General features: G+C 39.2%; 2 protein-coding genes across 5 annotated transcripts; both read right to left on the reverse strand.

The window, feature by feature from the left end:
- Positions 1 to 16,578: 16,578 nt before the first annotated feature.
- Positions 16,579 to 94,224, reverse strand: LOC149246559 (uncharacterized). Of its 4 annotated transcripts, none has more exons than XM_089457970.1 (7): positions 93,836 to 94,224; positions 59,549 to 59,730; positions 23,724 to 23,780; positions 23,546 to 23,581; positions 22,124 to 23,428; positions 21,947 to 22,027; positions 16,579 to 17,559 (listed from the first exon to the last, which is right to left on the reverse strand). In XM_089457970.1, the coding sequence occupies exons 2-7, from the start codon at positions 59,726 to 59,728 to the stop codon at positions 17,503 to 17,505; spliced, it is 1,716 nt and encodes a 571-aa protein (XP_089314096.1). In that variant the 5' UTR covers positions 59,729 to 59,730; positions 93,836 to 94,224; the 3' UTR covers positions 16,579 to 17,502. The 4 variants fall into 4 exon arrangements, with proteins under 4 accessions (XP_089314096.1, XP_089314095.1, XP_089314093.1 ...); XM_089457969.1 differs by having other exon boundaries at positions 16,579 to 17,571; XM_089457967.1 differs by lacking the exon at positions 16,579 to 17,559 and having other exon boundaries at positions 17,593 to 22,027.
- LOC149246560 (uncharacterized) lies at positions 64,471 to 66,155 on the reverse strand. Its single transcript, XM_089455713.1, has 2 exons — positions 64,964 to 66,155; positions 64,471 to 64,839 (listed from the first exon to the last, which is right to left on the reverse strand). Exons 1-2 carry the CDS (start codon positions 66,059 to 66,061, stop codon positions 64,636 to 64,638), a joined length of 1,302 nt encoding a protein of 433 aa, XP_089311839.1. The 5' UTR covers positions 66,062 to 66,155; the 3' UTR covers positions 64,471 to 64,635.
- Positions 94,225 to 127,270: the final 33,046 nt, after the last annotated feature.

Here is a 127,270-nt window from a genome sequence, read left to right on the forward strand (position 1 = left end):
GTAGGGCCTTGCTCAAATACAAATCCTGAACTCATCCGAAGAGCCATGAAAGCATTGGAAACTTTAGACCACACTAGAGAGGCCAAACAAGAAATGAAGAGGCAACTAAGAAAGTCAGCTGAACAAGGAAGTGGCAGTTGTTCTACTGCAGCATCAACCAACCCGGTAGCTGCCTCATCATTTTTTGTTCCTCGAACCACACCTGGTTCATAGCAATCTATCAGTTTAATGTTAAAAAAAAACTGAAAAAGAACAAGCTGACAAATTGCTAGCAAAATTTCTCCATTGGAGTGATATTCCTTTCAGCATTGTAAGGAATAATCCATTTTTCCAACCTGCTCTTGATGTTATTGTAACTGTTGGCCCAGGGTACAAAATCCTTTCTTATCATGACATGAGAGGCCAGATTCTTCAAAATGGAAAGCTTGATTGCACCAAAAGATTGGAGGATTTTAGGGAATCATGGGCACAAACAGGTTGCACTGTGATGTCAGATACACTGGTTGAACTCCACCAACCAGTGTATCTGACATCACAGTGCAACCTGTTTGTGCCCACTACAACACTTGGTGACACACTGGTTGAACTCCACCTTCTCTATTTTGGTCCATTGACAACATAGGGCCTTGGTCTTTCGGAGAGTATTGAATTGTTGTGCGGGTTAATTCTGCTTCCCCACTTACCCTATGGACAGACATGGTTCACCTTTCACTAACTCAGTCAAACACAACAACAAGTTTCCGCTTGATCACAATGTTTCGAAATCGGAATGGGTAGTTTAACTCGCGAGTTAAAATTTTTAAGAGTATAAGTTTTCATCTTTGGTGTTGGTCCACTTCTAGTAGGCCTAGACAATACCCTAACAGTGTCACGTAGGAACACATGCATTACTCCACTGCCAGCGAGCCTGGTCACTACCCAAGTGGAATTGCATGCTTCACCTCTCTACGCAGGAAGCCTTTCTCTTCTTTCGCCTTTGTATTTTAAAAGAGGACTGTGCATAGGCACTTCTTTATTTTTGGGGAGGAAGAGGGATCCTGACTTATTGAGAGCAGAAGAGGTTGTTCCTTCAGAGAAGCATGTAAGAGCTCTACCATAGGTTTGCTCGTTTAGATTTTCCCCTTCTTTGTTTCTACTAGTTGGATGAGCTCGAACACACAGAGCAGAAGGTTGAGTATAGGCGTGGGGTTTCCCAGTGTGGACACAGGTTCATGGTTCGACCTAAGCTTCCCTTACAGACGGCTCATATTTTCCGTCAAGACTTCATCGTCCGAAGGTTATAACCAAGTACAGAGAAGACGAACGCAGGACTGTCCGAGTGTTGTAGTGTCACAAGACTCTTTAGAACTCAACCACATACTCATTCAAAATCCAGAACTCAGTAGAGGGCAACACTTGTTTACAAAACCCAAAATAGCATGATACTAAGCAAACAAAACAAAACAAAACAAAAACACTGAGCAAAGCGAAAAAAACAATAAGCAGTAAACAAACTATGTACATGGCGCGGGGTCCGGCCCTGACTTACTGAAAGTAATGTTTGAGATCTTGGTTGTTGACAGGAAGGTTATCAATCTTCTCGTCAAGTGATTACAGATGGTATGTGCGTGGGCCAAGTTTCTCATGGAAAGTGTACGGACCAATCCACAGGGACTAGAAATTGTAGAAATTCTCACTGTAGATTAACCTGATAATACAATATACTAAAGCAAAATACTTAATCTACTTCTACAATCAAACTTGCGGAAGCTTAATCGATTTGAGCAAGATCAAACAGAAAACATATAACAGAGAAGAAGAATCAATACATATAGAAACACAGAATAATACTCTGGGGAAAGCCTCAGGTAAAAACCCCGCTATCTGTATTATCATACAAGTGGAAATATCTCAGGATTACACAAATCTTTAGCTCTCACAACTATCCAGCTCTTAGTACAATCCCTTACTACTGCTCATAGACAGAATAGGCAGCTCATATGCCTTTCCTCTGCCCTCCAAGCCTCCTATTTCCTTGCGCAGTTTTCCCTGGGTGTTCCTGCTGTAACCTTGCGTGACACTGTTCTCACACACTGATCCAACACACTATAAAACTACGCAAATCTCAAGGAATGAATTACTTCTGCATGCAAGAGATTTTCTTATAGGAAAATTCTTGCAACTAATAGTACATTGTCCCTGCCTTTAATCTCAATTGGGTCTTTGTCTGAACTGACATGCATGAGTTATTTATGAGAGAATATTCAGTTATCTGGAGTACACTAGTTTCATGCATGCATGCATTAACTGACTAAACTCACAATTAGTTCCTCCAACAATTTGGAACTAATTTAACTGGACTTAACTCAGTTAACTGAGCTAACTAATTACAACTCAAATACAACTCATCCTTGTCTCCTTAATTAAGAGATAATCTCCTTAACTTAAGGAATAACTGTTGCATGACTTCACAAAGACTTCTAGCTTGAATTTCTCCAACTAATTAACTCAAGATGAATTAATTAATTATTTTCCAAGCAGCTGGTGAGACTAAATTCAAATTTTAATTCAAGGACAAATTAAAATTGGAATATTCTTGTTGCCACATTTCAACAGAAATTCGTATGCTTGCCTTTGTATTCATGGGGTTTGTCCCATTTCAAGACTAAGTCACCAACATCAAAGATAGCATTCCCTGCAGACTTCTTGTCGAACCATCTCTTGATACGGTTCTGGTGGAGTATAAATTTTTCTTTTTCTTTCATCCTTTCTTGTTGCAGCCTGTGAAGTGCATCCATCCTATGCTGAACTAGTAGACAAGGCTTGCCTTGGGATTCTTTAGACAACTGAAGCGTAGGAAAGTAGATGTTTGGGGATAGGATGGCTTCTTTACCATAAAACAGGAAGTATGGTGAAGTATTCAGAGAGGGTTTGGGTGTTACGCGGTTAGCCCATAGAGCATTCGTCAAGGTAGAGTGCGGGTTACGTTGCTCAAAGTAAATGGTCTTCTTGATTATGCAGATAAGGTTTTTGTTCTTGGATTTTGCAAGACCATTTCCCTGCAAGTAGTAGTTAGATGAGTGTTTGAGCACAATACCATATTGTAATGCAAAATCATAAAGCTTCAAAGATGAAAAGTAAGTTGAATTGTCAAACACAAGTGATACCAGAATTCCAAAGCATGAGATGATGTTCTATTGGAGGAATCTGATGACTTCCTAGTCATTCACTTGCTTGAGTGGAACTGCTTATGTCCATTGCATGAAGTAATCAATTGTTGTCAAAATGTAGCAGTGTCGTTTTGACGAATGTGGGAAAATTTCCCCAATGATGTCCAGGTCCCATTGTTGGAACGGTTCAGTCACTGCAACAGGGTACAGTGGGGCTGCTGACCTTCGTGTTCTGTCGACACATCGCTGACAGACTGGGCACTTATGGGCATAGGCGTGTGCATCCTTCAACAGCATGGGCTAGTAGAAACCGGCTCGCATAACTTGGTGCACAGTATTATTTCTCGCGAAGTGGCCCCCGACTAGTCTGTCATGCAGATCATGCAAAACCTTCTCTGAATCATGTGCCTCCATGCACCTGAGAAAAATTATGTTATTATGCTTTCTATAAAGCACTCTATGCACCAACTAATAGGATAAAGCTTTGAGGTGCAATGCCCTCTTATGTATCATGGAGAAGTGAGAGGGTATGGTGTCAAGCTGAAGGTACTAGCACACATCTTCGTACCAAGAGCTTTTGCATGAAATGGGTGGTGCTCGCTCTACATCATACATTTCGGTTTCTTTCTCCCAACCAACGAGCTCTTCTTCTTCCTCCTATGCGTGTACTGCCTCAGCTGTGAGTCTGCAAAGACCATGACCCTTGACATTGTGAACTGGCTTGATGTCAAGATCATACTCTTGCAAGCTTGTCATCCAATTTTCACATCGTTCACCTAGCTCTTGTTGTACGATCAATGAGCGGACTATTGGCTAAGGCACATAGACTATGGAATAGTTCTTTAGCAAGTAGGTTTTGAAGTGTTTCACCGCCTTGTATACTACATATGCTTGTTTTTCAATGGCGGGGTAGGTGAGTTCGAGTCTTATATGCTTGCGCTCATGAAGGAGATGGGACATTCGTCATTTAGCTCATCCTTCTAAGTGAGTACTGCAGCAAGCGAGTTGTCGGAGGCGAAGGTGTATAGCAAGAAATCTTTGTTGAAATCTGGGTTATAAAGTGCATGCGCTTCTGCTATAGCCTACTTGATATGGGTGAATGCATTCTTTTCCCTCTTGCCCCAGTTGTAGACTGCATCCTTCTTGATCATATCTTGCATTGGTTTCACTATCTACGTGTAGTCTAAGATGAACTTCCAGAGGAAGTTTATCTTTCCCAAGAAGGATTACATTGCTTTCTTGTTGGCTGGGTGAGGGATCTGTGTAATGGTTAAGACCCGGTTCGGATCCACCTTGATCCCGCTTCTAGCAATGATGTGTCCAAGGAGGTTCCCCTTAGACACTGCAAATACGCTCTTTTTGGGATTCAAGGATATCCCGTATTTCCGACATCGCTCAAATATTTTCTTCAGATGGCATATGTTGGCTGATTGTTTTCTGGAAAACACAATTATGTCATCAAGGTACACCACTACGCTCTGTTCGACGAGTACGTGTAGGGTGATGTACATGGCACGCTGAAAGGTTGCGCCTACATTCACAAGGCCAGATGGCATTCGGTTATATGCGAACGTACCCCACTTGATACGAAAGGTAGTTTTGAGTCAATTAGGTTCCGCTACTACAACCTGATTATATCCTAAAAACCCTTCAAGTAAGGAAAACATCTCTGCCCCAGATACTGTCTACAAAATATGTTGCATAGACGGCACAAGGTAATTGTATTTGTCCGAGGCACGGTTCAAGTTTCAGAAATTAACGCATAAGCAGATTTCCCCGAACTTCTTACGTACAAGAATAAGGTTGGAAACCCAAGTAGAATGATGACTCTGTATATGATATGTGCATCCAACAGCTTGGTTAGCTCTTTCTGTATGAGGGGTTCAAGTGACGGATGTACTTTCTTCAGCTTTTACTGAAATGGCTTGACCCCTTCTTCAATTGGGATGACATGTTGGATTATTCACGTGTTTTATGTTTTCTGGATCATCATATGTCCACGCGAACACATCCCTGCACTGTTTGAACAATCGGACAAAGGCTTGCCGCTCTTGCTGCGTGCAACACGTACCGAGATTGACGAACTTCAGATCTTGTTATGTCCCCAAGTTTATATGTTCATGTGTCATGGTGGAGCTATGGGTTTTGTTGTTCCTTGGCCCCTGAAAGCGGTTCTGCAAGTCATAGAGATTTTCCAAAGATACCACACCCTTGGGGATGAGGTTTCCTTTCTTGTCATCAGCCCCAGCTTGCAGAGACTGCTCATGCTTGTCTTCATCAATCGTTGCATCTTTGAAGACATCAATGTTGGCCATGAAATGCAGTATCTTTTTATCATCGTCAAAAACACGTAAATTAGTTATGTTATCAGGGATAGAAGGCTTATATAAAATTTCAACATTAAATCTATCCCTAAGCAGTGACATCCTAGAAGTTGTGTTTGCTAAAGCATTGGCAGTTGCATTACGTTTTCTTAGGACAACAGTGTTATTAAATGCTTGGAAGTTAGAGATCAGTCGCCATAGCTCTTGTTGGTAACTTTTGAGATGAGGTGATAAACAATGTATGGTGTTACGTACCTTTCGTACCACTATTTCCGAATCACCTACCACTTTGAGCGCAACAACGTTGAGGCTAATGGATTTTTGCAAGCCCAACACGAGTGCTTCGTATTCAACAATATTGTTTGTGCACTTGAACTCCAAGCGGCTCGAGATCAAATGTTTCCTATGTTTTGGGTCGATCAAGAGACACCCAGCTCAAGAGCCATCCTGTGTCTTTGATTTGTCAAAGTACATGGTCCACAACTCATCTCTACACTAACCGTTTGATGCGCTTCTACTACTGCTATTGTTGTTACTGCTACTGCTACTAGTGTTACAATGTGTTGTACAAGTTTCATTTCCATCAGTTGGGCAAGGAAAGAGACCCAACTGCATGTCTGGTGGGGTTGGAGTTGGTTGCACGAGATAACACCCCAATGTTGTTTCCAAGAGGCATTTGTCGAACATGAGCTCTACGAAGGCCAACACTTCGTTCTCACCATTGATGGGAGTGATGTTATGCCTCATGTATCTCTCGGATAACACTCAGATTTGATTGCTTTTTCCCTGATACGGAAGCCACAAGTGGGACCAGTCTATAGCAAAGTATCCATTCAACTTGCTAGACCAGTCTTTGCTGAGTAGTAAGCCATATGCTTCCAGTATGTCCACAATAACAATGTTTATGCACTAGTGAACTTTGCCATCATGAGATAGTCGGATGATCACATCCCGAAGTTCACCAATGGCTGGTACGCATGTCTTATCGAGTTGGATGATCTGCGTAGATGTCTTGCTCCATTGCGCATTCATCTTCCTGCCAATGGAGAGCGGCATGATGTTGGCTGATGTGCCAAAATCAACCAAATAGTTGTGAACTTTGCAATTAAAGATTTTGAATGAAAGCAAGAATGGAGAGCAAACAGAGTTTTCTTCTTCCATCTGGAGTGTGTTGAGTACAATTGTGAGTGAACCAGGAGATGTGCTTACTCCCTTGCTGGTAGAGGCTGCGTTGTCTGCAGATGTTTGCCCCAGTGCGCACTGTAGAATGTCCCGCTGACTCTGAATCTTAGCCAACTCGAACAAATTGACGTTTGCACGAGTTTTCTTCATGTCTTCCACAATGTTGTAGTCAAGAGCGGGTAGACTCACCGAGATGTCTGGAGTCAAACAGGTGCTTGTACTGTCTGGCGGAGTGTTTTGCAGTTTGCTTCTCATGGACGTACTCTTGTCTGTCACTGTCTTCCTGGGCTTGCTTTGTGTTTTTTACTTTTGGGCGGCTAGTGGATCAACCTTTCTCAACAGTTCAAGCTTTTCTCACATTTCCCCAAATGTATGGGGAGCCCCTTGACTTATGAGATTGTATCGACCACTTTTCTTTTGGGGATGCTTCTCGGTGTTTGATTTCTATGCTTCTTGTGAGAATTGATACATATTGATTACCTGCCCAGTGTTGGGTGCCTCATCAGGTGCGATATCTTCGTCATTGTCTATGTCTCTCGGGTGGCACTTTGTACTGCTCTCTAATTTAGTGTGTGGTTGCATACTGAGCTTGCAACTCGTTTCCATTATGAACAAGACCCTTTCGGGTGATCGTCTTCATGGAAAGAGAAAAATTCGTTATTCGCACACGGTTCTAAGTGGAACACTGAACTGGAGCTCAATGCAGTTTTAGCCAGGAGGAGATTGTTGCCTGATGACATGCTTCCTTTCTGTTGTCTGGGCAGCCGATTTCTTGCAGATGTGTCGAGTGTTCGTTGTTTGAGCTCAGACAATTCTGTCGTCATGTTCTTGACAAGACGAGTAAGTGTTTCAATATCACTTGCTTCCTTGTCTTTAACCTTGCTCGCCGCAGCTTGGGGCTTCCTTCTCGCGTCTATGGAGTCCTTCGTTGGTTCATCATCCTTGATGACTCCAATCACGCATAGGTCCTTCTTACAACGATTGCCTCTTTGCAGTTTTCTAGTAATGTTGGTTTCGCAGCTCGCTTGACGAACTGTGCAACGTTGGTTGGCAGTGCGGACATGTAGTAATCGACAGTGATGGAGTCATGAGATTTCATGTCCGTTGCAAATTTGTTCAATATGCGCAAAACCTATGATTAAAATCTTTTACCTTTTCTTTCGCCTCCATCTATAGGCTGCCCAATTCTTTGAGCAACATGGTTGGGGTCTTGTCATCAACAAATTTTTCTAGAAACATGTGTTTGAACATACCCCTATTATGGATGGAGTTGACAGAAAGGCTGTGGTACCATACTGTTGCATGGCCATCCAAGGAACACAGGAACATTTTGCATGCAACATCGTCGTACCGTACCTTGACTGTCTGCAGTTGTAGGTAGAAGTTGCCCAAGTGATCTTTTGCCTTCACTGCTTTGTCAGGGTCATACTTTGTGAGCATTCTCTCCGAATGCTTTGGCATCTTATGCAAAGCACCCAAGAGAGCCAATGGTCCCTGAATCGTCCATTCCAAGTTTTGGTCAGCCATGTCTTCTTCTTCTTCATCCTCTTCCTCTTCTTCAGAATCGGACGGTTTTGGCTCTAAGTTTGTTGGTTCGTCTTTTCCTCTGTTGCCTTCCCCTCCACCTCCTATACCGGAATCTGAGCCCAAAATAATGAGGGTGTCTCATTCTCCTTATCAGAAGACTGGAGGTTCCTCTATGTTCTCAATAACTTCTACCATACCTTCGATTGTGGCAAGAACTACTTCTTCCACTGATGTTATAACAAGTCTTGTGGGAGTGGTCTTTGGCTTTCTTGACGCGTATGGAAGATCTTGTATTCCTGGGATCAGTTCGACTGCTTTTGCGAACTGACGGTTGATGGGACAGACAGAGCGGAGGTGCTGATACGAAATTTCGTGTTCACGTCTAGGAGGTGAGGAGTAACCAACTTCAGAGTTGTGCGTAGGTAAGAGGAAGTGGGAGTTACTGCCTTGACCAGATGATTGATGAGTGGGAGTGAGAGGACATTCATCCATAAACAACTGACAACCCTCCTAGCGCCAGAAATGTTGACGGTTCTGGACCCGCCAACATTCATGGGATCTCCCCGGTATGAAATACCAACTAGACCTCACAACATTTGGTGTAGGAGTCCCATCCAGTATGATGGCCCAGTTTCCATTATCTTAAAGGTTTGCCTTAGCTTTTGCTTGTCAACACATGAGAGTGGTCTTCTTTTTCTTTGAACAATGAGGTTCGTGTGCTTGGTGAGTGCTTAATGTTACTTGTGTCAAGGTTCTTTCACCGCAGAGAGAGGGAAGAAGTGAGTCTCAAGTCGAAAGGGAATAGTCCCAACTCTATCAGAGACACAAAACACAATAAGACATGTGCAACTTTCGGCAGAGTAGTCCACATGGATGCGACAATCACAAACACACAGTGAACGGATAACATGTACAACACCCAACAATGTAGTCCACATGAGTGCAACGGTCGTTATAACAAGTTTATGGGAATGGGTTTTTCGAATGTCCGACGGGATAGCCCACATAGGCGAGACAACTTTAACAACTTATACAACACATTTTCGTAAGAATATTTATTTGAACAACGAAATAGTTCAACTGTTTGAACACAGGTTAAAGCAACATGCATTACAAATGTCCAAATAATAGTCTTACAAACAAATACAATACATGTGTAAAAACGTGCTGGCATGTTATCAGGCTTCTGAATTAAGTGAAAGTTCCAAGACACATCGGTACACCATACATCACTAACCCCGATAGCGGGGCGTTGGAGCCACTGATCTATCCTCAATGAAAAGACTACAGACTCTTAAGGGTATGTGGGAGGAGCCAAAGTGAAAAATTCTTTTGCATGTACAAATGAGGGGTATTTATAACCAAGGGTAAAACTGGCCATTGTGACTGTTCGACTTTCCACGTGATTGTTTAACTTACATGACTCTTCAACTTTACATGACTCTTCAGATTTACATGTGGGTCTCTTGGACTTCCACGTTACATTACATTAATTACAATAGTATGGCCCATAATAGTGATGTGGTTGAGATTACTCATGACATGACTCGACACGACAAAGCTAGTATGTTCATGTTGTTGGTGGTGTGCATGTTGAGCTGCAGTGTTGTTGAGTTATGGATGTGCTCTTGGTGTATCATAGCTTCACCTCCGCATGAAAAGGTGTGTAGAGTCCTTGATGGTCTTGGTGTTCGCTTGATGTTGCATGTGCATGTCTCTCCTTCGCTTGTACTTTGGCATGCTCCATGTGTTCGTTTGTTCACGAACAAGTCTCCTTGCATGCGCTCCTTGTTCATCCCGTTCGTCATCGCACCATGTCTCATCCATGTACATGTATCTGCAATCACTCATGACGAGACGACATCAAATCCAAAAATCACCTAGTCTACAATGATGCATTGTCTTTCACTTTTGGATGCAGGTGACCGGGAGAGAGGACAAGGCTCTGAAACTGTGCAAGGCAGATTTCAAGGTGATATGCAGGCTCCGGGCACTATCCATGAAAACTGCGCAAAGGTCACTCGGAAGCTGAGATGGGAAATACGGGTCAGCAATGACTGTTTGCGGGATCTAGCTCGGCTGGAGGGAAAATCTGCACAATTTTTTCAGGGAGACAAAGCGAGAAGCAAAGGTAGGTTGGCAGTGAAAACTACGCAATTTCTCCTTTGAGCTGGCAGCAGGAGGCTACTGGCAAAAACTGCGCAATTTCTCCTGGGAGCTGGCAGTGGGAGGCTACTGGCAAAAACTGCGCAGAGATGGAACGCTGGCCTGCTGGACATGCTTGCACAGTTTCTAAGCTAAGCGGGATGTTGGGCAGTTGGGAGACTGCTCATCCTTAAAACTGCTCAGTTTTCAAGATGAGCAGCAGACCGACTGATAGGGTGACTTGCTAGAAAAATTGCACAATTTTTTAGGGCAGTGCAGTGATAAGAAGCGGGTGTCTGTCTGGCATGTCTGCACAATTTTCTTCAGTCAATAGAAGCAGGCATGCTTGGTAGATTCTGCACAATATTTGGAGGAGTGAGGCCCGGGATCACTGCCCCGTCAACTCTCCGATTGACCAGCGGGAGGATAGGTTGATTTGTTTGCGGGCAACACAGATTGAGATGGCTTACTGACAAACTTCTACGTTGTTCTAAGTGACAGGCGGTCGATTCGATTCCAGGATTGCACAATGCAAACTGCCTTGGAGGTGGCCTCAAGCTCTGTGCAATTTTGGGCACAGGTACATGTCAGGGAAAATTTTAAGAACCCCCCTAAATGTATGTGTATAATAAATGGGCAAATCCCCATGATACATAGGATAAATGGAAGGCGATTTTATTAATAATATAATATGTAAATATAATTTTTTTGGCGAATCACTAGTACAAAATGGTGAATCGCTAAGAAATCCAAGGGTTGCTACAATCGCTTGGCACCAAGAGGGTATTCAAGAAGAATCTGTAGAAGAAATTGACAAAATTGTTGGTGAATTAGACGAGCTTGACTAGTTACCATCAAGCGCACCACTCTAGTGACTAAATCATACAGATCTGGAACTAGCAGTTGTCGCCTAACAACTAATAAGATGAAGTAAAGTAAGTTTTTGTTTTTAGTTAACAAAGGTAGTTACAATAATCAAGCTATAATCACTTATAACTTCAAAATGTAGTTTTTCATATTGAAAAGTTGAGAACCATGAGTATTTCTTTATTATGAGGTCGTAGGAGGTCAGCAAAATACATTATAATTTATTATATGATTATTACTGAGAGATCAATCTACACTATGAAAGTGTCAATGGTGCATCCTAACGCATAAGATTTCATGGAATGATTCTCCTGCACAAACTGCATTAATACATATGAAAAAGTAGGAACTCAATCAAGAAACTTCATAATTTTTCCTTTTCTAAAAAACAAGTCGAATCCATTAAAATATCAAAAATAGAGCGAACAAGTATGCTAATTTGTGAAGATACATCTCTATGGTTTACCTAAATAATGCTTTGGGACAAGTCCAACTTTTTTTTTCTGGTTTCATTCAACATGAATACAACTACAATTTGCACCAAAAGGGTGCAAAGACACGTCAATAGAAGTGTAGATGAATTTAGAGTGATGTAGAGGTAGCGCTGCAGGAAACAAGAATGTGGATGTGGAAGGCATGAGGAATCAAGAGGCGATGGGTGGGGGGGAAGCGGAAGGAATTGGAAAGTAGAGGGTTCTGTGTGGGAGATGTTTGTGTTATCGAAATATAGCTAGTTGTTACAGCGATCAAATTCCATCATAGAAGCACCAAGGAGATAGAGATAAGCACAAACTAAGAGGGAAGATAGTGAATTAAGCAGGTAAGTAAAGACTTAGAAATTATTTTTTTTGAAATAGTGAGACGAAAGTGGAAGAGAACATATGGAAATATTGAAATTCACCCTATCACATTGATTTTCTATGATTACCTATTTGTCGAGGTTGGAGGAATGGGGTAAATCTATTTAAAAAAACTTCATATCCCAAAAAACTAAGGTAGGAAGAGGATACTCTATTTTGTTGAATTTAGGCTTCTGTGATCCATATCAATTATGAGACAAGTATTTCGGCGTAAATCACATGATAGAGCATTTGTCGAAGCATTTCGAACCAACCAGTGTGGTTCATCTTGAGGACAAGTTGAAAAATCAAATCTAGCTTGCAAATTAAATAGTCAGAGCCGTTGGATGTTCTGCTTTGACTATTTAATTTGCAAGCTAGATCTGATTCTTCAACTTGTCCTGACGATGAACCACACTGGTTGGTTCGAAACGCATCGACAAATGCTCTATCATGTGATTTACGTCGAAATACTTGTCTCATACTCTATTTTGTTTTATATATATATATATATAATCAACTCGACCATATAACAATGCTTTTGGATGGAATGGAGGTCGTCGAGAAATAGTGGTGGAAAATATTATGAAGAATCAAATCCCCTTTAAATATGAAATAGATTGTGGTAGGCATTCTCAAATAAATTACTTACTTAGGAGATCCCATTGAAATGTGTTTGGAAGTGGTTGAGCTATTCTTTGTTATGCAAAAATAATGGTGAAGCAATACATCTATCCTAATTGATTTCCATTTCTTAGAGAGAAGTGTGGTCAACAATGGAAATGATGACATGTGGTAATGGTGTATGGGAAGGAGAATCAATAGAGATGGAATTGAATATTTGGTTGGATGACTTGATATTGATGGAACATAAAGAAATTCCATTGGCTACTTATCGATTGTTGTGGTTAACTAGGAGCACTAATATTTTTATAGTAGTTCACTTCATTACAAGTTTTCAAAAAATTCAGATACATTAAGAAGGACTATAGAACCCCATGATGAACACGGATTGAAGGAAATTGGGGTTATTGAGATCAATAATTCCATTTCAAGAGGATTTTTCAATGACACGTCAAAAGGTAGCCCTATCATGGGGATTTTTCAATGAGCTAGATGCAATGGTGGTATTGGATTTTAGTTTCAACAAAGTTGAGGATTGGGGAATTTTGTGATCCCATTTTCATGTCAATACTAAGGAGGTAGGGTTAAAAGTAAGTAACACCTTTGACAAGCTAGTTTAGCCTAAGTGGTGGAAGGCAACGTTAGACAAAGGTATGTTGTATTGGGGTATTTTTGACTTATTTCGAGGAGAGGAAGATCTAAACGACCTGGGGAAGCCATGTGTAGTTCACTTCAAGAATAATAAAACAAGTGAACCATGACACTTTGGAGCATCCTTGACAATTTAGAGATGAGAAAATCACATGGACTTGCTGAGGAGTTGGGAAAAAATAGTTGCAGTGATGATGAGGCCTTGGTGTGGAGAGACTTGGGCAGTTGTTTGGTTGAGTCCTATAGACTTATCCATTGCAACAAGGATTGAGGACTGTGGTGGTTGAGGAGGTTGATCATTCTTTTATGAGATATAAATAGAGTTAGGAGAGAATCGGTCATGAGATCTATTTAAAGATGATTGAGTTGGGGAAAACCATAATTTGGGTGACTTGAGGATATCCGCCCACCTTTGTTGTGAGACATTGGATAAGGTTACGAATTCTTGAGCCAACTTGGGAGTGATACATGACCTAATGGTTGTGGAGACCATGGTTGGAGTTGATTGGGACCTTGGCACAAAGGTGCCTTCTTGAGGAGGAGTACACAAAGATATTTGGCGTCCTATTTGGCTTGGACGCATCAGGGAATTACATTGAGTGGATGGTGGGACAAGTTTGAGATTTCCTTCATTGCAAAGATTCACCCACAGCTTGGACGTGTGAGATGAGAAGTGTGTTCCATGTCTGAGTGGGTAGATGAGAAGTGAAGAAGATTCAACCAAATAAGTTGCAAGTAGTTGAATCAAATATAATTGACAGTGCGCTAAGAACCATGGATGGCATGATTTCACAACGAACATGGTGAGACTTGTGGGGACAAAAATTCTATGAGCTTTGGATCTATTCATGTGGAGTTGATAAATGGACTTCATTTTAGAGAGGTTTCGTAGGAAAACAAGGTATGGATTCCTTGGTTCAAGATATTGTGTAGATGGCCTGAGTTGTTGATCGAAGTAATGAGTACATATGCAATGGTTCAGAGACACATAACTTGAAACCTATGAAGGGACTTCTTGATAGAGTTTTGACAATGGTAACAATAGTGTTTGAGGTTGGGCCATGTGATGGGAGTGTGGGAAGAAAGGATTGAGGATAGCATGAGGATGAACATTCTCATGAGTTGAGTATAATGATTGGATTGATCACTCAATTAGTCCAAAGCAAGGGAGTTTACAATGTGTGGAGACATGGCATAGTTAGTTGGAATATGGGAGTAGTAGGAGCCATGGGAGTTCAACACTCGAAATTTTGTGGAGTTCTAGTTGTAGTAGCATTGGTTGCAACAGGGCAGTATGGTTAGCATGGAAATAGCAATAACATGGGGCATTGTACACAGAGTTAGTGGAGGAGATGTCTTTCTGGGACAATGACCAATTAGATTCCATGGCCACTTTGAGCAAATGACAATGTGGATGTTTACGACATGTTATGGTTGATCCAAAGGTTCTGTGGGAATTCAAGGTTTCCTATGGAGGATGGACATAGTAGTTTGGGTAGAGCTTGGATATTTGGTGATGGGTTTCCACGTAGACATTTTATTTGATGAACATGGGGATTTGGATTAACTAATTGCAAGGTTACCATGGATGGATACAACTTGAAGTGGGGGAGGTTGTAAGGCATTTAGGTTGTGACACAAATGAGACATGTTATAATGGAAATTAGATTGCATGATTACATGAACATATCACAAAGTAGATATTTATAGTTGGGAAAGTAGGTCTCCTTAGACGTGTGAACATGCCAAGGGACTTTCTCAAGCATGAAGAAAGATAGGTGCAAATATTGGTGAGATGTCAATTGAGTAAGCTTAATTTGGATCTACCAACCCTAGTCCCTAGTGCATGGTGTGGAACGATGGCATGGAGAGAGGTTCATTCGGCATGATGAGCAAGTGGAGTGTGTAGAAAAGTTTATTGGGTGCACATCACTGAGAGGATGCATGCATTTGATGAGTAGGTGGAGCGTTCAGGTGAGTAGGAACACATAACACGCTAGGGTGAGGACACATTTCATCAACTTGAAACAACCAACCAAAATTTTGCATTTCTACCAAGCATGAACAAGGAACCGAAAGGCTAGATTGGGCTATGTAAGGAGTCATGGCCCTTCATTTTGATGAGGAACACATAACACACTAGGGTGAGGACACATTTCATCAACTTGAAACAACCAACCAAAATTTTGCATTTCTACCAAGCATGAACAAGGAACCGAAAGGCTAGATTGGGCTATGTAAGGAGTCATGGCCCTTCATTTTGATGAGGGGAGTGCTCATATATATAAGAGGCTAGAGGACAAATCAAACAAGAGTTGTGCATAAGTGGGAGAGTGCACTAGGAAAATTGGGCGCAAACCAAGTTCATGGAAGAGAAGACACACAAATGTGGCATGTGCATCACAGGTCACAAGTTTGAGCCATGGAGTTTGGAATGGGTGTGGTATGGGTAGATGAAAACTCTTGTATTATATAAGAATTGAGGTTTGCATGCTATGCGAATTACGGAACTGGGTGAGCACTGCACCAAGCTTGCAGAGAACACTAGGGTGTAATAGGGTGGGTTCTATGATATGATTATAAAAACCACATGCCATATTTGATGCCATGCCTAGTTGGAGCTGAATTGTATGTAACATTTTGCGTATGGTATGTTTACATTTTCGGTGTTAGGTCGAATTAGGTTGCCCAACCATATTCTTGTGATGCATGGCAATATGGTTATTTCAACCCAATGACTAGATCAAACCAGTCGTGCTAAACTTGGACTATGCCTCTCTACTTATTATTTAGTCAAGTCTATTGTTTAGTTATTACACTTAACCAAAATTCCAAATTCCATACTATACATCATACACATATATACAAGAATATGGTTGGGCAACCCAATTAGTATTATATACCAATTTGGTATCGGGCTTGGTCCTGACCTTATAAATTTCAAGTACATGTATATATTTTTTAACTATAAGTTTGAAAAAAAAATTAAGGTCACGACCAAGCCCAATACCAAATTGGTATATAAGACCCCTTTGTTTGTGAGACTAGAAATTTAATAGCAAATTTTTTTACAAAAAACATACAAAGTCTAATCCCTTTACATCCTTATAACCAAACAAATAATCTTAATCATTATATTTACTCAAATTATATAAACTAAATATATTTTTATCAATACATATATTAAAAAAACCACACCTTACAGCAGTACCACATGCATTCATTTGGAGTGCTCTACATGACATCTAAAAACCTGACATTGTATTCTCCCTCGCAAAAATCTACAAATGTCGATTCAACGTATTTATAGAAACAATTATAGTGTGTAACCCATGTTTTAACACAATATTTTTTATCATAAATGCATGCACTCGAAACAGTGGAAGCAGGGACCATCTCATACAGTCATCCATACACTCGGATAACAAAATATCAGATCATTTGCTTCATCGGGTAGATCCAGAGAATCCATATTCAATTCGGTTGCTAAGATCCCACAATCATCCATTTCAAAAATGTGTCAAAATTCTTCCAAGAAATATGAATCATCATTAAATATTGGATCTTGTGTACCCACGAACTATACATAAGTTGAAGAAGAGGCTGCAAAACAATGCCCACCTGAACTTTCTTCTGAGATGCAATATGCAGAATCAGAGTCCGATGATAATGACGATGGAGTCCTTGTTTCTTCGGTAGAGAAGTTGGTAAATGTTAATGGTCCTCTAAGTTGAAGCATTATCATAAGTGTGTGCAGCGTCTTCTACTGTATCATAAGTCCCAAGCCATAGCCTGACTCCTCTGGAGGAATCCCGGATCTCTGCAACCCATTTCCCCCATCTTCTTTGTCTCATTTCACGGTATTTACAGCTCACTGAACCCTGTACATTGGGGACTGATTCACATAATACTCTGTTTTTCCTTATTGTGCACTTTGGATTTCCTCTTGGATTTGGATTTGGACTTTGGTTTGCACTGAGGTTTTGTGCCAACTAAGGAATTTAATAGTATGTGAATCTCGCAAACCAATCTCCAATCTCTTGGGAGATACATGCTTTAATTCATTGTCACTTGAGAGCTCTGTGGCATCTGGGTCATTGCATATTAGATGATCTTCCTTATAACAATGCTATTATTCCCCTTCTTTGAAGCTCTGATAACATTATTGTTCTTGCTCTTGGAAGCATGCATAATTTAAGTTGTCAATTTATGTTGAATCAAACTGCAATCCGAATGCTCGTTCCTGTGTAGCTGATGCATGAACTAAAACAGATGGTGTAAAGAAATAAGCTGAGTATATACATCTATGAAGCTAAACACTAATCCCCAAGAGATAAAACAAAAAAAAAAAAAAAACAAGCCAGATCGAATAGAGTAACACAGAATAAATCTAATCCATATTGAGTATCCCAATGGCTCTTAATAAAAACATTGCTAGAGCTATCGCTGATTCAAACCTTTCACTGGGTAAAATACTTTTTATGGACCATGTCATCCTTCAAACCGTTTGACATAATCAAATGATGTGAAAGGAGGGCTATAATATAAGTATAAACCAAATCAATATCCAAAGCCAATAGAAGCATATACTGTTATTCTCAAGGAAAATCCAGTTGTAGGATAATTGGCACATCAGTGCCGCAATTCTCAAGGAAAACCCAGCTGTAGGAGAATTGGCAGATCAAGGATGCAATTCTCAGGGAATAGTAGAATTGCTGACGAGTGAACACTTAAACCAGGTCAAGACATTCATATAGCGTTTTGATAAACTAGCAAGTCAGAAAATAAATGGATTAGATGCCATATACTATAACTCTTTCATTCTTGAGCCAGAAAAAAGGTTCAAATTCAAAACATTTTGAACAAAAAAAAGCGAATATAACGACTGCCAGCATTACTAACTTTGTGATTCCAATAATTTTTTTGCGCTGAATTTTAGACACATTCAACAACAACAAAAAAATGGCCAAAACCCAAAACTTCCAAAACATAACATACCAGTTAAACTATAACATTAACATGTCTACCATGACCCATAAACAACATTCACTTTTCTCCATCAAATTCCCAAGTAAGATATGAGAAGGTACTATACTCATAAAGAAGATCAAGAAAATCAGAGGTATTTTAACCATAAAAATATGACAGAAAAACCTCCAAAACTCAAAACAATTAAACTACAACCCCAACCTATATACCCATGATCCACAGAAAGCATTCACTTTGCTCCATCAAATGCCCATAAAGAAAGATACTATCCTATAAAGAAGATAAAAAAGATTAGAGATATTTTAACCAAAAAAATATCACTGAAAAACAACCAAAACTTAGAACAATTAAAATACAGCCCCAACATGTCTACCCATGACGCATACAAATCATTCACTTTGCTCCATTAAATGCCCATAAAGAAAGATGCTAGAAGATACTATACCCATAAAGAAGATCAAGAACATCAAAGGTATTAGTGCAAAACAGGGTAGGAGACCCATAAAAGTGTGAGGGAATTGATTAAATAAAGCATTGCGATGGTTCTTTTACTGAATCTCCAAGCTCCACAACTGAGTCCAGCACGGGCTTATGAAATTTTCATAGGTAAATCGTTGTTTTTTCCTTATGACAGACATGAATTTAATTCAGTAGGAAGCAAATCAATTCAGTCGATAGGGATGAGGAACCCCATACAAGCTGCAAGTCAAAAAATCATAAGCATTGGCAGCTTATATAATTACAGCACTGTTGTTTCCCCTGTCACTGCCACTGCTACTCTGCTTGCTACTTTCAGGTTTTACACCATGGTGATTCACATAATGGCGATGAGAATGCGAGTCCTCGCACAATTAATAATTCATTTGATTTATTGGGCCCTGAGTTTACTCCTTTTGACAGTTACATTTTTCTATTCACCTTGTTATATTTTTTAAAATATAAATAAACAAAATGTCGAGAATGTGGATGGTATCCATGAACTGAGTCACCAGATTCGGCGAATTTCAACAAACAAGTTCGAAATTCAGCGAATTTCAATCGAAAACGAATTTATTCGTTCGAGTTCGCCGAATTTTATGGCGAACTCGAATTTCATCGCGAATTCGAATTTTTTGCCGAACAAATTCGTTTAGGGTTCGATGAAATTCGTTTCGGATTCGAAAAAGTTCGTTTCAGTTCGTTTTTTTCGCGCGTTTTAGCAAATTGCCTGCAGCCCGCAGGTTTCATTGTTCGCCGGGTTTCATTGTTCATCGTTAACTTGTTTCATTGTTCGAACTTCAAAGGGTTTCATTGTGGTCCAAACTCTGTTGCAAACTTGCAAGTTGCAGTCCAGTCTACAGCTGCCGAAGGGTTTCATTTCAGAAGGCGTCTTCAGTGACCAGTCTACAGCTGCCGACACGTCTCTTGACCGAGGTCCAACTCTCCGAGGACTCTTGCTGCGCAACCGTGGCCCGTCAGGCTCTCACTCTCACTGCTTAGGGACCAGGGTTCAGCGTTTAGGTAGGACTCACAACAAATAAAGCATTGCTCAGTTCTTTATAAATTTATCAGAATCACAGACTATAGAAGCTCAAAGAAACAGAAGATTACTATGCGTGAGACCTCACCGCAATAACAAACTACTTCCCTTTGTCCATCACTGATCTTCTGTTGAAAAAAGATATAGCCATCAGACTCCAGACCAACTTCATATCCTCTCTTTTGCTTGAAATCTTCTTTGAGAATGAATATTAGCAATCAGACTCCAAACTAGCTTCAATCCTCTTTGACTGTCTGTCTTTATCCTTGATTTGAAGTGCAAATTCGATCACTTACTTTCAACGCTGTAACTGGTTGTTACTGATGTCAACTTGCTCATTTCATATCAGTTTATACAAAAGGTTGCATGAGTTAAGGCATCTGTCAAGACATACTGTTGTATATCTGTAGCCTTTGTTTGGCTTTGAAACCCGAACCTGTGATTGGGAATATTGGATCTTTCTTATCATCGAAGGACTTCCTTTCCACCCTCTGAAGCACCTCGTCTGACATAGATTATTGCTGATAAACTAGTTAAATAAGTTGTTGTAAAGATTAGGGACGTTTGTAATTTCTTGGATTAAACACATGTAAATTCAATGATAAAGAATTGGAAAAATATACAAAGGAAAAATACACTCTATACCAACATCCTATGTGGTCCTGTACGGGTACCTTGGGCCCACCAGAACTTCAGTGGACCAACCATTCTAAATATTTGAACCAAGCCTACTCAGTGGTGCCTCTATTGTTTGGTGGGAGAAGTATCCTTAGTCCAGTTTGTCATTATCTGACAGATTTTCTTACTGTGGTCTATGACCAGCAAGGCTATAAACTCCTCGGGAATTTGCAGCTCTCTGGGATATCTTCTGGCAACTTCTCACTGTGGAATCTTTGAACCAAGTCCACTCCCTTCTTCAGAGCAACAAGACCTCTTCTACTCTAGCAGCTATGAAGACACCTACAGTTCATTTTCTAGCTTTCTGTATAGGCCTGGTAATTTGCTAGGAGACCATTCATTCCCTAGTCTAGATCTGGTTATTGTATGTTTAATTAGTTCTGCAGCATCAACTCAAAATGCTGGACCAATTATTCTGCTGCCTTTTGATTCCTTCATGAAAAATCAATTCCTTCTATGAGACAATTTGAATCAACCCTGCTTCTTGTACCTACTTACCCTTGTATTTCATATGCAGCTAAAATCTAATATGGTATGTGAGAATGATTTTGTCTTAACAATGGTGTTACAGTGTAATATTCTGGAGTTGGCTTCTTAGCCTTCTGAAGTTGCAAACATTTATATCGAGGGCATCTTTTAAGTTTTAGGTATATTACCTTCTAGTGCAAGAAAGTTAAATGTTTAGTTACTAACTGAAGTTGTACAAGGCACAACAATTTATTGACAAACTCATTGAAAGTGGGTTGATGATCATGTGGCAAACTGCAAACACCTAATGTCAATGCCAAACACAATTGTGATAGAACTGAATCAACCCTGCAGGCTGCAGGTGACATGTCTGAGTGGAAAATGCTCATATCGTATAATTTGGCCACAACTGCAAATTTAGGAGCATAAGCCCATGCAGCAGATCCAGAAATTTTGAAATGTGAAATAGGATGTTTGCTGCCATACCATTTCTCATATGGAGTCATATTTGTGAGACCACTGAGAGGACGAGTAGATGTTCACTGGTTCAAAGACGTGATCCTTGAACATATCACAAAAATGCTTTGTCCAATCCCTAACAGAAGCAAATGGAATAAGTCCAGCCATCACTGGAAGAACTAAAACTAGTGTAGCATGGAAAACAAACTTACGAATCCATGAGGGTGTCAAACTGCTCCTACCAGAGTTTGAAGTCGGGCCATTCAGAAAACAAAATAAATGTGATGTAAAACAATTGGCAAAGGCATGCAGAATACAAAGCAGTTCCCAATGTAGGAGCCAATGAAATCCACTTCCTCCCAGGCTATCCACAGAGAATTTGCCTGCCCAACCACATAAGCCTCCTAATAAAACCAAGATAATCGTTGCTGGCTTAGCCTGACTAGAGCTTGTGACTGTGTGGCGGAATAAAAAATAGACGATCACTGAAACAAAACCAGCACCTGCTAGCATACGGGATATTACCATAATTTCGCATGCAATAGTTCGGAATCTTCCTGTTACAGTGTCCATTGGGTTGGAAAACCACGAAGATTTTTGTGATTCCTACAAACAATTGGAATAAAACAACAATCACAGAAATGTAAAGAATAATATACAGCTTATCTTGAGACTTGATATTATACACATCAGCTAAATCACCTTGGTGGCTTGGCATGATGTGATTGCTTCTGAAAGGAGTGAGCGTGAATATCTTGAAACACCGTAGGCTAAAGCAAGGAGCATGAGTATCATCCCTGCTGCCAATTCATCTGCACATTGTCTGCTAAGCTCAACATATGCCCTGTTTTGTTTTTCATCTACGAATGCACTCTCTTTAAACAATGCTTTGGAATGGTTAAACTGTAAATTGTTCCTAGCTAACATATTTGACTCTGAATTAATATGAAGTTGTTCCTCTTCAAGTTTTAATTGCTTCATTTTTTGCATGAGCTCGAGTGATTTTAATTGGTTGCTTCTTTCTTGTTCCCTCACAGACTTATCAAATACATTAAGAACATTTTGCCGAAATTGTTGATCAGATATGTCTGTCCTATCTGAGAATAGAGATAACATAGCTGCTTCAGGTAAAGAGCCAGAAAAATTCCTCATTTGTCTATCAGAGATTTCCTTGCATTGTGGATGTCCATGTAACACAATCTTCTGACAATCCTCTAGAATCCCTGATGTTTCTTTATTCCCATGTATTTCTGCTCTGACATTAGACACACTATTCTCTCCAGAACCCTCTGCTGTATCTGTAGTCTTTTCAGTCAATACAGAAAAGGAATTATCCATTAAAAACTGTGGACATTGTGCAGCCTGCACTTCCACATCTTTAATAGCCGAGTTACTTCTTTCAATTTCCCCAGAACCAGCACCACAACTATGGACATTTACTTCGGACTTCACAAGATCAAAATTACTCTGCTGCACATTACCAGCAAGAGTTACTTGCGAGGTTGCACCCTCACTACCTACAACTTTATAGTTATCTTCAGAGGCTTGGCCCTTGCAATTTTCGTTTCCCTCTGAAAACTTGCTACCAACTTGAGATTCAGCTTTCATGAAGCTCTGCTGCTTCGAAAAGTCTTGCTGTAAACTGGGTAATCCATTTTCATCTCCAGTCTTCCAAGCATGCTCACATGCAGTATCGAGACTGCATACTTTTTCTTGCATTTTCCCCTTTTCATCTGACTGCAGTTGACATTGTTTCTTACTTTGTTTTTTCCTCCGTGTTGTTTTACACTCTACGTCCATGTTGTGACTATTGACATCTGTTACAAAACCACGTGATGAACTATCAGCCATCTGCCCAAATGGGTTTGCATTCCACTTTCCTTCAGAATCACATGATATCTTATCATTATCGCAGATTGCTTGCTTCACTAGCCGCATTGTGTTGAAGGTGCTTCTGAATGATGCTTCAAAGTCATTTGCAAACTGTCTGCTTTCAGTGTCTAAGATCTGAACCAGCAAAACATCACCTAAGTTCCAGCCACAGCATTTTTTCTTCCATCTATAATAGTTTAAGGAGTAAAACATGAAACCTATATGGTTCCTTTTCTGGAAAATAAAACTGACCTGGGACAACGATTCCTTTATTGCCAGTCCCATGAGCTGCAAGTATAATTGAAACATTCATTGGGCATATAATACATTAAACCATTTTAAACATATAAATTAAAAATTGATGCTAAAAAATGTAAGTCAACCAACATTACATCAAAACATGTGCACAATGCTCTGAAACAAGACTCACCCTTGGTAGCTCATCTGCTGAAATGAACTGCCCCTTTTCATTACTGTTTTCCAAAACCTGAAAATAGAACGAGTAGAAGTTATGATAAGTGGCCCTGGTCGAAGGAGAGATACAGCATTACGAACCATTCGTAGAAGTGGCATACTATTAAGTTTTGTACGTGACGCCCCTATGCCACATAATGGATGTAGACCTCCCAAAAAGAGACGTGTGTAAGAATTGAATGAATTTCAAGAGAAAGAAATGATTTAATGATCTGATCAAATATTCTTGGTATGATTCGAGATGAAATCTCAGTCTCTATTCAGACACTACGATGGAAATGCATCGAATCCAGAGCATACAGTAAGCGTCTTCATTATGGCCGTTTTGCTCTATCCCCGCTCCGCAAAGGTCGAGCCGATACAATAGGCATCGCAATGCGAAGAGCTTTACTTGGAGAAGTAGAAGGAACATGTATCACACGTGTAAAATTAGAGAACATAAAACATGAATATTCCGCGATAATAGGTATTGAAGAATCAGTACATGACATTTTGATGAATCTAAAAGAAATTGTATTTAGAAGTGACTCGTACGGAATCCGAGAAGCTTCTATTTATATTGTTGGACCCAGAAATGTAACTGCTCAAGATATCATATTACCACCTTCTGTGAAAATAATTGATACTACACAACATATAGCTAGACTTACTAAATCAATTACTTCTGATATCAGATTACAAATTGAAAAAAATCGCGGATAGATTATACATAGTCCAAATAATTATCAGGACGGAATTTTTCCTATAGATGTTGTTTTTATGCCTGTTTGCGATGCGAATTATAGTATTCATTCCTATGGGAGCGGAAATGAAATACGAGAAGTCCTTTTCCTGGAAATATGGACGAATGGGGGGTTAACTCCTAGGGAGGCACTTTACGAAGCTTCTCGAAATTTGATCAACTTATTTATTCCCTTCCTGCATGAAGAGGAACAGAACATCGATGGAATGAACAATAAAAAAGGGTCTAATATGCTTCCCTTCCCCCTTTCGCACGTATTGACTGATACAGGAGAAACGAAAGAAAAAATAGCATTTCAACTTATTTTCATTGACCAATTAGAGTTACCCCCCAAAACCTATAACTCCCTCAGAAGAGCCAATATACATACATTATTGGACCTCTTAAATTACAGTCGAGAAGATCTAAATGAGAATTGAACACTTCGGGAAGGAATCTGCCGAACAGGTATTGGAAGTTCTACAAAAACTTTTTGCAATTGATCCACCCAGGAATTAGTTTCGGGTTCATAAAATGGTTGGTTTCATTTCATCTCTTCATTTCCTTTCCCAAGTTCTTTTGGAGAGTCATGAGAATCTTTGACATATCTCTCTTTCGTGGAATATTCGAAAGAAATATCAAACAAGATGGGTATATCTAGGGAGATATAATTTGTCTTAAAGCAACTACTCCCTAGATATATGAATAAAAAAAATTGAAATATTTTTATATTCCACAGTTGGATCAAATTGGATTGGAAAAGACCTAAAGTTAAAGATTCATCAATAGGCAACGCTGCCCCAATACCTAACCAAAGGGCTACTGCAGTACCGATCAAGGATACTGTTGTAGCTACTGGACGACGAAATGGATTCTAAAATTGATTCACATTCTCTAGAAAAGGCACCGTCAATGATCCCGCGGGTACTGAGCCCATTAAAAGGACACCTAATAATTTGTTAGGTACTGTACGAAGTATTTGGAATACAGTGAAAAAATACCATTCGGGCAATATCTTCAAAGGAGTTGCAAATGGATTTGCTGGTTCACCAATCATTGATGGTTCTAGAACCGCTAAACCTATTGTACATGCAATAGTACCTAAAATTACTACTGGAAAAATATATGAAAGATCATTGGGCCAAGCGGGCTCTCCATAATAATTATGTCCCATACCTTTAGCTAATTTAGCCCTTAATACAGGATCATTTAGGTCAGGTTTCTTTGTTATTGGGATAAGTAGATCTTTATGGATCTATCCCCCGAAAGAACCGGACATGCCAATTTTTATCATCTGGCTCGAACAATAACTGGAGGAAGTATATATCACTTATTTTTCCCGTGATGGAAGACGAATTGGAAAAATAGGAACTAATAATGTCTATGATCATCCATCATTGGTCATTTTATTATTCCAGTTAAATGCTCATGACCCAAGTAAGCTCACAAATTCGATCATGATCGATATGCCTTTTGGACCATCTTAGTCCTTGTAATTTGTGTTTATCACCACGAATAGACCTCAAAAGTTTTTTAGCATACAAGGTATTGACTTGTTATTGATCCGGCCTCTCTCCTTCCTTAGATCCCTTCTTTCACTCCAATAGTTTTCCCATCGAAATGGATGCAAGGGAAATGGATGCATTTTCACACTATGAAAAGGAGAAGTAAAGTCATATAGTCCAATTATTGAATATATGAAAATATTGTCCCATTGTCCGGATCTCACGGAGCCCTTCCTGATTCGGATTCGATCATAGAAAGAATTCTCTTGGAACGGAACAAACTGACCAATGCCTTTCCACCCAGGTGCTAAACTTCCTATTTCTGATAAGGAAATTGGGACAGAGACACATTTTATCAGAAATATTTATGTGGTAGATCGGAGAAAGTATCTGCATGGCCTAATCAATAGTTCAAGTCACACACTCCCATAATCCATCTTCTCCGTCTGAGAATCTACTCCAATTATTTGTTTGTATTGGATGAATAATACTCCAAAATCAAAAGGAGAAATCCGAGGACCATATTTTCTATGGATATTTCCATTTTTGAATAAGAAATATTCCTGGCGATGATATATTATTGTCGTTATTCGGAACAATAAGTTATGAATAGTTATTTTCAATCTATCTTTCCTCTCTATAAAGGACCTGGAATACCCTGCTTACGGATCATTAGAAAGTGCATTGGCATAAATACAGCAGTAAGAAGGGGTAATATGAAAGTGTGTAAACTATAAAAACGAGTCAAGGTAGATTGACCCACACTAACACTTCCGCGTAATAATTCTACCAGAGGAGATCCTATTACAGGAATAGCCTCAGGCACACCAATCACAATTTTCACTGCCCAATAACCAATTTGATCCCAGGGCAAAGAATAACCAGTTACACCGAAAGATATGGTCAACACAGCCAAATTACACCTGTGACCCAAGTTAATTCACGGGGTTTTTTGAATCCACCTGTGAGATAAACACGGAATACGTGCAAGATCATCATTAGAACCATCATACTTGCCGACCATCGATGAATTGATCGGATTAACCAACCAAAGTTAACTTCGGTCATTAGGTATTGAATAGAGGCAAAAGCTTCTGTAACGGTCGGACGATAGTAAAAATTCATAGCAAAACCAGTAGCTACTTGTACTAAAAAACAAGTGTGATCCCCCCTAGACAATAAAATATATTGACATGAGGAGGAACATATTTACTGGTGATATCATCCGCAATCGCCTGAATCTCGAGACGCTCTTCGAACCGATCGTATACTTTATTGAGATAGGTAAACTGAAATTCCCCCTCTGAAAACCGTACATGAGAATTTCCCTTCATACGGCTTGAACAAGAACACGCAAATGCTTTTGGACACGAATAAATAAATTTGGGAAAAGAGATACTTGAGGGTTCGTTGCCTGACCGGCTGGAGAAATGAAGATCATTCGAAACAATCCAGCATTTCTATTAGAAGACTCTATAGTGCCAAAATTTCAAAAAGTGCCAAAATTTCAAGTCAGCTCATCCCTATGATAAATCACTATAGGCCCTTTGAACGATCTTTTACCCTATTCGTGTGATATCAGTTCCCTAGAAAAGAACTAATATAGACGATTTATAGGAATTATCTTGTCGAGATCTCAATAAATGAATCAATCCAAACCTCAGATTTCAATTATACCCCGATGATTTTATCAAATCCCCAAAAGGTTCTCTGGGTAATAACCTTTTCATTTTCGCTCATTCGACGAAATATGCTAACTAAGAGAAATCAGATACTATATCATTCTTTGGTCATAATCAGCATAATTATGAGAGGGGATAGATCCTTCGATTTATTATACGAAATACCTCTTTCAATTTCTTTATTGGAAGTCTGGTGACGAGGAAATGATAGGTACAAACCATAGTTCAGATCTTCCGGAACATATCTATGATAGACCTCGTGCTCTAGAGATTCAATATTCTAGAAATGAAATATCCAACGAGGTAGGACCATCTTGATGAAGATAACAGATCAGTCTTTTGTACTATAAATATGGATCGATTTCAACAAGTCGCACACCCATATTCCAAAAATCCTTAGAGAAAAGTAATTACACGATCAAACTATTGGAACAAGATAAGCTAAAAACTCAAAGCCACTATTTGGTCTGGGTTTGAATCCCTCAGTTCTTTTTTCACCAGGTGAATTTTGGAGTTCCTCAACCCCAACTAACCGGAATCCCATCCAATAAAACCGAAGAATTATAAATCTCCAAGATAATAGATAGGAATACTGCAAATAGAGCCATTACAAAACCCATAAGAGTAGTTCCCGATCCAGGAGCTACTTTACCATATTCTGAATTAAGCGGTTTTAAGGTCGTTCCTACAAGGGTTTCTTTTGGCGTGGTTTTGGAAGTATCATCAATGGTCTATGTAGCCATAGAAACTATTGTATTGGTTGAGATCTGTTAACTTTGTTATTATATGGTAAACATACCATGATATTGGGATCACCTAATAATGGAAACTGCAACCTTAGTCACCATCTCCATATCTTGTTTACTTGTAAGCTTTACTGGTTATGCCCTATACACCGCCTTTGGGCAACCCTCTAATAGCACCAAAACCTGTCTGGTTTAGTTGCTCAGTAACTTATGGGTCAAAAGCAACAAAGAAAATTCCCCATTTCACTTCAGAAGTAAAACATCAGATATATTTCATATTGCAGAAAAGATTATAAAAAATGATGGGTCCAGCCCAACTCTTTATACACTTGTTGTAAAGGGATATCTGTTGATATTAAAATTTCAGATGAAGATAAGTGCATCAGTTTGTTGTGTTCTCTACCAAATTCGTAGGATAGTCTGGTTATTGCAATAGGTAGCAATGCAACTGCCTTGCAGTTTGATGAAATAGTCTCAGCCTTGTCGACGGAGAAGATGAGACGGAAAAATATGAAGACCCAAAATGGTGATGCCTTGTTTGTACGAGGATGGTCCCAGAACAGAAACAAAAATAAGTCATCGAGTGGGAGATCTAAATCTCCAGGAAAACCTGTAAAGGTGGTGTGCTGGAAATGCAGAAAGGAAGGCCACTTCAAAAGGGACTGTAAATCTAAATCTCCTGACAAAGGAAAGGGATCTGATGAGACTCCTTCTGCAGAGGCGAAAACCACCTTAGATGAAGGTGGGGATGTGTACTTGGCTTCTTCAAGTACACATGTAGATCATGAGGCATGGTTGATTGACTCAGGTGCATCCTTTCACTTCATTCCCCATAGAGAGTGGTTCTGTGAGTATGAGAAATATGATGGTGGTGATATCTTTTTGGGGGATGACAGGAAAGCTAGAATCATTGGTCATGGAAAAGTAAAGTTGAAGCTGCAAGGTGGAAGGGTTAGAACACTTCGGGAGCGATCACTCCCCGACCGCTCCTGGGTTAGAAAAATCACTCCCGAAGCGGCACTCCCTAGTTTGAATTGGAAAATGGTAGGGAGCGTAAAAAAATTTTAGGGAACGCACTCCTGAAATCACCGCGCTCCCGACCCACTCCCGAGTTGCTCCCGACCGAAGCGTGGATAGGGAGACGGATTGAGGAGGGGGGGGCGCTCCCCCGCAACACTGGTTGGGACTAATTGAGCCATTTCAATTGGAGTTTGCTTAGATCTTCACCTAGGTATTGCATGCTTGCATCAGCAAGCCTAGGTTCTATCATTCCTTGCCATTTATGTACTCAAATTTCTGTATTAATAAAATGGCTCAGTTGTTTGGCTCAATTTCTTGTGTATTTTGATGTGCATGTTTGGAATTTGTTTATTGTTGTTGCGTCCTTATACATGACTGTTATTTGCTATAAATTTCAATTTGGAACATGACAGGGACATTTGTATGTCTTCTCAGGGCTTTGAAAATTTCACAATCTGAAAAGAGTCCCAAAAACGAAGTTATAGCAAAAACGTCAAAGTGACTTGTTTGACATTGATTTTAGGACCATACAAAAACACTAAATTCCACGAAGCATATCTCTAGAAGTATAGCGAACCAAATTCTGAAATTTTGACTGCATGCACCCATAGATCTCACCTCCATCTCCTCAAAATTTCGTAGTCCGAAACAACCTAAAAATAAGCCATAGCGAAATTACAAAACTGATCTATTTGAAACTGATTTTAGGAGCATTCAGGAACCCGAACTTCCACATGCAATATCTCAGAAAATATAACGTATCAATGTCTGAAATTTTGACCACATGTACCCAGAGATCTCACCTCCGTCTCCTCAAAATTTCACGGTCTCAAAGATCCAAAACAATAAGTTATAGTGAAAAATCCTAACTATTGAAAAATAATGTAGCTATACTCGACATTTTTCATAGCAAAAAATAAAGCAGAAATTAATTTGTGTCATCTACAAGTTGGCCCAAGCAGACCTACAAATCGGCTCCAAAGGGATCTTCATGTTGGCCCCATTAGGGCTAATTAGCCCACACATGACGCCTATATATATGACCTCTTTGGCAATCATTTCGGCCAACCAACTCATCAAGCATTCGATCTGCAATTAGACAAGTAATACCACACATGCAAAGGGCGGAAAGAGGACTATTACAATTGTGTTGACTTCCTTTTGGTATCTACATTGAAGTTTGGCTTGGGTTTATTCACATTCATTCCACCACAAACCTAATCTCTTTGAAAACTAAATACCTCTGAAAAGTTTGCTGATTCTTGGGACTGTGATTTCATTCTTCTACAAGACGTTGACTTGGGTTGACCGAGGTTTTTTGACAGTAAATTTGGGCCGAGCTTCAGTGGACATTTCAGGACTATTTTCGGCCTCTTGTGACAAGGATCTCAAACCATTGGAACAATTTTAATATAACTTTGATGGACAAAACCTCTCCCTCATAAGGAAATAATTTCGGGTTTTCCCCTTGTGGGTTTTGTCCTAGCAATGAGCCTAATCTTGGTGTCTCTTGTCTCTTGTTTATTGTACACTGTTCATTGTCTACTATGATCTTTATTTACTGCTCTTGTTGAAGAATTAATGGTTGAAATTTTTCATGTAAAGCTACTTGTTGATTAAAGTATAAAGAAGGTACTGTTTGCATCAATATAAGTAGTTATCAATTGTGAAAAACTATTCTAGTCATTGCAACAATAGAATTTCAACATGGTATCAGAGCGAAGTTGTATTCAAGAGTAGTATAGCCTAGTTATAAGCCAAGATCAATTTGAGTTTGAGAAGGGTACTTCTATGGAGGGACAGTCGAAATTCTTTGTACAGGCATACTATTACCCTTCAATTTTAGACCTCCGAATTTCTATTCTATAGCATTACGAAGGTATGAGGTTCTAGTCCAAGCCACAGTAGAGATCCGAGGCTCTTACATGGAAAATAATTTGAAGCATTTATATGACTACATGAGAAGGGCTAAAATCCTTTTGTGGTGGCTGTCGAGAGAAGGACGACTTTTCCTAAATGGCATCGATACGCTTGCAAACCTGCGGCATTGTCTCTCTGAATAAAGTGAATGCCCTGTGACATGATACTGGCCTATTCTCTATGCCAGCCTCCCATAGCAATTGATGAACTACCTGTGAGCTCTGTGGCAAGGTCTCCAAGGCAATTAAAGGGTAAACAAATGAAGATGACCTTCATTCTCCATCTCTTCTAAAACCTAATCTAAGTTCAAATCCTATACCACTGATTAGATCCAAAGAACAAAGTTCAGAGGCTCTAAGGTCTGTGCCCCTTATTCGAATTATTTGGAGAACCTTGCTTGCTTGTGGTCCGAGAAGATCCGAGACTGATATCTGTAATCCGTGCCTGATCCTTCAAAATGATCTGAGTCAGATACTAGGGTTGTTAAAAAGTATACTTCAAAGTTGCCAGATGTTACAGCGAGTATGTTGTTGTAAGATCCGAGTTGTTCTAAGGTGAAAAATGCTACAATTGCTTGATCCATGCATTACATAGTTTACATGATCTAGTGACAAAGGTATGTTATATGGAGTGCTCAAATTGCAAAGAGTATATATCAATGTTGCGAACATCGGCATCGAGATAAAATCGGCTAGGGTCAGGAAAACCAAAAAATCGTAAAAATCGGGTAAATATCGGTAAAAATCGGCAAACATAAGCAAAATTAAGATCAATAAAAATATCTGTAAAAATCGGCAAACATCAGCGAGGCCAAAAAATCGTGATTTCAAGATAAAATCGGGATGTTATCGAGATGTTCTCAACACTGGTATATATTGCGTATAGCATGTACAACATAGTATGTATGTGATAATCGAAGCCATCTCCTAAAGTATGACAGTATATGATGTGAAGTACACTGGAGTATGTATGTGAGTATGTTGTAGTAAGGTACATGATCCAAAGTTGCTATAACAATTGCTAAATAATGATGCGAGTCTCAGTACACCCTTATAATATGTATGTCATTAACAGCGATTCGTAGAGAAGACTTGGCAGACAGTGTATATGACATGGAAGACACCCTTGGTATGTATGACATCATAGACAGTATGGCAAACAGTGTATATATGACATGGCAGACACCCTTGGTATGTATGACATGGTAAACATTGTGTATGATATGGCAGATTGTATGTATGACAGCAGACTGTATGTATGACATGGCAGATTGTAATATGATTGTGACCTGAGTTTTACCCTGTCAAGATCTGAGCTGTTACAATCCATCCAAATTGTTACAGTACATCTAGGACATGCTACGAGAGACACATTTAATCTAAATTGAGAGGTATGTAATGTATAGTAGGTACGAAAGTTTATCAAAGTGGGAGCTCTCGCAGGCGACTACCATGGCGGAACCCTAACTAGGGTTTGATACAGGGACCCATTCTCATGGCGGTTTGCACTTGGGGCTTCTGGGTATTGACAGCACTGACGGCCTGAACACCGACAGCGGTTTCGGGTTTCACGGAGCTTTTTGTTTTGTTCTGCGGTCCCCTCTCGGTTCTTCTGGCGCACTGACTACTCCCTCCTTTCCGCTGGACTGTTCCCGGATTGATACCTGTTCTGGCCTTCTGCACCGACAGTCAGCATGGGCGATGAGGACTTGGTTGACTATGAGGCGGACCCCACACCTCACCAGGAAATCTGGGCTCACTCAAATAGGCCTCACATGCTTCCGCGGAGTGTTGCTCTGGGCCTTGAGACAGGTGCTTCATCGCAGCAGCGGCACTTGCAGCATACAGGGAAGAATAAAACTCCAGACTTCTTTCTTGCAGACGCCTCACCTCTTGAATGCCCTCCTCTATCCCCTGCGACGGCACAGCTATTGGGCTCTTGCTTTCAGAACTCGGCTACACTGGATGCGCCGATACAGCAACATAATCACCCTGCATTACCACCGCCCCCTCCGCCTCCGCCCCCATCAAGCTCACATTCACCCTCAGTTTCCTTTATGCCGCAGACCCAACGGATCCCCCTTCACTCCTCCCTACCCCTCCTTCAGGGCACTAGCACTTCGGCTCCGCGCTCCCCGATCCGCTCGGGCTGCTTCTCTACCCCGCCGATACCTGTCCGTTCCGCTGGCTCCGCACAGCATAGCTCATCTGATCCCTGCCGCAAATTTCTGAAGGAGACCCCCATTGGCAAGCATTCAGAGAAGGTGACGAAAGGCAGATGCCTTCGTGCTATTGATTCGGAATTTAGCGTCATTTTTGGGCCAGAAGCTCCACTGCCGGATGTGATGGATGCTTCTCACAAGGTACTGGTCGGCCGGGTACGTGGACGTACCTACACTGCGGATCGTCTTAAGCTCTGGGTGGAGGAGATATGGGGTTCACTGCTAAAAGAATTACCAGAGGTAATGGTTCTCACAAGGGGCTGGTTCGCTTTACATTTCCATCGTCCTGAATATACCCAGTGGATTCTTTCACAGTATTGGCACATTGAGCTTGCTCCAGTCTTACTCAAGCGATGGGATCCTCTTTTTGACCCTGAACGAGAACAATTGGGGGCTGGACCCATCTGGGTTCGTCTACCTGGATTGCCATGGCAATTTTGGAGCCTGTATGCTTTCAAGAGAATTGGGGACACACTTGGTACATACTTGGAGCACGACCGATCATACGAGAAATCGGGTATCAGGACTATGGCTCGTATCCTGGTCCACTTGGATACCAGACCTGGTCTAGAGGAGAAAATCATTCTGCACCATAGCCATGTCTCCCGCAAACAGCTACTGGACTATGAAGGCATTCCCTTCCGCTGTCGAAGATGCCATAAAATTGGACATCTGTATAAGGATTGTCCATTGATTTCGGGGGTGACTTCTGCGGATACTAAAGGACCTCGACAGCAGACTACTGTGGAACAAAATACTGGAGCTAACATTACAACAGAAGGTGAACAGGCTCAACAGGAGACTCCTATCAAGAAAACGGGTGATAGTGCAAAAGAGAATTCTCGGAGGAAGGCATTGTCTACATCAGAGCCGCCGCGTACTCGATCAAAGACTGCAGAGGCTGCACCCAAGTCGGCGGAGGCTGCAACTACTCACCCGGGTAATGCATCCACTCCTATCTCTTCTCCTTTATATTCTGATGAATTGCAATCTATTTTGCACTCTTCATTTCGGACCTCCCTCACAGAATATGTCTCCCTCCCCTCCATCCTGTGCACCATTGCCCATCCCCCACCCACTTTCTCTACCACACCCCCCTCCCATCATCCGGCTTTGGGATGTCCTGACTCCCCACCCTCTCCGGTCGGATCCGGCTCTCATCATTACCATCTGAGGCCCCGGGCTCGTACTAAATTTCTGGGCCTGGGTTCATCCCCTGGTCGGCACCGCAAGCAAAAGCGCGGTAGACCATCCAACATCTCTTCTGCAAAACTGAATGCGGTTGCGGATGTCGCCATGGGGCGACAGTTTACTATTGAACGGGCACTTAGAGCAAATGAGCCCCTGACCTGCGTTTCCCCATGATCTGGCTCTCCTACAACTGCAGGGGACTAGCCAACCCCAAAAAACGACTGGCTCTGAAACGACTCTTGCAAGAGTCTAGATGTGACATCATTTTCCTTCAGGAAACACTCTGCACTGCTGAGGTGGCGGTGAAAAGTCTACAAGTTATGCTACCTGGATGGGTTTTACATGGACTGGATGCCTGTGGCAGATCTGGTGGACTACTCATTGGTATAAACCCCAGAAAAAGCAGGCCTCTCTCTGCTTGGGGGGGCAGTGGCTTCCTTGGGATGGACATTATCATGGGCGAGCTGGGCATCCCTATCAGAATTATAAATATTTATGGGCCTAATCAGAATAGACTTGCATTCTGGCAGAATTTCTTAACTGGCAACCATATTACTCAGAACACTGTTATTGGGGGCGATTTCAATTTCTCCCTGGGGGTTGGGGAATCCTGGGGTCATCATGCGCAGTGTGACCCTATAGAGGAGCAAATGAACATGCTTCTAGATGCTCACCATCTTGTGGATATCCCCATGAACAAGAAGCTCCCCACTTGGCACAACCAGCGTACAGGAGAGGCTGCTCTGGGAAGGCGATTAGACAGATATATGATGCATGAGGAATTGATACAATTGTTCCCCTTATACAGACAGTGGGTCAGCACTGGGGGTCTATCAGATCACCACCCGATTCTTCTACAGATCAGTGACAATAAATCCAAGCCGCGCTCGCCCTTCAAATTTTTCGCCGGCTTTCTCCAAGAACCAGACTACATCAAGCTGGTCACGGATTTTTGGACATCACAACCCCCGCTGAGAGATCAGAGGAAAGCTTTGGACTTCTGCGAAAGACTAAAGATGCTCAAAGATATGACCGAGATCTGGGCAAGAACAAAGCGGAAAAGAGATGACCAGATTCTGAAGGATACTGAAGAACAGATAGCTCTATTGACTGATGAGAGAGGGGCTGGATATCAATCCGATGCTACAAAATCACTTCTATGTCAGCTGATTGGGCAAAAATCGAAGTTGTTACAAGACAAGGAGGAACAATGGAGACTCAAAAGCAGAGCCATTTGGCTCAAAGCCGGGGACAGCAATACAATGTATTTCCATAACCTCGCCAATGGCAGAAAGGCATCAAATACCATTTGGAAGCTACCACAGGAACCAGATGGCTGGGCTACCACACATCAGCAACTTGCTAGATTGGGGGTTTCTCATTTCAAGAGACTCTTCACGGCACCAAACACAGTAAATCTTCCAGACATTATCAGTCTAGCAGGAAAGTTTCCAAGGTTTGTTGGGCAGGAAGACATTGAAGACCTTAATCAACCGGTCACTACTCAAGAGCTGGAAAGTACTCTCAAATGGTTCAAGAAGGATAAGAGTCCGGGGCCAGATGGATGGCCAGTGGAGTTCTACCTGGCTTTTTATGAATTGCTGGGAGAGGACTTATTGGCTGTAGTTGAGGAAAGCAGGATCACTGGGCACATTCATCCCCCTATGAACCAGACCTTCATTGCCTTGATCCCTAAAACTGATGACCCCACTTCCTTCAATGATTTCCGCCCTATTTCCCTCTGTAACTGCCTCTATAAGATAATTGCCAAAATCATTGCTAATCGCATCAAACCTATCCTATCCTCACATATCTCTGCTGAACAATTTGCTTTTCTCCAAAACCGCCACATCCAAGAGGCCATAGGTACTGCCCAGGAAGCCTTACACTCCATAAAGCTGAAGAATCTTAAAGGTATCTCATTAAAGATCGACCTTACAAAGGCTTTTGATAAAGTTAATTGGCTCTACCTTAAGATGATCCTTACTCATTTGGGATTTCCCCATTTGCTCACCAACTGGATTATGGGATGTGTATCCTCAGTTTCCTTTGCTATACTTATCAATGGAGCAGCCTCGGACCGCTTTAATATAAATAGGGGGATCAGGCAAGGATGCCCCCTTTCTCCACTACTCTTTCTCATTGTTATGTAGGGATTGAGTAGGCTTATTGCGGATGCAAAAAGGAATGGTGATATCAGCGGTCTCAAAATCACTGAACAGTACTCTCTTACTCATTTACTGTTTGTTGACGATATCTTAATCTTTCTTAATGGAAGTGTCCGAGACATCATTGCTTTAAATGATATTCTGCTACTCTTTTGTAAAGCCACGGGCATGGATATCAACAGGAATAAATCCTCCAGATCTATGATGCGATGCACTCAACAGGAAACTCAGATGGCGACCCAGTACTTTCCCTACTTGGAAAGTCATTTGATGGATGGCATTAAATACCTTGGCTTCATATTAAGGCCGGATGGATATAAAGCGGCACACTGGACATGGCTCATAAATAAAATTGAAAAAAGGATAATCTGCTGGCAACATCGTCTACTGTCAAAAGCCGATAGACTCTTATTGATCAAATCTGTTCTCGAGGCTACCCCTGTCTATTGGATGTCACTTACTTGGATTCCAAAAGGCATCCTTCAAAAAATTCAACAAATATGTAACAGGTTCCTGTGGAACGGCAATAAAAAGGGGAAGATTTTTGCTTGGACCAGATGGTCCCTCGTCTCCATGCCAAAGCGATGGGGAGGTTGGGGTATTAAATCCCTCTCAGATTTTGCACAAGCTTTAACTGCGAAACAGGGTTGGTCACTCCTCAAGATGGACAGCTTATGGGCGGAAGTTATACACCAAAAATATATTTGGCCTTCCAACATCATTGAATGGCTTCGCAGACCTACTTGGAATCACCTGGGCATTTCCGCGATCTGGAGGGCCACACTAAAAGCTATGCCTCTGATCCGTGATAATCTGCTATGGAAAGTAGGCAATGGTGCTCAGGTCCGCATCGGCTTAGACCCTTGGCCTGGTTCAGGGAACGCACACCTTCTGCCGGAAGGTTTGATCCGTCATCTCAACAACGGGGGCATTAAATATCTGGCACAGATCGGTGATCCCCATCGATCATCTATCTTTACTCAAGCTTGGGTCACGGATCGGCAGTGGCAGCTACCAGACGAATGGACCACACATTGGCAAGGATACATTCAGGCACTTACCGAATCACACATTAAGCTACATGAGGAGGAAGATGAACTTATTTGGGCGCCCGCAAAATCGGGTTCTTATGCACCTAAGCTTGGCTACTTAAAGCTTATTGAATCTAAGAAACCGGACATCCTAAAAAATTGGTGGAGAGATATCTGGCAGCTACAAGCACAGCCTCGAACCAGACTTCTCATGTGGAACATTATAGCTGACAAGCTGCCCACGGGTGCCACTCTCAAGAAGCGGGCTTTTCATGGACCAACTTGGTGCGTTCTCTGCAAAAAAGAGGAGGAAACAACGCCTCACTTATTCCTTACCTGTGAAACTACAAAGGACATATGGCAACAAGTCACACGGGCCCTCAACATTAGCACAGTTTGGCACGGTGCTGATATACCCTCTGCCTGGGAACAATGGTGGACAGCGGTGTCTTCCGAAAAGGCCAGGAACCTACCACCTGTGGTGTCCTGGTTTATTTGGAACAAACGCAATGCTATAATTTTCGAGGACTACAGAGTCAACTGGCAACTTCTTCCGCCATCTATCTGCGTGGCCTACACAGAAATCCCCTTTGAGAATAAAAACAACACTCCCAGGAACATCCTGCCTGAAAACATCAACAAGGATATGCCTTGGGCATATTTCGACGGCGCAGCACCATTGCAAGGATGTGGGGGGGGCATTGTATTTCACCTAACAGAAACTCATTATTATCACCTGAGATTGGGCCTTGGGACAGGCTCCAACAATCATGCTGAGCTTATCACACTGAGACATCTCCTCTTCTTTGCTCTATCCAAACATTGCCGACAAATACAAATTTTTGGGGATTCAAAGATTGTGATTGATTGGGCAAACAATAAATCTATCTGTCATGCTTATTCTTTGAAACACATCTTGGAAGAAATTGTTTTTTTAAAAACACATTTTGACCAGATCACTGTTTCTCACATTTACAGGGAAAGAAATGCACTTGCTGACCGGCTCTCGAAAGAAGCGGCGGATCGCCCTATAGGAGACTGGCTGATTGAAGAATACACTCCAGAGGGGATGCACAGATACTACCATCGTCCATATATTGACGGCCTGCAACAGGGGGAAATCCCCCCCACCTTGAAATTTTTGATCTACATGTCCACTTTTTTGTATATAGCAGCATTGTACTGATCAGCACTATACTTTATTACTCTGCATGAGGGCTCATATACCTCAACCTCTGTCTATTTATGGTTATATGTGAGACACTGTTTTGTTTCTTTTTGGATGGATACAGAACCACCGTATCCACAGCTGGACTTACAGGATGATTTATTGTAAACTTCTTTTGTACAGTGGTAAAACCACACTACTGCATATGCCTCGGCATCAACAACATGTAATCTCTATTATTATCTTTTTAATAGAAATTACGAACTCTATTTTCCTCGGAAAAAATGTATAGTAGGTACGCAATGCTTGCATGAGTAACAGTGATTGGAATATGTACAATTTGGTGTGATTTTGATGATATATACTCTTGTATAAGTTCTCGAACATATGTTTGATATGTCAGTGGTATGATGCAACATTGATTTTCTTGACAGTAATTTGATATGATAGTGAAACTTGGACAGTATATGGGACTAGGTATATCCCACAGTGATAGTATATGTCAATATGGTAGTAATTTCAATAATATGTGATCAGTGTATTCCAAAAGGAATTATAGTCATCTTTAAGGATGTGCTCCTATGGCCAAAATTTTGCCTGTTGCATTAACAAAAAGAACCAAGTCTATCATGGGCAACGATTGTAGCATGCAGGATTTGTGACAAGTCTAGGCTCCATGTTACCTTACATCTCTGAGGAATTCGATTACATGAATTGTGTGGAAGAAAAAAAGTCGAGTATAGGAATACTACTTGATGTCAAGAACCTCAAATACAGTGCCTCATATAAATATTCGAGCAGAAGAAGGACGATACTCATTGCTAAATAGCCGACCTATAGTGTTGAGATTGCAACAAGATGATGGAGCTTAGTGAAAATAGTCGCCTTCACTAAGTGGGCCCACAGGCTATTTTTGGCGCAAGTCTATTTTTAGACTATGTCTATTTTTAGACATATGGATCATGTCTATGTTTATGGATGATTGATCAAGTTGGGAAAATAGATGGACTTCTATTTTTTATGAAAGTGTGAGTGATCACAGTGTGAGTGATCAAGTCTATTTTTAGACTGGCTGTCAAAAATAGAAAAGTCAAATATTATTATCTCACAATAATATTTGGACTATAAACTTAATCTTATTCTCTTGGAGCACTTCAGTTTGAGCTACGGAAGTGGCACATGCAGCTGTCAGAAGGAAATTCGTTTTTCTTATGAGTCAGTTGAGTTGTTGCATGCATGACTTCAGTTAGAACTCAAGTGAGTTGAGTTTAGTGGACTGGAGGTACAGTTGATGGAGTTGTGTTCAGTTTAACTTAGTTAAACTGGTTGTAGTTAGTCTAACTGCAGATAGACTAATGATGAGTTGTTAAACTAATTATTAACTCATAATACAACTAAAGAATACATCAGTTAACTCAGTTGCATGTCAGTGCATGTTCAGTTCAACAGGGACAGGTGGTAGAGAATCAGATTGCTATCAGTTGTGACTATAGTTGTGCACCAGATCTTGCACAATCAAAGGATTGAGTATGCCAATGAGTTTGCTCACGTATTTGGCCCGCATTTTAGCCTTTGCTCACGTCCACAAAGAGTGAGTGACTATTTTGCAGGTGAAAATCGAGTTTGGGAAGCAATTCTCATCAGTTCTTGAGCAGGTATTGAGCAGTGGAGGCAGGCAAGCAGTGGAAGAGATTTGGAGATCAGATCTGAGCTGTATTGTGTGTAACAGAGGTGGAGATACTTGTGAGAAGTATTATGCTGTGTAATGTTACATGACTCAATCATTAATATACAGATAGTGTGGGGTTTTTAGCGAGATGCTTTCCCCGTGATACATACTGTGTTAATGTGTGAATGCTCTTGATGTTTTATTGTTATTGATGCTGCTATATTCTTGATCAACGTAGAGGAGCTTATGTATTGTGTATGTTTTCCGCATTAGTACATGATCAGGATAATCTCCATTGAATATGTGTTAAATTATTCAAAATTTCTACATGGTATCAGAGCTAGATAATTGTAGAAAAAGTTTCTACATGGTATCGGAGCTAGATGATTTGTAGAAAAAATTTCTACATGGTATCGGAGCAGCTTGATTTGTAGAAGAGATTTTTACAGGATATCAAGCGAGGGTTGATCGGAAGCAGTTGAGTTTGGAGCTGGTGGAAAATCGAATTTGCAGCAGTGTTGTTGAAATGTCTTTCAACGGATTGCAAATGTTATTCCAAAGCAAGAGCGACCTGGCGCTCAAGGATAAACTCAGTAACAATAAAGGTGAGAATGGATCTTCATCAAAGGTATCTGATGAAGAGAATTGTGCTTTGGCTGCCAAAGCAAAGAAGGGGAAGAACGAGAAAGCTTCTCATTCCGGTGCGAAAGGCAAGAAGCAGGATATGTCCAAGGTGAAGTGTTTTCACTGTCACCAGCATGGACACTATGCCACAAATTGTCCGCAGAAGAAGAAGAACAAGCAAGCTGCTGGATCTGCAGGGGGAGAGGCTTTAGCTTCTCAGTTTGAGCTTGATTTTTCATTGATCGCATGCTTGGTTTCAAGTGTGATGGGATCAGTGTGGTTTCTGGACAGTGGTGCGTCTTTTCACATGACGGGAGATAGAGATTTGTTCTCTGATCTGGAGGACAAAGATCTTGGAGTGCACATCGAGATGGGCGATGATGGTAGATACAGTGCGACCGGTATCGGTACCATTTCCTTTGAGAGGGAGTCTGGTAAACCCTTTGTATTGAAGGAAGTCATGCATGTTCCAGGATTGAAGAAGAATCTCATCTCAGTGGCGATGTTAGAAGACAAGGGGTATGATGTTGTTTTCAACGAGGGAAAGGCCTTCCTGCGCAGCAAGAAAACTGGTGAGACCCGGAAGATAGGGGTTCGAGTGAGGAACCTTTATCAGTCGCATGTAGATGGATGCGCAGCAATGGCAGGCAAGGCAGAAGGATTGGTGAGCCGGGATGATGGCGAGTTGTGGCACAGGAGATTGGGTCACCTTCACCATGGAGCCTTGAAGATACTGCAGCAGATCACTACAGGGCTTCCTAAAGGCACACTTGCGCAGTCAGATCAATGCAAGGGGTGTACTTTGGGGAAGTTTGTGAAAGCCACCTTTCACGAGAAGGATAGTCGCGCCACGACGATCCTTGAGAGAATTCACACAGACGTGTGTGGACCTTTCTCAGTTGCTTCGACAGCAAAACACAGGTATTATGTGATTTTTGTTGATGATTTCTCTCGTAAGTGCTGGATCTTCTTCATGCAGAAGAAGAGCGAGACATATTCAAAGTTCTGTGAATTCAAAGCACTGGTCGAGAAGGAGTCGGGGAAGAAGGTGAAGGCTCTTAGGAGCGATAATGGTGGTGAATACATCTCGGACGAGTTCAAGGATTTCTGCAAGGCAGAAGGGATTTGTAGAGAGCTCATAGCTCCCCATAACCCACAGCGGAACGGGGTAGCTGAGCGGAAGAACAGAACGATTGTGGGTGTTGCACGGGCAATGTTGCATGATCAGGGCCTACCCCTTCACTTGTGGGCGGAAGCATGCAATACAGCAGTTTATGTGCAGAACCGTTGTCCTCATAGGATACTTGGCATGAATACACCCGAGGAGGCTTATTCTGGTAAGAAGCCTGATCTTTCTCATTTGAGGATTTTTGGTGCTAACGTTTACATGCATGTGACGAAAGATGCCAGAAAGAAGTTGGAGCCGACTGCAGAGGTTGGGATATTTGTGGGGTACACTGATACGCCCCACAACTATCGTGTGTATTTGCCAGACAGTGGTAAAACTGTTGTGCGACGGGATATAAAATTTCAGGAGGAGAAAGCCATGAAGTGTTCGCTTGAGAGGGAGCTACACTTGCATGCAGATGAGGAGCTATTAGTTCCTAAGGATGAGCTTCAGGACGTGGATCAGCCACAGGACGAGGTTCATGGAGTGGAAGAGACCACTCATGCAGCGCCAACCATCAGAGGGCGAAAGCGCTTGACAGAAGCTGAGCGACTGGCTCAAGATGCAGAGAAAGTTGTAGGACCACCTACAGCCCAACGCAGACAGAGACAGTCACCTGATCGGTACACTGGATACATGGCTCTTATGAGCAAGTGTGTTGTGACTGAGCCATCCTCTTTCGAGGAAGCTGTGGAGGATCCCGCATGGGTAGACGCCATGGTGGAAGAGTATGATTCTATTGTCAGAAACAGTGCATGGGAGATTGTTCCTAGACCGGAAGGGAAATCAGTGGTAGGTTTGAGATGGATCTACAAAGTTAAGCAGGCAGCTGACGGGAGTGTGGAGAAGTACAAGGCAAGATTTGTTGCCCGAGGCTTTTCACAGATTGAGGGGATCGATTATGAGGAGACCTTTGCACCTGTCGCAAGGTATTCTTCCATACGGACAATTCTTGCTCTCTCAGCGCAGATGGGATGGCACATTCATCAGATGGATGTGAAGACTGCGTTCCTCAACGGAGTCATTGAGGAGGAGGTGTACATTGAGCAACCCGAAGGCTTTGAAGTCTTCAGCAGCGAGTCGCATGTGTGCAGGCTCAAGAGAGCGCTGTATGGGTTGAAGCAAGCACCACGTGCTTGGTACACACGGATAGACAGCTATTTCACAGGACTTGGATTCTCCAAGAGCGAGGCGGATCCGAACCTATACCAGATTGTGGTGGAGGGTAAGTTGCTTATCATTGTACTGTATGTTGATGATTTGATTCTAACGGGTGATGAGCTGTTGATACTGTCATGCAAGAAGGATCTTGCTACAGAGTTTGAGATGAAGGACTTGGGCCTCCTTCACTATTTCCTAGGATTGGAAATATGGCAGCGCAGTGGTGGACTGTTTGTTTCTCAGGGCAAGTATGCTCGGGAGATACTGGAGAAGTTCAACATGCATGGCTGCAAGCCTGTTGATACTCCTCTTCCTGGAGGTTGGAGGAAGGAGGATGCCACTTCGGGAGAAGAAGTGGATGCCACTGTTTATCGACAGTTGGTGGGGTCGCTGATGTATTTGGTCAATACACGACCTGATATATAATATGCAGTTAACCAGCTTTCACAAGCTATGGTTAAGCCTACCAAGCTCTTCTGGAAGGCGGGCAAGCATGTATTGCGCTACTTGAGAGGCACATCGGGATATGGTTTGTGGTACAGACAGGAGGATGAGGTGAAGCTATGTGGCTTCACGGATGCAGATTGGGCAGGGAGCCCAACAGACAGAAAGAGCACATCAGGAGGGGTCTTCAGTATCGGATCGACAGCAGTTTCTTGGTACAGCAGGAAGCAGAGATCTGTGGCACTCAGTTCAGCGGAGGCCGAGTATATGGCAGCAAGTTTGGCTGCATGCGAGGCTATATGGATGAGGAAGATCCTGGTTGGTTTGTTCGGTTCTCATTTGGATCCTACTGTGATTTACTGTGATAACCAGAGTTGCATTAAACTCTCGGCTAATCCTGTATTTCATGATAGATCTAAACATATTGACATCAGGTACCATCATATCAGAGATTGTGTGCAGCGGAGGATCATGTTACTTTCGTACATTCCAACGGAGGATCAGGATGCTGATATTCTGACGAAGGCTCTCACCAGGAGCAAATTCGAGTACCACCGAGGCAGGATAGGGGTTGCTGATAATCCATATCTTGTCGAGAGGGAGTGTTGAGATTGCAACAAGATGATGGAGCTTAGTGAAAAGAGTCGCCTTCACTAAGTGGGCCCGCAGGCTATTTTTGGCGCAAGTCTATTTTTAGACTATGTCTATTTTTAGACATATGGATCATGTCTATGTTTATGGATGATTGATCAAGTTGGGAAAATAGATGGACTTCTATTTTTGATGAAAGTGTGAGTGATCACAGTGTGAGTGATCAAGTCTATTTTTAGACTGGCTGTCAAAAATAGAAAAGTCAAATATTATTATCTCACAATAATATTTGGACTATAAACTTAATCTTATTCTCTTGGAGCACTTCAGTTTGAGCTACGGAAGTGGCACATGCATCTGTCAGAAGGAAATTCGTTTTTCTTATGAGTCAGTTGAGTTGTTGCATGCATGACTTCAGTTAGAACTCAAGTGAGTTGAGTTTAGTGGACTGGAGGTACAGTTGATGGAGTTGTGTTCAGTTTAACTTAGTTAAACTGGTTGTAGTTAGTCTAACTGCAGATAGACTAATGATGAGTTGTTAAACTAATTATTAACTCATAATACAACTAAAGAATACATCAGTTAACTCAGTTGCATGTCAGTGCATGTTCAGTTCAACAGGGACAGGTGGTAGAGAATCAGATTGCTATCAGTTGTGACTATAGTTGTGCACCAGATCTTGCACAATCAAAGGATTGAGTATGCCAATGAGTTTGCTCACGTATTTGGCCCGCATTTTAACCTTTGCTCACGTCCACAAAGAGTGAGTGACTATTTTGCAGGTGAAAATCGAGTTTGGGAAGCAATTCTCATCAGTTCTTGAGCAGGTATTGAGCAGTGGAGGCAAGCAAGCAGTGGAAGAGATTTGGAGATCAGATCTGAGCTGTATTGTGTGTAACAGAGGTGGAGATACTTGTGAGAAGTATTATGCTGTGTAATGTTACATGACTCAATCATTAATATACAGAAAGTGTGGGGTTTTTAGCGAGATGCTTTCCCCGTGATACATACTGTGTTAATGTGTGAATGCTCTTGATGTTTTATTGTTATTGATGCTGCTATATTCTTGATCAACGTAGAGGAGCTTATGTATTGTGTATGTTTTCCGCATTAGTACATGATCAGGATAATCTCCATTGAATATGTGTTAAATTATTCAAAATTTCTACATATAGCTCCACTATAAGTCTCCAAATTGAAAGGATTGTTTTTGGTTTCATGTTTTGGCTGAAGACTTGCAGATATCTAAGGGTTTCAACAAGAAAGTCCTATTGTTTGTAAAGCCTTAGGATTCCCATTGTTAAAAATGATGAAGAATGTGAGAATGACCGATGAAGAATAAGCATTAGGGTTTGGGATTAAAACCCTATCAAGTCAAAAGGCGCTGCAAATGAAAAACCTTGGGCCTGTGGATTAATTACTTCCCTAGATCCTGAATGAGTTGACATCTTGGTGATGAGGTTGCTTTGTAGGATGGATGAAATTTATGATCCCTCATGGAGAATAGTGTACTATCCCCTCGATGATGACATCATGCCCTAACATTATGACATCCCCTTCTTGATACTTGGAAGGCTGACATGGGCACTTTTATGGATCACATTAGGTTGAGGGGGCCTTGCTATTATGCATCCATTTCATGAGGACACATGACCTTTGGAATGAGATGCACCCATTAGAGCCATTTATTGCACTTTTCAAAGAGAGACGCTCCTTTTGGAGAATGAAGTCACCCTTAAAGGAAATTTAACTTGCAAGTGTGGGTTAATTGAGGCATTTTTTTATGTTACATCATTTATTTAGCTATCTTTCGTGGATCAGTTTATGACCTCTCCAACTCGCAATCGTGATTTATTATTATTTTAGGGCTTTAGGCTAAATTAGGGGAAATCAACTCAGTTAGCCCAACATGAATAGAGGGAAGTTGATTTGCCTTGGATAATTGTCACACTTGGAGATAAATGGCACTAGCTAATTGATCTTTTCTCTCTTATGCACTATGGAGCACTAGTGCAACAAACTTCTTATGAAGGATGTTTTGCAGATGGTTCTCTCTTGGATGATTATTGGTAAATTCTTTGATGATATGTGCTATGTTAATGTATGTATCTTCTTCCATCTTGTTCTTGTTGATGAATTTGGATTTAATGAAAATTTCACCAGGGTTCTGTTAATGTTTTATTGCTCTAAAATCTCCTTGCAAATGATTTTCATCAAGTTTCTATTGAGGTGACCAAGGTTTAGCTCCTTCCCTTTCAATCGCCAATGAAGGGAAGAGGACACTAGGGTTAAAAAGTTGAATAACACAGATTTGTCTTCCTCAATTTCTTTGAAACCACATCCATCTCTTTTCTTCCATAGATTTTTACTCAAGGACTCCACTAGCCTAGATTGAGAAAGGCTCCAGTCTTATCCCTTGTGCTAATCATTCAAAAACCCTAAATATTTTTATATTATATTTTCTAGAATAAATTATGACTATATTACGTCAAAATCATCCATTTCAACATTATTTTCATTAGAGTTAGACTTGTATGCATTTATTTGGAAAAGTAAAAATACCATTTTTATGCAGTTTTCAAACACAATTTAGGGCTAACATCAAGGACTTATTGTGCTGTTATATGTGTTTTCATTCATTGAAAATCGTTGTAATTATTTCCTCTATTTATTCTTTATTTAGCACTAATTTTGCACTTGTTTATCATAGATTCTAAGGCTAAATTTTGTTGTTGTTATAATGTTATTTGCATGATGTAAATTCGCTGGTTAAAACCCTAATTTACAATAGTCAATTGTAATTTCTTGATTGCATGTATTTGGGAACCCATTTGAGCTTCCATTGGTTAACTTAAGCCTTCTAGATTGAACCATAGGAACTCTTGAACTTGTCTACTTGGAATTATACCATAAATCATCCAAAACCCTAATCATTGTACTTATCCTTGGGGGAAATCATGGTGTAGAACCCTTAGGAGGCATTTAGCCTAAGTCTATTTGTGTTACTTGATCCCTAAGATCTAGTAGGGAAGCCTCCTTGCAGTGGATTGTGTCCAACCACAGAAACGAGGGGAGTAATTGTGGGATGTGACAATGGTAACTCTCCCACTGTTGCTCTCAATCTATGTTGTTTAGTGAGGCTTTGCTTTGGATTTTGCAGTAACAGTGTCTATGACCAAGACATTGAAGGTGGCTTGAATAATGTTAAACTTCCATATATCCTCCATAAATCATGGGATGCCTCTATCATTAAAATTGGCCAGTCTCACCTTGAGCCACATAAACAATCAATGCAAGGCATGTATTAGCTTTCACAATTTATGTGAGTAGACTTCCCCATGCTTACTAATCACATGCAACCTTGTCTTCAAAAGGTGGTTACATATAAAAGCAATGGATTCACATTACACTTGACTCAAATGACTCCATACCACAGACTTCACATATGTGTCAAACCAAAGGCAACTCTATAGAATTTGACCCATGCGATAGGACATCCCCTTCTGATGGTATATTAGAACCCACGAAATGGAGACACAAAGAAATATTACAAGGTGTCTCCACACAATTTCCATGCTATAATGTTTTGAGTGTGAATGACTACGGATGACCCCAATACAAGGTTGCTTCATTTGAACAATTTGGCCACAACTAAAATGTGTTGACCCCATATCATGGCCTTTAACATTGTACTTGTGGGCAAGTGGAGTATAGAGACTCAGACATAAACATATATATTTTATTAATAATTCAATGGTGATTATTGTCTTAATCATTAGTTGCTTCACACTTATACAGGTTCTTGGTTTCTTTTCCCTCAACACATCTATATTTAGGGTCCCATTTTTTGCCACAAGGTTTGCACTTGCCTTCTTTCATTTTTTGCATTTCCAAGTTAGATTTTTCTCCTTCACGAATATGTGATGGAACATATTTTGTATTATTCGTGTTCGCAATTTTGGGAAATCTTAGTCTCAAATATACTCTTTCAACTTTTGGCCACTGCATCTTTTCCTGCTTTTTTTTAGCTTCTTTTGCCTTCTGTCTTGCTACTTCTATAGAAGTGATGTCATGAAGCTCAAGCTCAGGCTGGAGATGGGATTTATGTCCCACGATGTATGACTAAATAAAACAAGTTTTTGATAATCCAGGTACTCGTGTAGCTAAAGTTTCCCATTCTCGAGTGTATTCGTCCACATCCCCTTTTTGTTGCAGTCTGTTGAGTGCTGAGAAGAACTTTTCTTCCTTGACACCTTGGAACCTCTTAAAGAATGCATTTTTTAATTTCTTCCCACTGATAGCAAGTGTCGTCTTTTTCCACCACATATACCAATTATATGCTTCGCCTCCCATTTGCATGGACACATGCCTGATCTTTTCATCATCATTGTCAAAACCGTAAACCTCGAAATATTCTTCTACTTTATTGAACCATGCAACACTACACTTCTCGTTACCATCAAATTTGGAGAGCTCAAGTTTTGCTCTTCGTTGATATGTAGAAACTGGTGGAGTGAAGAAGGGGTATTGATTCGCGAACTGCATATTTGAGTATTGATTCCAGAGTTGCAAATTTTGAAAATTCATGTTACTATTTTGTTGATGGGGTATGGACGATGCTTTTGGAGACTCGAGTTTCTCATGTGAGTTTGACGAGTTTGATGTATCCGACAAATTGAGATGTTGAGTACTTCATTATTCTGGGTATTTGATCGGGTGTAATCTTCAACTTGTCACAAATACAGGTCAACCTCACCATTGCTTGATTATGATTTAGATCCACCTTATTTGAAAGGATTGCATGATCCTTTTTAAATTTGTTATGGTTCTGCACAAGCTGACTTTCTATTCTCTTGGTTGTATCATAGAGCTCCTCGATTTTTTTGGCATGTCCAATTACTTTAGTCTCCAGATTTATCAATTTTTTATTAAAATCAGCCATTGACATTGACGACGACATTGAACGGGTATATGGTGGTGTATATTTATCCAACTTTAACCTTTTCCTCAATATATATATATATATATATATATTATAAATTTATAAACATATTTTTTATTTATTTATTTATTTTTATTTAATTATTATTTATTTATTTTTAAACTTTTTTTAACTAAATAATTATAAACAATAAGATTATTTAAAAACTATTAGACTAACTATATAATTATAACCTTAGTCTAAATAAATTTTAAAAACACTACATGCAGTCAGAGGCTCGAGTAGAAAAGCGGATGCGCGTCCGGGCCGAAGCCAGAGATGGTGGCATGATGACGTGAATAGGCAGTCGGTTTCGGGGGTTGTCGGAATAGTGACGAGGGACGAGCGCGATGGGTTTTGGCTTTTATGAGCAGAAGATAGCGGAGCCATGGTACAGAGTATCGAGTATCGATGCTAGACTGCGGCACAAAAAACTAGGGACACAACGGAAAAATAGTGGCACAACGTACAGGAACAACGAATGGTGATAGTATGAAGGAAACAGGGTGTCGAATGGACAAAACAGTCAGTGACTGGGAACAAGGGACTAGAAACAATGTGACGAGTACGATGGAGAAGGATGATGCGGCGTGGAACAGTGAACTGTGCAGTGAGAATTTTTGCCGAGAACCATAAACCCACTCTAATACCAAATGGAGTATAAAAACTCAAACATAAACATATATATTTTATTAATAACTCAATGGTGATTACAGTGAATAAGGACTCAAGCTAAAATATAGCCCAAGAGCCATTACATGAGGGGGCATGATCTTTGATCGTGCCCCTTAGTCTAAAAATGGAGTTAAGTTGGTAGAATAATTTTATAAACAACAGCAAGATAAGGTGCACAACTGCCTTAGGTTGCATTGGTATCTGAATGAAGGGGGCAATAACCTTTAGTTTTGTCAACATATCTACCCTTCATTCAAATAATACAAGGCCACTTTCATTTATGTTCCCATCAAGGTATAAAGTAACACTTCATTAGAAGGTTAGATGGTTAATATATGGGATAGAGAGGAGATGGACAAATAAAACATTATAAGTGCCTCAATGTGTTCTATGATCTATCGCATCGTCTTGCTCCTAGAAGATAAGGTCTAAGGTGTAGAAAGGGGGTGGCACCATTAAAGTAATAATATAATTACCTTCACACCTGTGCCAATAAGGAGTATACCTCACAAAGGTTTTGTACCATGAAAGCTGAAGTAGTACCCTAATAAACTCCACCATAAGCCAAAGTCATAACAAAAAGAGATCAAGAGATGCATGAATGTTAGGTTAGGCTAACCATGAACAACATAATCACCCACCAGTGATATTCCATAGCACCAAATAACATCTTACAATCATCAACTAAAGCATCAATGATCCGTTAATGAAAAAGGTATTATAGGCTATGTGTAAATTTGCTAATGTTACTTAGTGCAACGGATCGGAAAGATTGCGAATAACATAAACACATAAACAATTAGAAAACACATCAACACAGCCAAATTTAATAAAGGAGTTCACTAGACTTCCTAGCTACATCTCTTGGTCCTTTCGCTTCTAGTGCTGACCTCTTTATTTTGTCTTCAAATTGTTGTTACAAGTATGAGCTCCAAAACAGAGTCTCAAATAAGAAAATGGACATCACCCCTGTGTTCAGCGCGAGATTTCGAGTCAAACGAGTATAAACTCGACCATATATGGCCACTGTGACCTCCAAACCCCTTGGAATGGTCCAAAACCATAATCGTTCATTATGTTTTGGTGATACAGTAATATATACCATATGTAGTTGCAATCTGCGGTGAATGTGGGATAATGCAATAACATAAAATCAAAGGTCCGACGGTCGTGGGGTTGACCCCGACGGTCCGACCTTTTTCCGGCGAAGATCCCGACAACCAAGTCCCGCCCAATCTGACGACTATCGCATCACCCGCTCGCCAACTGGCTTGGCCAATCTCCACCATCGATCAATCCCACATGATCCAACGACTATCGCATCGTCTGCTCACCAACTAACCCGGACGATCTCCACCGTCGATGTAACCCGTCCAATCGAACGGCCGTCGCGCAATCTCAGGAGAAATCTTACACGACCGATATCAGATCGAGAGCACACGAAAAAAGTGGTTTTCTCGTGCTACGTGTCACCCACTAAGGTTAATTGTGTGAATTTTCGAAAAACCATTTACCACCTTTAGGGCGCACGAGATACCACTTCCCACTTTCCTGTTGGAACTCAAACTCTTTTTAATAACCACATCGCGTCCGTTTGAAATGCTAACCTACTTGCATGTTCTGACGCGATATGCGTCGATCTCCTCTGATCGGACGATCACCACTTCCCTGCGATTTCCACCAATTTTAGCAGTCTGCCAAATTTCTCTCATCCGCCACATTGGGATTTCATGCCAACATTGGGCAAGTCCGGGCTGCTATGTGTCAGCACCGGATTGACCCGTGTGAACCAATCACAAACTGCCATGTCATCTTCTCTGCTGACATCATCCAGAACCCATGGCTCATTCCCGAGTTGCCACGTGTTCTACTGACATAGGCATTGATTGTTGACCATTGACCATTTACACTTGATCCACTTTCATCTGCATTTGAAGACTTTGATCGGGAGGCAACACTGAATCCATTTTGGATCACTCCTCCCCACTGGAAGCTTTTGGTCCACCAAAAGTTGGTTCTAGTTGTCGAGTATGTGAGCATAAAGTTCCCTCACTTTTCCAATCTCTACCCATTGTGCTTTACTTGGATTTGTACCTTTAAGTCCAACTCGAAGATACTCAACATTTCCCCGTCGCGAAGTTCTTATCCTCTCGTCAAGAACTGTGTCCTCCTGTAGCTCATTGAGATACTCGGGCAAAAGATCTTCAATGGAAGGTAGCTGACCTTGCTCTTCGGGTTTCTTCAATCAATGAAGGTTCATACAATCGCAAGTTTTCAACATCTACCACGGAATAGATCTACATATAAGTTGGTAGATCTAGGCGGAAAGCATTTTCACCAATTTTGTCAACTATTTTGAAAGGACCATATCTAATTGGTTTCAACATTTTACCATCCCCTTACAGTGTTTCTTTGTTGATGTACAACCAGACTTGATCGCCAACTTGAAAACTATGATCAACTCGATGCTTGTCATGTAGCGTCTTATACTTTGCTTGGCTTCTTTCCAGCTTTTCTTGTACTACCTGGTGAATTTCCTGGATTTGTTCAATGAACTTGGTTGCTTTGTCCACATCACTGTGTCCATCAACTGCTATGTCTTTACCAAAGACAAAATCCAAGGGAGACTTTGGTATAAAACCAAAACAAGTCTCAAAAGGAGATCTCTGAGTAGAAGAATGTTTTGCATGGTTGTAAGCATGCTGCACATAACACAAATGCTCATCCCAAAGTTTGGGATGCTTGCTGCAATATCCTCGAAGCAACTGTATCACTATCCTGTTGACCACTTCTGTCTGACCATCTATTTGCGGATGAAATGTCGTGCTCTTCTTTAACTTTGTGTCCATTAACTCCCATAGACTTGACCAAAATTTCCCAACAAATCGAGAATCTCGATCGGATACAATAGAAGTGGGTAACCCAAAATGAACCCATACATTTTGAAAGAACAACTTTGCAGTTTGTTCAACTGTGACTTGTTTATTACATGGTGTCAAAATACACATCTTATTGAACCTATCCACAACTACATACAAATAATCATGACTCTCTCTAGACATTGGAAATCCCCCAACAAAATCCATGGATACACTTTCCCAAGGACGAGAAGGAATTGGAAGTGGAGTATACAAGCCTAATTTTCTATTACTTGGCTTGCTTGTAGCACACATAGTACATCCTTTAATATATCTAGAAACTGTCTCATTCATTCGTGGCCAATAGCAGAATCTTTGTAATTGTGCAATTGTTTTACTTACACCAAAATGACCTGATATGAAAAAAGTATGTGCTTCTCGAATTATATTAACTCTTTCAGTTTGTGGAATGCATAACTTTCCCAAATGATATAAGAGTTTGTCCTTTATGAAATAATCCAATTCTTCTACCTGCTTGCCATGACTTAAAGTTGCATATACATCCTTAAAATCTGTGTCTTGAGCATATTGTTCAATGTAACTTTCATAAATTACCAAATTATGCTCAAGTACAGTGGATGCATTTATAATTGGTCTTGATAACATGTCTGCAACCTTATTATGTATGCCATTCTTATATCTGATAACAAGATGAAATTTTTGTCAAAAACCCATCCACTTGTAATGTCGTGACTGTTGCAATTTAGTTTGTGAGTGTAAATATTGTAGTGGTTGATGATCTGTATGTATGATTGTTTCTTTACCCATTATGTAATGTTTCCACTTTTTAACACTCTGAACTAATGCATACAATTCTTTATCATATGTAGGATAGTTAACTATTGTTGATGTGAATGTCTCAGAATGAAAGCATATAGGCTTTTTGTGCTGCATCAACACTGCCCCCATGGCATATTCACTTGCATCTGTCTCGATCTCAAATGGATGCTGAAGATCTGGCAGTGCTAGTACTGGCGTTGCACTGATCCTTTCTTTCAATGTGTCGAAGGCTTTCTGTTGTTTGCCTCCCCACTGAAACACCTGTTTCACACTTGTCAAAGCATGTAAAGGAGTTGCAATCAAAGAAAAGTTAGCAATAAACTTTCTCCAATATTGCACTGCCCCTAAAAAAATTATAACTTCTGTAGCAGTATTGGGCTTGAGACCAATTTACAATGACTTCGACCTTAGAGGGATCTATCTTCAATTCACCACCCCCTACAATATAACGCAAATAATTCAAAGATCTTCTGCCAAATTCACATTTTGACAGTTTTACATAGAAATTTTCTCTTTTCAAAACATCTGAAATCTGCTTTACATGTTCATCCCATGTTCTCTAGAAAACAAGAATATCGTCTAAATAGACTATTACAAAATCATCAATGAATGGTCTAAATACATCATTCATGACTCACATGAATGTTGCTGGAGCGTTAGTTAAGCCAAAAGGCATAACCATCCATTCATAGAGTCCTTGCTTCGTTTTGAAAGCAGTCTTCCATACATCCTATTCTGCAACTCTGATCTGATGGTAGCCGCTTCGCAAGTCCAATTTAAAGAACTAAACTGTCTTTTAATTGATCTAACAAATCATCAATAAGAGGAAGAGGATAACAATTCTTTACTGTGATTTTATTTAATGCTCTAAAATCAATGCACATTCTCCACGAACTGTCTTTCTTTCGCACTAACACAATAGGTGATCCGCACGATGATGTGCTTGGTCGAATAAACCCTTGATCGAGCAACTCCTGTACCTGCTTCATTATCTCTGCATTCTCTAGAGCTGATAACCTGTACATTCCAGTGTTAGGTAGTGGAGCATCTTGCTGCAAATAAATCTCATGTTCTATCTCTTGCTTGGGTGGAAGCCCTTTAGGCTCTTGAAACAAAATATCATAATCAGAAACAACTTTAACTAGATCAGCTTTCTGTTTAGGATTACAGCGTTGGAATGCATCGGATTTATCAAAATCCTTTGCTTTTACAATCATAAGTAAAAATTGTTTACTTGAATTTACAATTATTTTCATCTGTCCTGAATTTAAGAGAGAGAAATTATCTTTGAGTTTATGAGCCCTTACAATATATTCAGTTCCATCCTTAGTGAGTTGATACTTATTTTTAGTTCGATAGAAGATAGCATTTCTATCGTACAATTATAGACTTCCTAATATAATTCCACATATGTCCAATGGGACTATGTCTAACTCAACCTCATCTACAAATTTTGACCCAATAGCAAAACGAATTTACATTGTTTCGTAACTTGTAGCTTAGTTTTTATCACACACCCAACCTAATAGATATGGCTTTTTATGAGGTTTTGTTTTTAGACCCAACTTCTTTACAATTGCTTCAGAAACAAATTAACTTGTGACCCACTATTAACTTGTGACCCAAATATGAAATAGCTCATTTCTTTTCCTCTCATCATTATCATTATCAACAAAATGTGAAGAAGTACTTGTAGATGCTTTAGAATCTTTACCTTTTATACCTGTAGTTGTAACCGTTGTCTCGTCACCTGAATCTAATCCCAAGTCCTTTTGAATAGTAGCAACATTCTTTCGCTCTTTACTACCGAACTTCTTAGGCTTCAATTCTGGATGCAATGACCAACAGTGTGCCTCATCGTGTCCTTCCTTCTTACAATGAGTGCATGAAGGTTTATCCTTCTTCGTAGTGTTTGTTTTCCTCTCTTTCCATTTCAGTTTCTCCTTGCCTTTATTCTTGCTTTCAATAGGTTTGGATGATTTCCCAACATCTTGGGATACATTTTTACCTCTAGCTTCTAGATGAGTTGCTTGAACTGATACATCATCTAAGCTAGTTGGATTAAACATAAGTATGGTATGCCTCAAATAACCATGAAGACCACCTATGTATTTCAACAATGTCTCTGGTGAGTCCAACGATATGCCTAATGTTAAAGCTCTCTTATGGAATTCCTGAGTATAACTTTGAACACTTTGACCTTTTAATTGACGTAATGTTTGCCAACTCATCATTGCTTGTTGCATATAAGCCAAAGGATAAAATTGCTTTTTAATAGCAGAAACAAATTCATTCCAAGTTGAAATGATTTTACCATGCTTTTGGAGATTTGTTTGTGTCTTGCCTTCCCACCATACAAGTGCGGTTCCTCCAAGTCGAAGGCTAGCAAGCTGGATCTTCTTCCTTTCTAAAACAACATTCTGCACCCTGCAATATACCTCAATTTGTCTTATCCAGTTACCAAGCTTTTCAACGTTAAGCTCTCCATCATAAATTGGCAAATCAAATTTTACATCTAATTTGATCAAAGAAGATTTCTTTGTCTTCTTCTTAGAAGAACTAGTTTTATGAGAAGAAGACAATGACGACAACGATGGTGATGATGGAGGAGATGGTGGAAGCTTTTCCCTTGTCTCTTTATCTGGAGGAAAAAGAAGAAAAGGTTCCTCTGCTCCTTTGTCTGGTTTAGGTGATGAAGTGCCTTCACCTTTACCCCTTTTCAACTCATTAACCATTGCACGTATCGTCATGAAACTATCCAAGAATTGGGATTCTGATCCAAGTGGAGTTTCATTTGCCATCCTTCTTTGTGAAAAGACCCTTCCAATCTCTAGATTCGCCTCAACAAATTCACCTTCACCTCATTCGAGCCTCAAAAAACCTTAAAAACCTTGCTGCTCTGATACCACTTAATATGTTAATGAAAAAGGTATTATAGACTGTGTGAATTTTCTTATGTTATTAGTTCAACACATCGAAAAGATTGTGAATAACATAAACACATAAACAATTAGAAAACACATTCAAACACATTAACACAACCAAATTTAATAAAGGAATTCACCAGACTTCCTGGCTACTTCTCCTGGTCCTTTCGCTTCCAGTGTTGACCTCTTTATTTTGTCTACAAATTGTTGTTACAAGTATGAGCTCCAAAACAGAGTCTCAAATAAGAAAATGGACATCACCCCTGTGTTCAGCTCGAGATTTTGAGTCAAACGAGTATAAACTCGACCATATCTGACCACTGTGACCTCCAAACCCCCTGGAATGGTCCAAAACCATAATCTTTCGTTCTGTTTTGGTGATATGGTAATATATACCATATATAGTTGCAATCTGCTGTGAATGTGGGATAATGCGATAACACAAAATCAAAGGTCCAGCAGTCGTGGGGTTGACCCCGATTGTCCGGCCTTTTTCCGCCAAAGATCCCGACAACCAAGTCCCGTCCGATCCGACGGCTATTGCGTCACCCGCTCGCCAACTGGCTCGGCCAATCTCCACCATCAATCAATCCCACATGATCCAACGGCTATCGCGTTGTCCGCTAACCAATTAACCCGGAAAATCTCCACTGTCTATGTAACTCGTCCAATCGAACAGCTGTCACGCAATCTCACGTGAAATCTTGCACGACCAATATCAGAGCGAGAGCGCGTGACAAAAGTGGTTTTCTCGTGCTACGTGTCAACCGCTAAGGTTAATCGCGTGAATTTTCGAAAAACCGTTTACCACCTTTAGGGCGTGCGAGATACCACTTCCCACTTTCCAGCTGGAACTCAAACTATTTTTAATAACCACATCGCGTGCGTTTGAAATGCTAACCTGCTTGCATGTTCTGATGCGATATGCGTCGATCTCCTCTGATCAGAGGATCACCACTTGCGATTTCCATCAATTTTAGCATTTTGCCAAATTTCTTTCTCATCCGCCACATTGGGATTTCATGCCAACATTGGGCAAGTCTGAGCTACTATGTGTCAGCATCGGATTGGCCCATGTGAACCAATCACAAATTGCCACGTCACCTTTTAAGAGACATCATCCAGAACCCGTGGCTCATTCCTGGGTTGCCACGTGTCCTGCTGACGTAGGAATTGACTGTTGACCATTGACCGTTGACACTTGATCTACTTTCATCTGCATTTGAAGACTTTGATCCGGAGGCAAAACTGAATCCATTTTGGATCAATCAAGAACATAAACTTCTAACCCTAAAGCTCCATCAACCAAACATCTACAACAATGATGAGAGAACCAAATACTAAGAAAATCCACTACATAAGCCACATCTCATCCCATACTACTAGTATCCAACCCTTGGGTGGCTAGACAAGGCAAGCACATGTGAGAAGACCACCTGGAAGCAAGCACAATCACAATCCAACAAGAAGAAATGAGACTCCCGCAACCAAAGATCTCCATCAAATGATATAATGCCATGAAGAGATGGGGCTCCTTAAAGATGAATCCTCCCAAGTCAGACCAATAGCTCCAACAAACAAGAAGCAAATCTCCATCAATCTGATGAAAATCACAGGTGGAACCTCCTACAATATGAGGTATAAAAGAGTAAAACTTCAGTGTATTGTTGCATGTGAGATTGTTGGTTTCGCTGCACTGTATTCTTGCTCAAATACATAGTAGCAGGAGGATGATAAAGTACAAACATAAGATAAACATGCAGCAGAATTTAAAAATGACACCAACGAAGGAATAAATAAATTTAAAGCATGTTGGTGAATCAGGTTGGCCATAGACTGACCGATTACAGACTGGTCCATAAAGTTATGCAAAACAAGGACCAGCCCAGCTGCTTCCTCTCTGTATCCTAAATACTACAATTCTTACACAATACCACAGCCTAAACACTATCTACAAAATATGAGATATGAATACTATTTCTTAGCTAAACTGAATAATCAGATAATTAGGTTATATGAAATATGAACAAAATAATGCTCATAGAATTTTTCTTGACTTATCACTAACATCACCAATCAAAGGGGACAAATTAAAAATCAACTATATCCCAAATTATCAGAAGGGCAATCTCAGAGTTCCATTAGCAAGTGGGAAGGATGCTTTCTAAACTTCTTTCAATCAGGTAAAAAAATGTATGTAGCATAGCAATTTACAGGAACCATTTTGTTTATACAAATCACATTCTAATATTGCTACTGGCATAATGAAGTCTTCCCAGGGTTTGGTTCCAACCAGCTGAAACCATTTCTAGCAGACTTGTGTTTGGGTGTAATCTAGATCTACTTGGGATTTACACTGTGTTGCCATATCCATACTTTTGTTATGCTGGCCAATTCATCCCATTCCACTATGAATACAACCAATCTATAGAATTGAAATGCAGCAGGTTAAGGTTTCTATCATACTTACCTCAGCTAAAACAGAGGCAACTGCCATGCCAAGAGGACAGCCAAGAGCTCCAACCATATTGTCCTTTTGCAAATTTATAAAAGATTCTCTTCTATCTTGTTCATTTAGTGACTCTGCTGAAGTTGCACTTTCTTTGGAAGCAAAGAATTCAGCAATATTCTCTACTGCCCAACACATCATACCTGCAGACACCATGGGTACAAATTTCAACTCAGAATATGTAATCCAGTAAAACCTAATTATTCTATAAGCCATTGCTGATTATAAAGGACTCCCAAAATTTAGAGCCATCACAAAACCTAGAGTCATGGATTTATGGCATCAGTATGCAAGCATGAAGGATATCAATATGCATATAACTAAGACATCTGCAACAGTTAGGTTTGCCAATACAGGGGTACAGGTTGCACTATGTTCATAGTTCACACATACATAGCACATACACAATACATCCTGATCCAACATAGGTATATACACACACATTTCACATTGTACAAGCCTTGCAAAGCTGGTTTGAGGATTCTGATGTAAAGAAACATAGGTCTCTTTCCTTGTGTGGTCTCCTGGACAGTTTCTCTTACTAGGAATGCTTCTCTTTTCCAGAAGAAAACCGTCTCCCCCACAGCTTCTCTAAAACATTAAATTCACCTATGAAGACTTAAAATTGCCTTCTAAGCTTAAGCCTCAAATAATTTTGGGCTCATTTGACATTGATAAGTCATTTCCCTCTTCATTCATTGAAGGTGCTTGTGAAAGGACCCCTGATGTCTGTGAGGCTATAGGGGTTCTGATTGTTGAAATTTGGTACCAGAGGACAAGTGGTTCCCTTAGGCTTTGATCTTTGGCCTAGGGAAAAGTGTCCAAAAGAATTTAATTTTTCTCCTAAAGTGACTTTATAATTTTATAAAGTTAAATCTAATTTAAAAGTGACTTTAAGTGATAAAGTTATTAAGTCTAATTTTAAAGTGACTTTTATAAAGTCAATGAAAAATTAGAAAGGAAAAGTGACTTTGGAAATAAATGACTAAGTGGGTCTTTATTAAAGTGGGGTGAATTAAAAAATAGAAAGTGAGATTTAAATGAGCATTTAATCTCAGCCATTGATCTAAATCTATTTCAGCCATTGGATTTAGAGATCACCCAAAAGTCACTTGGATCACCCAAAAGTCACTTGGAGTTATATTAAAGGAGAAAAAGGTCATTCATTCTTTCATGAGCAGATTGGGAGAAGGAGAGCAAGAGAGCAAGAGAGATTTCTGAGCAGGGAGGAGAAGGAGACAGCAGCTTGGCACACATTCCAAGGCAGCAGTTGAGCAGATTTGTACAGCTGATTCAGCACATAGTGAAAGGCAGATTTTTGCACAAAAATCGAGGAGCAGTTTGCTGATTTTTCTGCACACAAAACGGAGGCCGTACAGCATTTATTGCTGTCCTGTTTGCTGTAATTTCCAGATTGCTGTGAGGCACGGTAAAGGAGATAAGTTGTAAATTTGTTTGCTGACTTTTTGCTGAATAATTCTCACTGTAAAAAGACAATTTTCAGAAATAAAGAAGAGCTCTCAAACTGGTTTTCCCCAAGAGTTGTATGGGGTTTTTCCAGGGTCAAGTTGACCAAAAATATCAGTGTTTTAATGTGTTTTAATCGCTGTTTTTTATTGCTGATTTTTAATTCTGCAATTTCCAGCATTCTGAAAAATTTCTAGAATTTGTGTTTTCAGCGATATTTATTTTTTTCAGTCTGTTAAATGTATGGTTATGGGAATGGGCATTTAACTACATGGGAGAAATAAGGAGAAACTGAAAACCGGGGTGGGAAAACAGAAATTTCTACACTGATCTTATCTAATACTCGGTACTTATCCTTCAGAGCAAATCTGGGAAGGGGTACATAACAAAAGGTAGAATTATGGGTCCTCACAGCTCTGCTTAGGATTGCCTTAGAAAGGAATTGTATTGAACCTTCATCTTTTTATTGGTTCAAAGCTAAGTTGCACGGAAACAGATACGGGAACGGATGCAGATACGGGGTTTGAAACAGATACGGCAAATTTTCAAAAAATCTGGATACGATACGGCAGGAAACGGCACATAATAAATAAATAATATATATATATATATATATTATAAATAAAAATTTCAGATTAGATATAAACTTTAAAGACTATAAAGAGTAAATACATATTACATAATCAATATCATCTATGATTCTATTTCTATGATGATAGAGTGAAATGAAAATCAGAGTTCTGTAAACTTATATGATATATGAATCGTGATATTAATTATAATCATATATCAGACTTCAAAAAACTTAAAAAGACAAGATAAGTGCACTGTAACTACTTATCAGTCATCCCACAAGATTAGTCAAGCAAATTTTATGCCAAGAGCAAACTTCAAACTCAAAGCACTAATTATATCAGCATGCTGCAATTTTATATCAGACCTTCTAGAGCTCATATGTCAATCAAAAATATGACGAGGTCAGCCCACGAGATTGCTCATAATTCAACACTAAATGCAAGGAAGAGAAGCAAATATATAGTTTGATGCTAAAGTTTAAACACATTAAAAGAGATGCCACTGTGAACAAGAAGCTAGACTGCTGTAGCCTACATCAGACCTCTGCAATTTTTGTATCAGACTACTAACAGTAAAGATTAGTCACCAAAACTTGTATAAAATGATAGCCAAATGCTTCACAATTATAAAATGAGTGTTCACTGTTATGTGACTAATTTAGAGTATGTTTAGGGTTGTTACTATGGCTTCTTTTGATGATTAAGGTCTGTAATAAATTTGTGGCATAAGACAGTGAACAAATGGGTGACAGTGGATGAGAAATAAGGCTATACAAGCAAGGGGGGATATCACTTCAAACAAAGCAGGAGATAACCAAACTGCTTTCTCTATGTTTTAAAGATACATATTATATCTCTATATACTTTAAAATTTTAAATCAGTCCCTGTAGAGGTGGACACTCTACACTGTAGAGTCTTTGAAAAGTAATAAAACTGTAAAACTTTATGAGCATGGTCAGAAGACAGAAGTATAGCAAAGGAGTGGAAAGAAAAGTGTTTGTAAGGCTTCCAATCTGGTTTCCAGGACAACCAAATAACTGCATAGAAAAGCATGGAAACTGAGTACTACATTCATCTGGGGCGACATAGTTAGCAAGTAAAGTTTAAACAAATAATAGTTTACATGCACATTCATTTGATGACTTGAATTGTCTTAAGCCCCTGTTTCAAGAAAATTCACCTAAACAGTTACATCTTACATACCATCGGGAAGAAAAGCTTGGAGTATTCCACAACTCAAACTATGATACTTTTTATTTATTAGCCCCAAAGTACTGCATAATTCTATATAGCAAATGGCAAATGGCGGCAAATGGCAAACGGCGGCAAATGGCAAACAGCAAATGAAATGGCGGCAAATGGCAAATGAAATGACTTGTTTTAGCCTCTAGGTTTGCGTAAGTTTAAAGTTAAAAAAATCCCGGTTAGCTGTGATGTTCCCAGCTGGCAAATGCAGCCAATCCAGTAAAATGTTTTTTTCTGGACAAAGCATATCACGAAATTGGCATACGTTTTATTTTTTTTTAAATACGTTTCAACATTACGCAAAACGTTTTAATTTTTTTAAACCGGCAGGTATTTTTTACAAAAACGCCGGTTGAAAAAAACGGCCAGTATCCTGGGAAAAAAACGGAATAAAAATGTTTTCCCGGCATTTTTCCAACATTTCGTACCCGGATCCGTATCTGAAACGGGAAAACGCCGTTTTGGGGGTTAGGGTAGCCGTTTCCGGCAACTTAGGTTCAAAGTTAATAATGACTGGATGTTGGCAACCACAAGGGTGCAATATCTAGAATTGTATCCTTCTTATGGATAAGTAAAACTTTTGGAAAGCAGGTTTAAAAATGCCTTACTATCATATATTCAAGGAACTCAACAAGTTCACTGATTGGCTGTCAAAAGATTGGTTGTATAGTCATGAGGGTACTATAGACTTGATGGAGCATATGTTGATTTGTAAGGGTCAACAAAAGAATCGATGGAACCAAATCTCGCCCAAATTTTGAAATAGCCTCAGAAGTGTGCCAAAGAGGGATATAGTGCACTCGAGGAGTATAAAAACCAGGCACAGATGCTGAACACAGAAATACACAAATGTGCCTAAGAGAAAGACGCCAATCAAAGAGATAAGACCAAAATTAATTGCACTCGGGGTTATAACACACTGTTTCAGATGAAGAATATCAAAATATGAGATGATACATATGAGAGCTTAAATTGTGTATTTATACACAGTTAAGTGGGGCATTCATTCAAGAGAGGCTTATCAGCCTATAAAACAAGGGCAAACACTCCAAGAGGGTTATTGAGCCTACATATCAAGTTTGACTAGTTCAGCCTTAACCATACCCAGTGATACAATAAAAGAATAAAGAATATGGCATTAGCCATAATCACAAGCAACAATGATACATGAGCTGTGGCCATATGTACAGAGTACACTAATAATTCTAACAGCATAGAGCAATGTTGCACGAAGCGGGCGCGAAGCGGAAGCGCGGAGCGCGGAAGCGTCATTTTCCAAAAATCTAGGAAGCGAAGCGTCCGCGGAAGCGTCTGCTATATATATATATTTTTTTATATTTTTTTGCATTTATAATCAAAACAAACATCCCAAATACCAAATTAATTGTAGAAGACATGAAAACATGCATATTTTTGCATAAATCAAGATAGATATGGCATCCATGATTCCATTGTAGTTACTAGTATGTACAACAATCATCTATATTCTAGCTATTACAAACATACATCAAATTTTTAAGCATATTATAAAACATAAAACATTTAAGCATATTATAAAACATAAAACATAGAGCATATTATGATTTATCTAGCAAGTGAGCAACTGTCAACATTTGTCATGTCCAAAATTCAAATAATAATGTTTACAAAATATGTCACTTGGTCACCGCCAAGCCAAAAAGGTTCAAAATTCAAATTCACAAGTCTACAAGTCTAATGAGTAATCTATGACAAAAAGAAGTAGATTGTGAATATATCTACTAATCTCTCCTCCTTCCACCACGAATAGAACATGATGGCGGGCCTCCACGTGGTGGCAATGAAGAAGATGGTCCCTGTGTAAGTCGTGGCACTGGAACTGATGAAGAAGAACCCCCTGCTGTTGGTGTTGAACCATGGAACCTAGGAACCAAGGGACCAGATGGGGGTGGGGGTGGTGGCATATCAACACGGTCATCATCATCCTAGAATCGCTCAAAAAATTCATGCAAAAAAAAAAAAACACTAGTTAACAAAAAAATTAAAAACATGAATTAGAGAAATGCTTTATAAGGGAAAATTGGAAAATTCATACCACAATGGACATACCTGGATAAGAGCATCCTCTAATTGCTCTAGTCGCAACACTCCATCCTCCAAATTGGGCTCCTCTGGATTCTTGTCCCAAATCAACAAGTCTTTATTAGACTTTGCATCTTCACAGTAATGGGACAACAATCGCAAGTTGTAATGAACATAAACCAAGCTCTCTGCCCGGTCTAAATTCAACCTGTTCCTTTTAACATTGTGGATGAAAGAATAAGAGCTCCAACACCTCTCTGCAGAAGAAGTGTTTACCACCTGTGATAGCACCCGCAATGCCAAACTCTGTAGAAGTGGAGTACCCCCTCCATGCATGTTCCACCACTCAAGAGCAAAAAAATGCTCTCGATCTTGAATTGCATGCATGCTCCCAAATGGACCAGTGTTGAGCGTATAGTTGCTCACCTGTCTCCGTACCAATGCAGCCTCCTCATCATCAGGGATTAATCTACTCAATGCAGCCATATATTTTTCGTGAACCTCTCTATCTTGGTGTGGTTTTTTCCTGCTTCCCCCCCCAGGTGCTAGTGTTGAAAGCCATGATGGATGATAGTATTTAGGTGTCAAAACATATGCTAATGCATGCAATGGAATATTTAGCATTTCCCATCGGTTTTGCACCTCTACACGAATATAATTGTACAAGGTGGTATCTCTAGGCTCAACAATGTCTTTAATCTGCCCCAACATGCTATCCATTTGCTCATACACCTCCCCAATTACTGGTCGATCTGAATCTGCAAACTTGATCATGTAATAAATTGGTTTGGTGAATTGCAAAACATATTTAACCTGTGACCAAAAGTAACTGTCAAGAACAGTGTCCTTGACTACATTAGCACCATCTGTGTCAGTGTTAATTTCATCCCATGTTTCAGCACACACCAGATTAGTTAAAGCTTGTCTCACCCTCACTAGCCGCCTAAAGGTGAGGTAATAACTAGCAAATCTTGTCTTTGCAATTTTAAGCAATTGCAACTTGGAGTAAGTGCCATAGAAGTAGTTTACCCTTGTATGCCCTGTGATGAATTTAATGAGCTGCTTCCCTTTCCTGTAAACCTCAGCAATCCACCCACAATCTTTGTGTTTCACAATATCATGCATCAAAAGGTTCAATGTGTGAACCAGGCACCCAGACCAAAAGATGTGTGGATGAGTACGCTCAATAATTTTTCCTGCTGCCTTACAATTTGCTGCATTATCTGTGATCACTTGAACCACATTATTCGGACCAACATCTTTGATTGATTTCAATAGGAGATCTGCAATGTTTTGTGCAGTTGCACTGATGGAGGAGGAGTCATGACATGCAATAAATACTGCACCACTAGAAGAAACACCAAGAACATTTATCAAATGTTGGTTTCTAATATTTGTCCACCCATCTGATACAATGGATACCCCAGAATCCACCCACTCATGTGTAAAACGTGTCAAAGCTCTTTGAACCTTAGCTTTTTCTCTTTCTAATAACACTGTTCTAGCTTTCTCATAGTTGGGGGCCTTGTATCCTTTTGGGGCTTCATTGATGGCCTTTACCATGTCATGCCAATAGGGAGAGCGAAGCACATTGAATGGTACACCGCAAGCACAAAGAAAACGGACTATCTTTCCATCCACATCATCCCTCCCAGCAACATTAAGGAAATCCCCTATTGTTCTTCTACCTCCAGAGGTTGCAGAAGTACCATGAGGAGATGGGCAACTACCAAATTTAGAGGTTGCACTTGATTCAGAATGATTTTTTTGTTTCTTGTTTTTTTGTTGTGCAGCCATCTCTATTTGGATGTATTTTCTTCTTTCTTCAGTTGAAATGTTTGGGCAAATTTGTACCCCCACAGAACCCTTTTTTTCATCACTGTCCAGCACCCCACAAAGATGCCTCCTCAGACGGGTATATGAACCCGTATATGGTTTTCCTCCATGACAACCATGAGGGCACACAAATTTGTAAGATCCACCACCCTTTCCCCCATCAAGTTTGGTCACATAGTTCCACAAGGGTGTTGATGTACCTTTCCCATCTTGTGCTTCAGTGTCCCCTTCAAGTTCATCCCCTTCCTCTTCAAACCCGTCCTCCTCATCATACATTGGGTCACTACTATTAGGACCAAGTTCATCCCCTTCCTCTTCCCCTCTACTCCTCACCCTTGCCATCATTAAAACCAAGAGTGGAATGATACATAGAAGCCAAAAGAACACCATCTTGGAATATGGATATAGGTGGTGGACAACCTGTAAATAAAGGAGCAAGTAGAAACAATGGGAAAGAGTAGGAGAGGGAGGAGAAAAATACAATTTTTTTTTCAAAAAAACAAGGGAGTTTGGGGTTTGAACTTACCTCTTTAGCTCTTGTAGATGAAGTCCTCCAAGCTCTTGCTCCAAGCTCCTCCTCCTTCTCCTAGCTCCTCCTTCTTCACTCCTCCAAGCTCTCCTCTCTTCTCCTCTCCTTTCCTCTCTTCTCTTCTCCTCTCCTCTCTTCTCTTCTCCAACTCTCATAAACTCAAAGTGAGAAAATGAGGAATGAATGGGAGCTTTATGCTTTTCATTCCTCACCTAAACTCACCCTAAACTCACCCTAACCCACCCCCTCATTGCAAGTTAAGCTAACTTTTAAAAAAAATTAAAAAAAATTGAAGTTTCATTCCTTGCCCACGCGGATTTTTCCGGAAGCGCTCGTGAAGCGTGCGCTTCCGGGCCCGAAGTGTGGCGCTTCCAGAGGCCCGAAGCGCCCTTCCTAAAAACCAGGAATCGCTCAAAAAACTAGGAATCGTGCTTCGGCAAAAATGGAATCGCGCTTCGGCTGGCGCTTCCGGAACGCTTCCGTACGGGACGCGATTCCGGCCTAGGATCCGGGGGGGGCGCTTCCTGCAACACTGGCATAGAGACAAGGAAACCCTTCCCGTGGTTTCCAGGTCCATCGCCATATGAGCTATAAAGGCTTGGGTTTTTTCATGTGTCATCTGTTTTTGCTGTAAAACTGTTTTGGAAATTTCTTACAGGTTCTTTTTCCTGTTCTGTTTTGTTGTACTTCTGTACCATAAATCTCAGGGTTCTGTCCCTCGACATCTCACTGATATTTGGATATTTATCAGCTGTTTTATTTTGGACTATAAATTCCTAGGGGTTTGTCCCAGAATATCTTACTGATTTCTGTTTTGAACAGTATTTTTAGGACATATAATTTAGATGTGCCCCCCAGCACCTACTGAATGTAACTTTCCCATTTCTGCCTTGCATAAGAAATAACGATATTTTCTTGGAGAAAAAAATACACACACGTGCTGTCAATTGGATGTAGTGCGAGTGAAAGTGAGGCAAATTTGTTACCCTCCCACCTTGGTTCAGATCCCACTTTGTGACATGTTTGCTCTAACTGAGCTGAATGTTGATGACCTTTATATGTTCTGTTACCCACTCGTGCCATGCTCCATGATCAAAGCCTACCAAAGTTCTTATGGGGAGAAGCTGCCAACACTACCGTGTATGTTCAAAATAGAAGCCCGCATCAAGCATTGGATTTCAAGACACTCGAAGAAGTTTTCACTGGAAAGAAACCCGATGTTTCTCATTTTAGAATATTTGGTTATCCCGTGTATTTTCATGTGACTAAGGTGAAGAGAAACAAGTTGGAAACATCTGCGAAGAAAGGTATATTTGTAGGCTACAGTCAAAATTCAAAGGCATATAGAAATGATGTCCCTGGTCAAAGAGATGTGGAAATAAGCCATGATGTCACGTTTGATGAAGATACTGCTATTGGGAAAGCCAGAGATCTCCATATCCCAAGGAAGAGCAACGATGATGCTGCAAAAAAACAAGATGAACCTCCGATAGATGAACCTACGCCCAAGGTTGAAGGCCCAATGGAACCCATTGATCCACCTCTTGGTGACCCTCTACCTCAAAGAAAAAACCTTTGTGGCTCAAAGATACTCTCGAAGATGTTGAAAAACACACTGCTCCAAGAGGGACATTTCGCGAAATTAAGAAGCCAAGCAGGTATCAAGGGTACTTAGCTACTATGAGTATTATTGTTCAATCTGAGCCATGTACATTCGAAGAAGCCATAAAGCACCAAGTCTAGAAGGATGCAATGAATGAAGAATATGAATCTATCATGAAGAATGATGTCTGGGAAGTGGTTCCTAGATCCAAGGACAAATCTATAGTCACCTCAAAATGGCTATACAAAATTAAACATGGAGTTGATGGGAGTGTTGAAAAATATAAGGCCAAGTTCGTTGCTCGAGGCTTCACTCAAAAGGAAGGAGTGGACTATGACAAGATATTTGCACAAGTTACATAATATACAACTATCCGATCTATTATTGTTCTCGCTGCCTCTCAAGGATGGAGCCTACATCAAATGGACGTTAAAACCGCTTTCTTGCATGCCTCACTTAAGGAGGAAGTCTGCCTGGAACAACCCCAGGGGTTCGAAGTACATGATCGAAGGACACACATATGCAGGTTAAAGAAAGCCCTCTATGGGTTGAAGCAAGCCCCTAACGCTTGGTATGAGAGGATTGATAGTTATCTTATGAAGTTGGTATTTACAAGGAGTGATGTTGATCCTAACCTATACTTCAAGGTTGAAAAGAACATGCCTCTCATTTTGGTCCTTTATGTAGATGATCTCATTCTCACAGGTGCATACCTTCTCATTTATCAATGCAAGAGGGAGTTGGCTTCCGAGTTCGAGATGAAGGACCTAGGCCTGATGCACTACTTCCTAGCAGGGAAAATTTTAAGGATGGAAAATTATCTTGGAGTTTAAAAACATTAGTGAATCTCACTAGTCCCTAACATGCAAACTATAAAATTTTATTGATATATCTGTAAAACTATTCAAATTTATAATGATTTTATATAGTCTCTATATAATGTTGGCGATTTTTAAGGTAAAATGATTTTATATTGTAAAATTTGGGCGAATGATTTTTATAAAAATGGAAATTGGCGAATCTTTTGTGGGAAAATCATGGAAAATTAGCCCACCTGCGAATAGAGCCCCTAAAATTTTCCATTATTTCTAGGCCTGGAGGTCTGGCAAAAGCCAAGTGAGATTTTCCTTTCTCAAGGAAAATACATTGTGAAGTTGCTCGAGAGATGTGGGATGGTGGATTACAAGTCTGTGTCTACTCCGATGGAACTCAACTTCAAGAAGCTATGTGGAAGTGTTGTTGGGCCCGAATTGGCAAACCCTTCTGAATATAGACAACTTGTAGGGGCCCTAATGTTCTTGGTAAACTCTCGTCCAGACATATGCTTCATTGTGAATACGTTGAGTCAGTTTATGGTCGAGCCTCATCACATATATTAGATTCTTGCTAATAATCTCTTGAGATATCTCCGTGGCACAATCAACTATAGACTAAGATACATTGTTGGCAATTTGAGGCTCCATGGATATACTGATGCTGACTAGGCTGGCAGTGTGGTGGATCACAAAAGCACGTCTGGATGTTGCTTCTCGTTGGGGTCTGCTTCAATTCCTTGGATGAGTAAGAAGCAGAAATCAGTTGCTCTAAGCACCGCCAAGGTTGAATACATTGCAGCTAGTATGGCCTGTTGTGAGGCTATTTGGTTGAGGAAGCTCTTTAGGGAGCTATTTCAGCACATGTTGGATACCATCGTGATCTACTGTGACAACCAGAGTGGGATTCGCCTTTCAGAGAATCTTGTGTTCCACGACCGCTCCAAGCACATTGATATCAGGTACCACTTTATCCGGGATATGGTACAGCGAGGAGCAATAAGGCTCCAACACATCAAGACTGATGAGCAGGTCAGAGACATCCTCACGAAGCCCTTAGGGAAGGTCAAATTCTTAGCTTTCCGAGAAAGACTTGGACTCATGGAAAGACCCTCCTACGAGGGTCTTGCTTGAGTTGGACACTGAGCTCTAGGAGCTCCTGGGGGCTTGGGGTACATCTTGGACTATGAGCGACCATAGGGTGAGTGGTTCACATTTCCCTATTAGTGCGATATGTATAGGGTGAGTGGTTCACCTTCCCCTGTGATACCCCATGATGGTGGACATGTGTGTAGGGCAAGTGGTTCACCTTCCCCTACATACGATGACACGTGTATAGGGTGAGTGGTTCACCTTCCCCTACGATTGACATATGCATAGGATGAGTGGTTCACCTTCTCCAATGGCATATGCTCCCCAGCATACATCCTACCCATGTAGTCCGGGACTCATGGGAAGAACCTCTCATCTAGCCAATGAGTTGGGAAAAGTGGATAAGGACCATAGCACTACTGATGGATGCATCATGTACTGTTGTACTTCCTATGCCTACGACGCATGGTGTTCAACAACTTGATTTAGGATCAATTGAGGTTCTACCTCTGGACTGACTTTTGTCAGTGGAGAGTGGTAAGGTCTTGTGACTCACTCTCGATCAATTCTTCTTCATTATTACATCATGGTTCAGCAAAGTTGAGATGAGATGACAAAGATGGTACATGACAACAGGATGGCAATATGATCGATGATGGATTGGTAGGTGGAATTCTCTCTAGTTGAGAGGGAGTGTTAAAATTGGCAACTAGGGCCAAAGTCCACCTTGGGACAGCTCATTTGATGGAGATGATGATTGCATTAAATTCCTTTTTTCGAGAGGACCAAAATTGATATAAATATCATCTCATTTGGACAAGCAAAAGTGTGATTTTGAATTTATGCCCACATATGTGGAAATTGTTCAAGTCGGCCACATCAACATGTAGGCTCAAGAAGCCCAATGTACGTGTCACTTCACCCTCAACGACTTGTATAAATATAAGTGACCTCTCACCTTATTTGGCATCATCATCACTCACACATTCTTCTCTCTCCTTTTCTCATTGGTTCGTACAACTACTGGACTTATTTGGCATCATCATCACTCACACATTCTTCTCTCTCCTTCTCTGATTGGTTCGTACAAACTACTGGGCAGATCTTTTCTCTCACACATGTATCAAAGAGGATAAAATTTTTTGGGCAGATCATAAGGCCGAAATTTCAGAGTTGTTGTAGGGTTTGACGAGTGTTGACCAAACACTTTAACTCATCCTTTGACTACTTTTTTGTGGGAAAAAATCGTTTTTCGCAGGCCATATAGTTTGGCACAAAAACCAAGGTGATCTAAGCACTTTGACGCAAAAATAATTGCAAGTTGATCGCAGATTTCAAAGCTGGATTTGACCAAGTTTGAATGCCGACCTTGGGACTATTTTGGGCTGATTTTGACCATCTATTCAGGTCGAGTTTGACTGGGTATGACCGAGCTACTGTGAGGACGTTTTACTACTATGTTGACCATCTTCGACTTTCTGGTTAGGGCTGAATTTCACTGCAGTTGACTACAGATTTGACAGGGTTGTTTTGGCTTTGATTTGGCAATTCAACTTTGACTTTTTGTACTCGCTCTCTCTGTTGAACATTTGATATAATAATAAGAAGAATTGAACAAAGGGTTTTCGCCATCTTGGGGTTTTTCCCTGGCATCCGCCAAATTTGGTGTCATCTTGTCTTGGCTTGTCTTCTGCATTTTATTTTATGTTCTATCTACAGTTACCTTCAATGTGATTTATGGTTAATGTGATTGCTATTGCAAAACTAAATTGGAAATTGTCATTGGGCTGCTAAAGGAACATTGAAGTAATTGTGTTAAGCATAGAACTTACCACTGTTAACTAAAATTAACATGGTCTCTAATGGTGATGACACTTATTCCTATGACAAGAATGTTACTTCTTGTGGCAGTGATATGGCAACAGTGCTTTAGAGATCAGATCGTTAATTTCATAAATGTAGTTGTGCACTGAATTGCGCTGGCCCTAGGAGGCAAACATAGTTGTGAATTGACTTGGGTTGGCCCTAGGAGGCTCGATGTGATTGATTTATCTCATTCGTACTATAGTTTGTATCTCAGTTGAACATTTGATGAATATCTAATAGAAGAAGAATCTGGTTGGGTTTTCCCCCCTTTTGGGGTTTTCCCTCGATCTCTGACCTAAATCATGATGAAAAGTTTTGAAAGTGCAATTATCTATAGTAGAGAACAATCAAGCCGTAAAAATTAACAACTTAGCCTTATGAGGTCATTCACAAATAATCAGGAGTTATGCCCTATAAGCTCCCATTTAGCTACTAGCTTCATTTCTCTTCAACCCATTATCAATTCTCAATTGGAGATGACAGGAATATTTATAGGAAATAGTGTCCAAATCCATTCAACGAAAAATAGGTAGGGTCAACTATTGCTCTATTTGTTATAGCAAATCCTTCTAGGATTCAATATATGCAAATTGTGTCATGAGGGAACCTTGGTGAAAGTTCTTAGGTTTGTTGATGGCGACAAGCCCACCATGGGTTACTCGTATGAGAAAAATGAACAGATCCAAAGATGTAGTCAATGCATATATGAGGAGCAAGGTGAGGAGGGAAAGGAAAGAAGAAAAATGGAGTCGATGAAGCTCTAGGAGCACATGGCCAAGGGTTCCTAGTTGTTGTTGCTTTTCCTCGAGAGTCTACAATATTGAGCAGTACGTCATGAGAACCGTGAGAGCAGTTTGTTGATGTGTCGATGTTGTTGCATATTTAGAGTTTCAAGTTTTTAGTTGTTGAGCTCGCTTGGTTGATTTGCTTTGTGCCAATTTTTTATCTAGTGGTGTTTGTTACGCAGTTCCTAATTAAAACAAGCACGTTGTTGAGCTCAATGTTGGTACAATGGGCAGTCTTTCCAACCCCAACATGGATGGTCATGGTTCTCTACTCTATGGTAGATTTGCAAAAAGGGCGGATACAATTCATTCTCTTGATTTGGGATTTGCCGCCTCTGCAAAGACGAATGTTAATTCCCTAAAGGAAAGAGGATTGATTGGTAAATTCACCAGACTTTGACCCAATTATAGCTCTGTTTTAGAATGAGGGAGCCTATTATTACTTTATATTATGGAAAAAAAAAAAAAAAAAAATCTTTTGTTTTGAAAGCAAGGAGCAAAAGGATCTAATTTACAAATCTGGGCCGTAATCATGGGCTCCACAGGAATGTTTCTAGTTTACTAGACTTTGGATTTTAATCCTTCCATGGAAATCTCTTATGCACCTATCTAGATTAGATTGTCGTATCTTCCCCCATTTTGAAACAACAATGGTATTTTCAAATCCATCAATAACAAGTTGGGTTGCTACAATTCTTTTTTTCTCTAATGGAAAATCAGGTGAGGCCCTCTCGAAGGGACCACACCACTCGGCCAAATTGATCCAAGCCTAGCCCCAAGAGGGTCGAGGAGAATTGAACCCGTGACCTCCCAATGGCAAGGTGCTTTAGCAACGGGCCATCGACCAATTAAGCTAACCCTCGGGGCTAAGGCTACTACATTTCTAGTTCTAAGGGCAAGGATAAAACTTCTCTTATGTCAGAATTTGTGTTGAAATGGATTTTGCAAAAGGGCTCCCTAAAGCAATTTAGTTTGGACTTGGGAGGCTAGTCCCAAGTTCACGCTCTAGATTGTGAGCAAGTTCCTTTAAATGCATTTTTTGCCATGAGTATGGGCACTTTGCAAAACATTGTCCAAAAGCTATAGCACCTTAGTCTCCTTCTATCCCTCCAACTTCTCAAAGTAATGATGAGCAACAAGCATTCAAACCAATTTCAAGGAAGCACAAGAATCATTCATTTAAGAGGCCTCATTCGAGCAAGTATGAATCTAATCAGCATCCTCCCTCCAGTAATAGATATGAAGCTTTGAATTCCTCAAACGTAGAAATCACAATTGAAGAAGATCAACTAGATCAAGATCAAATGGCTTGGCTTCAGAGAACATATGTTCTCATGTTGAGGAAGAGACTAGTTCTAAGGCTATTGAAATAGCTCTCCTTCAAATAAAATGGAAGAAGAGGCCAGTTCGAAGAAAGAGAATGAGGTCAAGCTCTCATGTTCTTCTCCTTCATATTCAGAAGTTTTACAAAGCAATCAATGACTATCCCCTCCATTAACAAGAAATAGAAAGACCAAAGCAAGAAATCTCGAAAATCTAGCGCCCATCATTCTTTAACCTCCAGTGATTCTAGTGGGGGTCAATTCTGATTAAATATTAGAAATGTTTTATTTGTGTACCACTTGTGCAAGCAATTTGTAAGAATCTACTCTTGTTCTCAAGAAGCAATAGGCTCAAGTCTCATAAAGTCTAGTTTTGGATCCCCCCCACTTCTTCGTTTGTCAAGAGGATGGTTGTTTTACCCGCACTCTTTCTAGAATCACGGAAAAGTTTTCCTTGTAGTATTCATCTCAATGTATTTCAGCGACGTGTTCTAGCTGCAGATTTTACCTTAGTACAAATTTATTGTTCTAGTTAAAAAAGGTGAGGAGGGAAGGCCCAAGCACATCATTAAATGGGATTTGATTGATGATATATGGAACAAAATGTAGCATTTCACAGTTCACAGAGAAAGAAGTTCACATTGTTTTTCTCTAGTGAATTTCACTACAAGTTTCACCAATAACATTATTCACCAAATTCTTTAGTTATTTGTAGAAAATAGTACTAGACCTATAGGCGCATGCAACCATATAGTTTGAGTTAATGAATTACAAGATAGCTCTAGTATTATTTGGCTATGATATAGAAATGCGAGTAAGAACATTTACATGGCTAGATAAGCAATTTCACTTCAACTTTCCAATTGTATGATTGATTGTTTAGCTTTAAAGTTCACATTTTAAATTTTATTAATAACATTATATTGTTTGGAAATTTAATTTACTTGTTCTCTTTTTTGCAAAATCCATTTCAACACAAAACTTCTCGTGTCAAAATTTGTGTTGAAATGGATTTATAAAAGGACTCCCTGAGGCGATTCCGCTTGACTTGGAGGGTTAGTCCTAGGTTCAGGCTCTAGAATATGAACAAGTTCCTTTTAAATGCAATTTTTGCCATGAGTATGGGAACTTTGCAAAACGTTGTCCAAAAGTTATAGCACCTCAGTGTCCTATCGCTCCATCTTCTCGAAGTAATGATGAGCAAGAAGCATTCAAACCAGTTTCAAGGAAGCACAAGAATCATTCATTTAAGAGGCCTAATTCCAACAAGTATGAATCTAATCAACATCCTCCCTCCAATAATAGATATGAAGCTTTGAAGTCCTCAAATACAGAAGTCAATTCAAGAAGATCAACCAAATCAAGATCAAATGGCTTCAGAGAACATCAGTTATCACACTGAGGAAGAGACTAGTTATAAGAATATTGAAATGCCTCTCCTTCAAATAAAAAGGAAGAAGAGGTCAGTTCGAAGGAAGAGAATGAGGTCAATCTCTCTTGTTCTTCTCCTTCATATTCAAAAGTTTTAGAAAGAAATCAACGATCGTCCCCTTAATTAACAAGAAATAGAAAGAACGAAGCAAGAAATCTCCAAAATATAGTGCCCATCATTCTTTAGCCTCCCGTGGTTCTAATGGGAGGTCAGTTGCGATTAAATATTAGAAATGTTTTATTTTAATACCATTTTGTGCAAGCAATTTGTAAGAATCTACTATTGTTCTCAAAAATAAATAGGCTCAAGTTCCAAAAGGTCTAATTTTGAATCTCCCCCAATTTCTTCTTTTGTCAAGAGGGGGATGGTTTTTTGCCCCCCTCTTTCTAGAGTCACGGAAAAGTTTTTCCTTGTACCATTCATCTTGATGTACTTCAACTGCGTGTTCCAGTTGCAGATTTTTGCTTAATACAAATTTCTTGTTCTAATTAAAAAAAGGTGAGGGGGAAAGGCCAAGCACATCATTATATGGGATTTGATTGATGATATATGGAACAACATGTAGCATTTCACACTTCACAGAGCAAGAAGTTCACATTGTTTTACTCTAGTGAATTTCGCTACAAGTTTCACCACTAACATTATTGGCCAAGTTCCTTAGTGTGTGTAGAAAATGGTGCTAGACCTATAGGTGCATGAAGCGATATAGTTCGAGTTAAAGAATTACAAGAGAGCTCTAGGATTATTTGCCTGTGATATAGAAATGTGGGTAAGAACATTTATGTGGCTAGATAAGCAATGTCACTTCAACTTTCAAATTGTATGATTGATTGTTCATCTTTAAAGTTCACATTTAGACTTTACTTGTTCTCTCTTTTCCTATTTTTTTAGATGTATGGTGGGATAATTATGGTGGACAAAGATCAAATCTTCAAAAAATTGTAATCAGTGTGCCAACACAATTGGAGTTTCTTTGAAAAACACACTCATGAAAGCATAATAAAACAGAGTATCAACATCGCAATGATATGATGTATGTTTACGACATCCTTTAATTATGGGTGGGGTAGTTGAAGAACCCACTTGATGTACAAGCCATTTACTTGGATGCGATTCATCCCACTTCTAACTCAATGTTGAGGAGGGTGAGAGACCTATTATGGAGGATTCATTTGCCTGGTTAGATAAGAAGGATGACCGAGCGCAAAACAGGCCAACTCACGACCAACCAATGCACAACCAACAAAATCAAGTGTAGGAACCACAAATTTCTAACTCCATTGGACATGCAAATCCAAGACCCTCCAGCAATAGGCCCCAAAAAAGAGGCAAAGGTCATTAACGCATCCATATTATAGTTTAATTTTTTATTTTATTTTAAACGCTTGAATTTTAACTCAACCCTAGTCAACTATTGAAGGTTAATATATGACATATGTGATTGGACAACCTATATATGATAAATGAATACCTTTTTTTAATAATTATGTCACAATGTAATTATCTGATGATTTAAGTTCATGTTTTCATTTAGTTGAAAAATATTGCTTTATGAATCTTTTCTTGGTCGACAATTTTTTGTTGAATTTTCCCAATTTTCATTTTTCAAACCCCTACCAAGTTGATTGTGACTGAGATTTCTATAACAATACTCACAATCTTTAGGCACAAGTTGCAATCCATTGACTCCTAAATCCATTTCAAGAAAAAATTCACCACACAAATCTCTCAGCTTTCAAGTGACTCCAAAAGTCTCTACACCACATGTTTAGGGGTGCTTAATGAGATTTGGGATGCATGGTGTATGTTTAGCCCTTGGATGGTTCAAGGTGGATTTGCACATGGGAGATGGCTTGTGATGGAGTTGCACATTGGATATTGCTTAATTAGTGATTGATTGAACTTAGTTAGGTGATTGCCTGGCATTCTTCCTTATGGCTTTGGAGTTCACTTAATAGCTCAAGTGGCATCCTTCATGATGGCCACGTGATGATGTTGCTCGCTTGGAGAAAGTTGTCCTTAAGAGCAGGAGCATATTACATCTTTGAGGGGGGCATCAAGCGCTAGACAGCATGGGGTAGCTTGAATTCCCATATGGAAGCTTGAAGTTGGCTTGGGGGAACTTGGTTGTAACTTGTGATGGTGTTCATGCAAGGGGAGTGGACCTAGTGGAGTACATGGCTTAGGAGGAATGATGGAGTCCCATACAAGCATATGCGCTTTTGGCAAAGCATGGACACACCTTGTGTAGCTACCTCATCTTCAAGCCCTTATTGTGTATGACATCACCTTGGAGCTTGAGATGTGTACACTTGGAGTGGAGCGCTCCAATTGTGGGTGCATACATGTGTTTATTGTGGGTTGCTTATATGGGCATTGGCCTACATTATATTGATCTCCCTTACCTCCCATATACATAGAGGAAGGAGAGAATTCACCACATTCATTATTGTACTCATCATTCTTATCCACTATTGTGTTAGAGGAGACTAAGTTGCACGATACTAGGAAATGGATACGCATTTTCAAAATGGAAACAACTAAAAATGTGAGCCCCCAAAAATTTGGAAAGGAGGAAACATGATGTGTGTGTGTGTCTATAAACAAAGAAAGACAAAAAATCAAACACCAAATTGGTGTATGAGACACCTTTGTTTGTGGCATAAGGGACCTACCTCCATGCAACAATTTGATTGTGCTAAAGCCTACAGAGGTGCACATACTCTATCCACCTCTAGATTTGAACCTATGACCTCTTAGGATGAAACACATGTTTTTAACCATTAGACACACTCAATATATACACGCACACACACATATATACATGTGTATATATAGAAATATATACACACACACACATATATATACATGTGTGTGTGTGTATAGTCTCATTTTATAAATAGCACATTATATTGAATCTTGAAAAGAAAGCATTACGAATAAATAAGCAAGAACATTTAAATGACAAGCAATGTTCCACCATTTCTTATATTGGGATCTTGATCAATATTATCACCCTTTGCATCTATCTCAATCCTTGAGGCACATTAGTCAACACCATGCAATTTTGATGAAACTACCTAATCCAAGCTTTAAAATATGGTAGAAAAAGCTTAACATACCTAATCAATGATTTTGGCTTGAGTGAAGAGTGCACTTTTGCTAAGGCCACAACAAAGGAGTCAAAAGATCAATATCACCAACATCAAGGTACATAAAGGTCTTGGTGCTCTTAATTAAATGTCAATCCCATACCATTATACATGATGGAATCTAATGAAAATGTTGCAATCCTACCAATCCAAAAAACTGTTAAGTCTGTTGAATTTTGAATGAGATGTGAAATTCTACTTTCTCCATATGAAGTTTGATGAGGTTTGAACCATTCTCAAACATCATGAAGCAATTAATGTCAACTTTAAAGAGTTTAACATTACCATTAATTGTTAGTATTTTTGGTGCAAATTGAGAGTGAAACCATCTTTTAAAGAAAATTTGCTAGTCTTAGAGGCTTCTAAATGTCTCATCAATTCATAATTAACCTTTAATGAAGCATTAAAACAAAAAATGTGGATCCCAACAATCAAATTGTGGCAAAGTTTGACAATTTTTTTTGGATACCTGTTTCAATCTGCACAAAACGCATTTTCCACACATTAATTGCATTTGATATGGATTGAAAAATGTTTTAAACACACATTAGTCATGTTTCAACGTTTCAATACAGAAACTTGACTAGTACGAGGGGGTGTGTTTCCTACAACTTAGGTTAGAGATGTGACTAAGACGAGCGCACTATTCATTCTCTCTCTCTCTCTCTCTCTTATATCTTCATTTATATCTGCTTTCTCTCTCTCATGGAGTTGCTAAAGTTTCTTAATCATCTCACAACATCTCGAAGTCTACAGTTAGGGTTTCATCCCTTGGGGTATTGAAATTAGAGTGTTGAGATTAAACCCGAGTGATATATTTGGTGAAAAAGAGGAGAAGGAAAATATGTCTCTCCTTGGAGGACTTGTTTGAGTGCTTAATGGATGTTGGAGCTCCTTGGCTGAGCTAAAGTTTTTTTTTTGTTTTCCCCAGCTAGGGTTTTAGAGAGCTAATGGATTACACTAGCCTTGCAATAAACCTATGGTATGTACTCATACAACCACTTCTTAATGAAGTTCTCAGTTATTCAATAGGTGTGTAAATCACAAATTTGATTTTCTACCATCTACGTTCTTTATGCTTTGTAATTTCGAGCTATCTAGACTTTCCGATTTGATGTAAGGGCAATTACCTTAAAGGATTTAACATCAATGTTATCCGAACAGAATCACTCACTGAACCAGCAGAGCCCAAAAATGTGAACTAGACCAAAACCTAAAAAACCAAGCAAAAAACCAATCAACCATAAAATACATAAATATACAAATTTTGAAAAAAAATACATATTCATGTGCATCCATGTGAATCCAAACTATTATACACAACTATGCAAACTTTCTCATATATATAGCTAGTAAGGGTGCATATAACCAAAATAGCACAAAGTGCAATCCCTCTCTAAACCAAAAATAGATCAACAAACAGGTTCTAGATGGCCTCTAGAGTCCAAAACAAATCATGCTACAACAAATACCTACATATCATCAAAATCATTGCCTTTATTGGGATCCTCATCATCGTTATCACCCTCTAAGCATTAAAATAAGATAATAAAAAAATCTTAACATGTCAAATCGAGATTTTGTTTGAGCGATGCGTACAATTTTACTAGGATCGTGACAAAGAAGTTCAACAGTCAATGCCACCAAAACCGAGGTACATAGAGAGATTGGTGCTCTTGATTAAATGTCAGTTCCATACCCTCATACATGATAGACTCCAATGGAAACATTGCAATCTCCCCAATCCAGATATCCTAAAAATTGTTAAGTTTGTTGGGTTTTGAGTGGGACTTAAAATTCTACTTTCTCCATATGAAATACAATGAGGTTGGAACTACTCTCAAGCATTCTAAAATAATTAATGTTAATGTTAAAAATTTAAGTAAAAGCGATAGATTTAACATTACCATTAATTGCATTGCAATAGTAAGGCCCTAAAGGTCGAATATGATGAAATATAACATATCTATGGTCGACATTTCTCATTGCATACTCAAAGAAGAAATCAATTTTTGGTCACTTTCAAGTCAGCTCAAATAAGCCCTTCAAGTCGGCTCTTGTAAGATCATCATGTTGGCCCCATTAGGGCTAACTAGCCCTCAAATGACGCCTATTTATACATGTTTGTTGGCAATCATTTCAATCATCATCAATCATAACTATTCAGTTTGCAATTACAAATAATTACAATCCTCTATTACAGAGATATTCACATGTGCGAAGAGGATAAAGAGGGTTCTTTTGACTACGGTTTGGATCTCCTTCAAAGGCTCGTTGACTACAGTGACTTGGGTCTGGTTGGGATCATCTATACTTCTATTTTGTTGACTCTTTTTTGGCCAAAGATTGCAGAGAAACTCGCTCCTTTTGAGGTGACATAATTCTGAAGTTGATCTAGGGTTTTGGACAGTTTGTTGGCAACTTTTGTGGTTATTTCAGTGGGAACTTCGACCTCCTATCACAATGACTTCAGGCTTATTTTTCGACCTCCTTGTGCAAACCTTACTCATTGACAAAAGTGGAATTTCTCTCCTTCTATGAGCAGAATTTGACTGGGTATTTCATTGTTGGTTATTTTGGATTTCTTGGAACATTTTGATGTACTATTGATGGACTAAATCTCTCTCTCACAAGGAAAAAAAATTTGGGTTTCCCATTGTGGCTTTGCCCTGGCTATGAACCTAATCTTGGTGTCCTTTGTCTCTTGCTTATTGTCTTTTGTTCATTGTTTACTATGATCTCTATTTACTCCTCTTGTTGAAGAATTAATGGTTGAAGTTTTTCATGTATAACTATTTGTTGAATAACGTATAAAGAATAAACAATTTATATCAACATTAGTTATCAACTATGAAAAACTACTCCAGTGATTGCAAAACTTGAATTTCAACAGAATATTAGGCTGCCCCACTCATAAATTATTATTTTCTTTTAAAACATTGTGTTCCAAGGGTCCTTAGTCACATTGTACAAAACTAGCCAGTTCGGTGGAAAAAGGTCGATTAGGTACTGAGCTAGTCTTTTCCAGTCCCTGGCAGTAGTTCAGACCAGTTTTTGCTTGAAAACAATCAGACCACCCAATTCATTCCAGCCTAGTCCGATTCTTATAGCATTGTTTAACATTGTAATCGAAGAAGATAAGGGTTATTTTACTACTAGAAATAAGAGTTTTAGTTATGGTTTATGTATAATTAAATTTTCCTAGAGGGTTGAAACTTATCAAGAACACATCAATATATTTTTCTCTTGGATTGCCTAGAAAATTGGGGCATTAAGAATTGAAATATTGTCCCCTGCCACTGTTGTTTTACTTTATATTTCATAACAACCCTGAGGCAAAGAAATAATTGTGCACCTTCAGTCGAGTTTGGGATACGAGAATGCAAGCTTCTAATGAGAGGAATTAAGCATTCAAGATAGGATCCATGATGAAATTGTCCCAGTAAATTGTATCCACCAAAAATACATTTTCTATGCTGACTCTCAAGATGTGTCTCGGGAATATGAGAGATTTTGTTCACATCAATGTTAAGCATTGCGAATTTATGTGAACCAATTGAAAAGGATTGGCGGACAAATGCCTTTGTTGCAAGTCCTTTTGTTGATTTATTTTCTTGGATTTTAGAACAGATTTAAGTTTACATTTTTGTGAAACTGGGTTATATATTTTCTTTTATAGATGAATGTTACAAGTGCATATAGTCCAAAAAAGCACAACTCATTTAACAGATTGGAACCTCAAGGTTGAGAAGCCGAGTTTCTATTTTGGTGTTTGATATCATGAATGTTTTCTATAATATAAATGCCTAACGTTGTACGCGTGTTCCTAAATACCATCAATCACCCAGAATCTTAAAGGATTTGAAGCAGTATTCTCTAGTTGTTTTCAAATATTTTTTCTCTTATTGTCTTTCTTCTTTTAGAAATTCCCTAAGCCAAAACAAATGCAGCTTAGTGTTGATTTTTTGGTAGCTTGGGAGGTACTCCAAGCCCTAGGGTTCAGGGTTTAGAGGTTGGATCACCACAAAAGTGCTTTGTGGGCTTGGAACCCAAGGTGTGGGCTTTGCCCCCAAGCTTATGGGTGTGAAACCACAAGGAGATTTTGACATGTGATGATTTGAGATGATAGAGGACCTCGAGAGAAGAAAGAGGCAACAAAAATCACTCAAATCCGAGGTGTTTATGATGAGATATTATTTTTTCTTTGTAGCTGGTGGGATTTGTGGATGACAAGTCATGTATGCTTGTGTTGTATGACAATTGTACAAACCCACCATAATGGTTTGATGAAGCCCTTGTATTAGATAGGTGATTGTGAGGTCATTTCCTCACATCCAAGTGCATCACTTCATAGATAATACATCTCTTATGCAATCGAGCTAGAGAAGAAGGCTAGCCATGGAAGAGGAGGGCCTACTTTGTGTCTCTTGAGGTATCTTTCAAGGTTGAGAAGCTACAGGTAGGTAGTTGCATTCCTTGAGGGAGTTTTGCATGATGTCTTGGCCTTGTTTTGCATGGGATCTCTCTTCTATAGGTGTGTCGTAGCTCTAGAAGGCTAATTCAGGTAGGCCACAAGCCTAGAACAGCTTGGACAGGGGGCGAAAGGTTGAAGAACAGTCCAAGTAGGCCGCAAGCCTTGCCTTGTCTTTTGGGAGCAAGTGGCTCGTGAGGCAAGTTTGAGGGCTGGAATTAGCTGGAATTAACCCAGATCAGCTAAGGAGAGTGGAAAGCACTGTTTGAAGGGAGGTCGCAGCCTTTGAGGAGGTATGGAGGTAAAAAAGAGAGTTGTAGCAGTGTGCCAACAACACTAACCAGGTGAACCAGACCTACAATTGTACTACATCAGCCTTTAAGGAGAAAGGAGGTATGTTATTGATGTATTTATGTTGAATTGATGCTAGTGATGAGGTCCTAGTTTGGACATTGGTATTGGGCATTTGAGGTCTGGTGGAGGGTAGCGTGAAAGTGCCCAAGTCTGAGCCCTAAGTGCAGCAACTTGATGGGCAAAGGTGTTAAGTTTAGGTATGATTGATGCCTAGAGCAATTTATTTCAATTTTCACAGTTAGCTCAATATCTTTTCCAGATTAGCAATCACATCAGCATTAAAGTAAACTACAGATAGAACATAAACATAAATCGTAGAAGACAAGTCAAGACAAGAGGACACAAGATGTGGTGCTAGCCAAGGACAAACCCCAATGTGGTGAAACCCTTGATCAATTCTTCTTATATGTTCTTCAATAGTTCAGCACAGAGAGAGAGAGAGTACATTTACAATAGAAGTCAACACTTCGACTTGACAAGATAAGAACATAGATCTTCTCTAAGAAGATGTCTCATGAGGTAACTGATATGGACTCATGTGATTCCATCACCCTATCATAGTGTTGCATCATGCTGCACCATCATACCATGTCCATCATCACAAAGCTACACCATGTTGCATTACTGTTGAGTTGTACCTCATCATGTTGTACCCATCTTGTTGCTCTTCATCATCAAGTTGTTGCACCATATCATCATGCCGCACCTCCTTGTGCTGCATCTTCAAACTGTACCTTATTGTGCCCATCATGCTGCATCCCCTTGTGCTGCATCTTGATACACTTATGCTACACCTTGGTATTGCTGCACCTTGATACACTTGTGTTGCACACCCTGATACACATATGTTGCACCTTGATACACTGCCCATAACAATTCTTGCTATGGTGTTATGGCCTGCGGCCTAGCACATAGCAACAAACGTATAGTGTCCAATCATTATTAACACAACAACATTTAGTCTATAGAAATGTCAACTCTTGAACCAGCTGTAATGCTGCAATTCACGGACTGTTAGGGCACTGACCACAGTGCCTAACAGCCCATCTAAGCTGGCCCAAAATTTCTCTTAATGAGTGTGGTTGTTCTTCAATGGATACTGCCCTCCACGCTTCATCATTACAGTCTTCCTTGATATAGTAGACCTCCCAAATAGTTCCACTAATGAACTGTTGTAACCTTCTCTTTTCTTGTGGCTAGGGCAGTCATGAGACTACATATAAGGAACCATTCAGATCCCTTCTCACAATAATCTAAGGGCACATGAAACCCTCCACAAATGCGGCCTAGAATAGTGTTAATGTCATTGCGTTTAGGCCTGCGTTCAGCCATGTATAGATTGTGTTTAGGGCACGTTTAACCCTTCCTTAGATATGCAACTAAGGCTCCTTTAAGGCCTCCTCATGTCTGTGGATTAGGCCTACCTTGTTGCGTGTAGAAGTTCCCATAAACAGTGGGTAGATCTCCCTTCTTTGTTGCGGCTAAGAAACCTCTTTTGACTGCAGTTTAGGGCATCCTTTAGCTGCGGATTAGGGCCCTTCTAACTGCATATTAGAGCCTCTTAGATCTGCGGCCAGATCTCCTATAAGTCTGTGGCTAGGGCTACCCTTCTTTAGGGCTGCGAAGAAAGCATCTCCTCTAGACCTCCTCTTCCACTAAAAACCCAAACAAGTGTAGAGTGAGATCACAAGAGACGATTATCAAATGACTTGAAGTCCTCCTTTATTTATACTAAAACGTTGAGCACACGTGGGGTTTATTTGGTAGCTGGCCGGCCTTGACGAATTGTCCCATAACAAAAATAAATTCATATCTCCATGAATACTTATCTGAATCGGATGATCTTTAGATCAATCCTACACCTCTCGATGAGAGGGATCCAAGAAAAATATCAGCTGCCATAAATAAGATGACCCACATGGAGTTTGGCCCTAGTTGCCAATTTTAACACTCCCTCTCAACTAGGTAGAACTCCATCCGTTGATCCATATGTCCGACTATACTATTTCTACCATCAGTGCCCTGCACTGCTCTGCTCAGCTTTGCTAGACCATGAAGAAGAAGAATTGATCGAGAATGTCTCATACCATTCTCTACTGGCCTGAAGTCAGTTTCATCTTACTGGCCCCAAGTCAGTTTTATTGATCCCAGATCAATATCACAAGAGAGTGTCTCAAACCACTCATACTGATCCCAGATCAGTTTCGTTGATCCCAGATCAATGCAGGTCATCCTAGCATAAGGAGTACGATAGATACAAGCGATGCGTCCATCGATAGTACTACTATGGTCCTTAACCCCATTTCCTTGCTTATTGATCAGATGAGAGGTACTTCCCATGAGTCCCAAACTACATGGGTAGGATGCCTCGACAGGAGAACTAATCATCCTGTCCACAAGAGAATGAATCATCCTGTCCCACAGTCGCCACGGGAGAACTAATCATCCCGACCCACAGGAGAACTAATCATCCTCTTCCACAGTCGCCACAGGAGAACTAATCATCCTGGCCCACATGAGAACTAATCATCCTGTTCTACAGTCACCACGGGGTATCACAGGGCAAGGTTGAACCTTTCACCCTATACATAGCCCACCACCAAGGGAGAGTGAGTCGCCCTGTGGTCGTATGTCACTCCAATAAGTACCCCAAGCCCCACAGAGCTCAATGCATGCAACATACAGGACCCTTATAGGAAGGTCTCTCAACGACTCCAAGTCGTTCGGGAAAGTCACAGATTTGACCTTTCCCCGGGGCTTTGACAAAATGTTTGCGACATGTACATCAGTCTCAATGCGATGGAGCTTCCTCGCTCATCGACTTACCATATCCCAGATAAGGTAGTATCTAATGTCTATCTGCTGGAGCAATCATCGAATACGGGATTCCTCAATAATCGAATCCCCCCTGGTTGTCACAGAGGATCACGGTGGTTTTCATCGTGTACAAACAACTCACTAAAGAGCTTCCACAACCAGGCAGCTTCACACGAGATCATACTCATAGCTATGTATTCAGTCTCGGCAGTGCTTATAGCAACCGACTTCTGCTTCCTGCTCATCCATGATATCGAAGCAGAATCCAAAGAGAACCAGCACTGAGAAGTGCTCTAGCAATACTCCACACTCCCTGCCCAGTCAGCATTCAAATAATCATGCAGCTTCATATTTCCGGCAATGTATCTCAATCCATGAGAGATTGTGCCCTGAAGATATCTCAGGAGATTCTTGGCACCAATCTAGTGAGGCTCAACCAAATATGAGCTCACCATGCTAACTGCAAAGCATATAAATGGACGGAAGTTCACCAAGAACATCAATGCAGGTGAGTTTATGAAACTCAGAGGCATTTCCCAAATCTCGTCTGGCATCACCACCATATAACTTCTGAAAGTTAAGATTCTCGAGGTAGTCACGGGCTTGCAGTTTACCATTCCATATCTGGAATCCAACTCCCTCTTACTTCTGCAAGTGAGAGGGTTTGCACCTGTCAAAAATAGGTCGTCCTCAGAAGGTGCCGATATGATAGCTCTATCATCCACAACCTTTAAACAATGGTTTGGATCGACTTCACTCTTAGTGAATCTCAGCTTCATCTGACAGCTATCAATCCTCTCATATCAAACCAGGGGTGGTTAGCTTCAAGCCATAGAGGGCTTTCTTCCACCTGCATACATGAGATTCTTGATGAATCTCAAACCCCACGAGTTGTTCCAAACCTGTGAACCTACTACATGAGGGGAATGGTCCCCTTGTGAGATTTTCCTTCGGTACATCTCAGACATGTGCCTTCATGCTCCTTTTGAATTCAGGCATTCCTGTCATCATCTGACTCACAAACCTCCGATGCTATGTGTCAACTGACATGGTCCCTAATGAACTTTCTGCAATTTGATACAAATTGCCAACCCTGAACCCATGAGTAAAAGCATCTTTGAAAATTCTATTTTTGAACACATACCTTTCCATCGATGAATGCCACCCTAAAACCTTTAACTTCCATTGCCGAAATGGACACCAAGTTCTTCTTGCAATCAGGTACATAAAAGAGATTTTGTAAATGAATCGAGTTACCCTCATTCAATTGAGGGGGAACATTCCCTACACCCTTTCCGTGATAGGTGGCATTGGCTCCAAGTATAATCCCACGATTGTTTCCATCTCTACCAAATTAGAGAGAACACCCTTCTATCTGATGAAGTGCCTTGAAGCACTATAATCGATAAGCCATATTCCCAAAGAATCTGAAGGAGAGGGCCAATACAAGATAGTACTTCTTTATCTTGTCAGAAACAACATTTCATTCTTCATACCTGGGGTTCATTGCTTTCTCTGAAGAGTCGGCCATTTCCTTGATGACCTGCATTACCTGTCACTCCTCTGACCATTGAAGATGTCGATGGAATGATTGTTATCATCATCAAGTGATGTGTCCCTGCCATTCGAACACACCTTCACACAATGGCCGAACTAGTTATCTGCCTTTCCTTACACCCTGAGATCTAGTCTTCCCAATGAAGTGATCTTTAGGTAGGCCATGTTCTGTTGCGCCATTCTGATAATATTCTTGCTTCGACTTCACCCTCGGTGAATTTGAAGAGGGATGAGGAATCCACAGATCCTTTTGTTCTTTCTCAACTGTCTTCGGTGATTGCTCTTTCACTCTTGCTTGGGCTTTGTCTTTACCTCACCTCTGATACCATGTTAAGTTTAGGTATGTTCTATGCTTAGAGCAATTTATTTCAATTTTCACAGTTAGCTCAATATCTTTTCCAGATTAGCAAAATCACATCAGCATTAAAGTAAATTGTAGATAGAACATAAACATAAATTGCAGAAGGCAAGTCAGGACAAGAGGACACAAGATGTGGCACTAGCCAGGGACAAACCCGAATGTGGGGAAACCCTTGATAAATTCTTCTTATATGTTCTTCAATAGTTCAGCACAGAGAGAGAGAGATAGTACATTTACAACGAAAGTCAACACTTCGACTTGACAAGATAAGAACATAGATCTTCTCTAAGAAGATGTCTCGTGAGGTAACTGATATGGACTGATGTGATTCCATCACCCTATCATAGGCATGCATCATGCTTCACCATCATACCATGTCCATCATCACAGAGCTGCACCATGCTGCATTACTGCTGAGTTGTACCTCATCATGCTGTACCCATCTTGCTGCTCTTCATCATCATGCTGCTGCACCATATCATCATGCCGCACCTCCTTGTGCTGCATCTTCAAATTGTACCTTACTGTGCCCATCATGCTACATCCCCTTGTGCTGCATCTTGATACACTTACGTTGTACCTTGGTACTGCTACGCCTTGATACACCTGTGTTGCACGCCCTGATACACATATGTTGCACCTTGATACACTGCCCATAACAACTCTTGCTATGGTGCTATGGCCTACGGCCTAGCACATAGCAACAAACCTATAGTGTCCAATCATTATTAATGTAGCAACATTTAGTCTATAGAAATGTCAACTCTTAAACATGTTGTAATGATGCAGTTCAAGGACTGGTTAGGGCACTGACCACAGTCCCTAACAGCCCATCTAAGCTGGCCCAGAATTGCTCTTAATGAGTGTGGTTGTTCTCCAATGAGATGTTGCCCTCCACAATTCATCATTATAGTCTTACTTGATATAGTAGACCTCCCAATAGTCCCACTAATGAACTGCGTTTAAGGGCACATTTAACCCTTCCTTAGATATGCAGCTAAGGCTCCTTTAAGGCCTCCTCATGTCTGCGTATTAGGGCTACCTTGCTACGTGTAAAAGTTCCCCTAAACAGTGGGTAGATCTCCCTTCTTTGTTGCGGCTAAGAAACCTCTTTTGACTGCAGTTTAGGGCATCCTTTAGCTGCGGATTAGGGCTCTCTTTAGCTGCGGATTAGGGCTCTTCTAGCTGCGGATTAGGGCCTCTTAGATCTGCGGCTAGATCTCCTACAAGTCTGTGGCTAGGGCTCTCCTAGATGACCCTTCTTTAGGGCTACGAAGAAAGCATCTCCTCTAGACCTCCTCTTCCACTAAAAACCCAAACAAGTGTAGAGTGAGATCACAAGAGATGATTATCAAATGACTTGAAGTCCTCCTTTATTTATACTAAAACGTTGAGCACAAGTGGGATATATTTGGTTGTTGGCCGACCTTGACGAATTGTCCCATAACACAAATAAATTCATATCTCCATGAATACTTATCAGAATTGGATGATCTTTAGATCAATCCTACACCTCTCAATGAGAGGGATCCAAGAAAAATATCAGCTGCCATAAATAAGATGACCCACATGGAGTTTGGCCCTAGTTGCCAATTTTAACAAAAGGTGGTTGCTAGGAGTGGCAGTTTGGAGGAGCTCAAGGTTTGGCCAACCAAGAGCAGATTAGATAGCCGTGTTCATTGTTGGAGAAACGACAATGATGATAGGTGGTAGCCTATAGCTGGTCTTCATTGGAGCAATGTCGAAAGACTATAGTGGGAAGAAAAGTCCCAAAAGAGCTGAGGAGAGCAGAAGTGGGTAGAAGTCTCAAAGTGTTGTTGCCTTGAAGGACAAAGCAGCAGCTAATGAGCGTGAAGACCCTATGTGTTGGTTGTAGAGGGACTTATGATTAGCTAGAAGGCAAATTAAAAAGTTGAGGTTCAATGGCCTAAGGGACTTGGCGCATTGATAGAGGCAAGTGTTGAAGAACATAAGCAAAGGACCCGCAGTGTACAAGATACAACAAAGAAGTTGTGATTGTGCACTACTTTAGCTAGATCTTCAGTGTATCTTGTATCTTGTATTCTTGTACTAGTGGATATTTGAGGGCCATTATCCCTAGTACAGGAGCCCTAGACTGTTGTATTATCAAATTGATTAATATAACAAAGTTGGGTTATTGTAAAATTGTGTAAAAAGTTATGTATATTTTGTGCACTAGTAGATTTACTATTGTATAATATTTCGTTGTGCAAAGTAGACTTGTTGTGATACTTGGTTTGGTAGCGTTAGTGATTTAAGATTATATTCTAGAGACCAATATCATGGGAAAATGACATTTAGGATGTTACATGCTTCAACCAACTCAGGACGGATTTCATTTCTACTTTGGGAAAGAGAGGCACTTGAGAGAATTTTGGTGCAACTAAAACAACCATAGAACCATACCTTTCTCATGACACATCTTGATTACTTTTCTTTTTCTTTGATTGATAAATGACCCCTTGATAACTGTTGGTAACATGTTCTTCGCTTAGATTAATTACTTCAATAATTCATAAGAGCCCAAGTTTAATCCATTTTCTTTCATTAGTGATCACATAAACTATTATCTCATTAACAATAATTGAAGAAAGAACATAAACAACATATGCAAAAGACAAGCCAAGACAAGAGAACACCGAGATTGGCTCAAGCCAGGGAAAAACCCCAAGATGGGGAAACCATTGATCAAATCTTCTTATTATTAATATCAAATGTTCAGGGGAGAAAGAAAGGGAGAAAATACAAGTAATGACAAGGAGACAGCCCAGGCAAGTCTTCCATTCTGCCTTCAAACAATAGCAACCAGATTTTGCCCTAACCAGAGATCAATAGTAGACAGAGCATCTACAAGGAAGTCTCCAAATAGAGTTTAGTCCTAGTTCAATTAGTGTGGCCTTCATAACTCATTATAATGAACCCAAAACGGATATATATTAGGTAGTCAAGCATGGTCAATGGGAGATCTCGAACCTGGTTAGGAATTGATTATAAACCACATTAGCCCATTCAAATTCCTTCAACAAGGTTTCCAATCATTGCGGCTAGCATCCTTCTTCATGTTGCCTGTCATGGTTGCCTGTAACTTGATTTGTTGTGGGAATAATGCCTAACAGCTCCTCCAACTAGCCCAAAATAGGCCTGCGGACCTCCTGTAATTATTTCAAGGCTTGCGACCTATCGAAACAGGGAGAAAACTACACAAACCATCCACTGATATGCCTCGGTCTACCCCGCTGCATTTAGGACCCATCAAATCCCACAAACAGATCTCCAAACAACACTTAGCTACCTCGACATTGTCCTCCTCCTGCTACGGCTCCCACAGAAGATGATAGCTTTGAGTTTGATGCCCAAACGGTGTGTCTAATGAGAATGGAGGACACCAATATATATAACAATTTGTCCTTATGGAGGTGAAGCCAACCTTGACACTTCGAGGCAAATTTGAATTTCAAATTTTCAATTTTCCCCCTTAATAAGGTCATGTCTTATAGAATTTCTTTTAAATAAATTAATATTTTTCCTTATCCAAATTCAGTGATCTTTAGGTCGATTTTGGTCCTCTCGAAAAGAGGAATTCAATGCCATAATTATATTCCCCGAAGAAGTTGTCCAAAGTGGAATTTGGCCCTAGTTGCCAATTTTAACAATAACAAAGTCGCCTACCTTTGACTTTAGGTGTCACAACAGATGGGTATCTATTTTGCCAAATTCAATTAGGACACTTACACAAAATCCGTGAGTCATCAAGGTCACTAGGACTTCCAACCAGGCAGTGGGACTTCCAACCAATCACATATGCAATAGTTACCTCTGCTGGCAGCATGAAAGTGGCAACATCTATAACGCCAAGGTCTAAGCACTAAAAGTGCTTGAATTGACCAATATATGGCCGACAATTACTTTGTTTATGTTGATTGTGATGAAAAAACAGGATATGGCTAACCTCTGTTCAAGAAACTGAGCTCATAAATCAATTGGGTTTCCTTGAACTAATTGGGTTTATGCTTTTGGTTATCTAGACAACAACGATATTTGAATGCTAAACAATACAGTAATAAAAATAAAGTAGACAGAGTAGAAAAATATATTCCAGAATCCACGTGTTCCAGCCACTCAAATAAGATATTATGGAGTCAGCGTTGTGCGTGAATCTCAGAAGGATAAATTCAGGAACATTATCATTTTCAATTTCCTTTATCATTGATTAACAATATCAAATTTACATCAACAAACGACGTTTTGCAAGCCCCTTGTTTCTCAAATATAAAAAAATATTTGTAGTTCAGTACACCTAAATTTTCAATTTTCAACAAAAGCCAAACAGGTTAACCAATTACAAAAAGAATTGAATGGAACAAAATAAAAGAACTCAGAACCCTGCTAAATAAATAAATGAATATGTTACGGCTTTCTAGTTATCCTCTGCATATTTAAAAGCATAAACGAGCCTTCAAAGATGTACAGAGCATTGCCCACTTTAGAATATGATAAAAACTCAAATCGCCTCTAGGGCAATTTTATTAACTTGCGGTATGCTTAGGGCCAATGAGCTTCACGTTCAGTCTTGCTTAAAATGAACCAAATTTGATATACGTGGTGGCCTAAAGTTACGGTTTAGGGTTATTGACAACCATCATGCCCTAAAATTAGGGCTTCGGGTATATAGGCATACATAAAGACCTGAGGTTAGGGTTAGGCTTAAATCCTTCATGCAGAATCGGATTTCAGCCGTAACCCTGATCTGCCCCTCGAAACCCGCCATACCAATACAACTTCCTCTCTGAGAAACCCCAAATCCAAAACCCTGAAAACCCTAGACCAGCTGCAGTTTACAGCAAATCAAATGCAATCACCCAGAAAATATAAAACAAAAATCATCTGACCTCGATAACCAATAAACCTACGGTAGCGGTCTTCCAGAGCTCAAAATGCTTGTTGCCTCTGCGGAGAAAATACTCGATGTAGATGAAATCCTTTTAGTCTACAGACTATGCATTTTTCTGAACTCTGCCTATGCGATTTGCTCTATTCTGCATCGCTCGGGGAAATCTTTGGATCGGGCTGCTCGTAAGAAACCTGCCTTTGCATTCCCGAGAGCCTTTGTGCAGGCGCCACCAACGACACATTCTATAAATTATGGTGGGAAGGCTAGAAGGTCTGTAAAACCAGCGCAGTACCAAGATTTCATTAAGGCTGAGGGAGGCATTGAATCCTACCCAGTTGAATACCTACCCAGTTTTCACTAGGGCATTGAGATGAATACAAGGTCATTTACGAGGTACTCATAATGCCGGTTCTTATTTTGTAATGTATTTTTTTAATTATTTTTTAAGCTCATATATTAGTGAAATATCATTATATTTATTATTTAATAAAGGATTAATTTTTTTCAATTTGTATATATTAATTAAAATGTTATTTATTAAACTTTAGAGAGTAGAGGGATGCATTAATCGCCTCAACATTAATGTATCCAAAACATTCACTTTGAGGGAATGGTGGCGCCTCGGGTTTGCCCTTTGTGTATCCACAATCTAAGAGATTGTGAGGGTGGAAAGTTCCTCTCGACTCGGCACTTATGGCCCATCAGGTTGTGGTACACATGTCCACTTAATGGTAATAATGGTTTGTCTGCTAAGAATGTTAAGAATGTTAAAAGTTTGGGCAACAGAAAGCAAGAACGTTGGTTGTAAACAACTAAAGGCAACAGATGACGAAGGGGTTAGTTAGAGCATCCTTTCATAGTCATTATGGTGAGGGAGTGTGGCAAACCTCACTGGGGAAGGAGAGGCAAAGGCAGACCACCTCTCCCTCCCCAGCACAGCCAAGGCATTAAACAATATGATGAAAGCATCCCTCGTCACTATTGACACCTAGTTGCATAACTAATTGATGATAACATCCCTCATCACTACCAATGCAGACCGAGAGGCCTAGGAGATGGGCATCACTGGTGATAATGCGTGGTCTCTCTACAATATGTTGGGTTGCCACCTCATACACCAGGAAGATGTTACTATTGTGTTGGAGGGACATGTTTGGGACCTAGACTTCACATTTGTCGTGCCCGAGTTGCGTTGTGAGCCATCATTGGTGCTTTGGGGCTTCAATTCCATCATATTTCCTCATCTACAAAGGGCTCCTCTCCACAGAGCCCTGTGGATTCTACCTCACAAGATACCAAACCTTGTAGGTAGCATACGCGTCGCACTGAGGGCCAATCCTGATCGAGACCTCTACAACAACACAATATAGTGGAGAACATTCTTATGGATCTTAGAACATCTGGCAGTAAGGAAGCTCATAATAGTGGCCCGAATGGTGTCACCCATCCTCTACCTATAATGTACCAACTACCAATTGGGCACTCTTTGCCAACAATGCACCATTTGTCAACAATGCACCCTTCGCCAATTGAGCACCCTCACATGAGGACTATTGTAATGACCCTAATTCTCTTGCTAAGTAGGTTGACGTCCAAGTTTCGGTACATGCATGTATATAGTGTGAATGAGATATTGTTCGCCTTGCATCTGTATGGACATTATAAATATTTGTATTACCCTATGGCTATTGTGAACACCTTATTAAGTTATCTCGGTATACATGACCTTGAAAAATATTCTTAACAACTAAACTAACCCAATTCAAAGACACCAATTAGAAAAAAGGAACAACGGTAGAATGTGACACTATTTATCAATAAATGGTTCTTTGTATGAGGTGCACATTAAGGTTATACGCCTAATTTTATTAATAGGATTGGATAGAGTACATATGATTCAACATAAACCTGATCTAGTGGATATAATTCAACAAGCGAGAGTGAATAAATGAGGATAGGCTCACGAGCATGAGGTTCATGGTGTAGTGAAGGAATCTCTAACCACCGACAGATATTAGAGGATTCTTGCCACATGGTGGAGGATATTTGCAAACACATTTTGCCGAACCAAGAATGATCCTAGAAGCAAGGGTCAAATGGCAGAAAAATTAACTAACCTGCAAACCCATCAATGGTGACAGGGCTAAGAGGGGCAAGGGGACACCTCTAACTAGTCCAGCACGATTGGGCCATAACTACCATGAGTAGGAGTTGAATAGTAGAAAAGGAGGGAGTCATGAGAAGAGAGGGGGGGCACGAAGAGCTAAAAGTAAAGGTGGGTAGTGAGAGAGATAAAAGACAGTAGCAAAGAAAGGGAAGGGACTCGCAGTAGGGGGGGGAACGTAATACCCCATAAGGCATGCGATGGAGTGTACAATTACACGTGCTCATTTTACCCTTTTGTTTAATAGTTGCGGTCATGGTTGTACTCTAGATGGCACTTCGTCCTTACTGCAACCACGATATGCTCTCGATTCCTAGATTGTGGTTGCCTAGCTCCATCACACTAATCATCTGTCCTTTTATTGAAATGTTAAAAAGGGTATGATTTGTTTCTATTAACTTTTTGTTTTTCACGATTCTTGTGGAATGTTCAGTTCCTGCTACTAACAAGATAAGGATTTCTTGAAATGGTAGATGGTAGAACTATAACAACTAAACTTGTCAATACCTGGATTTATTAGAACCATCTAGAATGACTTTGCCCTAATTGATATGATGTTATGTTTACTTATTAAAAACATATAAAATGGTTGAAGTTTTAACAGTATTCTGGAACAATTATGAAAGTTGTAACAAACTTCAAACCAGGGATAAGCTTAAACCCCATGGAATATTTGGTCTCTGAACATAATAAGATGGATGCATCATTGTAAGAGAATTACTTAAACATCATTTGAAAGCAGAAGTTGGTCATTCTTGCAGAAGTGGGTGGGGGCTTTTGTTCTTGAGACCTCTTAAAGACTAGTGGGTGGAGAGTGCAGACCTCTGGCTACCCTATACTAGTCTCCTCGATGGGTACTCAAATTGCAGTAGACTTTGGATTCTCTACATTGGGTGGAGTTACTGAAGTAGCAACCACAGAGTGGAGGTAAGCCTCTGGAATCCCATATCTGAGTGAGGGTGGAGGTTATCACTTTTGGAGCCCCCCACTAGCTAGTGGGTGGAGGTGCACTACTTTTGGAGTCCATAAACTGAGTGAGGGTGTAGATTCTCATCTCTGGAACCCCTCACAAACTAGTGGGTGGAGGTGGTTGCCTCTGGAGTCCTTAGACCAACTTGTAATGGAGTACCTTTTGCCCTAGGGGGGAGGTCGAATTAGGCCTCTAAAATACTTGCAGGTCTAGACATGAGGATAGGAGAGTTATGAGTCTGGCCCCATGCCCATTATAGGTCACACACTATTGAATGTCTTAATCACCAAGGTTGTTCAACACATCTAAATGGTTCCAACTCACCTCTATGTACTAAGTTACATAACAACATGGCTGACAAGCAGAAGTGGCTTTCTTGTTATGTTGATATCTCAGTATGATAACACATAGTTTTCCTGACATATGAACCATGACAGTCTTCCTAGACCAGTTTACTTGTTAAGTGCTCAGATTTAGCACACTCTAGATTCCCAACATTAGGTGGAGTTGCTAAATAATCACAGGGTAGAGATTAATATTTGGAATCCCTTAAGTAATAAAGGGTGGAGACAAATATATGGAATCCCTAGCGTGGTCACTAGGACATACTCATATGCTAGATAACTGCAGTTGTGGCAGTCTGCCAATGGTTGGTAGAAGAACTATTGGCCTTATACCAGTGACCATATAGCAAACCCATTACCTTGATATCCCTTTCATGGCTGGACCATTCACCTGATTGTGCATGGTTACACTAGGTATGTTCTTCCTATATGCCACATGCTTGAGTTGTTTAAGTGTTGTGTATAGTTATTAACTCTACAGGGTGTGGAATAGTCAGCATGATGCTAAAAACATGCACAAGGATTCAAAACAGAGTACTAAACATTAGACACAGAGGTTAAATAACTACATTCCATGAGTCACACACCCAGTACAAATCTCTTTGTCATTATGCCAACACATGCCTCTTTAAGTTTGGTGTAGCATTCTAATGGATTAGTTTCATGATGGAAGGTCTTTGTTGGTTGTGGTAACTAGTTCTAAGTATTCTTTTGTTCATGGAATGTCATAGTGACCCCATCACTTTGTTAAATAATCTCATACAGTTTTAAGTTCCAACCTTACAATAGTGATATTTTTCTCTTGGGAAAAAAGCATTTAAATGGCTAAATACAACAGTGAAATATGAACGTTGTACCTAAAATAATTCTTAGTTGATGCACTTGTGCACTGTGTAAAAAGGGTCCTTCAAATGTTCAAGGCTAATGTCAATTTCCTTGACATTGTTGAATATAAATTTGTTGACAACTAATCCTTGTGATTGGGTGAATATATGTAAATAAATAAATAAGAAATATGAACAGTCATCGGGAGATGAACTGAACAGTCTCTCCCTCAAGTATATAATGAAGACCTACTTGATGGAATAACATACGAAGCATTTTTGCCTTATGGAGTTACTGCGTGGCCTGACATGGTATCAGAGCCAAGTTCCCAAAATAGTTGTAACTCCCTTCTGCCTACTGCTCTCTGTCCTCTGCCCCTCTGGAGTCTGCCTACTGAGCTCTCTGTCCTCTGCCCCTCTGGAATCTGCCTACTGAGCTCTCTGTCCTCTGCCCCTCTGGAGTTTGCCTACTGAGCTCTCTGTCCACTGTCTACTGTGCTCTCTATCCTCTCTGTCCTCTGCGCAGTCTATCTACTGTTCTTCCTGCCTAAATTCAGAAAGCGTTGAGAGAGGGACGGCTTCAGAACTGGAATATTGTCTGAAGACGTTTCGGTGGAATATTGTCTTGCTGCGTGGGCTCAAGAGCCATCGTGAGGCTGTCTTTTTTGTTTCTTGCATCGATGTTGCAGTAAATGCCATCCTAGTGAAATTTCCTACCTGGAAATGTTTTCAGGTCAAAGAAAAATACTGATGCAAGAAGGACATGATACATGCAATTTAATCTGAAGGCTGGCACGTTGAGTAAACTGAAGTTTGAAGAACGCTGCTCTGGAATGCTGCGTTGAACTGTTGATTTGTCTGCTACTCCTATTGAAGAACGCTGGTATTATAATGTTGTTTTGGCATTGTAAAAAAACGTTGGTATTATGAATTTGTACGCTGCTCTTGTTTTGTAAGAAACGCTGGTATTATGAATTTGTACACTGCTCCTGTTTTGTAAGAAACGCTGGTATTCTAAATTTATACACTATTCGATTTATGATGTTTCATGCTTGTTGAATGTATACGCTCCTATTTTTTTAGAGCACGACTTGGGTCAAGAAAATGGGCCCCTCGATTTGATTATATTTTAACTCAACAAGCTTTTGTGGCTATCGATGCGGGCTCACCCATTAACAGAGATCTCCACAGATTGAGATCTTGAGGAAGAAGGGTCATTCATACTCGGAGATAATTAATGAGAGTGTGATTGAAGTCATGGACTCTTTAAATCCTTTCATGCATGCACGGGGTGTTTCCTTCATGGTATCCGCTGCTACTTATGGAATCCGTCCACATTCAGAAGTGGGATTTACACTGCTCCCTTCAAGGCTCGCCAAAAACTGAGTTTGAACACTTATTTAATTATCACGTGACGCCTTACCAAGCATCACGCACTGCCTGAGAGATAGAAAAGGAAAGAGATGTATTTTTTCCAATGAGAAAGTATGCAGTCAAGGTATAAAGAATAGGATTTGAGCATAGGGATTTATATTTATGTCCAAGTGTTTGGCAAATTCTGATTTGCATCAGATTTCTGATTCGCTTTAAGCAGTTGATACTATTTCTCTTGAATTACAACCATATTGTAGAAAAAAAAAAAAATATGGTGATATTCTATATGCATAGAATATAGTTTTGATCTTTGTATATTAATTCAAGAAGGAAGAATAAGGCCGTATTATTTTTGAAGCACATTTTCCCAGCAAAAGTTTTTTTCTATCAGCAGAAGTTTTTTTTTTATAGAATGCATTCAATCATATCCATGGTGGGAATAGTTCTCACTGGCAAGGAGAACTATCCTGAATGGTCCCGGATGATAAAACACACCCTCATTTTCAATGAATTGTGGAAAGGAGTGTGTGTCGGAGACAGAGACAATGAACCAGTATAGCCTACCTCAGACAAAGAGCTCGTCCTTTAGGAAAACAAGGACAGCAAAGCTTATGCATTAATCGCAGCATCTGTAAATGAAGAGGTGAGTCGCCATATTTCGTCATATTCAACTACCTTTGAAGCCTTACAAAAGCTGAAAGAACTCTATGACTCACATTCTGCACTTGAAGTTGTTCAACTCATGATTAAACTCTTCACTCTTGAACTGCAAAATAATGATCCTCTTGCTCTTGCATCTGAAGTAAAGTCTATAATGCATGATATCAAATCCACTAAGGTTGAATTAGATATTCCTCTTATCACTTTTCTCAAGGCACTTTATCTTACTTACTCCAATTATCTTGAGTCATTGCAAGCAAATGGAAATCTCAAAGATATAACCTTTAACTCTCTTGTGAAAAATTTTGCTGAAAGAGAGAAAGCTTTTGGAAAGAAGACAGCCTCTGAAACTTCTGAAGAGGTTCTGTGCCTTGCTCATAAAGAAAAGCATCCCGCTCAAGATTTTACAAGAGGAAGAGGTGGTCGAAGAGGAAGAGGAAGATATTTCAGAGGCAAGGGGGGCAGACATTCTCAAGGAGAAAAGGCAGATTTGCACTGCATTTGTTGCAAAAGAAATGGATCACATGATGCCTCTACATGCAAACTACCATGGGACAAAATTGAGCAGAAAAGAAACCAACAGAAAGGTAAAATTGATGATACAGACAAAGGTAAAGCACCTGAATCCGCTCACTATGTTGTGGCACAATGTAACATTGGAGTAAATGAAGATTTGTTTAATGCTTCACTTGCTTCTTGGAAAAATGATTGGTTGCTTGATTCAGGAGCAACTTGCCACATGACTCATAGAAAAGCTTTTTTTGAAGATTTCACTGACAATGTTGATGGAGCAGTATACTTTGCAGAACAATCAAAAATCAAGGCATCAGGGCTTGGCACAATCAGGCTTAAACTGCCTGGTCTTCTAGACTTTCTTTTGCATCATGTTCTATATCTTCCACAATTCAAGAGAAACTTGTTGTCCTTGGTCCACATCCGCCAGCAAGGTCACTCCATTCATATGTTTGATGGCAAGCTTGACGTAAGAAAAGCATCTGACCACTCACTTGTCATGAGGGGAATAGAAGAAGAAAGGCTTCTCAAGCTGCAAGGAACCTCGCTCGTGCACAACATTTCTCATACAATTCTTATCATGAAGAAGGCACACTTCCATCAAGTTTATTATGGCATGCTAGATTTGGACATTTGAACTATGACAGTCTCCGCTTGTTGAAGAAAAATGGTGTTGTTGGTTTGCCTACAATCCCTAGGAAACTTAAGAAATGTGATGCTTGCGTTATAGGAAAGCATAGCAAACAGTCTTTTCATGATTCACATTCAAGAGCACATAGAAAACGAACTCATTCATTCAGATTTATGTGTCCAATGCTTGTTCCTTCTGCAAATGGAAATAAATATATCATGACATTTATTGATGACTACACCAGAATGTGTTGGGTTTATTTATTGAAGAACAAATCTGATGCTTTTCAAACATTCAAGAATTTTCACAAATGGATTGAAAATGATGCACAATCTCATATTGGGTCTATTCGCACTGATAATGGAAAAGAATACACATCAAATGAATTTTAAAACTATCTTCGCCAACATGGGATCAAACATCAAACAACTGTGCCTTATAATCCCCAATAGAATGGTGTAGCTGGAAGAATGAATAGGACAATCTTAAATATGGTACGATCCATGCTTTTCTTCAAAAATGTAAAGATAATGTTTTGGGCCGATGATGTTCTATGTTAAGGAATTTAGACTTCTGTGATCCATAACATTGTTTAGATAATCTTCGGCGAAATCACATAATTAATCTTTTGTCGACGCGTTTCGAACCAACAAGTGTGGTTCATCGTCAGGACAAGTTGAAGAACTGATCTGGCTTAGCTTGATTAAATAGAGTGTGCAGAGACTCCAACGGCTCTATTACAACGGAGCCGTTGGAGTCTCTGCACACTCTATTTAATCAAGCTAAGCCAGATCAGTTCTTCAACTTGTCCTGACGATGAACCACACTTGTTGGTTCGAAACGCGTCGACAAAAGATTAATTATGTGATTTCGCCGAAGATTATCTAAACGATGTTCTATGTGCTGCATATATAAAGAATAGATGTCCATCTAATGCTATAAGAAACAAGACTCCATATGAAATGTGGTATGGACATGTTCCTTCGGTAAAGCATCTCAGGGTCTTTGGTTCCACCTGTTATGCCTTGATACCAAAGGTACATAGAAACAAACTTGGTGCTAGAAGTCGTAAGTGTATCTTTCTGGGGTATTCAAACACCTCCAAAGCATACCGTCTCTATGATGAAGTAAATAAAAAGTTTGTTGTATCTAGAGATGTAATTTTTCTTGAATCATCCAAAACTGACAATGTTGTTGAGCAGCAACTTGATCGCTTGGATAGATTCGCAAAAGCAAAATCATTTCAAGAATTTGATAATCAGATTCCACATCTTGAAGGGGGGATTCCTATACTAGATCAACATGTGGAATCTTCTTCTGAAGAACACTCTCCCCCGCATGAAACTCCAACAACGGATGATGCTTTAAGTGATGTAATTGATAGAATTGGGAGACTCAATCTTGATTCAGTCCCAACTCAATCAACGAAGCAACCTGGACCATCTGAGAAAGGTCCCCCAAAGTGGCTGACAAAGACACTTGAAAGTGTTCATCCTGATGAGGTTAGAAAGACAAGAACTAGAAATTCAAACCGACAAAATGGAGGTGATGTGGATGACTCTAATTCCCCTGTTGATATGGATGTTTCTTATGATTGTGAATTGAACTTGTCTACAGATTTTGAACCAACTTCCTTCAAAGAAGCTGCTTCTCATGATGAATGGAAAGAAGCAATGCAAAAGGAGTATGATGCCCTCATAAAGAACGGCACTTGGAAGCTGGTTGATCCTCCATTAGGAACCAAACCAATTGGCTGCAAGTGGGTCTACAAGAACAAGTATAAAGCTGATGGCTCACTTGACAAGCGCAAAGCTAGGCTTATGGAAAAAGGTTTTGCACAGAAGGAAGGGGTCGATTATGAGGAAACTTTTGCCCCCACAGCAAAATGGGCTACCATCTGGACACTCTTTGCACTAGCAGCTCAGAATGGTTGGAAAGTCCACCAAATGGATGTAAAAACTACTTTCTTAAATGGAGATATAAAAGAGAATGTTTTTATGTCCCAGCCTGAAGGATTTGCTGTGAAAGGACATGAACATAAAGTATGCAAACTGGTGAAGTCATTGTATGGCCTCAAACAAGCACCGCGAGCCTGGTATGAAAAATTAACTGAGCATCTTCTGAAACTCAATTTCAAACATTATGATCTTGATGATGCAACTTTATTTGTCAAGAAAGTTGGCAAAACAATTGTATATCTTGTGGTATATGTAGATGATCTTTTGATGACAGGGAACAATGAAAGCTACATTGCATCCATAAAGAAGGAATTGGGGAAAAGTTTTGAAATGACTGATTTGGGCTATGTTCATTACTATCTTGGCATTGAAGTAACCCAACATCCGAAGTCCATATTTATTTCTCAAAAGAAATACATTGGAGATCTGTTGAACAGGTTTGGCATGACAAAGCGCAATCCTCTTACTACTCCAATGGAACAAAACTTAAAGCTCACATCTATTGAAGGAAAAGAATTTGAGGATGCAACAAAGTATAGATAGCTTGTAGGAAGTCTCAACTACCGAACTACTACCAGACCAGACATTTCGTTTGCTGTTGGAATCCTCTCCAGGTTTATGCAAAAGCCTTGTGAGGGACATTAGTCTGCTGCAAAAAGAGTTCTAAGGTACTTGAAGGGAACTCAAGACTTTGGAATCAAGTATACACAGGTGGACGACTTCAGCTTAATTGGATACTCTGATTGAGACTTCAATGGAGACAAAGAAAATGGGGTATCTACTTCAGGATATGCTATGAGTCTTGGATCAGGAGCTGTCTCCTGGAGATCACGCAAACAATCAGTTCCAGCGGATTCCACGACAGAAGCAGAATACGTGGTAGCAGCTGAAGCAACAAAAGAAATTGTGTGGCTCAGGAAAATTCTTGAAGATTTGCAGGTAAAACAAGTACAATCAACTCCACTCATGATTGACAATACCTCTGCAATAAAGTCGGCCAAGAAACCAAAGTTCCATGATCGAACAAAGCACATCAATACTAAATATCATCTGATTCGACATCATGTTAAGGCCAAAACAATCCATCTCTGTCATTGTTCCACAAATGAGCAAATTGCAGACATCTTCACCAAAGTGCTTGGAAGAGAAAAGCTTGAATGATTCAGAATGATGCTTGGACTCACCAACATCCCTTCAGATTAAGGGGGAGAATGTTGACACCTAATCCTTGTGATTGGGTGAATATATGTAAATAAATAAATCCTCAAGTATATAATGAAGATCTACCTAATGGAATAACATACGAATCATTTTTGCCTTATGGAGTTACTGCCTGGCCTGACAAAATTGATGAAGTTTGTAGGTATGCTCTTTCACTCATTTGCATGATAATCTTCACATCGCTCCTCTAAAACCATAGATAGAAGATTGCAATAAGTTAACACCTTTTGATGCCAAATAATGAGCTTAATTTTGGAAACAATCTCGCTGCATTTTTAGGAAGGATCCATGCTTTTTCTCTGAGAATTGCATAAGTTAAGCACCAAACATATCGAGGGTTGTTACTTTTTCTCACATGCACATAGTGAAAATATGTAGCTGATTTTTACTTAATGTACAATATAAATCCCTAGCATTTTCATGCTATTACGTAGAACCTTAAAGGCGTGCAATGGTTAATTGCCTTGATTGTCACTAGTATTCATTTTTCTCCCCTAAGGACATGATCCTCTCAAGGAGTGTGTATCTACTAGAGGGTAGAAAAGTTCATAATATTTTCACATGGATAGCCAAAAAAACTCAAAGATTGTGTGTAATTTTTGTAGCTATAAATTGCATTGCCATCTTGTACAATCACAAAATATTGACATAAACCGTGTAGGAATTAATATAATTAGAGTTATGTGTTGTTCACCATGATGTTTTGGGGTAAATACTTTACTATAGGTAGTATGTAAAACAAAATCAGAGTTATGGGTTGTTCACCATGATGTTTTGGGTAACTATTTTATTGTTGATGGAATGTAAAAACAATACATTGTCATCTTACATTTACATTGGGTATATTGTTAGAGATTTCCGAACTAACACTGTGTAATGAGTGTGATATGTCCAACGTTTCAGATGGTGACTCCATCCATCATCAAGGACCACATAGAGAAATATGAGTTAACGACTGTTGGAGACCTTATATAGGAAAATAGTTGAATGTTGGATAATGGTCAATAATTTTTTTATTTAATAGAGTAATATTTGACGAGTGTTTTGAGATCAACAACTATTTAAATGCTGGATTAACAGTGATAATTGAATTAAATGAATAGTTCAAATTTGGACAGTTTTTTGAAATTTCCAACAAAACAAAATCAAGATTATGATTTTTGAAAAAGGATTTAGAGAAATTATGAAATTAGCAAGTTTAGAAATAAGATATTTGATTAGAAATTTGCGTATTTAGTTTTTAATTGAAAATGGAGATCTAGATAAGAATAAAAATTATTGAATTATCATCAAGAAAATAATAATTAGTATATATTAAAAAAATGGAGATAAAAATGAAAAATTAATAATGATTAGGACTATTGAAGATTTTGAATTTTTTTGAAAATTAACGGGACTAGAAAAATATTTAAAAGTCGTTATTTTTAATTTTAATTTTATTTTTTTAGAGAGTTGACACAAGGATCTAGATAAGAATTGGGGAATTATAATCAATATATGGAACCTAATAATATGGGCACTATTATAAAATTCAGTCACGAATTGTTGATTAAATGTGTCTATCTAGATCAGGATTAGATCAAAGAAATTAAGATAGGTAAAGGGGGTTTGATAACATCAAAAAATTAAATTATAAAGGGTTGATGTCCCAAAAAAGGACCATGAGATTAAAGGGAAAGGCTTGAACATAACATAAAAAGAGGGAAATGGCAAAGAATATATGTAATTATAGATATTAAATCAAAATTAATTGGATGGCCACAATTTTAACCAAGATGAAGGGAAGGATAAAGAGGAAAAAACAAAGTTTACAGATGGGTGAGATGGTGGATGACAGGCTTCCAGGATTGGTTGAGCTTGTAACCATCCTCCCTATTAAAATTATTAGGGTTCTTCTCAATTTCTAAGGCTTCTCGAATAATACAAGAGCTGTTGAAAGGAGCAGAGGCCGTGATTTTGGATTGATTAAAACAGTTTAAGTGCTATGAAAAGCATAAAAATCGTGTTTATACCCCACAAAACCCTCATGTAATTATTTCGATCGGCCAAAGACAGTTCAGATCCCATGCAAAGATCAGGGGTTTATGAAATTCCTTGTTCCTGTGGAAAAACTTACATTTGTCAAATGGGACGTCCTTTCAAAGGCCGCCTCAAGGAACACTTTGCTGACACCAACCACAACCGACTTTCAAAGTCGGCCAATGTTGAACACTCTTTTAATTCCAAGCACTTAATCAGTTTCAATCAATCCAAAATCATAGCCTCTGCTCCTTTCTACAACTCTCGTATTATTCGAGAAGCCTTAGAAATCGAGAAGAACCCTAATAACTTTAATAGTGGGGATGGTTACAAGCTCAGCCAATCCTAGAAGCCTGTCATCCACCATCTCACCCATCTGTAAACTTTGCTTTTTCCTCTTTATCCTTCACTTCATCTTGGTTAAAATTGTGGCCATCCAATTAATTTTGATTTAATATTTATTATTACATATATTCTTCACCATTTCCCTCTTTTTATGTTATGTTCAAGCCTTTCCCTTTAATCTCCTGGTCCTTTTTTGGGACATCAACCCTTTATAATTTAATATTTTTGATGTTATCAAACCCCCTTTACCTATCCTAATTTATTTGATCTAATCCTGATTCAGATGGACATATTTAATCAACAATTATTGATTGAATTTTCATATAATAGTGCCCATATTATTGGGTTCCATGTATTGATTATAATTCCCTAATTCTTGGAAATTTCAAAAAACTATCCAAATTTGAAATATTCATTTAATTCAATTATGACCGTTAATCCAACATTTAAATAATTATTTATCTCAAAACACTAGTCAAATATTACTTTATTAAATAAAAAATTATTGTCGTTATCCAACATTCAATTATTTTCCTATATAAGGTCTCCAACACTTGTTAACTCATATTGTTCTCTGTGGTCGCTGATGATGGATGGAGTCACCATCCGAAACGTTGGACAAATCACACTCATTACACAGTGTTAGTATGGAAATCTCTAACAATATGATTGACCGTGGAAGTCTCCAATCACTCATTGGGTATGTTGTTATGTGAGCAATGGTTCTCGAACTTAGGCAAAGTATAATTTTAGGAGTAACCATGATACTGGACTTAATAAGTAGTCGCAAAAGAATTAACAAGAGAATTAATTGTGAGTGGTGTTGTATGCAAAATCCACCCTCACTAGTTTCCTCACCCACAATTCTGATTGCACAATTTGACTACACTACTACAGAAAGCGATAAATACCTGTCATGTGTTGTCATGGGAAATTGAAGAGTCATTATTGGTTAGGTAGTTGAGCATGGGTTTCTTTGGTGACTTATAGATACACTCATTACTTACACATACAACGTCGTCTATCTACTCAACCCATGCGTTAGAGGATGATCATATGTGTATGAGCATGAAGGATTTATAAGAGGAGGTGTCAAGAAGTTTTATATGCATAAATGAATTTTGGGCATGCTTAGTGTCCATAGATCAAGACCACACTTGCAAACTATGTCACTGAAGGTGAGCTCAAGTATTTGCTATGTTTGATGTGAAGTTAAAACATGGTCTACTTGTAATTTGGTCAGGGTTGCTTAGTGTTGAACCTACAAATAAATAACTACCCAGATTTAACTTTTTACCAAGATTTAATATTCAACCCAGATTTCATGTTTTACTCCCAGATTTTGTTTCATTCAAGTATTTTCATCATTGTCTACCTTAACTACAATGAAACCACCGCCTATGAGTGGTTATTGATAGTAATTTTGTAATAGGTCTAACCCAGATCTAACCCAGAATATTATAGATCTAACCCAGAATATTATAGATCTGATATAAAAGTATAAGATAATGCAAATAAACCCAGAAATAATATGAAATGATTCTTTATTGATCAAAACCTTAAGGTAGGGCAACACCATACATTCACTCCTTAAGGAAGGAGAACACTCCACAAGCCATACGCTTGTTCATACAAGAATACTTCTCTTCCTCTTCATATCTCTCCATGTGGAGTCTCTAGCCTCTATATAGGCCTCATACATACAATACCATGCATCATTACCATGGTTTCCTCATACCATCAACTAATACCATGGGCCCATTACATTATTATTAACTACTTGTGGTCCCTTACATGACATGGGTTAACCACCTTATTTATTACTATGGCCCATCCCATTATTACATTATTACCTTGGGTACCTCCCTTGGTACCCCATATTATCCCCCCTAGGTATATAACATTCCACCCCCCTAAGCATGTTTCGTCTCCGAAACATGGGAACAACACAAATAATAAGATCTACTCAAAAGAGTAGTCCACTGATACCATGCACGTGCATCTAGCCATCCAAGAGAAAGGTGAACCCTCGATCTCTCTGGTGCCTCGCTCGCTTGAGATGGAAGTTGACCGTGGCAGCTCTTTTGTGTTGATGTGCAGTGGGTGGATCTTCTCTCGTCGCGATCCGTCATGTGACGACTTGGTTTCCATCTTGATGGTTGTCTCTCTGGGTGATGTGGGTGATGATATGTTGAAGTTTTAACCCACGATGGCTTTTGCTTGACTTCACCCTGCTGTGGTGCCTGTTGTGGTGTCTTCTTTTTCAATATGACTTCAACCACTGAGCCCTCCTCTGATGTATCATCACCTGTAACCTTTTCTTCTGCAGCCTCTGTTTGTGTTTGAGTGTCAATCATCAAAGGCTCATCATCTGATATGTCAGTCCCTTGAACATCTACTGCTTCAGCCTCCATGTGCTCTACCTGTTTATGGATGGAAATATCCTGTAATGTAACTTTCTTCTTTTTATACCATAGCTTTAGGAATTTCTTCTGCACATTAATATTGATAGTACCCACGGATTACATCCAAGGATATCCCAAAACAACATCGATATTATCCATCTCTGAAGCATAAAAATCACCATGAAACACATACTTATCCATAGAAAGCTTCAAATCCTTATAGATTTGAACATCCTTATCATCATCCTGTGTATGTGCAATTTGTTTTGTTGGGACTTGCAATTTTTGTGCCAAATTGACATTTATGAGATTTTGCTTGCAACTTGGATTTATAGACACAATGATTTTCTCCTTCTGAATCAATCCATGAATCTGCAATAAGGAGACACCCGTAGCAATTAAACCCTTATGTGTCTCATTCTCCTTTTTTCTAGCCCGAGACCATTTGTCCAAAAAGACTTTTTCAAATTCTGCATCTGAAATGTTGGCCATCTTCTGCTGGTGGTCAAGTGATAACCACCAATTTTTAGCCTCATCTCTCATACTACATACTATTGGAAGCCTCCAATATTTCCCATGTGAGGACTTATATATTTGTATAAATTCTTCAATAGTAGGACCATCATCTGTTCTTGTAAAATATAGAACCTTGCTAGAAGCCATGAAGAGGGTTTTGAAAAAACTTGGCGAAAATTTGAAATGGCCACAAATCCGTCAATATTGCTCAGAATATCTATTATAACCTATTTTTGGAAATGGAACAATCATTTTGCATCTGCCCATGTGATAGAAATCCTGATTCAGACACTGGAATTTCAGATCTGTGCTGCTACTCTCCCGCCGTCACCCAAAATTTCTGCAAAAAGAGCTGATTTTAAATCAGCGATATCTCCCTCATCCGGACTCCGATTCGACTGATTTTTTTTTTGAAGTTGGGTATTTTTTCCCAAAGAATCTAGATCTGCAATTAGATTTTGCAGATCTTATACCAGGACGTCTAGATCTGCGCCGCAAAATCGCTGCCCTGAAAAGTGTCTGCAACCCCACTGATTTTTAAATCAGCGATATCTTCTTCATCCGGACTCCGATTCAACCGATTTTTTTTTTGAAATCGGGTGTTTTTTCCCAAAGAATACAGATCTGCAATTATATTCTGTAGATATAGCACCAAAACGTACAGATCTGATCTACAAACTCGTCGCCCCAGAAACCCTGCAAAAAAGAAAAAAAAAAATTCTCCACGGTTTGCCCAAGAAAGAGCTCTAATACCAATTGTTGTAGATCTAACCCATAATATTATAGATCTGATATAAAAGTATAAGATAATGCAAATAAACCCAGAAATAATATGAAATGATTCTTTATTGATCAAAACCTTAAGGTAGGGCAACACCATACATTCACTCCTTAAGGAAGGAGAACACTCCACAAGCCATACACTTGTTCATACAAGAATACTTCTCTTCCTCTTCATATCTCTCCATGTGGAGTCTCTAGCCTCTATATAGGCCTCATACATACAATACCATGCATCATTACCATGGTTTCCTCATACCATCAACTAATACCATGGGCCCATTACATTATTATTAACTACTTGTGGTCCCTTACATGACATGGGTTAACCACCTTATTTATTACTATGGCCCATCCCATTATTACATTATTACCTTGGGTACCTCCCTTGGTACCCCATATTATCCCCCCTAGGTATATAACAGTGTTGAACCTACAAATAAATAACTACCCAGATTTAACTTTTTACCAAGATTTAATATTTAGACCAGATTTCATGTTTTACTCCCATATTTTGTTTCATTCAAGTATTTTCATCATTGTCTACCTTAACTACAATGAAACCACCGCCTATGAGTGGTTATTGATAGTAATTTTGTAATAGGTAGCATGTTAGAAAGACAACTCATTTTGACATTACCAATGGTTGGAAAGGAACAAAAAAAAGAAAAGGAAAGGAGACCTTAGATTCCATTCCCAAGACAGTACATTGGGAATCGACTCTTCACAGTAACCACCTCAGCTTATGAGGGTGATAAGGTGGTTGGTTTCAAGTGGTATCAAAGCTCCTAGGTTCAACATTTGGACCTAATGGGATTTATTACGAAAGGAATGGGAACTAAAGGCTAGAATCAAGAGAATGGCCATCTTTGACCACCTCTCAAAGATGGAGAAACTTGGAATACAATTAGGTGAATAATCATCGTGGTATGAATCACCAATGATAAGTTAAAAACTACAAATTGAATAAAGAGATGTATAGGAGGTTCAAGGAGTTATCCAAGTTGTAGTCACTACATAAGCATGACATCCTTAGCCCTACATTGACATGTATAATGAATTTCATGTATGATCTATTGGAGTTGAATTAATGCTAATAAGGTATGATGTGTGATATGTGACGGTGTTTCTCCTGCAATTGATGCATGGTCGTAAGTACTATGCCTTTGTAATGCCTAGATGATGTCATGTAAAATGATGTGTGTGTAACAAAATCCATGGGAAGAGCTACTCATAAAACTAACATTTAGCCTTGCTTGTGAAACACTGGCAAGAGTTGTTGGGTTGCCTTCTTTGTGCATTTTTGTCAAAGAGAGAAATATTTCTTAAGGACAGTGATATAAGTTGAGAAACAACTTTTGTAGGAAAGGTTTTGAACCAAAAGGAAAAAACAGTACGAAGGGTAGAACTTTAAGAGCATCCAAACACATTTGTCCTTATGATTGGGTATGTTTGCGTATTATCAATAAAACAAGACTGCAATCAGGAAGTGATAATCCAAGAAGGCAAGAAATAAGAGGGGGACACATATCACCCCTTTGGTGTAGAGGAATTCATAAATCCTTTAGGGACTAGCTGGCATAAGTCTTCAACACATGCTTGAATGCAATGCAGACTTGACATGTCCTCTTGGTGGCTAAACCAACAAGTGAAACCCAATAGTGACTAAAAGGGTGTACATTAGTCTTGCAACCTATTAACTCATTGTAGCCAAGGTAAGACTGATAAATATTCAAACCACCTTATGTATACTTATCCCCTGGGTTGGGTATCTTTTCTCTTTGAATTGTTGAGAAGGTGGAATTGTTTGAAGTGAAATATTGACCTCTTTCTGTTGTTGTTTCATATCTTGTTTTACAACGACCTTAAGGCTGAAAATTTACAGGGATAAGACCCAAGACACCTTCTAGGCTGAAAATGAAAACTTTTGTGTTGTGTAGAACTTTGAATTCCTTAGACACCTCCATGCCAAGACCTTGTTTATGAATCTATAATGGGTGCCAAATTAGTAGTGCAAATAGTGCACAACAAGGTAAACGGGTGAGAGGAAGTGCTCAAAGTCAAATTCTCTAAGAGGCCATGAGGACTCGTTGTCTCAAAATTCCCATTGGCACATATTTACTTCAAGACTTCTTAGACAACTATGAGCTTTGTCATTATAAAGTTGTAATGGTTGTTGTCTATAAGCTCACGATAGTGGTTTATTCGGGTTCAAGAGTAGTTAGACGTACGTGGGCTCTTGAGGGACTTTTAAACCATTAGTGAAAATTATGAGTTCGAGATCTCAGTAAGAACAAAATGTTGTAGTTAATACACTCATCAGTTTATCATTTGAATGTATTTATTATGCACTTACAAAGTTATCATTTAAAATCATCTCTAGGAAATTGGCATTACAGACACCGAAGGTAGTGTGTATAATGATTTTATATAGAATTTTGACAACTTTCTGTTAGTAACAGTTAAGGGAGTATAACACAACTTTGTTGTGTTTTATTAAGAAACCCCAGGGTTTGGATGATATGTACGACATATAACTGTGTTGAACGTCTTGTTTCACTTCTCCACAAAGATTTCATCTCGGTTCAAGAGGTAGGTGCATGTACCCTTGACAAGATATTGGATGATAAACAATGGGTAGATATTGTTGTTGCTTCTTGTGTTATGGCTCCTCTTATTTGATGAGTAGTTAGTATGGGTGATTCATTATATGAAGTTCCAGTAATATGACTACCACCTTCGCTTGAGATTCTCAAAACTCATGTAATTGATTATACTTTGATAAATTTTATTGTTATGTCTAATTCTCCATGTGCTGTTATTCGCAGTTCTATTACGAGTCTTGGATCCTCACAAATACAAATAGTATAGGAAAAGGTGTAATGTTAGCTTGACTTGTGGAGCCCTCTTTTCCTAAAACTGACTCGTCCAAAGTGGAGTACAACATATAAGGAAAACATAATTAGAAACAACTTTAAACATATTGAAGAAATCCCAATGATTTGGTCACCAAAAAACTCAGCTTAACCAAGCCATTGAGTGAGTATTATTTCTTGAATTACCATCTCAAACTGTACAACAACTTTAAATACTAACTTTATTCTATTTAAACATGTGAATCAATTAATTTATTTCCAAAAAATATAAATAAATAAATAATTTTCAGGGGTATGTTGTAAGGAGGTATGTTACAAGTTGAAGTATAGCCACTTGATCTCTCACAGTGAGTGCAAGTTTAAAGGTGAATGCAAAGTGGAACTAGGAAGAATCACCAATGTTGCCAAGGTATTCCTTCCTTCACTTTAAGATGGCAAAGTACCAACCCTAGCATAATTTCTCCAACCTTCCTAAAACCACGAATACATGATGCTAGTGCAAGGTTGTGAAGTTAATATCAATCTGTACTAATATTGGTTCTAGTTGATTAGTACAAATTCATATGACAACTCAATTAACTTGATTTTAAAATGCTTAAAATGGTCAACACTTTAGAAGTTTCCCTTTCCTCAAGGATGATGTAGGTGTTGTCATGCCTTTATATTGCCATAGGGCATGGGCATAATAGATCCTAGGTCGGGTATGATTGTCCTAAACCATTCATAACATTAGTAAAAGTTGCTACAAGCTACTGCCTTTTCAATAGGTAGGCAAGATATCCAACAACCAAATTAATACATAAAGCTCAATTAAAGAGACTGACATGAGGCAATGTAATTGAGTGTATCCACTGATCAGTAGAACATATGCAAAGGTATACTTTCATGGACAGACACTAGACATACCTGTCTACATCTACAAAGAACTGGAGTCACATGACTAGAAATATAAAATTTGGCATAATGGCCATTATACCTAGGGAGCTTACTTGACATAATGGCTGGAATGAATGACAAAAAAATGTGACCAAGCCTGTAGGATGAGATCAACTTTTGCTAACCCTTCTAAAAGCCCAGTTTAGAGATGTTGGTTCTATCTTAAGAGTTGTATAAACAAGAATACAATAAGTCCAGATGCTTCAATCGTATCTCTATTATCCTTCGCTAGAATGTGTGGTTACCATGTGCTCAACATGTATAGTTGCATTCTTTCGTGTTTTTAGAATTTGGTTTATATGATTGGTGTTGGGATTTGCTTATGATATATGTTACGCTAGCCCTAAGATTTTTTGTACTATGATTGGTGTCAGTAGTCTGCTTCTTGCCCACATTTGAGGCTAGTAATCTTAGAGAAGGTTGCACCCATTTCAAGGGATTAATTGTCTGTCACATTTCATAGTGTTATATTTTGTTGTGAATGAATGTAATTTTCTTATTCACATACTTGATTAACTACACCCTAAGGGTTGTTGTATTGAACCAGATTTTCTTTTTGGTATTTATTTAGTTGAACTTGCCAAGACTAAGGTTTGCATACCTAAATATTTTAGTGCAACCCTGAGTTTGGAGGTTTTGTGTAAATTGAGGTAGCAATTTGAGAACTAGGAAGCCTTTCAAAACCTCTACAAATATCATTTAAACATTGGGCTAGGCTAATAATGTCCCAGTGAATAATTCTGACAGAATAGATCTAGAAGGGAGTTGTTTCCTAACATCCAAGGGCATTGGTTTCCCCACTAGAAGAGATGGAACTAGGGATGAATTGAGAAAATGTGGAACGCTTTCCCAATTGATAATGCACTACAAGTTTCCATCTAACAGTACATGGCGATGTCAAAAATCTCTAACCCTTCCCTTCTAATTCAAATATGCATGTTATGGTCCTATGAAGGTCATAATGAGAATGCATGATCACCTTACCTTGTGTCTTGAATACCAATTTAACCATTGTCTTCTTGCTAAGCCCAAAGATGAGTGCATTATAACTAAGTGTTGGGCCATGGCGAAGAATGAAAAGAAAAACTTGTTGTAGCATAGAGGGATCAAGCCCTGAAATTATAAGAAAGATTGGGCAACCTCATCCTTTCGCAGATCAAGCCCTAGTCGTGGAAACCTCCAATTGGCGTGGATCTCCCTCTAACGTGATTGGTCGCGAGAGTGTTGACATGGCCCAAAGGTGTAACCTGGAAGGAATACCCTGGAAGATTGTTGCAGGAGGCAAAAGGGGCTAACCGGGATGGTGACAATCGAGACATGCTGGTGGCCACGCAACCTCGATTGTTATGTTATTGGTCAGGGAGGGACCTGCTTGATAGGTCATCACATTAGGTTTCCTCGAAGCACTCACATAAGTTGTAAGCGGAAGGGAGTGGGATGAGGTGGCGGTGCCACTAAGTGTCCCAATTGGGAGCAAGGGTCGTTAAGGGGTGTGGCCCACCAAACCGACGTGGCCAAAAGATAGAACCCAGAGGTCTTACCCCAAAACATTTCTAAGGGCATGAGCAAAGAAAAGTCTTGTGAAAAGAAGTGGGATGATGTATCCCATAAAGGGGATACGTGGTTGGGCCCGCACTGTTGTTGTGGTGCTATTGGGTTAGGGACTGGCCACTTGCCAAGTCAGCGCGACGAAGTTCACCCGGAAATTTAAAGCAGGAGTCAAATGTAAAGCGTCAGGAGGTAAGCTAGCGGGATGACGTAAGTCACTCCACACAATGGTACGCACCATCCTATTGGTGGAGAAGGGTCCCCCCAACCATGTTGGCTCGATGCCATGACCCCATAAGAGATTAAGAGGGTTGGCAATTTGCAAGCGCCGGGATGAAGGCAAACGAGAAGATGTGGGAGTGGTTGTGGTGGCAGCGAGGAGTTGGTTGTGGCGGACCAATGGGGAAGAGGCCATACAACCCCACCATTTAGTAAGCCTGGTAAGTGAAACCCGGCGGGAAGTAAAAGGGGCGCTTTTGGTAGTGCGCCAAAAGGGACCAAACGGTGTGACTTCGGTCGGCTGCGTGGCCATACACACAAGCCCGACATAGCTCTCATTAGCGAGAGGAAGGGCCCAGAGCCAGGCCATCCCGATGTTGTGCTGGGATAATTGCAAGCTCTGGGAGAGGGTGAGAGGGGTAATGTGTCTAGTAGGACCCACCCGGAAGGTGTGACTTCGGTCGGCTGTGTGGCCATACACACAAGCCCGACAGAGCTCTCATTGGTGGAGGAAGGACCCAAAGCCAGGTTAGCCCGACTTTGTGTTGGGATAATTGCAAGCTCCGAGAGAGGGTGAGCGGGGTGATGTGTCCAGTAGGACCCACCCTAATGCAGGGAGTGGAAGTCATTTGATTTTGGCGAGTATAGTTAGTATATATATGGAACCATTAACTTAGAACTAACAGAAAAAAAATAAAAATATAATTACCCCATTCCTCTAATAGTAACACCACCTAAGGTGAGGGGTTGGGTGACGTTACATATATTTATAAATATGTTCACAGTGGCTAGTGCTTCAAATTTGATTGCGGGCTTTATTGATCAGTTGGAACAAATGTTGGTGACATTGTAGTTTGGGAAGTGGAATCTCGAGAAAAATTAGCTTGCAGGACCTTTAAGGTTTGGTAAATTTGGCCTATTCCATTCACATGCATGTAGATGATTTTTTTTATAAATTAATTTTGTAATTTAAATTGAAAAAATGCACATGTATGAATTGATCTTGAAAAGATTTTAGAGTTCTTTATTGGAATTGATCATTAACATTGATCTTAGGTAAACTCTTATACATGTTTTGTTATGTTTTTATAGGCTGTTCTTGTGAAAATTCCAGTTGTATCAGCGAATCGTTATATTTGGAGTCCAGATGGGGCAATCCTTGGTAACTTAATCTCCACTTTTATTCCTTAATAAGTTGTTTTGATATCATTTCCTTCTTTATACAATAATGTTAGTGATTTGTAATAATTCCATCTACAAATGCCTCTAACCTCCTTTTTGGTTGGTTGCACACCAATATAATGGTGTGCTACGCCCTCTATTCAGACACTGACATGCCTGCATTTATGTTATAGGAGTTGCGTTTTCCAAGCATATAGTTCACATATATTCTTATACTGGGGCAGGCGATTTGAGACAACATCTAGAGGTTTGCTTACATGCTTAAAGGCCAACCTGTACATTCTTTGTAGGTGTGTAAAATTAAGTTTGTATTGAAAGTATAATCTATTAACATTGATATAATTTAAACAGATTGACACACATGCTGGTGGTGTGAATGATATTGCTTTTTCACACCCTAGCTACCAACGTTTCATAATAGTTACATGTTGGGATGATAAGACCATCAAGGTAATCTGCTTTCTCATATGTGTGGTAATCTGCTTTATCATATGTGTCAAGACTCATTCTAATAGTAGTTTATTTATCTGTATATGAAAATTTTAAAAAAGAAAAGGAAAACAATATTGTCTATGGTTGCAGGTGTGCAATGCAGTATTTGGTTAAAATCAGTACACATTTGAAGGCCATGAAGTAGCTATATGCTCTGTATGTTTTGTTTGTCCTCACTAGTAAGAAAATAAGAAAATATTAAGGTACTTTTTTCCTTGATACCTGAAGAATTTATGTGAATATTCTAGTTGTTTTGAAGTTACATTGCATATGATGTTTGGCTTCCTGTGATTTTTTTCCATATGACAAATACTTTATTGCACTAAAGATAGATGGATTATGATTCTATGGATTGTGATTCTTTGTTCATATGCAATTTATTTTTTCTACACCTATTGATTGAAAGATCAAAGCCTAGTTGTATGATCTTGTGGGATATAGGGTGGACTATAATGCTCGAGGCCTTATAGTGCTGATGGAACAAGTTAAAATGTTAACTTGGGATGGTGTTTAGTTTGTAACGTGTCTTCGTGTGGATCTGAATTTTACTTTCTCCAATTTTCTATATTTGCTCTGTCAAGTCCATGTCCTTTCTGAAGTTACAAGTATATAATCATTTGTATTTTTTATTCGGCTCTTCTCTTGTGGAACAAGTAAAGATGGTGATTCACACCTGGTTGAGTGGAATGAAAATGAGGGTCTACTTTTAAGAAGTGTTCCTTAGGTGTTGTGCAATTTGATACAACCAAGAATAGGTTCTTGGCAGCTGGTGATGAATTTGAAATAAAGTTTGGGAAATGGATAACACCAACATCCTAACAACAATTGATGTTGAGGGTAGTCTGGTAAGAAGTTATTTTTGGACATGAGGATGGTTTATTTTTAGAGTTTCACAACATTATTTTAATTTTTCTTGATCACATCTCAATGTATAATCTTGCTTTATTTCCAAAAAGCTCTAGGCTAGTCCCCGCCTTCGTTTCAGCGAAGATGGTTCCCTATTGGCAGTCATAATGAATGACAATGGCATAAAGAACTTACCCAACGTAGAGGGATTTCACTTAATTTGCATGCTGGAGAGTAGATCCTTTGAAGGAACAGGGTGCCACCAGAGACAATGGCAACAAAGGTAAATTGTTTCGTCCATGCACATTTACTGTTACTGTGTACATGCACCACTAATTAATGTTAAATTTTAAACTCTAAGTAGATCATTTTTACGATGCTGACTCCAATTGTGAATGCCATGTCTCCTACAGTCACTGAGGATGGTCTAATTTTAAAGTATCAAAACATTATTTTAATTTTTTTTATCACATCTCAATGTATAATCTTGCTTTATTTCCAAAAGGCCCAGGCTAGTCCCCCCCTTTGTTTCACCGAAGATGGTTCCCTATTTGCAGTCACAATGAATGACAATGCCATAAAGAACTTACCCAACGCAGAAGGATTTAGCTTAATTTGCATGCTGGAGAGTAGATCCTTTGAAGGAACGAGGGTGCCACCAGAGACAATGGCAACAAAGGTAAATTGTTTCATCCATGCACATTTACTGTGTACATGCACTGCTAATTAATGTTAAAGTTTAAACTCTAACTAGATCATTTTTAGGATGCAGACTCCAATTGTGAATGCCATGCCTCATGGCATAAAGAACTTACCCAACGCAAAAGGATTTAGCTTAATTTGCATGCTGGAGAGTAGATCGTTTGAAGGAACGAGTGTGCCACCAAAGACAACGGCAACAAAGGTAAATTCTTTCATCCATGCACATTTACTGTGTACATGCACTGCTAATTAATGTTAAAGTTTAAACTCTAACTAGGTCATTTTTACGATGCAGACTCCAATTGTGAATGCCATGCCTCCGACAGTCATTGCTCCTAGTTCCCTTCATAGTGCTATAGAACGTTCCGGAAACATTCGGAAAGACTTCCACCTGCATTGTCAATGACCAATTTTGTAAGAGCTTTCTCCTAGAATGATTTCTTTAGGATCTAGACCAATTTTACAAGATCTTTCTCCTAGAATGATTTCTTTAGGATCTAGAATATTGGTCCAGCATTATTCAGTTTAGTTTGTTACATATATCTTATCATTTTCTAAACTTTCACTCAAGTGTCGAGATATTGTTGCTTTATATCTTATCATTTTCTAAACTTTCACTCAAGAGTTCAGATATTGTTGCTTTCAAGTTTTCATATGGCATAGGATTTGTCAATGACCAAATTTGTAAGAGCTTTCTCCTAGAATGATTTCATTAGGATCTAGAATATTGGTCCAGAATTATTCAGTTTAGTTTGTTACATATATCTTATCATTTTCTAAACTTTCACTCAAGAGTCCATATATTGTTGCTTTATATCTTATCATTTTCTAAACTCTCACTCAAGAGTTCAGATGTTGTTGCTTTCTAGTTTCCATATGGCATAGGATTTTGTTCTTTTCCCATTTCACATGCTCTATTAGCCATTATTTTGGCATATCTTGTATAGGAATAGGATGATATGATCAATGAATTCTAACAATTATCTGACACTCGAGACAACATGTGTGCAGAGTAGTATAGATAGACAGTCGAACCCCAGATTTTAAACGAAGGCTTTTAGATGAGCTCACAGACAAGAGCAAGAACTGGAAATTGACTAAGATCATTGATTCGGGTCAGTGTAGGTCTCTCAGGTTGTCTCACAGAATGCAAGCGAACAAGGTATGCAATCATCCCTTTCTTACAGAAAACACTAAAGTTTGACATACTTACAGTTTTATGTTCTACAAATTCTATTGATATTGATCCAAACAAGTAATGTGCTATTTCTTTAGTAGTTATTATTTGCTTCTTTTTTATTCACTAGAAAGGTCGACCTAACCTAGTAAAAACAACGCAGAAAAACATTTTGTTTTGTTTTAGTACAATTACTAGATTTAGATATATCCTTCCGTGGAGAGATCGTTAGGTACTGCCTATCACTTTTGGACTGTAAAGCCGTAGTTATCGAAATTGGGAGAACATAATAGATAGAGAAAACAATTTTGAATAGGCATCCAAACTGGGCAGCCTGCCTTTCTAATCTTGTTGTTAATTCTATTTTACCTAGCTTCTTCTGCTGCTAGGTCATGACAACTTTTATGCCACCTCCTCCTGTAGCCACTTTTCTGGCTTTCCACCATCAGGACAATAACATCATTGCAATTGGCATCAAGGATTCATCAATTCAAATATACAATGTTCGAGTTGATGAGGTGCTACCTGTGTATATCTCTTTCAATCCTTATCATTTTTCTTCATTGTGCCCTTTTACCAAAACTCACCTTTAAGTGACTTACTCTGAACTTGCTGCAATTTGTACAGGTAAAAGCAAAGCTCAAGGGCCACCAAAAGCAACTCACAGGCCTGTCTTTTTCACCCAGGCCTTTTCACATGTTTTTGAATGTGTTGGTATCTTCTGGAGCTAATGCCCAGAGTAGAAATATTCATGTACTCACAACCACGTGTTTTGGCAATTATACTGGTGGGGCATAGATGGGTGACACAAGCGAAAGTCAAAAGCTGTACAACCAGGAAGATCGTCACCACCAGTGGGGGATACAAGAGTACAGTTTCATAATGATCGATATCACTTGTTGGTTGTGTAAGAGAGTCGGCTTTGCCGTATATGATGCTTACAAGTTGGAAAGTTGGAGCGCTTGTGCTATGTAAGTACTTGTAAGCAGTGTTGAAATTAAACATAGACAATAATGTAATCACTTACCTTCTTTATCTGATTGGATAACCTTGTTACATGTTTGCATTTGCAGTGGTCTCCTCATGATCCCCTATCTACTCATATTTCAGGTGCCATATATATACTTGTGACAGCGTCCTAGTTTATGCGAGCTTCTGAGTTTCTGTGATAGTGCAATTGGAGTGTTTGATGCAGAATATCCGCTCCTATTTCAAGTGACATATACTCATGTGACAACGTCCTAGTTTAAACTTTATGCAAGCTTCTGAGCTTCTATGGCGGTGCAGTTGGAGTGTTTGATGCAAAATATCTGCTCCTATTTCAAGTGCCTTATACTCATCCGACAACGTCCTAGTTTATGCGAGCAATAAATTTTGATTCTGAACTCCACTTAGATGTTATTATGTCGGTCCTGACTTTAGTTTCAAAACTTGGATTCTTTTGATTTGGAGCTAGTTAAACGAGTTGAGTTGATAGCACCGAGTTAATTTGACTTGAGGTTTTGTTGGGTACATAATCAGTTCAACTTGGTTTGAGTGCTTGTTTGGTACCAAACCAGTTCAAATTAACTGGAATGATTTGAGTTGAAACTTGAAACTTGAGTTATTGAATCTTAGCTGTTTTGAGTTAAAGCGGAGTAATTGAATCCAAGAGATTGAGTTGAAGTTCGAGTCCGAGTCTTAGAACTATGCCCTTACCAATTATATAGATATATTGATATAGATATTTACAGAAAAAACATTCAATTATGTGATAATGCTCATATTCATATAATGCTCATATATTGATATAGATATTTACAAAAAAAACATTCAATTATGTGATAATGCTTATATTGCTTTAGCCTTTCAATTGATGCAATAATGTTCATATAATGCTCATATATCATATATTGATATAGATATTTACAGATAAAACTTTCAGTTGACGTGATAATGTTCATATTGTTGCAATTACTGCAATAATGTTCATATTATTGCAATTGTTGCAATAATGTTCATATTGCTGCAGCCTTTGTGTTTTTTTTTTGATGGACTTGTGGAAGGGATTGATGAGACCCTTACCTTGTAAAGATAATGCTTATATTGTTGCAGCCTTTCGATTGATGCAATAATGTTCATATTGGTCATATTGCTGCAGTTTTTCAATGGATGCAATAATGTTCATATTGCTGCAGCCTTTGTGTTTTGTTTTTGATGGACTTGTGGAAGGGATTGATGAGATCCTTACCTTGTGAAGTTGTAATAACACATTTTGGATATCAACCTAATAGGAGGCTTCAACGGCATGCCATTGGTAGTTGCATAGGTTTTATGCATTTTGGATATCAAGCTTCCTTTTTACCATTGGTAGTTGCAGAGGTTTTATGCTATTTACACCACTCGTGCTTATATCAACTTAAATGCTATTTACAAGACTTGCATGCTTATATCAACGTTGCAGAGGTTTTATGCTATTTACAAGAATCATGCTTATATCAACTTAAATGCTATTTACAAGACTCGCATGCTTATTTCAATGTTGCAGAGGTTTTATGCTATTTACAAGACTAATGCTTATATCAACTTAAATGCTATTTACAAGACTCGCATGCTGATCAACTTAATAGGAGATGTTTTATGCTATTTTATATCAACTTAATAGGAGGCTTCTTTATGCTATTGGTAGTTGAACAAGTTTTATGCTATTAGATGTTTTATGCTATTTACAAGACTCGCACACTTAGAGGCTTCTTTATGCTATTGGTAGTTGAACAAGTTTTATGCTATTTACAAGACTCGCACACTTAGAGGCTTCTTTATGCTCTTGGTAGTTGCACATGTTTTATGCTATTTACCAGAACTACCAAATTTATCTTATTTACAAGACTCGTATGCTTATAGCGGTTGTAACTATTTACTAACTCATGAATATGAGTGGATATCCTGTTGTAAATTGGTAGACTGTCATCATTGTTTCGCTATAAAGCAATCGGATAAGGTCCTTGTTAGAATATGATTAGTAGTCAAACTAGTGAAATAAAAAAACTATTCAATTGGAAGTTTTGATACCATCTATATGTCTAATAAGGTCCTTGTTAGAATATGATTAGCAATCAAACTAGTGAAATTAAAAAATTGTTCAAATGGAAATTTTGATGCCATTACATGTTTGCTAGGGAAGATGTTGATTTAACTATCTACGAATGCATGAATATGAGTGGATATCTTATTGTAAATTGGCAGATTGTCATCATTGTTTTGCTAAGAAGCAATCGGATAAGGTCCTTGTTAGAATATGATTAGCAATCAAACTAGTGAAATTAAAAAATTCTTCAATTGGAAGTTTTGATACCATCTACATGTCTGCTAGGGAACATTTTGATTTATTACATTGTTTCCTCTTCTCCATTTGTTAAGTCCTGTTTTATAGCATACACAACTTTATTCGACACACTCCAAATGGAAATAATGTTGAAAGTTTGAAAACTGGGAAGCTTTTGATACCATCTACATGTCCGCAATGAGATATTTTGATTTACTACATTGTTTTCGAAAGGAAATAACGTCCTTGCAATGAGACATTTTGATTTACTACATTGTTTTCAAATGGAAATAACGTCTTGTGCTCAGTGACCTTTTAGTCGATGTTCTTATAGGTTGACACATAATTTTAATTGATGAAACATTGATTACTTATTGATAGGGTTTAACAAGATTTTTTATTGATCATGAAATTCTTCTAAATATATGGAAAAAACATAGCTAAATTTCATGATCATGAATCAATGCTTTCACTGGCATTGATTTTCATTTCCGTCTTCATTTTTCAAAAATTCATATAAAACAAATTATGTGAGAGGTATTAATTCATTTTTCAAAAAATCATATAATTTGGTATAACTTTTATTACTTATTACTTATGATAGGATTGTTAATCTCTTTTTATAGATTTGAATATATATATATATATTCATATTCTCTTTAAAAAATGTCATTCATTCATGAGATCCAATGGAAAACTACCATATGTTTCACCTAGTAAGATCAAAAGGTTGGTGCGGTGGCACATTGGGGTAAGTGAGCACTTACCCCTACGGGAGTGGGAGATCCATGCAAGGATATCATCTCTCCCTCTACCTTCAAATTTGTCATCATTATCATAAATGGTGGCATCTACCATTCTGCAAGCTGGGCATTTTTCAAAAGCATTAGATACACCAATGATTGCAAGGATCATCAGTGTTTAAAAGCATTAGATACACCAATGATTGCAAGGATCATCGATGTTCAAAAGCATCATATACACCAATGATTGCAAGGATCATGTTAGCTTTGACATGGTCAAAAAGCTTTTGTATAATAACAAGTGCTCCTCATGGAATGTAAGGCATAACATATCTAAGGTTCATTGATGAAAATTGGTCATGCCAAAACATTGAAGGACTGCCCCTTCCTTTTTGCCATGATTAGCACGTTCATTCATGTCATAAAAATGCAAATTCAAAGGCGATGTATTCTATTCATTTACAAGGAAAGTGGAGTTTGGATGGTTAGTTTTTTTTCCCTGTGCCAATGGTAAGAAGCAATTGGGAAAGTCCAAATAGGGTTGTAAGATGAAAAAACAATTTTATTAGTCTTCAAAGAAGGGCAAACCATAAGTGGGTATGAAGAGAAATCTTCAAGTTGGAAGTTGGCATTGAACTAGATAACAATCTCAATCGGGAACCAGCTCAAACTTTGGCACCCAAATTCTGGGGGGGGTTTCTTTAAGCAAGGATTATCCTCTAATGATTTGATTTGTTTGACTCAAGACACTTAATTAGTATAAAAAGGTTGTCATGAAGTAAAACATCTCCTCTATATAAATTTTTGAAATATAAAGAACACTACTTTTTTTCATTCTTCTTACAGTCTATCTAAATATTTTTGAATCCCTCAACCAATATCCACCGACGCTCGGCAAGACAAAAAATTGCACTTACTATCTAAACATAATATTTTCACAATGATGATACTCTTATGCCAACATGATTTGCTTATAAGGTTTTAAAATCCACTTTCAATAAAGATGGGATGCCAGTGAAGTGAATGTGGGCTAGTTTTTACTTCGCACAGCACGTAGTATCCCTATATCCAACTAGCTAGCATGATTTTCCTATAAGGTTTCAAAATCCCTTTCAAAAATGCAAAGTAGACTAAACAAAAGGCTAGGTATAAAGAGTAGGAGAAAATTTTTACACATTTTGTTTCTTGTTATCATTGTAAATAATGTGTGCATGAAAATGGTATATCATGTAAAGAGAAATATTTTGCAATATTTGAATGATGATACTTTTATGTCAGCTTGATTTTACTATAAGGTTCCAAAATCTCTTTCAAAAATGCAACGCAAATTCAATAGAAGGCATTGTATAAAGGGCATGAGAAAAAAATTAATTATTTGTTTTTGTTTTGTTTTGTTTTTTGGTTGCAAATAATCTCAATGCTTACGAGAATGGTAATACCATGTAAAGAGAATATCTTTGCAATATTTGAATAATGATGCTCTTATATAATGCTATGCATTGTAGAATAATAATATTTCATTATATTCTCATTATAATTATAATTATTAATCTCTAATTTGAGCTACTTATTAATTTCTCTTGAAATTATGTAGAGGAAATAGAATCTATCTATTCTTTAAAAAGAAATCATTACTCAACTATTAGTAATGTTAAAAGCTTGCATGATTGCCAATAGCATTTGGATGTCTTAATTATTGTAACTAGTTATTATTATTGAATATTATTTGTAATTTTATTATATAATATTAACTATGTAGCGGAAACATTTTAGCTTTATATCTAATGTTTAGCTTTCTATGAATTTTTTGTTTTGAATTTGAATTTTGTTAAGTGAGCCATTTAAGAGATGCATCACAACAATTTTATATTAGATTTTTACAATTAGTTTGAGTTGTGTGGTCCATAATAATATTGTATTTTGCAATGGATTAGAATGTTTGTTGAATTGATCTATCAAGTCAACATTGTACCTTATAATAGACATTTCATTTCTTCAAAAACCAAAGTTAATATTTTAATATTGTACCTCATAATGGACATTCCATTTCTTCAAAAACTAAAGTTAATATTTTAATAGTAAGTATGCATATTAATGTTTTGTAATCAACCTATTAAATTTATAAATGCATTTCAAAAATGTCATTTCAACTTTAATCATAAATTGAACAACTAAAATTTATTGATAATTGAAAAATGTTTGATATAACCAAATGAAAAGTATTTATTAATAACACATTAAAATGACATTAATAGATAAATATCAAAATTATGATGTTTTGAATAAATGAATACCAAAATCTATGATTGCAAGTGTTCCATGTGCATGAATTTCATTTCTTCTAGTATTGGCTTATCCCGAGATCCATAACCATTATTTGTTTTAAATAAGTTTAGTCTTTAATACCACTACCACAATGTCCCTTTAGGGAAACCTTTTCTAAAATTATTGTTTCATTCACCATGCTTGGTCACATTATTGCATTGTACACTATTTTCAAAATGATTATGTTTAGCCAACCACAACCTATCAATTTGTTTATTAGGTCACTATTGTAATGCCTTACCATGTTGCAATTGATAACATGCATATATTTTTGTCATATAAGTAATAGCCTGAACGTCATTTGAAAATGAGATTGCTTATTAAGAATGACTAACACAAACCTTCTTTAGCACAAAACA

This window comes from Pinus tabuliformis, chromosome 7, assembly GCF_031772625.1.
Source record: "Pinus tabuliformis cultivar Carrire ecotype Pingquan chromosome 7, CPIR1, whole genome shotgun sequence".
NCBI lineage: Eukaryota > Viridiplantae > Streptophyta > Pinopsida > Pinales > Pinaceae > Pinus > Pinus tabuliformis.

What these genes read in the sequence shown, in the direction of transcription:
- LOC149246559 (XM_089457967.1), bottom strand. Translation starts at nt 59,728, where the DNA reads ATGATGTGTTGGGCAGTAGAGAATATTGCTGAATTCTTTGCTTCCAAA. An exon ending in CAGCAGATGAGCTACCAAGG is followed by an intron (nt 23,582 to 23,723) that starts GTGAGTCTTGTT and finishes TTATACTTGCAG; the next exon opens with CTCATGGGACTGGCAATAAA. An exon ending in TAAAGGAATCGTTGTCCCAG is followed by an intron (nt 23,429 to 23,545) that starts GTCAGTTTTATT and finishes TTGCTGGTTCAG; the next exon opens with ATCTTAGACACTGAAAGCAG.
- LOC149246560 (XM_089455713.1), bottom strand. Translation starts at nt 66,061, where the DNA reads ATGCATGATATTGTGAAACACAAAGATTGTGGGTGGATTGCTGAGGTT. An exon ending in TAGAGGATGCTCTTATCCAG is followed by an intron (nt 64,840 to 64,963) that starts GTATGTCCATTG and finishes GAGCGATTCTAG; the next exon opens with GATGATGATGACCGTGTTGA.